A 108,100-nucleotide genomic window follows, 5' to 3' on the forward strand; every position below is an offset into this window, starting at 1 on the left:
CAAACGAACTTTTTTTCGTTGAAGTCTTTTGTATGGAAAAACTTAATGAGAGCAATTTATCAAAATCAAATTAAAAATGCTCCGGTTTCTATTCACATTCCCTGATTGCTTTAACCTTCTAAATGTGACATTTTATCGCTGCCATCTCATTCGTGCCATTGGATAAAAACCACATTCTATACTAACAGATAAAGAAATCTTTTGTATGCAATTACAGGCATTATATTGCCATTTTATGTCTCAGAAATTGCACCATAAAAAATTCCGTCGCCGACAAGTGTACCTAATCGTGAGCTATTGGAACACCTTAAATGCCTCTGAAATGGCTCTACTTCTTGCACCCGCAGTGGTAGAAACAAATTGGATACGTAATTTGACGAGTCTTGTATAAATAGTTAAAACGTTACAACATTTGTTATCCAAATAGAGAAGCGCAGCTTTTCTTGCTATCGCTATTCGATAATGGAATTTAGTTTTTAGTTCGATCGACTCTGCAGCTTCCTTATTCGGTTTCCAAGATCGGCCGCAGTCGACAATCGTTGCTTAGTCGATTTTAATTAATAGACGTTCCCAACGCTGGGCCGACTAAGAAAATGAAGCCATTATGCATGCTTGCGAAATATAAATGACCGACCGACCGAGCGCTGATGTTCTGATGTTCCTCTGGTATTTTTATCGGTTTGTTTGACGCCTATTCATTAGGTATTATGTATAAAACCTAAGAAGTCGTGGATGGACACACAAAGTAAAATTACAAGGTAAGTACAACAGGCCATGCCAGCTTTTCATTGATTTACTTATGATCAACCTTACCTACTTTATAGTTAAACTGAGTGGTCAAAGTTTGAGTAAAAACTGGCAGAGCATCTTGCAAGAAAGTGGAGACGGTCGGGAAACATCAAAAGGGCTAGCGAGCGGCTTTCTGTAAATTAAAACATTGCAAAACAGTTCAGCCAAAGAAGTCTCGCTTGGGCGATTTCAAAAATGGCGGCGGGCGTCGTCGTATCGTGACGAGGACGAGTCAGTTTTTCGCAACCGTCTCCACGCAATAAATAATGTCGTCGACTTTGACAAAAACTTACCTAGCCGTGTTCTGTGGCCGGCGGCGCGCGCCCCTCCCGCCGCGCCCCTCTCCTCGCCCCGCGCCCCTCTCGCCTCGCCCCGCGCTCCTCTGCGCAGAGCGAGCTTTTTCTGCCCATTCCACAGCGCCGGCGCAAGCGAAGTCCGAACCGCGCACACTTTTCATTACAGTCTAACTGGTACTATTTACACGGCTACTGGCTAACAATACCTACTTAACGTTATGGCAATTTGTATTACTGTACCGACTGCTAAAACTGCAGGAACATTGTGTAAATTGTGTGAATAAATATTATTTAAATTAAACACTACTTTATGCGAGTTTATTGGAGAGATAGCGCAGGTTTTGGTAGTAAGTTTAACTGGTTGAGATTTTGTCACACTGGAGTCCAACATATTTTTTAGGAAAACGATTATACACATATACAACTTGTCTGCTTGAAGGTACGAGACAGAGTCTCTTTGGTAGGCATATTTTGTACAATATAGTATAGTTCGTCTCGCACTTCGGTGGCCGAGCGGGGGCGCTGCCGTCGCGCGGCGTCGCTCTACAGTACACCTACACTATCATACTCAGAAGAGATTCTACGAATTGCACTGGTTTCCAAACGCGAACATCTTCGACGAATGCGCGAACAAAAATATAAATTTAAAAAACAACAAAACATAAACCGAGTTTAACACAAAAAATAAGGCGACCCGTTTCTATTCTAGCTTTTAACCATCATTTATTGTTCCTTCTCGAGTTTGCAAACAATCAATTGGAAAACATTAAAATTATACTAAAATTATAAAAATAATCACAACAACCGAACAACACTTAGATAACGAAATAATTACAAACAATTTACAAAACACAAATAGAGCATCGACTGTTCGGCGGTTTGTGTATTGAATTAGCTATCACTGAGTGTGAGCGGGGGCGGCAACGGGCCTAGTGCTCGGGGTGGCCCTGCGCCGCGGCCGCCGCCGCCGCCGCCGCCGCCGCCTTCTGCGCCTGCGCTTGTTTCTCCTGCTCGTTTAGCTCCTTTATAGCTTGGATCTCTTTCTTTAACTTCATCCGCCGGTTCTGGAACCAGATTTTGATCTGTCGTTCCGTGAGGCAGAGAGCGTGCGCCATTTCTATGCGTCTCCTCCGCGTGAGGTAGTGATTCGTGTGGAACTCCTTCTCCAGCTCTAGCGTTTGATATCTCGTGTAGGTCTGCCTCCCTCGCCTCCGTAAGCCATTTGCTCCTGTAACAAAAGAGATAAAAAGCATAAGTAAAGTAAAACAAAACTGATAGTAGGATCTTTTGCATCGCGCCGCGGCGCACAGTCAATGGGTGCGGTTGTCGTCGAGATTGCGAAGTTCAAATGACGTTACAATTGCCTACTACGGGACAGCTTCATTTACAAGCGGTCAGACGAGGTCCTGCCGTCAATGTTGATATACGGCGGTGCTTGAGCCCGCCGCCGCCGCCGCCAAGCGGGCATGCGCGAAAATTAATTCAGTCAAGAAACACAGGCGAAGCGTAGCTACAGCTTCATGAAACTAATGCAATTAATTATGATATTGATTCTTTTTTGGTCAGCAAATGAATGCCCATTGAAACGAATACCGGGAATTCGATGGTAGGCTGTGATAAGTCAATAAAAGGAGTCGGACGGGTCCGGAGGGCGAGTGGCGAAAATTCGGCCGCGCCCGCTGCGGGCTACATGCCTCGCGATTATACGCTGAAAGCTTTCATTACGCGGCCGCTTGCGTGCCTCACTCGTATATAAGTACATATCGGAACGCATGCTGAGCGAGATTATTTATTTTTATTTTCGTTAAAGCAGTTCCGTAACACGTAGCTTGCTGGGGAACTTTTAAAGAAAAATAAACTCGAGCGTTATGCACTCTTTCGAAAGCTTATGAATAAATTATCGTTCAGTTTGCCAAGCTAATGGGAAAGGAACAAAATATTCATAAATATTTTGTGCCCAGCTACCACTTTGAACCGGTTTCTTGATTAGTCGATAGGTAAATAGCCAACAACGTTTGTCTTCAACGAGTCTCTAATGGATGATAGTCATGATAGTTAATTAATTGACTTTAACATCTGAATTGATTAGAAACATGACGGGCGCATTTACATAAAGAGTTAACTTAACCACCCATCTACATAGTAATTAACATCTTACTATTTATTTTGTAGTAGGAAACAACGTAATAAATATCGTGATCAAAGAAATCCTATATGTTTCTATGCCATAAACGGACTTCAAACAAATAATTATCTAACTTTTAGCACGCGGTATTAATTTTGACTTTCAGATGATCAAGAAATGAGAGAGAGAAGAATAGAAACACCTGGTAATTAAAAAAATGGTAAGTAATGAGAAATCTGTCTTCTCCTCTTCTATGAAATTATTGTACCGACTCTTTCACATACAAACCTTAGTACATAATAATATATCCCTCCCTAACTTTGATAAATAATGTTCGTATATTGTTTATCAAAGCTCCTTATATACAACCGTTCACTCAACTCAAGCACCGCCAGGCGTCAGTCTGGTGTCTAAAAATAAAGCATGCATTTGGGATCGTACCCTCTGAGATATTCCCACTGAATAAAGGGTTACCAATGGAGCAACCATTTAAATTACTTAATTATCTCAAGTACTGCGATTGCAGTGTAAGACGCGGCCATTATGGGTGAGATCGGCTGGGGTAAGTGGTGTGCTATCAGGAATGGGTGTCAGATGGTATGCGATGTTGAACAGTGTGAACAGTTGAGAATCATGTTAATACACTAATGTTGGTTTGTGTTTTCAAAGACCAGATCAAATTCTAGTGGGTTTTTTAAAATGCTAAAATACATAAATAAATAAATAATAAATAAATATGTGGGGACATCTCACACACGGCCATCCGACCCCAAGCTAGGCAGGACCTGTGTTATGGGTGTCGGACAGCTGATATATCTACACAAATACATAGATAGATAGATACTAAATATAAATATAAATATCAACACCCAAGACCCGAGTGCAAATATCTGTGTTTAAACAAATATCTGCCCCAGCCGGGAATCGAACCCGGGACCTTCAGCTCAGTAGTCAGGGTCACTAACCACTGCGCCATTCGGTCGTCAGTCAGGGTCACTAACCACTGCGCCATTCGGTCGTCATAGGTACCTAATAAGTTAAAGATCAATAAAATTTAGAGCTTCTTGAATCGGCGGTGTGGCAGTCAAAAAGCTATACAATTACTTGATACTTTGCCATCTTCTTGTAAACTGTTACTTAGTTCTTTAAATACAGGGGATAGTCTATATCTGAACAATTATTCTGTGGTAAAGGAGTTTCTGTCTTGTAATGTATAATGTACATAAGTAACACCTTAGTGTAGGTAGGTAGGTACCTGAAGAACCACATAAAGTGTAGAATTTTATTCCCCACTTAGTTCACGATTTAAGGCCGTAGGTTGTTGCCGCTCTGTAGCTAAGTGCCACCTTTTTAATTATTAACCAGAAATCATTAGGAGAAAGTAGAGTGTAATTGAGTGATACTAATTACATTGACCCGTAAGAGCTTAGAAGGGTCCAAGCTGTAGGGCCCTAATGGACACACTCTATTCCCTCGAAATTTATTTAGTTAGTGTTTTCTACCTTAAAAATACATTTACCTAATTAACGTGAGTAACGCCCAAGATTTATTATTTCAATGATTGAGCTGACCGCCATTTTGAATATTTGCTCAAAAATTTTAACGATTAGGGAAATTACGGGCATGAGAAAGGGCCAAATAAAGAAAATTACCATAAACTAACAGTAAATACTCATAATTGAACGAGTACTCATCTGTTACGTGCAATGGCAGTAAATGTGAATATATGAAGACACTTAAAGCTGTTTTGATAAGCAAATGTCTTTTTACCGCGGTCATTATGGGAAATAAATTGCTGAAGGAAAAGAGCAAAGGAAACCCTATCGTTTTTCTGCCAATACTTACCACATGAAGTATGGGGCAAATGTATCCCACTTGTATATTTTATGCATTAGGTACCTAATAATGATACACATCAAGAGAAATCTGCTCTAAGGTACAGTTAAGACGTTTAACAAAAACAAGGAAATCATGTACGTCATTATGTAAACCAACTAAAGGATACTGTACCAAAAATAAAGCAAAAAAGAGACCAAATAACACGACAAAAACCGGCACTTACGGGGCCTAATTAGACCGACTACGATTTTGGTGTCAATTTGCGCCTCGTGAATCCTCCTCATAATTCGGTTTACGGGATAAAAGCCATAAACATGACATAAACTGCTTCATTAGGGCCGTGGGCGTATTCAGTGGCAACGCAAAAAAAACTCGACCATATGTGTGCTGACACGAAACAGGAAGCTCAAGTGAAGATTTGGTATTTTCGTAATCTGCCACAAAACTGTTCGGCCGGAATTTTTAAGACTGCAACGTTTGTTTTTAAGCGGAGCGGAACCGCCGAGATTTATGCCGTGGAAATGCATGTTCGAATTTCAAAAGAAGAACATGGAATTCTCGCTCGTAACGTTCGCATCGCAGCCCACTTCTCAAGTGTTCTGGACCGAACCCATTTGGCAACACGTGTTGCAAACAAAAGAAACTCAAAACTCACCCCTTACCCCCTTACCCTTCGGGGGGCCACAAAAGGATTGAGCAACTTATAATAGTCGTAACTCAACATCTCTCTCTATAGGTTGTAAACCGACTATAATTCTCAATGGTTCCGCAATTGTGGATGGGACATTTGCTACAACTGTTGTTTGCTTCAATGTTTTAATTGTTTCTAATTCGTAAAACTTTTTACTGTGATTTACAGCTGTTGTTTCAGTAAAGAGTACTGCGGTTGGTGTTCTTTTCTTTTTATTAAGTTTTTTTACAAGTAGTAAACATGTGCACAGGATGCGTGCAGACAACGCGGGAAATAGTTATTTACACGTGTGAGATTATAATCGGCTTGATTGTCACTAAAATAAGGGAAGGTTTTGTTTTTATTGTCATGTAATTGATTTATTTAAAGAAGTCATCTGACTTCGAGTTAGACAACACAAGGAGATTCGACGAACTACTCGGCGTACTAAAATGACTTCGCTTTTTCGTTCGTGAGATAAATATTTCCGTCACTCTGAAATGCAGATTGTAACACTGCATTTTGCTCTGTCACACAGAGCCGTGTGTCTAATAAACGAGAAATTTAACTTTGATGAAAACGAGCCTTCTCCCGTAGGCGTCAGGCCCGTGTCGCCAAGAGAGCATAGCAATTGTGTTTGCATATTTCAATGTAAGGCCTACATTAAAACGGACCGCGTCAGCGTATGCCCACGCGCACAATTTCCTTCGATAAAATTATGTAAAATAGACACTGGAACCGCGTCTAATGAGACGAATTAAGATAACACAGAGCCTGCTAGGTAGGTATGTGGGTACATGCTCCACAATTTTATTATAATCATGTCTAACACCACGCTACACCCGTCTTCTTCAACATAAACGTCAGAAATCTAAAATAAATATACCCTAGCTAATGGTTGTGTTTAGCCGTTAGCAAGATTAATAGTCTGGAGTCATGTCTATAAGCCAAAACGTGACTTTTATCTGAAATTCAGTTATTAATTTCAGAAAACAACTCGAAGGAACACATTCCCTAACACTGACATCAATAAATTGCCCTGAAAGCGCCCAGAAGTCACAGGCCCGCTGTGATCATCATCAAAATCAAAAGAAGAGAAACATGACTCTGTCTTCACGAAAAATATATTTCGTAGTGTTGCTGCGCTATCTAAGACTCTATCCCGTTGCATTAAACAAACCTATTGCACGACATTTCTCCGGAGCATCGTATTTTGTCAAGCAAGAGCAGCCCCCAGCAGGGTATCGGTTAAAAACCAGATCTGGTAATTGGAGTACCGAAATGCCTAATTTTCCCACCACACGAACAAGTTTAACCACGAGCGCTCATTTTCAGTCCAATTCCATGTCCAGTTACTTTGGCCGAGCGTAATAACTCAAATTGGTTCATGTATCGCAAATTATGAAATTGGAACGCAAAAATTTCGGCTGAGAGCCGACCGTTGGGAGGTTAATATTACCTGCTTAGGCGTGTATTATATGTAGCTCGTTTATGTATTACTCCGTACAGGTAAGAGGAGGGATCTACAACCTGGGTGGTCCACGGAATCAAGGCAACATATATAAACTTAGTTATATCGAGCCGTTCGCGGCTGCCGCTCGTTTTATTCATATCTACGGACTGTGAATTATTATTTAAATAAAACCTCACTTGGATTACAGTATCAATGGCCGCAGTAATTAAAGTCTGGAGGGTCGGCAGAAGTGTCTTCGCGGTTTTTTTTTTCAAATGTAATCTTGTATGCATGAGCATCCACGCTCGCGTGGTTAAGGCCTAATCAAAAACTGTTAACCTTAAATGCTGTAATAAACTTTGTCTAGTGATATGGAGTAGTTTTAACGACGGAATTCAATTTGAAAATTGAACTACATTGCGTACGTAGGTATTGAAAACGTTTGCTTTTATATTCAAAAGGCATAAATAAAGCTGGTACCTTGTACATAACATAATATGGATTTAGGCATGAAAAACTCATGGCTTTCAGTTCATTACAAAAATGCGAAATTGGGTATGTTAGGAATTATATTTTTATTCACTTGTCCAGATACGCCCGACAGATGGCAACAGTAGATGTGTATCGACTTAGATGAGCTACTCGTTATCTGGAGTCGGCTCAAAAACGCTCAATGAATTATACATTAGTGTCCGGTGCAGAAAGTATATAAATGTAGGTGGGTTCTTATAGTGAGGAACTTAATTGACTCAAGGTTGAAAATCGGTTGCATGTTGAAAAGTTGAGGGAATGACGGGAATTAACTTCTATGGATGTAGTATTAAGGAGCGAGGAATATAATAGGTATATTTCTTAAAGTATTTAGGTATAATCTCTTCTTTCCAACGCAGGAATATTTCGTTAAAATATCTTGGTTTGTAGTAATTAATTATCATTATAAAATATCAAGGGCTATGCACTTTAATAAAATAAAATCTAGCCAATTTATAAATACCTTAGCCACCATATAAATCTTCTTTTGAATAACTACTATTTAGATTTTTTCAATAATTGCAGGAAACACTTACGCGATTATGTAAATTCAAATCATTAAAATTAAATAGCGGAAGGGCAAATAGACCAATGGTACAATTTATCTCAAAAAATGGATTCACACCTAATTAGGTAAACATAAGTAATTAATTAAAATAACCGTTAAGGAAAGGCAACATTTACATAAGGAAACTGAACTTCTTATGTATTAAAGACGAAACATTCCAAGACGCCATATAATAAAGGTAGGTTTATCTAAGCTCACTGGCCAGCAACATAAAGTTCACTCGACCTGATCCCCCTATTGGGCTTATCGTAATTTAATTAAAAAGTAATTAAGCTTTGCAATAATTAAAGCTGGGTAGTGTAACAAATTCGCTGTGATTAGCCGTGGCCATCGCCCACCGCGCAGGTACTCGCAGGTACTTGCAAGAGGGCGGGGCGGCCTCCGCTTTCTTTCCACCTCACCCGTACTCCACTGAAAAACGATTGGCTTCTCTAATTGCGAAGCGAATCAATAAGTTGAAAAACGTTGCGTGCTATTACTACGAGAGCTAAAGGTTGCCACATAAATAATTACACACAGCCACAATTTTCAGTACAAGCGCATGCCCTACCCTTAACATGACCCGTCAATTTATAGTGCCTCGTCCGTATGTAATTTATATTATGTGAAGATAATTATTAAAGAAATTGCGAAGCACCACATGACTCGAAAAACACGGTCGTCCGGGAGGCGTTTAACCGAGGAAATTACCATTTTGTCGACGAAAATGCCGTCATACTCCTCGCGTTGATACTTTTCTGGTTTTCGAGGGAACCGCACTCGATAATTTAGCTCTCGGTAAATGCAAATTGCTAAATAACGGTGGTCAAGATCGACATTTCGATAGTCGTTTCGAAATCGCCATGAGAGTTTTTCATCGAAAGTTTGTACACTTTGTACAGTCTCGTAATTACGTAGTCTTTAACAACGGACCTTTTCCTAGGTGGTGAATAAACAATTTGGACACATCACATTTAAATCATAAACTCCATTATAACATAAAAGACCCTTATACAAGGCACTTTATAAAGGATAAATCCATAGAAATTGATCAAATCTATCCATATCAAAAGAGGTAAGCCCCGAAACAACCTCGGAATCCTCTTTATATTGCTTTACGATAGGTATATTGGTTTGATATTAGACCATCGATCACAGTCCGTGGCAATAAAACTTGTCCCCAGTGGATTAGGCCAGGCTGAGTCGAGGGACAGTCTTAGGGAGAAGACCCGGACATTTGGGAATCAATTTCATACATTTCAAAACAGAGCCTTACACAACGGTACATTTCAATAAACGATAACTTGATCAGCTGTTACTCGATATAATGGACACATAAATCAATAAATGACACCCACTTAATACGAGAGCATGCAGCGTATAATTCGCACAATGCTTCAATGCAGACATCTATATTTAGTAAATTGAAAAGTAACAAGGGGCGCGATCCTCAAAATACTGGAAACGTATTCAGGCAAGTATAATTTAAACACAAAACAAGCCGCTGAAATCAGTCGCTAACAAGACGCAGCTGCCGCGCTCTCTCACGTTTAGAAAAACTCGACAGTTTCCGAAAATAGTATATAAAATGTGTCACTGCTTGTGAAATAAATCAGGCGTGATGGATGTGGTAAGTCAGTGGATGCGCGCCGTGACGCGGCGATGTCTCATTGGGTGGCGCGGCGGCCATATTGCTCCGAGCTTGTAGCTGTCAAACTTTGAATTATGGCGATTCGCTTTCTCGTGCGTTCGAGTGCGCCTTGTCTTAGAATACCCAACTAAATTAAGGAGACCGCAGATTATTTATTCCCAATAACTCATTGTCACGGAATAGGTAGGTAGAGGTACCTGTAACATAGAACCGTAAATAAAAAAATAAATAATAATGGGTAGCAACAGATAATCTTTGATTTCACGGCATTCTTAAGAAATTGGGATTTTGTTCTGGTCGTGTTAATGTATGAGGGCATTGACTGTGAAAAAATATTATAGGTAAAAATGTGATTTATGTTTTGACTCTACAAGTCAAAACAGTCATTTTTGCTATTGTAAGCAAAATTAATGTTCATAATAAATCTAATACATAAATCGGATCTAAGCTACAAAAGCTTTAATAGTAACTTTTAAGTATTTTGAACTTTAAATTAACTTTAGGTTTGTTTCGAGATAACAAGTCGCATGTATCTGATATCCTTTTCTAAGAAATAACGTGCGCTAGTTCAGAGACCCTTAACTACTTCCTAACAAAGTACTGCCAGCAAAACAATCGGTTTTTGTCTAGTTAACCCGCCACTGATTAACTTCGTTCAGCGAGTAACATTTACTGTAGGCGGGAATGTCTAGTTGTTAGTTTAGAAAAAAAAATCGAAGCAAAAATTGCGTAAAGCACAATAACGATCCCTGTAAATAAATTCTAAAAAAGAACACGAATGCTTAGCTTCAAAAACGGAATTCGATTTTCGAATTAAAAGTTGCATTTGAGAAGTTATTCAAGCCGTTATCGGCATTAAAAGTTGACATCGACACAAATGAGTAATGACATCGATAAGTTTAAACTTTGCAGTACAAAGCGTTTTTACGTTGGATTTGACATCGGAATCGTACGCGGGTTAATGGGGCTTCAACATGAAACTGCAAACAAACAATTCCATTTCATAGGTAAATAAGGAAATACCTACGCGGTATTTACTTGCAACGTGTAATCTTTTGGAAGGTAGGTACTTTAGTATTTAGGTAGGTTTTTTCTCTGACGCATTTCATTTTGTATAAAATTAACCAAACTTAATTACTTACTATGACACATTATAACTGTTTTTATAAAAACATGTAACTCTGTGTAAATTATAATAAATAAATAAAATAATAAAAGCAGACTCCAGCCAGATCGCCAAAGACGTCGCCCAGTGAGGTCTCACTTATCCAATCGGGAAATCTTTCACAAAAGTGATCGACCGCTTACGAGATCTACCGTACATTACTCTAACCAACTCTAAAGATATAGGCAACTTAACAAGCCCATCTAAAGCAGGTACACATCGCGAGAAGCTTTCATCGACTAAAGTGTCTGCGCAACCGAACCGACAATTTGCGATTTGACGGACATAAAGGGGAATCATAGTGATCGTAATCTTGACCGATTTCATGTTATTACTGAGCGTCGGCTGTACCGAGAAGTACGGATAGCACACAGCTCGAAAGGAGGTCTCGATTACAATCTAGACTTTTAGGAAGTATATAAACCTGGTTAAATTCCACTCTGAAGTGGTTATGACAGTTTTATCGAAGCATTAGACTTATCGCACGGCTTCTCGTATTTATCAATGTGCTGCATTCAGATAGTTACAAGAGAATTAATACGGATAATAATAATATGAAACTGAGCGAGAATCTGTCCAAAATGACAGCTAATAACGATTTTACAGTAACTTATGTCCGCCATTACATTCGGAATTCATTGCTGACAGTACCACTTCCATGAACGCAATAAAGTACCAGTTGAAATAAAATGACGGAGTCAATACCGCGCGGGGGCTTATTAAATTGAAAGCCTTTTAAAGCCCACTTTATAAGTTGCTCTACCATAAATAAAACCGCAAACCCAATATTGACACAAGAATCGATGTAGAATAAGGAATAGCTCTTATTTATTCGCTCAAATAAACCACGCACATAAAGTACGGCTTTAAATAAAATAAACATTAGACGAATCCTTTCAGATTTAAAGTTTCGTATTTCGAAGTTTAAATCCGCTCGAATATTTCGTTCCGAAATTTTGAATGCGGAATGGAGCGTAACAGCGCAAAGTCACCTGAAGCCCGCATTCAGAGCGTCGCTACAAAGACGCAACTTGGGCGTACCGAGCCGCATAACTTAACTTAGACTTAAGAAACGTAAGCACTGCACCGCCTGACGACTGGCTTAAATCTCAGACAGGCTAAAGATGTGTGCACACTTGCGGCTAGCTCGCAAAATTTATCCAGTGCTCCTCGCAACAGTTTGCAGACAGAGAAGCATTTGGCTACTGGGGACTTCGAAATAAAATCGAGAAATTTCGATGTGGAGTGTGAACTACCCTTAAATCTGAGACGCGCTTCGTCGCCAACGCGCGGATGCACCGAGGTTTAACCGCTACGCCAACAAAATAAATATTTCACATTTCCAGACCGAGTTTTGTTCAGTTGCTGTACGATCCGTAAACAAAAGCATCTGAAACGCGTGAACAATAAGGTAAAATATATATTTTTTTCGCAACCGAGATTGATAAAAATTTGCAATCGGCCCAACTTGACTGAGTCATAAAGCTTTCCCCCCAAAACCTGTGTCAATAAAGATAAAGTAAAACTAATATCGCAACACAAATAGGTACGTGATAAGAAAACATTTATTCCCTATGTTTAATGCATGATTTGTCATAATTCCACCACCCCGTCCCCGTTGTTTCGTCGGCGAAGCAATGGGCGGGATGTGATATATTGTTCATCTTATTTATAATGGACGAGAAAAAATGATGGGGAGGAAAACACAGGAAGCATTTTCCGACTTTATTAACGAATATGCTGCTGAGATTGCAGCATGTAATTGTTGTTTATTTACTAGCTCTTCCCTCTTTCTTTAGCCCTCATGTATATTTTGATTTACTTCAGCCACTGTAGGCAAATTATACATAAGAAACAATCTCTGTTTCCGTATTGTGACTACGAATAAAAAGGCGGACAATATTTATTAGCAACAGTAGCAACAAATAAAAGCGCGTATCAAAACTAAGCAGTAAATTTCAATATGGCGTCTGCTGGGCCGGCATTTGCTCTCGCCCACATAATCCCTTCGTGCGGCAGTAAATCCATCGAGCGCCGTGTCGCGTACAACACTAAATCATCATAAGAGAATCCCCTGTATGCGCCTATGTCGAAATACACACCCTGAAAGATAGTTTCTACGTGATACACCTACTAATTCTGTCCAGACCACAATAAAATCGAAGAGATGTAGACAAAAAATAACATTAAAAAGAAATAGTGTGACAAATAGAACGACACTGCGACAACATCCAATTAAAATTACGCGTCTATCTTGACAAGTCACACTTTATAAATTGATACGATAATTGGATTAAAACTCAATATCATAAAAGTGTGTTCCAAAAGCAATAACGTTAAAACTAGATTCGAATTTCAAATTCATTATTCAGGTTGCAATATCTGTGAAAAAAGTGCTGCCGAATAGTAGCCGAAAAGCGATGGCAGTTGCTGAAAAAGTTTGCATCGTAATGCAATCGGCGAGCATTAGTTGCGCCGTTTATCACGAGGCTGCAGCGCGGCTTTGAGGGATTATTCCGATGGCGCAAACGGCTATACATCTGAACCTGCCTTTATATTTAACGTCAGGATTAAACCCGCTTTACAGAATAAACGTCGCTTCAATTAAAACGTAATTTTCTTTGCTTATATCGAGAGCGCGCATGCAACACAGTTTCTTATCAGTGAAAAAACCGGCACTAAAAGTCGAATGAAGTTGTTTCAGACTCCCAACTTGATTGAAGTAAGTGATTCGAGTATTAAACAACGAACGCTCATGCGATATTTGTTTGCAAAACATCACAATTTTTAGTTGAGTGGTGTGAAACATCGTTGCAATTTGGTGCGTCCCGAGGATTTATGTGTGCGTCGCGTCGGCGAGGCCGCTGCGATTCAGAATCGGACAAACAAGCGGAATTTGTTGAGGGAAAACAAAACATTTTTAGTTCAGTGAGTTTGTAAATCAGTCAAAAGTCTAACTGAATTGGTAGTTGCTTTATGCAGTGACGTTGCGTGGCGCGGCCTTTGTTGTGTAACCATGCATTTGCTTCGAGCTAAGTAATTGACTTTGCAATCGAGGTCCTAGTCTTTATTGCATATCCTACACTCACCTACCTCACCTCACATACCTACCTCGACACGTAACATCTAGTTTCATCAGAATTCGATCTTCCTTTTGTCACTTCAATTTGTTGTACATTACAGTTCATTGCTCTCGATAATAGGTATAATTGAATGGAATGAAGGCACACACCACACTAGTGTCGATTCAATAAATTATAGAAAACATTATTAACCTAATAACCGCTTCAAATTTCCTACTCTCCAACAATTAAATGAGTTATTTTATTTTGTCCATCGCTATTGGTGATTTTTCCACTAATGAATCGTACCGAGCATCGAAAGGCCGTGCCAATCCATCAGGGTCCATTGATCCGAGTGCAACGACACTCGCCGGGACAGCCCGCGTGTGTTCCGCAGACAATAGCGGGCGAGATCAGTTACGTTTGTTAGCAAAACGTCTGAGGAGTCAGCAACTCAGCTTTATTGGACGTACGCAGATGCGGCGATAGCGCGCACACGAGTGCCCGCCTACGAAGTTACATCGCGTTCAAATTAGGAACGCGGGATGGATGTGTTCTAGAACGAGCATCCATCGCGGGCTGGCCGGTAAGAAAAACAATAAAGAAGAGAGGTGAGGCTGGAAAATATTTGTGAATTTTGAAATTCGAATGTTTTTGGCACTGCTCATAATTTTTTGTGAAGTATTTTTAGACTGGTTGGTTGTAAAAGATGTGTGAAAGAATCCATAAAAATAGAATCAGAAATATGTAAGTAATGAAACGCTTTAAAGTATGAACATTTTCTTTCGTAAAACCGAACTTTTAAACTTATTTACTTATTCATCCATCTGTTAATTTGTACCTATGTGCTTTCTAAAAGAACGCTCACAATGGAGGGGCGGTGTAACGCAATGAGCATAAGTTTCCGAGAGCGCCTCGCCACGGGACTCCCACCACGAGTTATTGCCTACATCTATTATTTACTACATTTTGTTGGTACAACCTACGAAAATTTTGCACTTAATCTCTATATTTTTAAAAGCTATAATCCTACCAAATCAACTACGTAGTCTACGTACAGAGTCGGTCGTTGGAAATTCAAGAATCGCGACCGCAACTCTTCGATTTTCAAAGTCCCTCTATCGGAGTACAGTGACCTCGAAAAGTGCATAGCCAGTTTAACCTACACACGGTACAAGTCGGCACAGCAAGCGATATGATTTGCTGGGGCGGCCAATCCACGTCTACACGATGCCGCTATGAGATATAGGCTTCAAGCGTGCCATAGCTCAGCGGGGCCTGTTATGCTCTTTTGTTGTTCACCGTACGTATGTTGGCTATTGAAAGAGAGTATGCGTACCTACGTATCTCATGCAAGTGGATATATTTTCGCTAAAGAATGTCAGAAAAGAAAAAAACATTGGAAAATTAGAAAATTTATCAAGGTAATAGAAATGTCTCAAGATCCACTAGTTTACTACATTCTGCGTTTTACACAATACATGACACTGAATTTGAATTTTCCAAAGCGAGTCTCTACAAGGAATTCCCTATTCATCTCGAAAGAGATAGGAAGGAGTTTGTCTACGTACACGGCTATACTAAGTTTATGTGAGATTTTGCATACAAAGAAGCTCCCTCACGCCACGGCCTAGCCACTACCATTCCTGTTCATGCCAACGCTACATATGTACCTATCCAGTTGTGTTATGTCGCATCTGCGGCTATGTACCGACGTATACTTACTCTATGGCTAGTACAGCATTATACCATGCGCTGGTTTCAGAATGCTTTATACAGACACGAAGTTCGGTTTCTATTCTCTATTTTCTTTAGAAGTAGTTAAAGTTCCCTGTTAGTTTATCGTGATTCTGTATTTTAAACGGCACGAGTTGCACCCATTCATGAATTGGTAATTTTCGGGTAAGTTTATTCAGTGTTGCCAACTTCTTCTGGGGAAATGTATCCGAAATACAATTGAGGTTAAGCAAAGGCTAAGAGAGTCCATAAATGACAACAAATTACTTCAATTAAGTCAATTAAGGTATACTTACCTATCAATTTAAACTGACTAGTATCATCATAAATAATCATATGCAAATAACGCTAAATTACAGTGATAATTAGTTATTTTGTAACATAATATCCGTACCGTATTTAATGTATTAATATCATGCTCATTTACGCAGGTATACAACTATATTTTTCTCTACTTATTTCCGGGTTCCTAATATTGTACTCCTAAGCTATTTTTTATAATATTGAAAATAAAATATATATATCAATCTGTTTCATGCCTCATTGAACACAGGTAAGTACCTACAATATAAACCTGTGCATATATTTATTAAAGTCAACAGTAACTATTAATCACGATGCTTCGCTAATAAATTTATCTATAACCTCCATTAGTTATTGCCACGCATGGTAGGTAAATACAGGGTGTCCGAATTTAGCTGTTGTTAATATGTCACGGTGAATTAGGCAGAGACAGGGGTAACTGATGGCGTTCGCATGTTGCACCCTGTACATAAGCCAATATGGACGTTAACGAACCGTGTTCGACTATTTCGTATGATAAGTTATATACCTATACTACTTATATTAATTACATTCATAAATTTACAATACGTTAAACACTAACTAACTATGCTACCACACAAAAAACAAACACATTGTTTAAAAAGTGTTTAAAACTAAATGTGACAGATTTTGTAGGCGTTTGACACCGCTAAACAAATTTTAATGTTAAACACTGACTATTTTTTTGTAGTAAGGCTCTAGGTCTTGCTGCCAAATAAACAGCTTACTAACCTTACCATATCTAATCTCTGCAACAAATAAACCAATAAAACGATTATTCATTTTAGCTCTCCCAAAACATGTGGTTCCCATTACGCAAACGTAATTTTTGAGGTTCCAATATTAGTATTAAAAACAAGAGCTTAACTGCATTTCTAAAACAACAAACAACTTGGTGAAAGCTCGCAAAAAGGTTTTTTTTTAAAAAAACGTCCGAAATCATAAAAAGCAAGAAGTTGGCAAAGTACAATAGATGCCGATCATTGTATTGGAGATAAAGGGCGAAAGTTCTTGCACAATCCTGGATTGGGCAGCTTTCTAATTTTTTTGTTGTTTGGTCTTTGTATTTATTGTTCTGAAATAAAACTATTACTGGCTAGTAATAGATATGACTGTCTTAGAATATGATTTATGGACTTTCTAGACAGTCTACAAAATAAAACGCAATTCCGTTTGTTTTCTCCCTCCACCATTTAGATTATCTGGTATTATTTATATTTCAAAGTTATTGCTATAACATATTGATGGATACTTTAAAAACTTACTTTCGGAATAAAAAAAAGATCATAAGCATGAAAATCAAAGTAACAACCATCACTTCCTTAACGCAATAAAAGTGCATGCTTAAATTTTAATCGATTCTATTCGAATGATTTCTGGATCCGATTCAATCGATTCCTGCAGCTATTCGAGTGTTTAGTTCAATGAGGCTTGATTCAGTGTGATGTGTTGTTGTCATGCCAACTGGGGACATCCAATGGGCGTATGCTTTTCCAAAATTACACCACTACTCATGAAAATTCTTTATTGCAATGCGGTAAGATTCAGATTTGTCCAAAACTATAGTACAGTAAAGTTGGTTTTGATCGCTGGTTATTTCGACGACTGCAGTCTATTCATGTTGGAACGTTATTGTTTCATCATATCTTTGTTTATGGAGATATTATGCTGCAATAAAGACACTTAATTTTTTATCCATAGAGCTGATTTGTTTGCTTTGTTTTTTTAATAAAATTTCACAACATTGGATTACAAGTAAAGTTATTGATAGGTTTTAAATTTTAAATAAGACTGATAGGTTTATAAAGTTATGAGCAGGTACCTACATAGTTATTTACGGCCTAGATCAATCCTTAATCCAACCTTTCACCCAATCAAAACTTCTAGACTTGACGAAATAACTACAGCAACCACGACTGCATAGTATTAGCACCCCCATACTTATAGCTAGTACCTGAATACATAGTTCAGTTCCTGGCATTGTTCGCTAACAAGGCGGCCTAACCGCGCCCTAGCACGACAGAACACACGGCTTTTTAATCTATATACGTATAGGGAATCGGGTACTTTATGTGAATCAGCCTATAAATATTTATAAAGTGGAATTTCAAACTGGAATTTGATTTTCGAACGGTTTCAAAATGGCCGAACGGGATGTCATGTGCACATGTGAACGTCAACGTGCAGGCTGAAGATAAACACATACCCCCTTATTCATAGAGAAATTACAAAACGTTTTAACTAATAAACTGTTTTGTCCCTCTCCAACAAAGAACAATTTGTTCTTTGACAGAGAGGGACAAAACAGTTTATTAGTTAAAACGTTTTGTAACTTCTCTATGAATAAGGGGGTTATTTTGATACATTAGTTACGAGCGAGGTCATGACCACGTTATTACAGTCAGGTTAGCTTAAGACACGCTTTATAATAGGATTACCTCCTTAAGGCACGCATGTAAGGTTACGTACTTGGCATACGTTATAACCCGAAGCCAGGATATAGTGTTGTGTACAGAATTTCCACATTTTGCACTTAATAAAAGGCCGTGTTACGTGTAGGGAGCGTTAGACACGCAATTATTAAAACGCCAGTTTACAGAGACACCCGAGTGTCTCGTTGGGTGGAAACGATGTATGGGTTGTCAGGGGTCATGTTTGTTTGGCTATACCACGGTGAAGTTTCACTATGAACGTTAATTAGTGCGTGCCGAGCGGTCTCAGATATGTTGGGATGAGGACGGGGGCACGTTTTCAGAGAGTGTGAAAGAATTTATTTTCCCGGCTAGGATTTGACTTTTTGGCTCTAAATCTGTCGGTCGCTGCTCGATATGTTACGAACTATTTCGGGATCAAAATGTGAATATAGAACGAGGAAACCCTTTTTGTATTCTTTATGACTCTAAACATCTTAGCTATATTTATGCACTTACTTGTAGTAAGTTAGAAGCTCTTAAAATATGACAGTTAATCATTTTGTGTAATTCTGTCTCCCTAAATATATTATAATTTTTTGTTAAATTATATCTGTAAGGTATGATCTACATAACTTGTATCAAAATTGCCCAACGCAAGTTCTCTAAAACTTGAATTTGTTGCCGATAAAGGAAAGATAACAAACTGCTCAGATTAACAAAACGGCGTACAAACTCTTTGTCTTGCAATCTTGATCGAATCACGACAGAGAGTCATTACTCCAACAATCTGATATATACAGATTAATGTTCGGAACAATTTATTGACAATTATCGTAACTAACACTACTCTGTGATCAATTAACACTGGGAGCCATTGCAAATTAGCCTAACTAGATGCACTTTAGATACCTATCCTGGGATTGGATACCGGCGATCTGTGATTTAGGGTACCTGGAGTTGGTGCCTAATGCGTGTATGTATTGCTGTAGGTACTTACTGAAATCTTTTAATATACTACTAGGTGTATTGTAGGTAATTTAAACGTTTATACTACATTTTCAAGTACAAAAAAGCCCCAACAAATCCACGCGAACATTTCCACTTTAAAATTACAAGTAGCTGAAACTTTTAACAGATATCATTTATGTATGAAAGTCCTGCTTTGCATCGTATTTGAATACGGCCAGAAATGTATTCCAATTAAGGCGACGCTATCGGCTGTCGGAGGTAAACGATGCATACCATATGCCCCGAGTTAGCCCGGGACATGCTAGCAATCTATCTCGGCTCCCGGGGCACCGTGCTCCGTAAACATACCTGTCAAGTGGCTACGTCACTCGAGCACCCAGCGGACTCCGAATGCTACTCTCGGAACGTTCTAGGGCTTAGGTAACGCAACTATTTATGGTTGTAATTACTGAATGCTAATTTTTAAAATTATTCACTCGCAACATGTCTCACTGAATGTTGCAATTAAGGAATAAGATGTTTGGTTTTTTTATTGCGATATCGATATTTGGTCAGCTCATTAACAGCACCCCATGGGGCTCTAGAAACTAGGTGTAGAAAAAGCGAGTACTCAGCGAAGTAGTTATGCCAAATGGGAAGTGTTCGTTTTATGGTGAAGTAACTTCATTAAGGCACGTTCTTTGTTGGGAACGGCTGCACTTCGTTAGTGATGTTTTATTGGACATACATCGAGCAATCCCATTGTACCGCAGCAAACAACAGCTGATTTTAATTGAATTTTATTTATGACGTCACCTTAAGGGCGATTATGCCAATCGACCGTACTGCAAGACTTATGGAAGGCAATCGCTCAATTTAAATGCTGACATAAACTTTTTCCGACTGATATTATACTGGCTGCTATGTATATGAATGAGGTAGCAGGTTTTACCTGGCAAATATCAATAAAGTAGCCGTTTTTCATGGTTTCACTTAAATTGAATGTCAACAGCTTAAGTTCCAGAATTTTGTTTCAATCGATCAATAAACTAAATTGCAGGAGTGAGTTTACTTTTAAATATGTAGACTTGTAGAGGGATGATCAATAGAGATCGATATACGCTGCCGCCGTGAGTTCATAAATAAGTATTTAGCACATTACTCGCGCGAAGTGTGCACATAAGATGGATGGCGAGCGCGGGCGGCGGCGCGGGGCGCGGGGGGCACTCCTCCCCCCTCTTGCACCGTAATGGCCGCCGCTCGCCTCGTCAGACGACAAAAATGCCATAATAATGGTCCCTTGAATAGTTTTTGCTGCACCACTCGAAATACCAGTTTGGGCAGTAAGACGTAGACGTGACGACACGCGGCCATCCCTCTTTTATTGAGAAATTCGTCAGTTTTATACCGTTCCGGAAAAAAGATCAACATGGACATTCGAAGGGATGGAATCCGGTTGTGTCATTTCAAACACTTGATAAGTATAGGCCGAGTGCCTTTTTGGGTGCTCAGCTTCAGCGAGCGGACTTGACTTTGTATTCTGTGAATGCAGGGCGGCTTTTTGTCTGTTCACTTTTGAGTAAGCAGCGGTCACCTTGATTATGTTTTGAGGGTTTCATCTCTGATGATGAAGAGGTTTATTACTAAGTTGAGGTTCCACTTCGAGTTTTATATGATGCTTAGGTGCCTACCTGAAAATGTTTCAGGATCCATTCCTATTAGTATTGGTGAAGGTGAAAAATACCCCTCATTTGACTTCATCTGCAGATTGATGTGCACTAACAACAAATAGAAAGAAACAAACAAACCGTAAGTTGCACAGAACCATGTGGCATCTTCAGGCATCCGATCAAAAAGTACAAAACCCATAACAGAACAGCTAATTAAAAACAACGATCTGCTAATAATTGGTCATGTTATTATCAAGGCGGCTTACAGTACGTCACAAAAGGTGGACCAATTAAGAGTTTCCCCGAACGTTCGTCGAGACTCGCTCAGAATGATAGCACCGCAAATTATGCCCCGCGAGCCTCGCCTCTCCAATTACCAACCAAACGATTGATAAAAAGCCTCACGAAAAATTCGCCAAAACAAATTTGGGTTATCTTCAGGCAATCGTTTCGTAACCCTGTTCAGCCTGAAGAAACCAGACTCTACCAACCAGTCCGGTCACCACCGTTATGTTAATTATAACTCGAAAAAATGAGAGCTGATAACTTCCAAGAGAGGCAGAACAAAAAAACGTTTCAAGACTTTAAAGACGTAAATCACAAAAACGCATCAGATTCCGCGGCAGCCGAAATTCAGCAATTTCGAAAAGAAATTTTATTTACGGCGCCGAGCGGCTCCGAGGAAAAAACTAGTTCGCGCTTCATGTATGAACCATGGCGCGGCCGCAGGAACAATCACCGCGAATAATTCATATTCCGGCCGCGCCGCGCCGAGCTCCAATTTACGGCACCTCCCTTGTTCTCACTCGAGCGGGGTCTTACTTACTTTCACAAATAATTGTATTTCGATTGTGCGATCGGCCCTACCTACGGTATGTCATTACTGATGCCCTTTTTAGGGCCTGAATAAATCGTAATTGGGTGGAGATGTGTACCGGGCGCTATCGGCGGGATCGGTCGTGTCTAATCGCTTCAATATCCGAGTTTAACGAGGTCCTCTCCTATTTAGTTCCTATTGGCGACTATTTGAAGGGGCTACGCCGCGACACTGGAACGCTGCGTCGCATAAATTGTGAGTAGACGTTCAGGTTTATCGAGCTCGACTGTCGAGATAAGGGCGGGCTTCCACGGAGTAGCGGTGAAGTGAAACTGGGCGATGATGCTGTAATTTTTCGCAGCACTCTGCATTTCCTGGCGCAGTCCCGGCCCGCGCCCGCGCTCGTAATTAATTCAATTCAAATCACGACATCGCCCACGAGTCCTCCCATTTATCTGGAGCTGTACCTTATATGGCGGATCTATTGTGGCAGTGCAGCTTTGCTGTACCTGTTTACGTTATGCGCCTGGGAATCCGAAATCATGCAATATTCCTCTATTGGAATAGTGGATTTTTGATCATGTGAATGCATCTATTGGTACAGCATGGGGAAATTAACATACAATGCAATAAACTTGAGAGCAAGAGGATGTCCTGGGCGCTCCGGCTAGTTGTGGAAGGTTTCGTTTCCTACAGGCGTGTGTTTCCCGCGCTTTGCTATCGGCGGTGGGGGTAAACGGGTGCACTTACATACATACATATAAGTCGAGGGGGATAAGAGGAGGAGGAGGGAGGGGGGTAGACCTGTGTTCTAATGAGGCGCGGCGAGCGTACGCGCATGGTGGGCCTTTCCACTTTGATTTTCATAGACAGACCTATGTACCTAATATGTATTTTAAACTGAATATAGCTATTCTTCTTCGTAGCTTGATGGCATCAAACACTAGAGGTAGATGTGGGTTTATCGCCGCGGTGAAATCTATTCTTAATTATTAACTACTCAGCAGATTCGGCCGGAATTATACCTAGAGATAAGATAAGATAAGCTAGAGAGAGCATGGGGGTCTGTTTGTGCCCAAAAGGTAAGATAGCACCAATGCCTTACCCATAAGTTCCGAATGTGGTAAAAATCTTTTAAGTTGTTATTGGTAAGATTTTTTTTCAGCAACCGTTATTGCTGCAGTTTCTAATTTCTTCCTATATTTTTCATAATATATAAAATTTAAAGTTACCATTTAATTAGGCTATTTGTAATCAATTCGGAAGAGGCCGGAAGGCTGCGCGGGCGCTGCCCTCACGTGCGCTCGCTTGGCTTCATGCGAGTAGGTATATAAGATGAAAATAAATACCTAAACCATTACATTTACATGAGTAATTGGAGGGTAGCTATTATGTGCCCCGGTAATTCGATAAGAACTGCATTAGTTTAGAATGAAAGTGGCCTGTGGGCCGTAATGGCACATTACATAACATGTGTGCAAGCCTACACCCTAATACATTATATACTTTGTTAAGGGTATATGCTAAGTTAGGCCTCGTTATATAAAATTTAACGTAAACGATTATGGAACGGAGAATATAAGGATTAGACGAAGAATTATTGTTGTAGGTGAGCGGTTAATATTTTGTTATTGCACATAATTCATTTTATATCATGGACTTCTCCTAAAATAATGCGACAAACGAGTTTCCAAATGTGTTGGCATCGGACCTAAGCCATATTTATTTCTGCTTAAGTAACAAAAGCCCTTTGAAACTTTCGATAAATCGCAATTTTTCTCCCGAACGATGGCCTAAAGTGGTTTCGGTTTAATAAATATTAGCGAATAGGCGCTCGGTATGTTCTCTGGTAACCGGCACTTGCTTTTAAACGAATTGCTTCACATAACAATAAAAATGCTATGGAGCCCTTTCACACATGCACGGCGCGGCGCCTTCATTTGCCGAGGGCCGGCACGCAGCGGAAATATTTCCCCAAATCCATACTGCCTTGAGGATCCCGTAAAGCACCCCCGACCCCCGAAGCACGAGTGAGATTTATGCCCCCGCCCTAACACCCAGCTTTGCTATGATGAATTGACAGTTTTTCACAGCGGCCTCCAAATTTAACTCCAGAATATACGCACTCGGCATGAACAATGAGCCAGGTTCAGTCGTTACCGGGAAACTTTTAATGTCTCAAATGAGGTAAGGAGCTCGTAAATATTTCTATTCCCGAGATTTGTGGCGAGGAAGTTGCGTAAGTAATATGAATGCGCCGGTACGTTAATTAACTTTTCCCGCGGTAATTGCTACCTGACCGCAACAAAAATCTAAATTTAAATATCGAGTGCATTCTCGAGTAGGCGTATTTATTTTTAATTTTTCGTTATTATGATTTTAAGGGGCTACGCTGACGTGCACCCCGCCAGGCAAAAAACATAAACAGATTATAAACACGAACCGAGACACGGCCAACGCCATGGCTCCGCGTCACGGCATCCTTGTCGCATTTTTGCATACAAAATAGACCCTTGATATACTGCAGGAGGCTTATCATACGAACCATGACTTCAGAAAAATTCCTGCGAAATTCGGCAGAAAAAAGTCCTATGCAAAGAAGTCATAACCTTTTAAACCTATTCAACGTAACGTCTGGCATGCTAGATAAAAACTAATGTACACGGTGGAGCGTCGATATCAAGTTTTTGATGACTTCATTGGCGTCGAAGGCCGGGCTTTGGGCAATCGTCTAAATTATAATAATAAGCGCGCTGGCTCCGCGGGTACGCGTCCTAATAAAGCCATTATAAATATCTGATCCTCCGACGTGCGTCCGCTTAACCGACGCCAAATGCCAAAGGGTTAAAGTCTGTATTTATTATTGAGATATGAATTTAAATGCTGACGTGTTCTCTTATCGATACTATCTGTTACAATCTCATATTTTATTTGCTACGCACTGCATATCTATTCTCGACATTGTCTTACAAGTCGTCGCTTTGTAAAAATACTGAAGCAAAACAGAGCTGGCTTGATTTAAGCGGGCGTCCGCCAACAATAGCGTCCGGGCTGTATGAATAAAATGTATACAAATTTAATCAAATATAAATCTATTAGTAAAATGAGAAATACGGAAGGGAGCGTTCACCTATACATATTCAACAAGGCATTGCATCACGAAGGGGCCAATTTATGGTCTCGAGTCCTGAGAGCGTACTTTTACCGCGGCCGTATGTAAAACTGGACTATTTCTTTAGATCGGATTGTCAGCATGCCTTTCTATTTTTATTTACGTAGCATACGAGTCGAATGAATTTAAAAGTTTGGGTTTTCCTGTGGAACTTTTCGCCTTAAATGTTGCAGCAACATTCGAAAAATATTTACTTCCAAGTTAACCGATTACGCGAGATGTAGGTAAAGGCACTCCAAATAAAGCAAGATTGAAGAGCGTGGGTTCAAATAATAGCGAATTAAATCTATAGCGAAGGATAAACGGCTATTTCAGTCCCGTAATTAGGTACAATCGATGGCAAATTTTCATGACTTGATTTTGCTCCGAGCTTTTCGAAAGCAGATGGCGACCACGACTGCGGCTATTAATCATCATAAAACAACGCAATCAGAGCCCTGCGAGCTATAATCGAGTTAGGTAATCGAACCTGCATGGCAGGCATCGGTAATAATCGACGGGAATTATAAAGGTGAAAATATAATAGGTACAAAATAGTTAAATCGCAAAATGCGAATGTAGTCGCATGTACGAATAACAAAAAAGATGTTGCTTGCGATTCCATACACTGAAGTATGGTCGTAACCTAAGCTGCAGAACCAAACCAGGTGACCAGTAAGCCCACAGCAGGCAGCCAGTTTCCTTTAAAGTATTAATCAAGAGCCATGTTGAATATTTTGCTTTTCTTTTTTTCTTAAACGAGCCCATCCTTTTTGCTCCGCGTCTGTTTACGACGTTATAAAGTTAGTTACACAATTACGTGTTCAGAAATGAGGATGTATTTCGCACCTAATAACTATTGTATTGCGCCGAGTTAGTCTAAAGTATAGCCGTTTGACGCTTTCGGCGTATCGAAAGGGTGCCGAACTGCCGACTATTTTAAACTGTGATTTCTAGGAAGACCATTGTGACTGAACTGCTGCTGTTATAAAGAGTTAACTGTCGCATTTTACTACTCAATATAAATAAGTATAGTCTTTACACTTTCAACCGAGCCGTTCATGGCTAGTAGAGACGCAATAGACTGGGTTTAAAGCAAAATGTCCAGCTTTAGCCAAGAAGAAAAACCTGACCAACTAAGGAAGTGTTAGAAAATTATTGGAACTAAGTCACGAGAACGTGTTACAAAAATATCTAAGCAATTTCTTCGGAGAAAACTCAATATAAAAGGCGGGTATTGCGTGCAATGTACCAGGCGGGCAGACGAGGCATAAAGTATCGGATCGATGTCCCAATAGAGAGTTGCGAGGAAGACAAAGATAGAATGGCTCCCCGATAGTTTTAAAGTTATTGCCTCCAAGAATATTTTAGAAATATTTTATAGGATTGCACGATAGCATTGCAACGATATTTTGACTGTGGTTTATGCGATTTGCAATCACAATGACTCATTCTGTGTATTATATAAGTTGGTTTTTCATAAAATATTATTTAAAATATATTTCATGTAAAATTTAACTATGACGTACTTGACTAAACAATAAATTTTCAGATTTAATTAAACGGCACACAGGAGCCAAATTATCTACTGCATTAATAACGCTGGCCACTCAACAGTCCATCTGGGAAATCATCCCCTCAATAAACAATTTCAAAGTGCAATTATAACTAACGATATCCAATTTACTATGTGAATCCGCAGCCATCTCGATAAACGGCCACAATATTATATTACCTTAGACGTATTTGAATATCTTGCTGTGGATCGGGCTGGAGTCCGGCCATTGTTGCTTCTACCCTAGTATGGACTTAATTAAAGAGGACTGAATAGGAGGAGGTTAAACAGGAATTTAGAGACACGGACACCGGCCACAGTCTGTAAATAAGTTTCGTATTTGGAACTGTTAATTTGAAAATGGAATACTGGCTGGTAGTGCGCTGTTCGGAAAAAGAAAAATGTTTCCATAGATTCTGCCAGTTGCCTGTGCGTTTAGAAACAAAGTTTTTACTTGGGTTTTTTTGTATTTACCAAATGAAATAGGTATTACCTATTTAAAATTCTGAAATTTTCTTTACCTACTGATACAGGTTAAGTGCCGGTGTATGTTTGTAAGTACATAATCGCAAAAGTAAATGAACCTACGTAACTTGTAATTACGCGATAACATGTTTGTAGGAAATGGAATATCATGATACTCACTTCTACTTTATGTTGAACATGATATATGAAGAAACGAGTATACCTACACTATGGATTAAGATAACTGGAATGATAATTCTGACATTACTTTCCCAATATTAAAGGTGGAATCAAGTTTGAAAATTCAATAATCATTTAATTATTTTGAGCGATGATACCCAGATAGTAAATGTGGGCACCGGGCAAGCCTATAAAGCAACTTAGTAGCTAGTTGATGTGCTAATTTAAACATACCCTATACGAGATCGCAAAAACTTTGTTAAGAAACCTAATAGAGCAGAAAAACTGCATCGGAAAGTAAATAGCAATACATATAATCAACAGCACGAAGGTTTCACCTGTTATTTAAAACTGGACTCTTATAGCTTGCAATAAGAGATATTAAACTTTAAGTTGATGTATGTTGTGTGAGCATAAACTAACGTCTAATAAGCAAAAAGTAATGAACCAGAAATAGCAGCGGCTTCAATCCTTTTATACAATCAATTAAACACACATAAGTAATTATGTTTATATGCAGTTAACATAGCTTGTCATTAAGACGGTATTTTTCTAGATAAGATGTTGTGGTGACTTATGTGAGAAAAGCACGTTATTTACCAACTTTTATAAAGCATTTCCTGCCTTGTTACTTTCTTAATTAAATATTGCCGACAATAATAAATGTAATGATAAGGTTTATAGTCATTATTAAGGTTTATTATAATTATTTACAACAGTATATAGGTAGGTAGGTATATAATAATATTTTTTATTCGGATTTTTGCAACCATTAATTTATTATTAATTTCAGTAACTACTACGGCGTAGTCAACTCGTAGCACAGTTTGGACTTCTTTCCCAAATAAAATAAACCTATAACCTCGGGTTCTAAATCAAAAACATTTACAAACATTTAATTAAACGCACAAGAGATAATACAGAACAAAACACTAATAAGTACACTGACGTATAATATACCATCTTGGTACTGTACAAACAAAACGTTAGTTCGCAGTTCCTCGCTCTCGGCTAGACTTTAATTAAGCACCATCCCATTGTGTTTATGTGCAAAGACATTCAGCATTCCGCCTCATGGTTTCTTTGCCAGAAAAAAAACGGACGAGAAAATTCGTATCGTTCAAACTTGGAACGCGATTCGGCTGGCTGGTATGGAAATTGTGTTACTTTTTTTTAAGGGTTGAATAGAATCGAATAACGTTTCCATAGCCAGCCGAATCTATCTATACCTAACTGTTATAAATAATCAAAGTTTTATTTATAACCGTTAAGGATTTATAGATAGGTTTAAGGTTATTATTTGTTATTTATTTAAATGTCATCAACGGCCCGTAATCGTCTAATGTAGGACATAAACCTCTCTAAATAAGCCTAGCGCCAAATCCCACAACACTCGGTCGTCGGATGTCCTCATCCAGCTACTATCGTCTACCTGTCTAAGGTCGTCGGTCCCACAGGCCGGAAGGCGTCCCACGCTACCCTGTTCGTGGTCTCCACTCCAGAACTCGTTTAAATCATTGGTCATTCATCGGTTCGCGTACTGCCACTTCAGCTTGCAGATTTTTAAAAGCTTTTCATACAATATTATAGAAGTAGCATACACTGGTCTATACATTAAACTATTCTATCTTAGGATACATGACTAAGTAATTTACCCACCTCCATTCAATTTAAGAAACCAGACGCACTTATGCACTCACAAAAACAAAAGTTTATTCACGCACTAACAGACGTTCTAAGTCAAGACTGGTGAAAGACTAAAAATATTATAACCGTTCATTTCAAACAAATAAAGGCGTTTTTTACCACTCACGACTTTCTCTACAACAATATACCAAAACTTTTGTTCAATACGACAAACGGCAACTTTCTCTTGCGACACTTTTTGCACAATAAACCGTTACTTCATATTGGCACTTTTTTGTTCAAATGTGAGCTAAACCATTTTTAACTGTTCAAAAATCAGTAGGGCACAGTCTACCACACTACCCGATCAGTTGGACAATCGTGACGATACTAAAAAACGTTATTCCTTTATCCAGAAATCTCTTAACGAGCTTAGTTTAGGCAAACTTTTGTGATCTGGTATTTTTTGTTTATTCTTTTTCATCTCCATGTGTCCGTTTGAATAAAACCCCTTTTGTTATATCGTCTCGCAGTTAAAGGGTTACGCTGTTCTAACTCACTATCGTTGCATAAGAGTGAGCGTGATAAACAGTTTTTAAATGTTGCTGCTCGGATTTGGAAGAACACGTTTGTAAAATAATTTGAATATCGAATGCAGATGGGTTCGACCGAAGCTTTGGAGCCGCCGAACTCTACAAGTTAATTAAGGTTTGCCCATCAATTAAAATATTGAATTTGATTGTTTTCATTTTGTAAATTAAGACGTGCTCGTGATTTATACAAGATTTAATTGAGATGTTATGAATTAAATTTGGGCAAGGCATAAAGAGGGTAAGTTTACAAAAGTGCCTAATATTCGATACAAGATAAGCTGATTCTTTCTTTTATTAATGAAAAGTAAAGGTATAGAACTGTATATAGATATCTTTAAAGCCATTAAATGATTTCGTGTTACCTACTCCAGGTCTACCCGACTCTAGTCGAAGAAAAACTGGTGTTCTTTTATTTAAGTAATTTAAGTATTACCGTAGATATCTTAAAAGTGTTTTTTTTTTTGGTGACATAACATAACATTCATTATCTTACAATAAAATTGCACTAGACAAGTGTAAAAGCTTACACCGATTGATGCCACGTTGGCGAACACTCGTATCTAGGGCGATGCATCCGAATAACGAACTCAGTGAGCGAAACACCGAAATTTATTAGGTTAGTAGTTACCATAGGTCGATAAAACACTCGACGGGTCCGAAACATCGTAACTCCACAAATCCGCGCAGAAAAATAACGACTGTATAAATAAAGGCACAAAGTAAACTTTTCTCTGATGCTGCGAGCGGCCAAGTCTGCCAGCTGAAAGGAGCAATGCGCAGTGCAATTTAGTGATATCTTTTTCACTCTTTCGATGGCGGTAGAAGCGACATACGGGCGTTATAGTACCAAATTAGCATATTTATTGCTAGTTACACGAGAAAATAAATTTATTTTAACCCATCGGGTCTCTAGCGTTTTTTTTCCACAACATATTTTGGCTTCCATTTCCACTAGTCTCAACTCCAACAGACAGGAGTGCCGGCTGCCAGAAATAAGTGCTTTTGAATGTACAAAAATGTGTTCTTTCACATTCACGAACCCTCCATTTTAATACTGCTAGTAGTTTTTACGAATCCTACCTCTAGGTACGTGTTGCATATGATTTTGTTTTAATTGTTGTTTCCTTTCTACAGCTGAGGATGATTGTTTTTACGAGTGTAGACCGGGTAAACAATAGAAGAGCGTTTCGGGGGTCATCCTTACTTCCTTTCACTTCCGTCGCTGAAGGCTACCTATAATAGGTATTATTATTATTTATTTATTCTTTCTTAAACAAATAAAAATATACCTATAATTGTACAAGGTGGATTTAGTGCTAAAATCATTTTTTACCAGCCACTGTGTTTTTTCCCCATGTAACTAGTAATCTTCGTCATATTTAAGCACATAATATTATTTACTGATATATTTGTTGTACGTTACTTATTTTATGATTTACGTATATGTTATTTCCTTAATTATACTCATTAATGGATAAATCAACATGATCAAACCTACATCTGTGATCCTCAACATCAAAAATACATAAGTATTTACATAAGTGAGTCGGAATCGTCACTTATTTAGACCTACCTTTTTTAATGTAATTTTTACAAAATTTTACTTCAAAAGTCCCGCAATCTTACCTGAAACAAAAAAAATGCACATGAGTAAAAGTAGAGTCAAGTCATTTATGAAACTTAAGCCTAAACTGCACTCATAAATGCGATATAATCGATCATTACGAATAGGTGGTGGCCGGTCTACCTGTCCGCGGCACATAACAGCGCACATACCCACTCCGTAAACACCTCGAAAGAAACCGGTTTCACCGCGGGCATACAAAACGTTTCCCCCCAAACACATCTTCCATCCTCCATTAATGCTAATCCATCAAATAGGCCCGTCTCGCTCGCGTCTGCGAGCCAACTTCGCGGCAAAGGGACGGCTGACCAATCAGCGCGCTGCATTTCATCGCCATATTGAATGTTGCGACGGTGGCGCTCTCTGTCTCAACTAATGTGAATGTGCCGTATCTGTGTTTTTCTTGGTGTTTTGTGAGTTTTTCTTGGGTTTTTAATAGTTTTTCACGGGTTTGCAAGTTAATATTCGTGTAAGATTGTGTGGTGCGTTGGTGAAATATATTGAAACATGAAATTTCAGTCAGAAAATTAGTTGAATCAGACAAATATTGAAAAGGACGCCAAGATTCAATGTCCAGCTAAGTTCACACTGTATCATGGCTTTGTTATCATGGTTTTTCCATTATTTCCTATGAGATTTAGGTCTTTAATTGAGTATTGATAGGGTTAAAATTATGTCAAATGTAAATAATAATAACGAGTGAGCATTTACAAATTTCCACTAAGATTTATAATATTTTATACCAAAATCCTAGCCCATAACTAACTAATTAGGTATTATTCTTCAATCAATTTCTAGCTGTTTATTAATAGTTGTAAGTCTAAATAATATTTTCCCAGTTAATGATATATTTTAATCCAGTATCACACAAAATCTATCAGTGGCTAATAGGAAGGAGTTGTTTGTTTTGCCATAACAAAAGTGGCTTTAGGCACATACCTATTCCTCTGTTCTTTTGATGATGTGATAGTATGACTATTTAGGTTATACTTGTTTACGAATGTAACAGAAATATAAGGAAATAAATGCGTGAGATTTATATAAAAAACTGGAAAATAAAATGCCGACGGGAGGTGTTGTTCCGGTGCCGACGGCGCATGCGCCCAATCTTATAATGCCAACCTAAAGATAATAAATAGCATTACTAGAAAACTCATATTTTATGCCTACTTAAAATGACACAGGTTACTTTAGAGAAATAATATGAAGTTTTTTTTTCTATTAGACCGATTCGATCAAGAAAGTACAGAAGTAGATTTCAAATTTATTTTAGTAGTGTAGTAGTAGCTGTAATCATAATATTTATTTTGTATTTTAATGTTTCATCAAAAATATTTACATTAAAAAAAAGATTCTACTGCATCATTATAAATACCTAAAGATAAAAAGGTTTTAGAATGGCCCTGAACATTATCCCCCCTTTTTAAACTGACTATTTTATTGTAGGTACACAATATACCTACCTATCTATGTAGGAAGTTAAGCAGACTGATATAACATTTAGATATTCAGAGAAAAGCGTGAAAAGTTACAAACGTAGGTACAAAGTTGATCTGCAGTGTTGGCAAGACCGTGTGATATTGTCGAAGTTGGAAGCCACTTCACAAGCAAACTACTAAACTAGCTGAAGCTTGCATGGACTACTAAGTGATAAAGGCATCCCCACTCTTATTTACAGTAAACTTTACTTCCAATCTTTAAAAACTTTTCAATATTTCATGTCTTGCCATCTCTTTCAGGGATACATTTGAAACTGCTAGATACAGTAGCTAAGATCCGACACAAGCCGTGTTTCACAATGCAACAAAAAGGAAGGAATCTCCAATTTATGTTCTGAGCACAAAAGAGCATTCTCAAGACAAACTACTTACAGTAGCCAAGTATTTACACAGTGAGCTTGCATCAGAGATGAAATACGCTGCCAAATGTCCGGCAGAAGGAACGAAACTCAGGATTTACTGCGAAAATTTTGGAAGTTAGCCGCAGTAACCGCCGCGGAGGACTGCATTAATCACTACATGGAAAAATATAACTGCAAATACCACAAGCATACTTTACTAGGTATGAAACATTAAATATTAAATATAATTTTAAGTAGGTAGGTAAGTATACCTACATCTAATCAGAACAAACAACTCCTAAGCCTACGCTCACATTAAAACGGATCGAGTGACGGCAAAGGTGACCCAAATTGCCACGGAAAAAAGTTTAACAGCCCTTTATTTCAGTACACACAGCCTGCTGCGAATCCCCATAATCCGGCCACTTATCACGCGTGCAAAATGCAAATGTTCGCGAACGTTCCACGCAGAATTAACGAAAACACCGGACTAGGTTCGGGCGCGTCACGGGAATGGCCGAACTTGCCGCTACGTTTACAAAGGATAAGCCCAGTAATCTGGGGGCACGTGAGACAACCGGCTCATGATTTACGGAGACGCTCCAAACTTCCGCAACTCTATTAAAGAAGAAGCCATTCCGTAGTAAGTATCGAACTCCCGTTCTAATATTTACAGTTAATAAGAGCGAACATAATTAAAAAATAATCGAGTTTTCTCACAGTATCTAATAGACAACAAACGGTTCGCGTGCACCGGAGTGGTTAACACTTGCGCGCATTTTCAATTTACCTCTTCACATTATTGATCAGCTTCTGAGAAAAAGTTGGCACGCCTTAAAAACTATATGAACCTACTAAACGTACGAGCGTTTCATGGTTTCCATTGCAGACCAATTATTCCGTTCATTGCACCAGTTTTAGATAGCCAAACGTCACGTTATGGTTATTCAGTAACAAAACCTGAAGTAGCACTGTAGCGTTTCTGAAGTTTTTACCTAGAAAGTCATTTGTGAAGTTCAAACGAGTTTACTTAATAGTCATTACAGATTAAAGTTGGTCTAAGCTAGGTCGGTTCTAGTCAGAGGGGCTAATCTTCCACGATTTACAAAAGCGACGATGGCCGGCCGAATTCCGGGCCGTTTAAACCTTGTTTGTAACCGTTAATACGCCTTTATAACACCTGCTTTTCACACCGCATTACGCACCAGTATGACTGTTATGAATTAGAGAGGGCTTTACTAGGTCAATGGATAAAACGCTCCCCCTAAAACGCCTTTTCATATCAGAAGGTACCTGTGTACTTATTGCAAAAATAATTTGTTGAATCTAAAAAATCCTAATGGATTTAGGTAAAAGCTTAATAACGCAAAATTATGAGGACAAACAAACTTAACTTTGAAACTCAATTATTAAAGGTTTTCCGTAATTTCGGTCGGATTTCACCTGCTTCAAGTTGGTCGCAATTTGTCTCTGTCTAATTTGGAAACCAGCTTAGTCCGTATTATTTAATGTCGGTCCGCGAGAAATTATTCCGGTGCCGAAATCCGAGTCTGTTTTACACGTTGTTTGTAAACGCTAATAAGCTTTTAACACTTGTGTGCGCTATATATGTATGATAGTTTACAAACAAGAGTTACATGCCCGCACGCTTTACATACAAATTACAACAGAGATACTTGAGATGTTAAGATCTCTGAAAAAAATACAACTTAACCGTCCCTTATATAATAATAAGTAAGTAATATTTCCCAGATTTAATTCGATAACCAGTAATCACTATAAGTTCCCACCTCGCTGTGTAAACCGCGTAACAAAATGAGCGGGCATAAACGCTACTTATGCAAAAGCACGCCAACACACAAATCTATTTAAGCATACGCAGGGGTGGGCAAGGGGAGAGGGGCAGACTGTATTTACAGTATTACTGTTACGATAAATTGGTAGCTAAATTCGGCTACTTTAGCCCAGGTGAACGCATATCTGCATATTTATGAAACAGGAAGACGTCTTAAGGGGAGTCGTGCGTCTCAGCTTAAAAACGGTCCTTTTTCTGGAGTTTTAACAAGATCCGGCTTATTTATGCCACACTACGAAAGTAGGGAGGCTGTTAGCTCCTAAAGCAGTTTATGTTTCAGGGTGATGGATAAGAGTTTTTAAAAAGTTCTAAAGTAGATGAGACTTTAAATGGAATCTGTTATCTACAAGCTACCCTAAGCCTCAAAACGTGTCCGGGACTGACTGGAAAATAGGAGCGACTCGACAATATTAGCATTGTAAATAGCTGTCAATTTCATTGCGGAGATAAGATATGGTCGCATCGTCACAGCAATTAACAGTTGACAATCAGTCAACAGACTTTACAGATTACTGCAAGTCTCTGCCAACTATCTGTCACACAATTTCAAATGTCTCCTTATGATGACACAGCCAGTTTATAGTGAGCCATAAAGCTAAAAGACTTCCATAGAGGGGCGACATTGCAAGAGGGGTCAGTGAGTGAATGGGTGGTATTATCAAAGTGCAGATCAGTCAGAGGTTAAAAGCGCGACTTGATAAGTCTATCAAAGTTGACAACGCTCGCTGTTGTCAGTAATTATTGTAATTATTATTGTATCTGTGCAGATAAAGTATGCAATTTATGTGATGTTTACAATTCCGCAAACAATATTAGCTTTGTTACAAAAGAGTTGTAGCTAGTATTTCGGAAGACCGAAGATATGTCAAAGCATCCTTTAAGTCTTCTAAACGGGGCATAGAATTCGTCTTATTATGAGTACTTTATCTGTTTAAATTGTGTATTGTGTATGTTAAGCATTTTCCACGACACGAGTCAGAAGGTCAGGTGGAAATTTACATAAAGGTGTGATAAAGAAGTGTATTAAACTAAATTAATGAACAGCACAAAACTACTAGCACTGTAAATAAATTACATAGTTATAGAAATAAATCCCAAAATGATAAATAATCTATTAGGTATATTGGTAGGTATTATTACAAATGCGGGGATTTCGTATTAATTTATCGTTTTACGTTCGCACTCGCATTCGTATAGGAGCGTAAGACACGTCGGCTGATATGCAAATAAACAAAATTCATTAGCATAATATTATTTTACCACGCACACCCGTATATCACGCTAAACAAACCATAAATCAAGGGACCTAACTCTTTTTACCTTTTTAGTAAATAAATAAATTGGAATTTGTTGGGAATGAACCTTGGCAATTGAATATGGCCGCTTTTATGAATACATATTGATAATCAAATTCAAACTTTTAATTTCGAAATTGAAATAGCTATTAGCTACCTAATTCATTTACCCTTCGGCCAATTAATTCATATGTAGTTCCCATTGTGACACTAAAATACACTCTGTTCTATATTTTAACTATGGATGTTGAAAAGTAAACAGGTTCTTATAGGTATCATTATCATCAGCCCGTCATAGTTAATTGCTGCCAAGGAGAGGTCACACAATACTCTGTCCTCCTCATCTAGCCACTACCGGCCACCCGTCACATCGCCGAATGTCATTATAAGTAGAATATATTTTTACCCGACTGCCGAAGGAGGAGGGTAATGTTTTTAAATAGGTATTAAAACTGTAAATAACTGCAGCCAACATAAATAGCAAAACTATCTCCACGATGACACGGAAACTTAACAATTACAAGAGCACAAGCAAAACTTAAGTAAGAACTCAAGTAATTAATTGCAAATAACTTTAAACTATATCCTGTTAGTGTAAAGAAAACTAAATAAACAGATAAGAAAGAAAGAAAAGGCAGGAAGGCATCCTAAAAGTTGGTCCCAAGTTAATGAGCCAGCTATAAATAAGACCATGTTTAAGTTATTAGCTTTTCGCTGCAGTTTTTTGGCTTAGCTCGAGTAAGTTAAGCTGTGGAAAATGTGAGTTTTCTTAGCAACAAAATTAAGTGGTTTTATCTGTTCACCTATAAGTGTCTTCAGTTTTTATTGGCAACAATTAGCCTTTCTCCTTTTTCTTTTCTAGGGCTTTATTCTATATTAACTATAATTTACTTCAAAGATAACTATGTTTAGAATAAACAGGCAGCATTTAAAATACAGTGTAGTTAGTGGCAAACTTGAGGATAGGACACTATCTTGTTTCCCAGGTGCTGCAAACCACGGCAGATCCAAAAAAATGTGTCTCAAACAAACCACAAACAAAACAAACGAAACTGTAGCTACAACAATACTGAATGCTACACATGTCACTGTGCCGATATGCATAAACGATTCTTATGAATTATGTAAACAAAACACTCGCGGCCGCCGCCGTGAATGTGTTAAATCTGTATGGAGTAAACGCCTGGACATCGCGCTAACCGTTTAGTGTCAAAACTAGTCTGTGACCGGCACTAAAAGTGTAAATTTTTGATAAATGCTAAACGGCAACTAGCAATACTTTTTCAAAGTTTTTTTGATAATCATTTTTATTTACCCTACATACATACAATATTGGGTATTTAGAAATGATTTGTTGTTAGCCTATGTACCTACTTACATTAACATATAAAATGATGATGTTAATATTTCAGGACCTAAAGTTCTAATTTAGAATATATTTCAATAGGTACAATATAGGTTTGTAGTCGTGTTACTGACCTCTGATAAACCAAGTTGCTATCCGCCAGTTTGGCTCCGCACTTCGAATATTATCGCTGTTTTGGCTAAATGTAATTTTGCTAGCGCCACACACGGTTATAAACGCTAAACTAAATTCAGTTGTTTGGTAATCAAGATTGTCCGTCTCTGTAATGATACTGATCACTACTACCATATAACCTAAATACGACGTACCTATATCTATATAGACACAGGATTCAAAAATTAATCAAACGTCTGTATGTATGCTCAGTGTCCAGGTACATCCGGTGTTTATTTATGTCCACATTGAAACAAGCACAATTTTCATTTTCAGCCCGTGTACGGCAATAACTCAGTCCGACGCCCCAGCATGCTTCATTTGATTCGTTAGAAATTCCGTTCGAAATTTGAATTTTAATAAAACATAACACGCTCCTATGTGCGCCGTACGCCAAGGCTGCTCCGCGGCTCGCAATTTACGTCTCTCACGGGAGACGAAGAGTAATGACGGTAAGGGAGAAAAGGGGCAAAAAAATCGCAACGAGTCGGTCGACAAGTTCAGCCAATTAAAAGTGACAAGCGGCGCAAGCGCGCCCGCCCGCTCAATTTCAAGCCTCCAGCTACAAGCCAGTATTTGCTGTACACGACATACATTTTTTTGTCATTTCAACTCAGTCCGCTAACGAAGCGGTTAGACACCGGTTAAGGAGGCAAGTATTAATTTTAATTGCCCACTGTTCCGAGCCTTAATTAGGTTTGCGCCGCGCCATATTCGTGATATTGTTATTTTTGTTACAACTCAACATTTATAATAACTACACGTATTTAACGAGTTCGGCCGGTAATTGATGGTATTTAAATTTCATTTATCGAAACATCCGAGTTCATTACGTTCGGAAATCTCCGTTCAAAAATGTACGAGTGGGAATGAATCATGGGTCGGTTTGTTGGGTGAAATATTACACTTAAGCTGGTGCTATAAAGCAAACGGGCGGTCGGCTTGGTGCGATACACAGATAGCGACACTACACCTCGGTCGGACAGGCACCAGAAAGCTGCCCTGTCGAGGCGAGCGCGAGCGATATACGGGGCGTCCCAAATAATTCCCGGTTACACCCGGTCGGCCGGCCGGTCAAAAACTATTTACAGTTATCTAGCAAAAAAAGGTTCAAGGCACCGGGTGGCGCCGTGATATCGAAAGACGAATTACAGTAACGTAATGCATATAGGTAGTCCTTTTAGGAAACTCATTACTGTATAATAAAAGCTTTACTAAAAACTTTTGACATGAGAAAATACTATATTACATAATTATGACTCTTCGTTATGTATGTGAATTTACGTAGGTACCCTCAAACTTGATTTAATAGGTGATCTTCACAAACAGATTATCTATTATTTATTTGTAGATTTTAATATGGAAGTGTATGAGCGGGAGATGAATACATAACAATATCTCCTTTACTGGCTCTACATTCAGAGCTAAGCTAACCTAACTTATAGCTAAACTCGGAATCCTAAATCAGTACATTTAAAATACAAAACTAAATCAAATTCATAATTGATTTATTCAAGGTTAGGTGTTCACACCGTACCTTCTTGACCGGCAAAACCAGCTCCGGCCGGGCATCAAAACGCGAACGCCCTGTGCACGACTCCCACATATTTTACTCACCAACACAGCGACGTAATGAAGCAATTATATATCGATATTTTTATGCATAAAATACTTGGCGGGTATCTCGTCGGTCTCGCGCTCCGGAGCAGAAATAAAACAAAGCATGGAGTATTGTTGGCGCGGGCAGCGGGGAGGTGCGTCGGTTATCGAGCTTTTAACCCGACGCGCGACATCGCGACATCTACACGATTTATCGCCGCACTAGCCCACTACTCATTCACGTTTCCTCAACGGAATAAATTCCAAATTATTTCCGATACTCGCTCAAATCAAGCCTGCTTCACAACACGCATTATCGTCAGACGCAGTTATCTCCGAAGTTCCATGTCAAGTGTAAAAATGCGGATATCGTCCGGCGGCGGCGCGCTTTGAGACATTGAAAGCGATGCACAAACCCGGCGACGACGCTGTTCTCTTTGTCTGGCGTAATGTGGTGATGGTATGTGCGATAGAGATGGACAATCTGGCGAAATGGAGACGTTCTGGCGAGTGGTTTATGCATGTCCCGACGACATTGCTGTCGCGGCCGCAGCGCGCTGGCGTCCGTCTTTTCCTCTATCTGAAGAATGTTTCAGCGAAACAAAACAGGCACAAGGCAATCATATAAAAATGTTCTAAGCATAACCACATCACGGCAAACGTTTAAATAAAATGTTTATAATAACACTTGCAACCTTTATTAAAAAGGAATGTTTCTGCAAAAGCAATTATATAAGACGCCTTTGTCTTTCAGACGTAGTGCATCCAGCTCTATATTAAAAGTTCCCAGGTTTCATCCGCGGAAGATATAAGTAGCTCCATAGTGGTATCGTGGTGTGCGTGCCTTTACAATTCTTGGTGGAGTTTGTTCAAACTCAGGCTAGACTTTAGTTAACTCGTTCTAGTGGATTTATGCTGGAAACTTTCAGCTCTGCGCTGTCACACTATCCTTTGTGCTACTAGCTACTGCAACTGTTCTTTTGAAAAAAATATTTATTTTTACTTGATTTTTGTATTTTTATAGGTATTTCTGTTAAATCATCATAACCAGATTTTGATAAAATGCTAGATCTCTCGGGGTAACATTAACTATGCTATGACCCTTAAAAAGAAAACCAAAAAACGCTTCAGCCGTTTGGAGCTATACGCTACCATAGACAGATGAAAACGCACGTTAAACTTTTACGTATATCACTCTTTTTCCGTCGGAGGTAAAAACAAAATTGCACCAAGTCAAATACGATTCATTGCACAGCGTCAATAAATTACAAAACACAGACATTTCAAGAAGCAAAAACCGTGTTTTAAATTAAGATCAAAGTGTTGTTTGGGTAATAAAATTCTGTAAAATGTTTGCATTCGGCACTAACTGCACTTTAAGTCAATCATAAAATTTTATTATGATTCATATCGTAATGTTTTCACACTTACAGAATATTTTATTCTCGCTGTAGTAAAGGTAGGATGCTGGTAAAAAAATATATTAAATAGGTACCTACATTGAATTTTATAAAAATCAAACATGTAAGAATAATTTAAATCTCATTTAGAATTAAATGTCTATAAAACCTTAATTAATAAAAATATTCACACAAACAGTCGAAGATAATTTATATACACCTCGCGACCAGCATGATAAAACCCGGTGGACTATAGCTATAACTATACTTATATAGTTAGGTAGCCATTCATTCTGTGTTCTGATAAGGCGGGCCGAATACTCGACATTTATCTTTAAGATTAATGAGCCAATTTTCTTAGTTGGCCATAAAAAGAATCGCTAGAGAACGGACGCGTCCCGTCCACGTTTATGGGTTACGGACTCTAACAGCTGATTTCAACATTTTGTTACAAGTGAAAGTGATTTGAACCCGATCGGAACTATAATATATTTAAATACAGCTCATACTTAGCCTAAATGGCTACTGAACAGTTTTTCGACAAAACAAATTAAAACAGGTAGGTAGGGACTGCATAATAATAAGGAAAACAGTTGGTCCTAAAAGTGACCCTTGCGGGACACCTTTCATAAAATAAGGAAAAATTCAAACAAAAATTGCAATTATTAAGAATTCTCTCCCCATCCCAAGAGCGGAATAGAAAGAAACAAATTGGATTAAAGTGTCAAAGTTGAAATAAAAAATACAGTGCAATATGCGTAGGTATTGTTTGTGCAACCTCTGCGGAGCGTCAAGAGCTGAGTCTCTTTAGTCATTTGCATTTAAAACGTTGAGTAAACATAAGAGGATTTCATGAATGGAGCGCCCATTTTTATAGCTCACTTTATGACCTGTTAAACGTAAAGTCGGTCGTAAAATAAATTGCTTGTTTGTAGACGGTTGTAATCTTGACCTTTGAGTGTTGTCATACAATAAACGAGACTTTTATGTATTGTTTACAAATTAGAATTACAAGTAGGCGGTTTCGACAAATTAATTAGCTATAAAATTTGATTAGAATGAATCATAAAGGGAACTGTAACGAATGAAAAGAATAGAATTGAATAATAAAACACAGATATACGATGTGTGTAGGTATGTCTGTGTGCGAATTTCGTATAAAACTTGTTACAATACCCAACCCGCTTTGTTTTTCGCTCACATAAATTTCGCCTTGTACACAGGCGCGCTAACTTATTTTTGTTCGTAGGTACGAGGATAGATGGATCCAATTCCAAATTATGTCTATCTTGGGAATTAACGGCGGGACGGGGATTCCAGTTTATCCAAAAAAACCTGGGGGTATGAGGGGCGTGAGGCGGGAGGGGGGTATCGAACAGAGTTATTCTCGAATTATGATTCCGGATGCGTAGTCATCGAGCGACGCTTGTTTCACGCCTAATTTCAAATCGGTCGGATGCATCATTTATGCTAGCAGTTGGTGTTCATATTAAATGGTTTGAGGACTGGCTACTTCTTAAATAGCTCCGTCTGTAAATACCAAAGTGCAGACGTCCGGTGTGATTCTACTGATGTCATAACATAACTGTAGGTAGGTAAATTTTACATTAGATTGGCTCAAAATGTAGAGACAGATCTTTACTAAAGTATCTATAACCAGTCTCTACCTACCATGATCCATTAAAAATACGTACACAATAATTATAAAAAACTACACGTAATTCCTCCACCTATATGGGTAATTTATGTACACCAAATCTAATTCTGCTTACCTCCCCAAATGAAAACGTCTGGCCAAAAATGTGGCAGGACGTATGCGTTTTAATGGGGTGTCGCCCGAGTTCTTAAGTATTCCACCGGTCCTCTCCCCATAATACCCCGTCTCCTTAGTCTGGCACGTCCTCCCCGTGATATATTACTCCCAGTTCGTCGTACATAATTTTGTACGGAGCGGGAGGGTGGTGGGCCGATCGCCCCCGACCATCGAGCAGGCTGCGGAAGCATATCTCGCGACGCATTCCGCGCATTCACACAATACGACGCCTTTTATTTATTGTATTTGTTTTGTTTTTCGCCTGGAGGTGCTCCTGTGATGCGCTGGAACGCTGTTTCTGAACGCAGCACGCGGTCAAGCTGAAAATAACTGTTGGAAACGTCAGAGATATTGCGTCCGCGGCTGCGTCCGTGCTAGCCGGTGCCAACTGCATTATAGTTATTCTTTTTCTTTTGCTCCGCTCTGGATTTATTCTTTATTTATCTTTGCTGGCTGTAATATGTTGGAGGCAGCGTTATTGTGTGTGCCCTGAGAGCTATCGGGCGAGGGAGATGTGGTAAAACTTCATTAGAGCGCGGCGCCGTACGTCTTGTGTGGTCACGTGGCGGCGGAACACATACAACATTTACAGTGATGGAATTGCAGCACTTTGAATTATTAGTACCGCAAAATTTGAGGGTTGATGGCACGGTGCTGGTAGTAAATTAGATTGGGGTATTTAATCGGGCAATGTTGGACAAAGCTTTGTTCAAATAAATAGTGACTTTGAACAATTTATTTACCTAAGTATACCAACATACCTAATAGCAGCAAAATATTTTAATATTACTCTGGATACACATACATTATTTATGTTTTACCTAAATTATTAAGTCCATTAGTTAAATTAAGCAAGATTTCTCTCCCTAAGTTTAGTTAAAGTTATTTGTCGTGAATAACGCGTTCGCTACTGTGGGCCATACATTGTGGTAAAGGCATTTAATATTGCCATTGTCATAAATCTCAATTTACGTAATTTGTGTCGCACGTAAAATTAGGGTACTTACGACGGGAATATTTGCCTATGAAAATTTATTAATAACCCAATAAATATTAACAGCCAAAATTAATGCGACCTAATATTTTATTTACCTTGGTCTCTGAAAATCTTTCCTTTTACGCCCTTCATAGGTAATCCTTTTCTAACTGATGACTAACCAGTAACCATCCTACACACGTAACTCTGAGCTATTGTCCTCTCAACTTTAATTCTAATTATCAAATCCTGTAAAATTAAAGGCTAGCTTATGCAGAATGATATTTTCCGTTGGTATTGAGTCATTAGAGAACAATATGGCGTCGGCAGTAGATCAGGCCGCCCACGCTACTCGGCAGGCCGGCATAAGTTACGGCGACCCTACGGAGCCCTACGAAATGCCTTCCAGTGATTTAGTTGTAAGTTTTAAACGTGCTTTGTTTTCGCGCGATACTGTAGCGATGGGGCTTGTAATTAAGGACATTAAAATGTAATTAAAACCATAGATTGATCAAGGGGATTGATGAGAGCAGTAGGACTTCGAAAATTTAATGTATATCGGGGTTTTCCTACAGGTTTTCGTCAAACATAGGATAAACTAGTCGTACCGAAAAGAGGCTGAACCTCATATAACCCGAAGCTACAGCTATCGAAATCATTGTAGCGATATCGATAACAGCAATAGTATTTATCGGTGATAGCCATACTAATATAGTGTAGGAAGCAGCTGAAGTTTCTAGTGCAAACGCATAAAGAAACCGCGAGCATCGGATGAAATTATTGAATGTCTTCATTCGCATGGTGCACGCTGCTAGCGAGCCGAGATACATGGCTCAGCATGTACTTTACTGCCTACGTTTAAAACGAACATATATTACGTATATGCAGGAAGGTATAGCGGAAAGATATATTTTTTTAAGTTGAAGCGTTTATATTGGTCCTAAAACAAAACATTGTTAAACGTTTATAGCATTTTTGAAACAATATATATAGGTTTTATTAGGTAGTAATTTTGCAGTAGTATCAACCAATATCTAACTCAAATTATATTATATCTCCATCAGAGGGGATACATTGTTTAATGCACTTAAGGGGCTGTATACTAAAAAAGGCTACATCATCGTTAGCCAATTACATTTTTTGCGGGGCATAAGTCTCCCTTTATTTTAGGGTAAAACTAATAGAACGTCTGCCCAATCTGCCCATGTTTTGGAAATATGTATTATAAAAAGTTAGGTAGTCTTTCCTATACCCACCTAAATGAATAAATGAACATATTCGTATAACAGTAAAGGAAAGCTAGTTCAAATCGCGTATCGATTTTATTTCAACCCGTTAGATTTATTTTTGTGGATTATTCTCGGAAGTGTGCGACTATCTCGAGCACTTAAAGAGAATTTTGAGTTAATATCATACTAGCATTATTGAGTAAGAATTATATTAATACGGACCCCGGTTGTTTTGTAATAAATGATATCACTTATACAGATAGGGAAACAGGTAGACATGCCTCTAAGCCTCTAGCCACAGCCTTAAGATACATAGGATGTAGGTACCAATAAACTACCCTCAAAATAAGCTGTATTCAACTAATGTTTTTTTTAATTTCTATAGTAACTTTTACGTACTTAATATTTAGCGTAACTCCTTAAAATCATTTTAGCAGCCCAATATTAAAGAATGTCTGGATCCATAAAGCATGTCAAACAGTGCCTACATTTAAGGCGGCTTTAACTATATTCAATATTAAAGATCCTAAGGTAAGCGGGCGAAGTGCCTGCATTTCGGCGATAAGAGCCTCCCTCCCCACCCCTTTCTTGAGCCACCCCCCTCCTCCAAAGGAGGCCATACTTCAATTGCGTTTAACTTAGATAGCTCCTTTGATACATTGTCCCCCATTATTGCATATCTACCAGCTCCTGATAAAATGTCGTTCTGATAAAAGCTGTCGCAGTACTATAGGACTATTATAGGATTGAATAATGACCCTCTTCGCTTGATGCCGTAAACAAGTAAACATCAGTGTTTATAGGTAGACTCAAATGTAGGTCTTACGTTTTGAGTGATTGCTGTGATATTTGAGTGCTGATGTGTATTTTGCGGTACCAAATTTGCTTGTATATTCAACAATACGGTGCAAATACTTCTAAACGTTGCTAACAAAAACTCATTGAAATTTTTAATAAAGTCCCATGTCTAAAATTTGAAACAGCCGCCATATATGTATGAACAGAACAGGGAACGAATTGCGAAACGGCCCAGTATATCATGACGTAACGACACAGCCGCGGCAAACTGCGGACGTCAGTGGGCCGATATAACACCGATATCGACACGACACGACAACGATGTCGCAGCCTACCTATTGCCCCCAACACTAAACACGAATTGTAATACAAAAAACAAAATTATATCGTCCCTCCGAAATGCCATGTTCTGACTTGTTTATACTTCCAAGATTACAAGGATAGAGTTATTGTAGAAGATAAAGTAATAACTCGCCAAATATGGCTACAATATTTCCTGGGTAAATTAGCTTTAGAACAATACTCGTTTCTCTTCCAACAATCGATTCTATTTCGATTCGATTCAAACGCCCCGAGCGCGAAGTGTATCGCACATCGGACAGATTAAACATCCCGCCTAAATGAACGCGCGATAATTTATCCGATATTCCCCACTGAGTTTTAGCCATGTATCCGAAACTGAACGCATGGAGCTAAGATACGAATAACATTAAAACTATTTCGGGATTAGCCTAGAGCGGAAAGGTCAAGAGCGGGGATTCTGCCAACGCTGGTCGCGTCCAGATATTATTTTTGTTATGAATAGAGCTTGCATATTAAGAAGATAATTATGATCACGTATTCGATACATTGTAATGATATTTTATCAATAGCAGAATTATTAGTGGAAATTGGGCGATATTTACGCTGGTAAAAAAGTATTTCAGGTAGATATGCATTCAAATAAAGAATCTCTACTTCAATATCTACTTACCTATGTGTACAAAAATCGCTATGTTAGGTTCTATTGTAAAACGAGAATATTAACCTCTAGTTTACATGACCTGATTTCACTACGAAACAAGAAAAAATAACGTCCTGAAAACGGCTCTATATTTCCAGTATGCTCTTTTCGATTGCACCGGTTAACACGTTCAACGCGCACTTTGACAGAAATAATGGACGTGCAGACTTTTTGCCACCAAAAAGCGTTGCCGTTTACTACATCGATGTTCCAGCTAATGCCGGCTTTCGATATTCGGCGGCCGGGCGCGTTATTCAGGCGACGCCGCCGCATATTTACGAGTGCACAGCCGCATTAGACTGTCCGCCCGTAGGTAAATTAGCGCAGATGCTCGCCTCTGTTACAGTGATTCATTCCAAATTGGCTTTTCAGCGAGAAAAAACGGACCGAGACGGGAATTGTGGTCGCCCCGAGACGATATCTAGCCGGGATTGGGGCTAAATTAGCTTTTAAAGGAGTTTAGCTTTAGTTTATTTTTATTTTTTCCGCACATTTAATCGTTTTGAAACACGAGTCGGCTGCGGATAAGTTTGTCGGAAGCATTGCGGGGTAATTAGAGCAATTGAATCACGCGAGTGGCGGTGATAAAGAATCTGATGGGAGTAATAAATAAATTGCATGCGTAATTAAAGAGCGTGTAATGTACTGTCGAGGCGTCGGGACCGAGGTAGCGGACGCCTCCTCAGATGGCTATCGATGGCCCGCCTCCACGCGTGCACTAGCCGTGTAATAGCTAGCTGGGAACGAGCGAATCATCGCAATTGAAAAATGGCATTGTTCTGCTCGTTTGTGGTTTCAACGGGTGTGTTGTTTGCAGGTGCCGAGGGTGATTGGCGCGGACGAGTGAAAGGATAATGATGGACCTCAAGCCAAGCTGCGCTTAAAGGAGGATAAATTTCTATAACAAACAGAGGTAATGACTTAGGTAACTGGCGTATTTGCACGTAGTCATGAATCGAAATAAGTTGTATGATGAAGAGCAAAAGGACGTATAAATACCAGCAACGCAATAAAAGCTTATTTTTAATGAACTGCAAATGAGTGCACGTGAAATACTCGTCGATTGTAAAATGTTGCATTTCCCAATAATGAACCTGGTAAATTACCCTTTAGTATAAATAATCCATGCCAAAGGGTGGTATCCATTTGCCGGCACTGCAAATCACTACCCCCCTCCCTCCAAACCGAGCGGGGGCTGTCGACGATAAATAAAATTCACGTTTTAACAATAAAATGCATTTTCCGCAAATGCTCCCAGTGAATTATTGTGCAAGCTTTACGAGCTTAAAATTATATGGGCACGTGAAATTTTCGATCTCGATAATGCATGAGCGGCAACTATTTTCCGGCGTTACAGTTTTAAAATTGGGAAATTGCCCATTAATGTGTACCTACGTAATAACTTTATGAACGTGCATTTCATGTGAGATCCGTTTCATCAGCGAGCTAGTTGCGATTCGCGTCACGCCGCAAGCAACCCCGAGTCGGCGAAATGGTGTAAAAGATCCCCTAAAACACGTGGTTATCCACCCTACAAGATACTTATAAAACATTTCCCTAGTGGAAAAGCACGATGTTTTATTCCCAACAAAAATAGATCACGGTGCGGTTGATGGCGAACCAATAGCCGCCGGCCCTCGCGCGCAGATGGCGTCGAGCGCCGCTGCAGAGATAGCACAAATATGAATTATACCTTTTGATATTTGTCATGTGAATTATAAGTCCCGGCGGGCTCAGTCGGCAAAATGGACGAAATTTCGCCTCGCACCTCGTTTGTCCTGTGATCTATTTTCGCCGAATCCCGATTCCACTCGATGTCGGATGTTTTCCTACTAGACCGCGAGTGCGTGCTTGACTCATTCATTTCGAAATAGAAATGTAAATGTACCTATCAATTTTTCTGTCGACCGCGACGACTGCTTTGAAAAATGTCTTCACTTTAAAACTCTTTATTTATTAACGCGATTATGTAAACCCCGAACGATTCGAGAAGCATGTATGCGATGCAATTCGCAAGGCTTCTGATCAGGCAGAGGCAATAAGTAAACAGTAATAACGGCCAGTCACGCCAAGGAAACCAATTTGGGAAGTATTTGTAAACGTCAAATATGTTTGTGCCCACCTATTTATTGCGGGCATCCCTCACGTGCGAGTAAATAAAGGAGACACAGCGATAAAGTGAAAAGAGATACCGAAAAGCTTCCGCAAGCACGACCTTAAATGGCAATACTAGTCGAGGCAAAAACAACTCTTGATAACGGCAGTACGGTTGAGTTCTGATTGGTGCGTCCACAACGTAAAGCTTTTCGCGTTAAGGCGACTCCATAGAGAAGTGGAAAACTCGGTGCGCCACGTGCGAATGATTTGTAGACGTCCCTTAATTAAAGAAGATTTTAATTGTATCGGATGTCTGTGAAAGCGAAAATAATGCACTCCTAAATTTGTTAGTACGACATCGGGGGGATGGCGGGTGGAATTTATTTTTCGGAGCCGCTCGAAATATTGCTTTGCGTGTTTTTACTTGTCGATAGAATCTGTTTCCTGTTAATACAAACAAATAAATATCGGATTTGGACCAGGCAGGGTTACTAACGAACAGAAGCAATTAAAATGAATTCTTCCAATTTAAATACAGAAAATACAATACATGTATGAATATTAATGAAATTTATGAAATACTCGATAACATGTGAATGGGGAAAGCTAGCATATTCTATTTTACTTTGTATTTGCAATAGCTACTTTAACTTCAGGAATGGAGGTAAGAAGTATTTAATTACCCCCAAGATGATCGCGGAGCGATAAACTTAATTTAAATTCTTATCAAATAAATTGCTCCAACTGCATAAAATCAAGCTGCTACCAACTTTATACATCTTCCTTAATTACAAAATCCTTTGTTGTAACTGAACTATGTAAACAGCTCGGAGAATGTTTTAAATAAATTACCAGCGGATAGAAATAAGCAAAACAGCGTAATGGGGAGCATTCTCCCAAGTTTCTTGCCTTGCGTTAGTCGTAATTATTTCACCAACACCGTTGCTTAATAAATTATGTACCGTTCGAAACTAACACCCATGATCAACGCGCATTTTACGTAGCACCGTAGTCCACAACTAATGCGGTACCGCTACGCTAGCAGATATAGCACCTATGCAAAGGCTCTGAAAGCAGTTCATTTACCGAACAATAGAAGGCCCGGCTCTACCGCCCCAAAGCGTCAGAGATTAAATTGAGTGGGACCTTAACTCGCGCCCAGCTCGCGGAAAATGGGTGAAATCAATTTAAATTTCTCAAATGTGCCGCTTATCACGATCGTAGGAGTTAACCTGTTACGTTGCCTGTCGGTGACACTGGGCTTATTTTAGCCGGTATCTTTTTCAGCTCATCTCTTTAGGAGCCAGTAGAAATGTTTTTACAACAAGGTAACGTAGGTAGCAATATTAAATTTCGTTCGTATGTACCTAAAATAATTTATAAAAGATCTCTTCCCCTCGATTCGCACACATTATTAGCATACCTACCTACCTACAGCACACACCCTAAGTCGAAAAACAAACGTTCAGGGCGAGAAAGTGCCAATTAAGAAAGAGTATGCCGAGTCCTCATTGGCTGAATCTAGATAGTAACACCTCGCCAGGTCTCCTGATGCATCGCCGGCGGGACACGCGATGCTGGATAGAGACCCTGATTGCCCGACGCCATTTGTAATTAAATACCAAGTAATTTTCTGCTCAGGAAAATTCAAATTGTAAGGGCCAAGGGATAAAGGAAACGGCGGATTAATGAATTGCGGTCGGCTAGTTGGCGTCAGATAATGTATAATGTTGGCTTTACAGTTGACATTCTTGTGCCAGTTGATAATCTGACATATTACGTAGGTACTGGTTTGAAAATATAATAAACCTAATTTAATATTTACTGCTAAAATTAATAAAAATGAACACAACAACAATTGACTTATACTACTAAGGGTGAATTCGTCCAAACATTACGTTACACGAGAATAACTATACCGGAATAAAATTTATACGCGAGTAAATATCTGGGATAAGTACATTTGCATTCTACCAAGTTATACCATGATTAATTGAATGCATAGAGAAAAGAACACTACGTTGAATGGATTATAATAGTATGAAATTGTTTATGTTCTAATATTTTATTCGCTGTTGTTATTCTGAGACTTTGCCTTTTATCGTAAGATCGTAAGTTTGTTTATGATTTGACAGATGTGTTTATATGTCATTATGAAGGTTTTCTAATCAGCTGATGTGCTGCCGCCATTACAAAATTACTCTCGGATAAGCTCGTTACACGGTCAATTTTGGCGGTATAACATTTTATTCTTGGGATAAGCTACTTATCTTGGTTTCAAGTTTGATAGAACGCAAAATCTGCTTACTCGCGAGTAACTGGTAGTTTACTCTCGAGTAAAAAGTTACTCGACGTTGGCCGAATCCGCCCTAAGGGCTGTCATTGTTATATTACTTAATACAGTCGACAGCAGGTAGGTACATTTAAGAAAAGATGCGATAATTTTATATTTTAATACGGTTTATTAGATAAATATATTATAACAGCAAATAATCACGCCTCCGTAGCAAGGTAAAGCCACCGGCTCAAGTCAAGTCGATCTAATAGAATGAAATCGAATTGCTTTCCGATATTTACTGTTGCCTTCCCCCGGCCGAGATTTGGTGCGTTTACCCTAAAAAGGCGTGAAGTGCAGGGCCGTAATGGCCGGTGGGGTCGAGAGAACATAACCTTTCTAATTAACCATCATTCCTTTGATTCTATGAGGTGTAAGTGGATTATTTTGTGGTCTTTCCCCTTTATTTTCGGCTTTTTTACTTTCGTGCCTGTTGCAAGATGGATTGGACACCCGGCGGCGGCGCTGGGGTAAATATTAATGCCTCCAGTTTCACTTGCTAATAATTTATCTAAATAGTTACAGTAGTTGTAGGTATATTGGTTCGATCGAGCGCAAATATTTATTGATGGGGTCGAAGCGAGATAGGGTCAGAATTTATTTAAAACCGACTGAGGCGTAGGTAGCAATTGTGCCAATCACTGAGGCCTGCCATGAAGCACTAGTTGTATGTTCATATGAAGGAACTTGAACATTTTCGGAGGTCTCAGTCAATCGGTTGTGGAAACATCGGTAGCAATCAGACAAATTGGTTCTAACCAGCCCCCTTGCTAACCGAATTAATCTGATTCGTAGGTTTTCTTAGCGAATACCCACTTAGGCTGAGAAAAAGGCAGGGAGAGACAAAATTCGCTCGCACAACGCCCGATTTGTAAGATATTTATGATCGCTGAACAAATGAATCGGAGAATTGGTCTCTACATAGAGCTGACGTATGCGTCCCATGATTTCAGGGAGTGTTTACGTTCATAAATCGGATGAGAATACTTTCCCTTGTGGGTTTGTTTCTGATTTGGGTACTTTAGTTAACTTGAGATGTTTTCAACACGCAAAATATCATTTTTTGGATAAAGGAAATAAAATACAATAAAGTATACCTATACGATCGTAGGTACCTACATGTTTCCCCTCGAAGTGTAGTGAACCTATGTAGAATCCGTCTCCCCTGCGAGTGTGTAGCGTACAATCGTAAAGGAATAAATATTAAACAAATCCACCTTCGTATAAAGAGAATGCCGTTTTTACATCATCCCGAGTATTTGGGAGTAAACGGCGCTTAAGATATTTATACGGGGGGATGCGTTCGGGACTTTCGAAAGAGTTACAACGTCTGAAGGAGTTTGGCTGTATGTTTATTTTATAGTATTTTACTCAACCAATTGAACCGCAACGCAGTTAAAGCGCATCAATCTAAAAACCTCTCAACTCAAGCTTTAGCAATTAACATACTAATCTTCTCTTAAAAGTAAAAGAAGGAGTGGAAACCCGAAAAAAAGCTTATCTAATTACAAGCACCTAAGCCTAAGGCTTCGCTGGTAACTGCGGGCTAATCACAAATGAATGAGGGCTGGTTGTACCACGCGACGCGATGATAATTCCCGCCCGCCGCGCTAAGATCCTCATTAATTATGGTACACCCCCCCATCTCCCACCACGGCGTCTTCATGGCAACACCGAGAAAACACCGACTTATTTAAGCCCCACTGGCAGTACGGTAGGTAGCTAGGTAGCTTACGAAATAGGTACTACTATACTTTTTAAACTATAGCATGAGCCCTATCTTAGCTTCGATCCTTGCATTGCACTGCAACACTTTGAGCATTGCCTTAAAGTTACCATATTGTAAACATGGCAAGAATGTATTGTAATAATAAATAGGAAATTTAAACCAAAGCTACTTAGGTAGTTTCTATACCAAAATAGATTGAAAAATAAAACATTTTAAATTATTTCCAGCATTTTGTTACAATTTATAGAATTTTGGCACATAACTGACTGCCCACTGAATTATCAGCTCAATTATGAAGTTATGAAGTTATATTCGACCGAGAGCTCTCCATTAAAAAAGTTTATAATGAATTCGGCGTTCCTAAAATGTAGAGCCTAAAAGCATTGGGAACTTTATGTTGAATTTTTTATTGCTTTAAAATTGAGATTCATAATTATTTTAATAAAAAATGATACCTACGTTAATTTTTAATTTCACTCTACTTTTGCTTTACCGCACGTTTTTTTAATAATAAATAAATAAAATTGGCCTTTTTTAGAAGAAGAATGTTATATTTTTCTTTTCAAAATGTGTGTGTCAATATTTATCCTTTTGACCCTATAAAACTATGCTCAGAACTAAGCCACTGCACTATTCTGTAGAAATGGGATAGTTATAGGTGTGAATGTAAACCTCAAGTGGTACTTAGTAACATCTGGTGAGATGTCGCAGTTCCGTCCTGATTTGTTGATCCGCTGCCCAAAGAAATATTACTATGAACATCCATAATATGTTGCTTGCCAATAATCACCTCTAACATGAAAGCATTAGGAGTCAGACGGTAGTGTAAGATTGTAGGTCGTTTATAACTGGCGAGTACCATATGGCTGAGTTACGATATTGGAATAAATTTTATTGTAATGATTAAAAAGGTAAGAAAAGATGGCGGAAGCGGAAGTGAATTCCAGCCAATGGGAATAAAGAAGAGTTTCGAGCAATAAATTGTGTAGAAGATACGTAATTTCTCCAGGGACAGCGCCCCCCTCCTACGTGACTCCACATTGAGCGATGGAAGAAATAATGTGATTTAAAAATTTCGTGTCAAAACAATAGAGAGGCACCTAAAATTATGAATTGGATCATCCTAAACGGGCCGCGTGTTGTTATGCCATGAATATAAATCGTGGTAAATTCCTGGGAGGGAGGCGGCCGCCTCGAGGGCTTTTTCTTAAAAATAACTTTTCTCAGAGCAATTCGGCGGTACCCCGCGATTTATTGCGAGGCTGTGTCACCCCGGTAATTAGTTTTTAACTAGTTCTGATAAGGGTTCCCTGTACTTTATACGGTCCCCGTAATAAGTTGCGAGTTATGCGTGCAGAGAGGGATGAGATGCTCAGAAGCGGTCGCCAGAAAACAAAAGGGAACTAATTTGTTTTTTATTGCGAGTTCCGCGAACAAAAGCGCTCTTCAAAAGCATTGTAATGTGAGCGTTAAAACGTGTCACAATATTTTTATTGTTTCCATATTTCGCGCGTCCCGGCCGCCCGTCACATCGCACAAGCTCCATATGATTTACGCGCGCCAACAAAAAAATAAGAAAGTTCTTCCACGAAACTTTTTATTCCCAAACAGTGGAGAAAGTTGCGTAAAAAACTTGCTCGCTTAGAAAAAAGCAATTTTCTAGCTCAGGTGTGTGAGATGTTTCTTTATCTAACTTTGCATCCGAACGGCTTTGTTTATGGGGGTCCATTTTTTCCATGTTTTGAACATTTTATTACGGTGTGTGTACCCGTAACGCTGTGCTTTATTGTACGAAGCCTCCAACATACCGGTGAGTTAAAAACCTTGTATTTGTCTAAAAAGTATAACAATTCTTGTTTTAGTTATTTTATTATGACTACCTGTCTTCACATTGTTACCTTTGGACAAACAAAAAATATAGAGCAAGGGCACAATGCAACGGTATCAGTAAGTAGTACGCATTTACAATTTTCAAACCTTTTTGTTGCGCAAGAAAATTATAAAAAGCTTGCAAAATTAATTATCAAACAACAAGCCCAGGAGAGAGCTCCTTTTAATGGACAGGGAAAATATAATTTGAAATACTTTTTATAGCCCCCATAATGTTACCAAGTGGGCCAAAAAATGGTTGACACCGTCTGGCCCGGTACATTAGCATGAGAAGTGAGGGAACGGGAGGTCTATCAGGCCCTTTCGGGGGAGGACCAAATAATGCGATATTGCTGGTTTGTATAAGGCCCTATTTATCTATTAAAAAACGCGAAAATTTACTGCCTCGCGTAGGAAACTTTGGGGAAGTTTTATATTCTTGCGCCGTTCGAGCTGCTAATATAGATGATTGATGCGCGCGGCCGCTTTGTGTGCGACGTAGTTTGGTGTTAGTAAGTGACGATAACGAATATATGGCTGTTTTAAGTGGTTTATTTATACGAAATTTACGGAGAAAAATAAGATTTCACTTATAAAATATACCTCCTACAGGCTATTCTTTTTCTATTGCGTATCATGAAATTTTAAAATTATTAAGCTCAGGCCCAACCTATTTTTATTTACTCATTACTATCACAAAATATTCATTTCTGCGCTCACGGAGATAACTGGTGAACCAATTTAGCAACACCTCCAAAGGCTAAGCTTATTCCCCTATATTGTTTTTCTTTTAAAATAACGGGTGTGTTGTCAGATCGAGTGAGCCGGGCGTCACGAAGTGCCGTGAGTGGTTAAGGGTATATCGGCGCCGGTGTTGCCAGCTATAAATGCCTATTGCGGGAACTTGCCCTAAAATGGCAAGACATGTTCCTAGCCTTAGATCAAAGAGTTCAAAGTTCAGTGTGTGTTGCGATGGTTGGAATTAATTAACTGCAGTTTTTAAGGTGTTCTTGATGCTGCAACGTTGAATTCAGTTTTTATTGTAGTTACGTTACGGATTTCTTAGAAAAAAAAACGAAAAAATGTTAAATCTAAAATTTCATAAATTCTAAAGTATTAACCAAAAATTGTATAAGTTAATAGTTGTTAACCGAAACTTGTATGTTGCGCTGGTAACACCAAACAGCAGACGGGTGTTGAGGTCTCGCAATGGTTGAAACCGTGCTAAAACTATTTCACCAGCAAATTGAATGGTGATAGAGCGCTTCAGGGAACTGCGGTAAATGTCACGATACCATGTTGTTTGTTGTTTTTCTCAGGACTCGATGTCTTCACACTCAACGGATTCTTTGCTCTTTGACAGATTTCACAATCTGCAGCAGAGGTTAATAATATTTTGAAAAGCTTATTAATAAATGTATTTTTACATGTACCAACTATTACTACAGCAATTATCTACATTAATAATCAAATATCTTGATATATCTAGCAACACTGCCTCCAATATTCAGCGCTGGCCACACCGCTATCTCCCATTATTTGTCACTACGGGACAATGGCCCAACGCGCGCATAACTCATTTTACTCAATTAGTTAACTTTAATACGTATGAGAATAGGGGCCATAATTGAGTGTCAAGGCTCGGTCGAGATTATCATCGTCTCAGGATAATGGAATAGCTATGTTATTTCGTATAAATGTTTGCGGTAAATAGAAATAAAAAGCATAGGCCCACAGATACAGAGAGATAAATACTTTTGTAGCTAACTTTTTTTGACTCATGGCACTCATTATATAACTTACAAATTTAAAGTAGGTAGGTAGGTAGATACAATAATAGGTGAGTATCGACTTTAACTATTACTTTGATATTTTTAACCAAATGTAAAAATTTGCATTTTTTTTTGTTTTTTATTTAATCGTATAAACGAATATTTCTTAGACTGACGATGACGAGCCGAGTCAACCCTATGGTAGACTGAGAAAATACCTACCTACAGCAATCACTATGATTATGGTCAAATGAGTAAACTTACTTTGTAGAAGAAACATTTATCCTACTACGGTCTTTCCTTTTAATAAATCAAACGGAACATTTTATTCCCTTACTTAGGTATAATCCTGTTTAATTTATACAAGTTAACTTAGTTTATAGCGCGCTTTATAAAATATTAATTGCTTTAGCTTCCGGAGTTGTAAATCAGTTTTTATAAGTAAGGTGATTTTGTAAAAATCTTCGTAGGTTCAATGATAAATGTAAAGGTTGATGCATAGGTAGCCTACGTGACGGATTTTTAACCGACTCTACTATATGTATTTTTATATATGGACGGACCAGAATTACAGGATCACCTAGCACATCATAACTTATATCATAATGAATTACGGTATGTAATTAAATACGTTTTTATATTTAGTTATCGACAAGAAATGTTTGAAAATGTACGAATCTGAAAACAATATAAAAATTGACTATAAAGAAGATAGACCAAAAATAACCCCGATATGACTTACACAAAAACAATTATTCATTACCAAAGTCTAAACCAAATAAGCAACACCCTACATTCCTTCATTAAGCAGCTATAAGAGTAACAAGACGCCACGGAGAGCAATTTGCCAGGCGTCTTGTGTTCCGAGCACCCTGTATAGCGGTAGGTAGCATCCTGTATAGCGGTAGGTGTCCACAGTATGGCACGCTGTAAACATAGGAGCCCCGTTGGGTGGTACATAAGTCACTGTGCGATGGTTTACGAGGCTTCGTAAGACGGTAGCACCTCAAATACGGGCAAGCGAGATATGAAGACGGTGTACTGTTACGAAGAAAATTGCAATATTTTGATAGATTGTTTAAGATTTTTATACATCTGACTACGTCGGCGTCTTTGAAAAGTGTCAGAACTTACTTTACATAAACCAAAGAATTATATGTTTACTAAAAAAATTATTAGACCTAAATTCACTCTAATATTCGTGTTGATTGGGAAACTTATCCTGATTTTTCATAAATATTAATAAACAATATGTTGTTGTTGTTCCACAACACTGATTAAGAAGATTATGAAGATTATATTTTTCTGGGAATTGTTTGCAGCAAACGCATACTAAAATTACTATGTTAAATATATACATTTCTCATTATTTAAGAGTGTAATTAAAACATTACTTTAATTGTAAATGCATTTTTCAATTAAATATACTGCAAGTTTAGCTAACTTATTTTTTAAAACATTTTAGTTACTAGCCATAAACTATTTTAAATAGCATATTTAAAATTTTATGGAATAGTTAAAGTTTACTAGGAATCTATATTTTTTCCTAATACCTAGATTTATGCCAATGCATTACTATCTTGAATACAAAAAATATATATATTATATTAATACCCAATTCCATTCGGTTTACTCCCAAGGCATGCAAACAATTCACCACCGAAAAGTCCCTTTAAAATTTCAGTGAGGCCCCATACTGACCTCAGCTTATCACTGACCGTTCCACATACCTGTAACAAATAAAAAAAACTCAAATTAGACATTGCGTAAGACAAAATGATTGCGAGAACAAAATAATAGTCACACAATCGCGTGTTGGTACCTACCTCCAATTATAAGACATGAATAATAAATTAATAGGCTAAATTGAATAGACTACCGGCCCATATAATAGACGCTTATTATCGCATTTAAATAATGGAGCGGATATTAATTCATACGAAACAACGCAGCTCTATCTCTGATACACTTTGTAATGTGTTTGTAAATGAGAGGAATACCTTGTGTAGTGTTTGTATCAACTAAAATATTTATTTATGTAAGACTACATCTATCATTTCATTAATTAGGTAGAATATATTAATACTTATTTATATAGTTTTATAGTTAGCTACTGATTTGTTTGAATTGTTTTATAGAACCTACTTTAATATTTTTAATATTAAAAGCAACAAAATAAAAACCTATATTTTTTTCCAAGTAATCCACAGTCAATTAATCTGTAATCATTTAAATATAACTAAAGATACTCTTTTGTTTTTTCCTACCTTTTAATTTTATATTTTTACTCATGCTTGTTGGTTCTGGGTTAGTCAGGAATTAACCAAAAAAATACCGAATCCCTCAGATTTAAAATGTTAGTATGAGGAATCAAACATTAATTTAAGTTTGCAATAAAACAATTTGTTTTACCAATGTTATAGTATAATAGTAACTAGATAGTATTTGTTGTAAACCCATAACCCATAAGTAGGCATTAGGTACTAGAACTTATGTTCCCAATGAATGCCACATTTGAATACAATCCGTTTAAATGCATTATGGACAGTGAAATTGAGTTTGAAATGAGCTCATATTGAGCCCTATGAATATGAAACTCGTTATATATCTACAGAAAAGTTTATATTATAGTAAATTAACAGTTTTCGACTTAGATCAACAGGATTGTCCAATGTCAAGGATTAATATATTTATATTTTTCCATAATGCATATTTTACCTATTACAAATTAAGCCACCCATAAATTGAATGTACCTACAGTCAGCAATGACTAGTAAAAATAATTATCAACTATTTTAATTATGAGAAAAAATCTATTTGGGAACTGATTTGTGTAATAAGGTTACATACAAATAAATATATATTTTTTAATTATAGCACCAAATAATGTAAGATGTAGGTACTAGGTACCTACCAAATAAATAAAAACATCAGCTTTACTGATGGTGTATGGTTTAGTTATGTTGGACACTCAAGGTCTACAAGCATATTAACATGTCGTCGAGACAGTTTCAACACATGATACTGAATTATGTAATCTGTCCGCGTAATCACGTCTAATGTGGCGTGCTTATGACAGCACTCGCTAGACATTGGACCTTTATTACACAACCATAACACTCTGACACTAATAGTGCAATACAAAAACAATAACAAGCTATTATGAACTCCTATAAACTCTTTCATAAAATCACACATTAAGTTCGTACTGTGCGTGTGTGCTGTCCGTACAGTCTAGCACACAAGCCAAAACGAACTTTGGCACACTACCACCATAAATCAAGGGGCGTTATGCCAGTTATGCGCCATCTTTCACGAGCTCATTCCCTCTCTTTCTGGCACGCACAATAGCGGGTATCTCTGTCTCGTTCTAGCAGTAAGCTGGAGGGTGGGGGAGGGGGGCTGTCTAGTCGTGACGTATTACCCGACTGGCGGTCGCTCGGTCAGGTCAAATATACTATGGCGTTAGCAGCGTAGAGTTTTTGGATATATTTTTATGAATGGGATAAAATCATTAAATTAGGATTAAATTTAACTTAAGTTTCAATATTTCTAAAAATAAAACTAACAACTGGCCGGTTAGACAGCGTGAAGAAAATAAACATAAACTTGAACTAGTGCTGTTACTGAGATAAACATGATATGAATATCGATATCGACGTCTTGCCTAATCAGGTTGCGGACAGCGATTCAGGTAATAATGTATGCGGAATCGGTCCACAAAGCAAATCGAGAGTTTGATTCTAGAATAGACAATGTGGCTGTTAATCATGCCGGCCACCCACTACATTCGATAAGGTATTTGATAGAGACATACTGACTGTTACTGTAAATAGAGTTGGTAAATAACACATATATTTATCTGTGCATAGACAAACATGTATAAATATACCTACCTATCTACATAGGTTGGTACTTTGTGTTGATGTTCATTGATAGGTACATTTAAACGCATTCGATGTATAGTATTTATCAGGGTGTTATCATTGTAGTTATAATTTATACCTATAGGTTTAAAAAAGTTACAATTTATTTAGATACCAGAGAATTTATTATCAAACTATAATTTCCACCCCATGTTTCCTCCTGATTATAATCAGCATTGCCTAATTTCTCGGCCATTAAAAGTTTTGAACATAACATTTGTCGGTAATAAATAAATATCTTAGATATGGAGCGAAGCCCATAGCGGTGCCGGGTTTGCCGACCTTACCAACTCTAATGAATTACACAATGAACTCTCATCTAAATACAGAAAAAAGCTTTTAAAGGCACATATCAAAAATGCCCACTAAAGCCTACTAAGACAGGACTCTCAGATTTATAGCACTCCCTTTGTTAAATCAAGTAATCTCCACGTGAAGCCGAGATATAATGCCGTAAATGAAAATAAATTCAGTCCTCATTCTCTTGTCTACATATTTACATTGTGCTCCGACATAAATCTTTCTCTGTTCTGAAGGTAATCTATTCTCAAAATTACCTGTTAAATCACATTAGAACAGATAACACATATTGTCCGGGGTGTGGTCAACAAAAAATGTTTGTCGGCCTACGTGGTAGGGATTGTAGCCTTCACGGTGGTACCTTCGTCATTCGATGCCCTTTCATATATCACCCAGTATACAAAACATGCTACAATAGCGACCACAATATTAATTCTTGGTCGAGGAAGAAATTTGATAAATACAAAAACTTTTTTACGCCTAATATTTATTAGTTTATAAGTTTAACCAGCATTAGACAAGTGTGAATACAAATGACAAAACATAAATTGTACAAACTTAATAAATGTAAGTTATAATTTGTAAAGTTATATACCTACAGTGAGTTTCGTCCTGGCCCACACGTAATAATATAATAGTTTCAAAATGATTAATATTCATTGAGTCCATAAAAACCGTAGTATGACCAATTTAGAACATATCTGGACAATAAAAACATCCTTAGCTATTATTTATTTTTCATACACCTACTTACTGAGCTTATACCTTCACCCTCCTTATACAAACTGTCAAAATATTTCTAATAAGCAACTCTTATTAACTCGGACAAATTTTTATCGTCTCCAATTTACATAAAACATCTCGAATTAGAATTAAATAGTCATTATTTAGCACCACTTGCGAAACAAAACAAACTGAAGTAGGTAGGTAGTGGGTACCTAATCAGGAGGGTTAATAAAATAATAAAAGCGTAGCTGGGTAAGGCAAATTGTTGGTACAGAATTAGTGATGCGCCGAGTATAGTATGAGTATAATACTGGGCACCGGTGGTGCCGGCCGTCGACGATACCGCGACACCTCGTAACTCTCGCCTACGTGCCGGGACGTCATGCTAACGCAATAAGAAATAAGAGGCGAATAAAAGAACTGGTCCGTCGCGATAATTCACCCGCAGATCTACTCGGAACATGCTGATGCGAACGGATATTTGCAGCGACGAGAAAAATATGCTTGTCTTTGCGTTAACTGATTTATTGGTAATGGCTTTATAATTCATTTACGACATGATCTAATATTTTTTAAAGAACTATTTTATTTTTTAAATATACATAGGGAAAACCTTAGATTACCTAACGATATTATTGTGTATAAGTATAAAATTTAAACGATATTTGGTTAATTAACTAGAGTAACAATCTATCGATATTTACTACGTGACGCGGAGTCGATTAGCGCATCACTAGCGGCGGTCTCGACCGGTGCGACTACAAATCATAACGATAGCATCTTCTACAAATTTGAATCGGATCTTATTTACGATTTGCCTTTTTTCACAGCTACGGTTTCGGGAAAACTTGATCGTAAATCACTAATAAGAGGATATCGATTTCACGCGCAATCCCAACAATCTCTTTACCACGCCTCTTAAAGATTTATAATTCAAATTTCCAAATCCAGACTCTTGTATGGTGTACGTAATACTAATTTGCATAGGTTCCGCTAAAATAGTCCAATTAGACATCTAAAAGCACAGCGCTATAAGAAAAAACCGCAAGTTTTCCCACGAACCTCATCCAATACTCAAACAACATAATAATCATAACAAAAGCGTGTATGAAACACCTTACTTGGTTAAACAGCAATCGCATAAACAAACCCCTACAATAAAGCCAAATAAACATTGGAGTACGCCATCCAATCACACCTTGAATCGCACATAAAAGCTCATGAACACCGACCGAATTGAAAGCGATGCCACTCAATACGAGTATCAAAATATTACGTTTCCCACTGTATTCGGTTGGGTAATACGGACGGCTCGAGTAGAGTTCGTTAGTGCCCATAAAATCGTTTACGAGCTGCCGAAGAGCCCTCTTCAATAAACGTGCCATAAAAGTTAGGTTACTTGCCACTAGGTGGCGGTTGTAGTGGCCATTTCAAACTCTAGCGGCGATTTCACTGCCATCTATGGAGCTTTTTAAACGTTTAAGGATTGCGGGGAAAGAGACGGCTGTAGGGGCTCTCGCTCGGGGATTGGGTTCTGTTTCTGTGCGCTTACAGACTAGGTGAACTTTTGGTTTGGAAAAGTTTTCACTAAAGGTACCTACCTACTGACTTTGATGGACTTGAATATTGGTATGGATCTAAGTTAGTATATTAATAGTTTATTTAGTTGATATTCATAATTAGGTTTCCGATAATTTTATTATTTTCGAGGTAAGTAAGTACTTACTAGTAGATATACGTAATAATTATGCCATTAAAGAAACAAAAATTGTTCGATCGAGTATTTTTTAACGGTTTTATAGTAAGCGGCAGGGTAAATGCGGCTAATGCTAAGTCTGTTTGAGGAATGTTTTCACGGGAATTACCTACTTCATATCGGCGCATTCTTATCCGGTGGTCTCATTAGACCACAATCTTCCGAGATGGCCAGATTAGCTCTGTGCTCACTTGACCAGAGGGTTTCGCCCTATTTTGTTAGAATAAAAAAAAACAAATATTTAGAACCTCCACTATGCTTATAATACATAGTGGTATAAATGTAGATATTTTGAGTGACTTTTGATAGTTGATATTTTTTGTATAAGTAGGTAAGTAGACTCTTTCAGCTAATTCATCAGCTGTTGATCTAATTGATTCGGATTTGTGGGTAAATAACATCAATAAATACCTGTACCTATAAGTAACAAATATAGTTTTCTATAGAGGGCCGCCACCCGCCGTAAAATCAATCTGGATCTGAGTTACCTGACTGACCAAGGGTCCAAATCGAAATAAGGCTAATTTGCCAGAAAATTACCAGCTTAGACCAGTTCCGACTCACACCCTGGGTTTACAGTAAACGGCGATAAACAGGTAGGGGGCAGCACTGGGCTACGGTCAGTTGAATGGTATAAAACGTAAATTGAAACATAATATTATAGATCACCTTTAACTTGAACTATCGTAGCGGTTGTTATTGTACAGTAGCGGTCTCGCTCAATGCAACATTGAAAGTATTAAAGTTCTTATTATGAACGTTGTAAGAGTTACCTAAATTGTACAGAGTTGAGTTGAAGGTGGCTCTCACTGTACATAGATAGAGCTTGTTGTTTTCATGACGTACAGGTAATTACAGTTTTAAGTAGACGGTGATGTTCTTTTTTTAAAGGTAAAATGTTATATTTAAAAAAATGTAAGAAAGAGATAGCATAACATAATTAGTCTAAATCTAAAACAGAATAGTTAGATAGAAAATATAATTATATTAGTATTCATGTTGCGTGATTTTAATATCATAAGCCGTCATAATTATACAAACATTCAATAAAATTAATCCTTTAAAAGTTCATTAATCCAAATTTTGTAGCTAAATCTATAATTTATAGACAAAGAATGGAATCGATATAAAACGTGTTCACAGTATAAATCTCAATAAAAGTGATCTCATCTTAAATAACATGATGTTCGAAAGAGTTTGTGAACGTGATAATGTAGCGACAGCATTACAAGTTTATAGACCGTCACTTTAAATTTGATATTTACCCAACTAAGGTTACCAAAATTCTTTGTTTGACCGGTAAATCACACTAGTATTTATTGTACCTAAATCTAAAGTTTGCGAGTTTGTTTATATTATTGATATTTGATAAGAGAGCGGCTGATCCAATTTTGACGAAATTCGTTATGTAAGATGCTGACCCTGACACCCGTACCATATAAATACCAATTACCTACCTACATCATTTTAAATCCAAAGACTTTAAGGTTTTAAAAAAATAACTAAACTACATTTTAAAAATAAGCTTAAAAGTTAAGTATGAATCAAATTGATAATATTTCAGTCAACCTAACGGTCGTAAAACCAAAAACTGTATCAACAACTACGCAAAAGTGGTTGTGTTTTTTGATATAACAAAAATTGTACATAAATACTCCAGTGTCAAAAAACATTGAATAAAAAAATATAAGGTATTTTTTTGCTGACATTACAAATGGAAAACCGGTCGGCGTGTGGTGGACGCTGAAGTTACTAAATGTATTGTTATCTGAGCTTTCGTCGGAATATTTAAAATTGTTTTGCATATAATTATTAATAAACTGTCGGTAGTGTAAAGATGGAATGAGTTACGAATGGCCGCGAATTAAAGCACCTACCTACCGAAATATCAATAAAGAGGTATAATATGAGAATAGCTATTTATTTGATATACTTATCTATATTTATATTATTATTATGTAAGTTATACTGCTATGGTACGTACGACCTCATTTTAAGTGCCACATACACACAAGCATACATACATCCCACAATAATGGCAAGAAATCAGAGTTTCTCATTAACCTTTACCAAATAGTCACCGATCCCCAAAACCTACTTATGAAAGTATCAAAAAAAATATTAGCGACCTAATAAATGATTCTGGCTGTTGAAGTCATATATATTTTAAATACTACCAATCATTTAAGTTTAATGTATGTACCGACACATAATAGACTACAAGTGAGAGACAAACTGTCGACATCTTGGACAACGACCTTTAAAGTAAATTACAGGTAAATTATGGCAATTTGATCGCCCGAACCATATGCGGTTTTATAAATAACTTGAAATTAGTCCAATTATCCGCCATCTTTGAGTTATGGCTTCACAGACAGCATTTAGACTCTGCCGGAAGAAAATATCCGCTAGTCTATGATACACTCCACTTTTCTAACCTTTACTTAACATGTTTCTTTGTTTACCCTTAAATTTAATCTATTCCTCTGATTTGGTAATTATAACCAAACACAACACTACCAATAGGATAAATATTAAGTAGTTATGGACTATTAAAAACGACTGAACAATGATTGAGTGGACGATGAGGTGAATATGAAAAACATTCTCTGTCAATATCAAAACCTGTCCGCTACACTACAACCGTAAACAAAAATCATAATTTCCTTAAATTCAAACACATAACAGGGGCAGGGAAATTGAAAATAAAACTGCCATCAATTAACCCGCAGCCAAGCCTAACGCTTACAAAACGCAGCCGTATTAATTACACGTTACTTAGGTCTTAAAGTCTTCAAAAATTCGACTGAGGCCGTACTGCGAATGATACAACAAAGGGCGGTTATCACCACATCTACACGCGAACAGACGGACAGAGCAATATTTTGCACAATTACGTAGATACGAATCTTGGAAGCCTCCGATATGAGGAATGTATTCTTCGACGTGCTCTTACTAAAAGACTTATGTATTATGAGTTGAAAAGTGCACGGAAATAATTTTGGATGCAAGTATGTTTTTGTTTTAAATATTTTTTGGTGTATTTTAGACAATTAAAGCTAACCTAAGAATATCAAAATTATAAGCTAACCAAATATCTCAACGGAATGTTTGACGATTTCAATCATTAGGTACAATGGTAGTGTCATTTATTTTCGCCATTCATAAACCTTGCAGTTTTGCAGCAAAGAATCACTAGCAATTAATCTTCCTTGGTTATTTATTGAAATTTAATAGTGTGAAAACCGCGAACCGGCTCCCTTATCAGTTATCACACTGTAAATATACGCCCGTGTGGTTCTACACCCGCTAATTATTAATAGACGCAATTTATTGGCTGTTTATTCAACATTATCCCGCACTGTAATCTATCAATGCGCCATAACATATTTCAGGTACGTCTATCTTTGAATTGCTTAGGTTTCTATAGCGATAGCGTTACCAATTTTGCGTTTGTGCGATCTTCTTTTGTCTTTTGGTTTGTTGTAAACGCATAGTTTGTTTTTGTTCCCAGCCATAAAAACTATTCTTTTATCAATTGAACGTTGGTTCTTCTTCTTACTTTGGTTTAAAACTGGCAATTATTGTTCAACATTCAATTTTTACCTTCTCCATGGAGCGTAACAAGCGAAGATGCATCTTACGATTATTTCTAGGTATCTAAAATCCCAGTAACGTCTTAAGAATCCTATCGCGCTAAGACTAAAATAAACCAATTGGCAACACCTTTAAGTCGATACTCAAATAAATAACATCTGATATATGAAAATTTATCATATTCCTGAGGCTTAATTTTGAAATGATCTGTGTCAATCTGAAAAACAACCTAAGTATCTATCTTGGGACAATGCAACCGAAGCTTTATCCGTTAGAAGTTAAAGTTAAATGTGCGCTAGTAAGAATTGTGAGGAAGATATTTTTCGTTGCTCAGTCGAAAGTGTGTCTGAGTATTGTTTTGATAAGCTGCAGAACGGGTTCGCCTTTAGATTTATTGCTCGAATGATTTAATGTGAATAAACTACTCGCTGTGGGCCCGTCTTGATTAATGCCCCACTTTCTGTGGTGTCACCCTATTCTGACATTATGCAGCCCTGGTAACTGTGCGTCTACTTATTTTTGTTTCAGCGTTATTTTTGCACCTTCCTTTGCAAGTTATATGTCTTTGACCGGGTCATTTTATCACACCGTTTACCATGTTACTTGGAAAATAATCCTCCGGAACTTTTTCCGTTGCCAACTTAATGACTAGGTAGCGTTCAGTCTCCCCGTCCGTGGGCAATTGTTATAAGTATTTAAGGCTGTCACTAAAGCTGGAAGAAAATCAGAATCTGTCAAATCTAGTGAGGGGGGGTTGAGGTATGCGGGGCGTTCTACGGACAATGACATGAAATTTTAACATAGTACTCGAAAACATAAAAGTGAAGACATGCCACTTTGTTAAAAATATACTAAGTAAGTAATATTGTTTTGTGATACGAAAATATTTATTTTTATTTGAAAGTATTTTTAATATTTAATAATTAATTATATATAAAGTCGTACCCGTGCCGATATTTATACAGGTTGTTGCAAAAAGGGTTTAATACTATGCCGAAACCTACGTGTGCAGCATGTTATTGATTTTATTTCTAAGCCAGGAAATGAAATCAGAATGTAAAAAAATCGCGAAAATATTATCAGAGTTTAATAGTTCAGGGTGTTGTATTAAACTCTGCCCCCGTGTAATAAAAAAAGTATAGTTAGCCGAAAGGGCGTTACTCAGGCGTCACTCTGAAAAACTTTTATCCTACGTAATTTTTTATATTCATGAAAAAAACGTATCTTCATATAATTTTTTTTTGGTCACGTGACCTTTTAGTTAGACTACCTGTTTTTTTTGGTGTTTCAAAAGCAGAACAGTAGTTTGCAGAACTCTGCATATACAGGGTGTCACAAAAGGTTACGTAGCTGGCAAAGGGATATGGGGAGGTCACCAGAAAAATAATAACATGTAAGTACCCCCGCAAGGGGGTACATTAGTACAAGGCGAGAGTGTGTATTTTTTTTTTTAAGTACTTATGTGTATTTGGGATATGATAGAAATAATATTTTTGTTTCTTAAAAACCAAAAAATTTACACCTTGCTGCGCTCTTTTGCTCACTGTAAGTACACCTACAAATATTGCTGTATTAAAAAAAACGGTTTTGTTATAACGATTATAAAAAAAAAGTTATTTTCATGTCAAGGAGTCATTTACCTAATTACGATTTCACTCAACAGCAGGTGAACTGAAAAAATAAGTTCTAGTTCTATCATCACTTTAGATCGCAAACATTGTAACTCCACTTTTCTCGGCGAAAAGTACTCTTTGGTGTCAATAGAAACGTTTTTTGAATTCACATGTTTTCCTCTTTATTCGAAAAAAAAAACTGTATTCCGCATTTTACCATTTGTTTTCCTCTAAACCCCAAACCGTGATTTTTAAACAAGAAAACTTAGTAATTATACCCTTTATTCTCATATACAACGTGCGATGTAGGCGAACGTGAACGAAAACTATGCAATAAGCCTTTGTTTTTATTACTATTTTAGTAAATTACAATAACATACTCAACAATGTTAATTTTTCTTTTGCAATGTTATGTTGTTAAATTAAGATCTAATATTTTATTAACATGAAGTTACTTTCAACTTTTTTTTTATTAACATGAAGTTACTTTCAACTTTTTTTTGCATCTATGCGTCGAATCACAGCATGACGGCTGCTGCAGCTTCCTGCTGTCCTGTCCTCCAACCAATCCCACCAGTACTGCAGGTTGCGTCGAATACGAGCCATTCTCTTCGACTTGACAAGACAGGTACTCCCGGAAGGATCATAGATCGCACGGAACCCGTACCGTATAGAGGCAACGGACTCCTTTGCAACAGCCCCCCAGATTCGGAAGTAGCCCATGCACTGCATGGCGAGCACAGCTGCAGCAATTTTTTCGTAATGAATCATTGGGATGTCATCCCCGAAGGAGGCTCTCAGCCTACCTCACGACCTGTGTGACATTAGAAAAATGCACTGTGCTAACGCCGTTTGCGAGCTTGATTTGCAGGACCGCGTTGTATGCCAAGTTCCACAGCAGAGGGGTCCAAGACCTACCGCTGTGGAACTCCGCAACTGAACTTCTTCAGTGAAAACAAACCCTCTCTTTTCGCATCCTTAATGTACTTGTTAGACACGTATGACCTCTGTCAATTTTCTGCAGATAAGAAGACAAGTGATGGTATACAAGAGCCGCCCTAAAGGTTCGCCCTCTAGGGGATAGAGTTGAACGCGGTTACTATTTTTAAGCAAACAGCCAGCGCAACAACTCGCCCGTGGTTCTTATCCTGCTCGGACAGTGAACGAACGCAAAGTATTGTACCCACTATTCGAATCCGCATTTCGGATGCCAAACTGACTGTCCGAAAGGTCGAAACCGTACCACCACAGAGGTATGACTCGTTCGAAGAGCTTATCAGGCTCTTACAGCAATCAGATGTGTCGGTACACTGAAAGATAATCTCAGGCCTGCTTTATTTATTTAGGAGCACTAATGGCCTCCTTTCAGTCATTGAGTCACTGGCACTCAGGCTGCGGTTGAACAGGAAGATAGACTGTCTAAACAAATCATTTTTAGGCTAGTTAAAAAAAACTTTAGGTGGGTAGTATACCAACTAGAACTACAAATAAAACAGTATTTTTGTCTCCTCTAAAATTTGGTCACGAGGAGTTACGATGATTACGATCTAAGGTGACGCTGACGATATTTTATACAAGGTATTGAAAAAAGGGTATAAAGCTTAGCCAAAAGTGGATTTAGGTGCCATTCTGATCCACTTTTCTTCTACAATTTTGAAAATTCACGTAACAAAACCTTTTACATAGAAACTTATTCGATCACGTGACTTTTTACTATAGAGACCGAATTTATTTTTCGAGAATTTCCAAAACTTGAAGAACAAAAGTTGTTCAGAATAACCCCTGAGTCAAACCCTTTCGGCACAGTATACCCTTTTTGCAACATCCTGTATAGGTAATATCAGGTTTATAAAAGACCTGGGCCTGTAGAGTGAGACTCGGCATGGGGAGTCATAATTTATAGATCTTTTAGGTCGCAGTGGCGAATGGGCACTGGTAGCCCTGCCCTTTTCTATAACTATAACTATAGGTAATTTTATGGCAATTTAAAAATGGTATAACATTTATCTATTTGAAAAAATCATTAAAAATATACATTACCTATCACACTAATTTAAAAAAAAAAATCAGCCCTTACTTTAAACTTATAACATTTCCTTCAGGGGTTAAAAAACCTGTGTATTTAATATTTTCTTATGAGTTTTTTTTTTTAAACTAGGCTCTTACATAGTTGTACATAATATTATGCGGTATTTTATTCCACTTGTAACGCATAAAATTCATAGCTACAGTAAACATTTCATTTTTTTCATGGCGAGATACAGTCGCACTTAACCGCTTTTTTGCAAAGCTTGTTAAATAGATTTAAAAAATTATGTAAATTTTAGATCTTCAATTTTTAAAAATACTTAATTATTTTTAACAGCCTGTAGTGTACAGACTACCACATCTTAAAATATATATATTTTTAATTAACTACGGTTTTTGGTTTCAAATAAAACAAATTATGAACTTACTTTTCAACACCCTGTATATTGTTTAGCTTACCTACCATACACAACCGTTAAAATAAAATAAATTACCCCTCAGAATATAAACAGGGTCGCGCTTTGGCATACTGCATTGACCGTATAGTTCTTATTCGGAGAATCTAATAAGTGTCATTATGTGCAATGTTTACCTTTATCTATGCATCTGTAACTCTATAGTAAAAAATGTAAACAAATCGAAAAGGCGAAATGTTTTCTAAGAATTTTCGGCTTTTCTGCATCTAAAATGATTAGAAAATTAACTTTCCATAGCAAATGCATATGTATTATAATACTTGTAGTCATAATTTGTTGATTTAATCAGTTTTTGTGAAATATTTGATAAAAAATAAAATGGCGTGGGTATCGCTCCTAACAGGCCGCCACCAGGGCGACGACTGAAGAAATCTGAAATCTGTCACGGTGTCATCATTTTTAAACCGGAATTTATTAGTTTTTTGCAAAAAAAGTTGACTTCTGGTCCATTAAATCCAACTCTTTAAGGTAACTTTGTTAAGAATTTAATTACCTACACATACATATAAGATTCCATGAAAATGGGCCCTCTGATTTCGAGGGTTTTTTCATAATAAGTCAAAAAATGGCAAAAGACATGGTGTGTTTGCAATTTTTTTTAACATACTTATTATAATCCTGCACCAATTTATAAGCAACTAACATGTTCAGTATACCCTCTGCTACAAAATATATTTTTATCAATGTGATAGAAGCCACCGTTTTTCCAATCTAATCAAGTATATCAAGCCGACTTTAGCATTTTAGCTTTAGGGATCCCCTTAATTAAATTATAATTGCCGCTTGGTCCTCGTTTATTTCTCGATTGGCAGCCCTGCGTCCAGCCTTGCACAGTATAAACCAAGACGTACAGTACGGTAACTTTGAAAACTTCCAACTGTAGTACCCCTTAGCTATGTAATCAGAACGGTTTCTTTCCCGAATCCTACCAGCTTTTCTTCAATATCAATCGTGTTGGTTTTAGTGTGTGGTTTCTGCTCGATATCTTAAGACCGACGACCTTTGGCGGGTAGGCTGTAGTGGCTGGATGAGGACGGCCGAGGACCGAGGACCGAGTGTTGTGGCGCTCCTTGTCTATCTCTATGTCCAGCAGTGGATGATTATTAGCTGATGATGTTCCTTGGAATAGCGTGGTCAGAATGAGATAGTTGATGAGTTTGAGCACTGTGTTTGTTCCCTCCACGCCTGGGGGGCGATGAGGCGGCGCTTGCGCACGTAATCGCCAGCTGTGTCCGCGACGTACCACCACTATTGACTCTAATTATGAAGGTTGATTTAGTACTTCTAACGTCCTTAGTTTGGTTTATTGTGCATCGTATTTGCATGGCCAAATGGGTCAAAAATTATTATGAGCTTTCAGCTATGTGCTGAATTTTACTGAAGTGTTCCAACAACTTCCATAAACTACAGTAGGTTGGTACTTATAATTTATGTGTTTATGAGACATGTTAACATAGTCATAATGAGGTAATATTGTTCTTATAATATTCAAACTTAAATATCCTTTAATCTCCCAATTAAAAAGTAACATCAAGTATGGATTAAAAACCTCAAAATTTACTAATCATAAGTCTCAAAATCGATCACAATCCACCAGGATCACATACGTCGAAGTATACTGATGATAAATCTTGTGCAGTTTGTGAAGATATGCATGAGTCAGACGTAGGGCTGGCTCACACGGCGGTATTTATGTTGCGCAGATTCTCGCACTATTCGGTTTTAAATTCAGCAATTGATTTAAAACGGCGTAAATGATTTATTATTTATCTGAATAAATATTGGGGATCGATATTAGTTATACTTACATTGTTTTTAACATATGTACATGCCTACAGTCAAACATATTTTTTACATGTGTATTTTTTCATAAATGCAAGTTTAATGACTTAGTATCCCAAGCATAGTACATAAATGGAAAAACTTTACAAATTACCAACTCTACATTCGTGCACCTCGCAACAAAAATCGCCCCGTGTGCGCCCGGCCAAGGTAGATTTATGTAAAGGTTGCAAGGTCGCCCTGCTGTTTGCAAGTTTGGTATCGATGGTGAAGATAATGTTAGTACACGGGGAAGAGAAGTGTGAAAACAAAAGACGATGCGGCTAGTAGAGAACGCGTTTATTAGTTATAGTAACAACATCAGTCATTTTATTGAGTTCCTACATTATAAGCTCTTATTGTATGAATGCTAGGCTATGATAACAACAAAAACAACCGTAATAACTTAATACTTATATTAACATTAACAATATTACCTCTACAAATTATAAATAAACAACAAAAGTATTTTTTTTAAGGAATACATTTACAAATATTATCCTAACTTACACGTATCTACCTTATGTGTAGCGTGCATTGGAGACATGCGATAGAGGCAGCGAGCAATTTCGCTTCTCTAACATACCTCATAGTGGGTTATTCACATGAATTATGAGTAGGTACTTATGACTTTTTGGGCCAAAGTTTGTTTGTACTATTTTTTACGGTCTAACTTACAATATGCAAAAAAAGAACAACAGTAGAAAGAACAGTATTGGATACGATACCGAAATGTACAAAAAAAAAACCACATATTTTTCACGTTTCAAAAGTACAATGAACTGTCAAAGCTATCTTTGCATCGAATCAACTAACCACAGTTCGGATACAATTGATCGATCAGTAATTGTCATGGCATTTCCACTCAACCTATGTAGATTTTCCTGCTGGTAATTGCGAGAATTATGGACAAAAACCTGCACTCACCAGCACTGTATATCAAACTAGATATTTAGTTAAGTGTTTCCGAAGAAACATGTGTTTATTGAAACCAATTATCGTAATTGATGATGGATGATGGCAACGGAGCAAGTATTGGCATTGAACTAAAATAAAGCATTACTGGTTTTATACAAACTCGTTTTAATTTTAATATGGGTAAGTATTTATTCTTTTATTATGGATATTAAATAACTATATAATAATTAAAATATATAATTAATATAACTAATTAAACGTAGGTAGTATGGTAATAGTAAATAATAATAATAATAATATATATTATATTCTTTAAAAAAATATCAAGAATTTCGCTAAAAGTGCCAAATTAAATTTTGAAAAAAATCAAACTACGACCTAATATTTCAAGTCCAGTGATCGTTTTGACCGGTGGTTCTATAGAAGCACCGCGGATCAGCTGAATAATGACGTAACTCCAGATTGCGTGGATCCGAATAGTCGCAACACACGCGAACGCGTTATAAAGACATAAAGTATCCGGACGGACGGTGCATCAAAACGGATTATATCCGGTAAGGGCGTCATTAGTTCAGTAGGTCTTTCATACCCTTTATTTATGTGAGTCTGGCGGTGTTATTGATAAAATAAGTGGAGCTTTTGTTAACTGCAGATACTAACTTATTGCGTGAATTTTTCCATCAAACCGTTTTGTGTTAAGGTTACAGTTAAATAAAAGCTTGCATAACCCTTTGGTTAGTTAATACACAAGCTTTCTCCGAACACCACATCTATAAGTGTATATACCTAGGTATTATTTTCCCCAAGATACAAAATCTAATATAATCTAAAGGCCCGTGCACAATGGTCGTCTGCTGTCGCGGCTGAGACGGTGGGAATACACATCTGTTGCATTTTTTTTTAATATTCTCCATTTAACACCTTTCGTGTTTCGTCGAGCTTATTTTATCCTCTTGGCTAGACCGCAGTGCTGTTAGTGATAGTAATAAAATATTTTTTGAGCTAAACCTTAACACTCATTGGATTTAGGTACTAAGAAGATATCTTTGAAATTAATGAAGTCGATTTTCTTTTGTGATTTACTTGTCTAGCCAACCTTACCACAAATTGATATTGAAATCAATATTGTTATCTATCAGTGTGATGCATTATAGATCAAACAATCACGTAGTAAACTAGTCTTACGTCGGATTTTAACTGGTTTTATTACAATCATTCCTCATTGGCAGTACCGTGGTTACCTACTGAATTCTATTGATAGTGTAATTTAAATTTAAATGTTATTTATACTATACATAAATAAACATATTTTAGTTTTTCAATGTTCCTTTATACTACAAACAAAAAAAAACGGGCGGGTTTATAAATTAATATACCTAGTTGCATTCAAGCAAATTGATATAAGAAAAAATTATAAAGTTATTTTGACGTTATTAATAATAATGGTACCTAAGTACTTAACTGTTTTTTTTTATTATAAAAACTTAAAATTATAACCTAACCTAAACAAAGAATTTAAAATATTGGACCGTCCAGCATCGTATCTTATTGAGTTGAGTTCGAGTATCATAGTACGTATGTAATTGTAGGCACCCTAGTTCTGTACAACGAGCAGTGAGTGCCAGAGACCTGTAAACAACGATGCCCGATGCCCCATTACTCATAACGGCGAGAACCTTACATGAAACTACGAAATAAGGGCCAATACGGCATTCAATGGACCTGAAATATCTGTAAAAGATTTAAGAAATCTATGTCAACTCCGTAAAATAGAATTTTTATTAAAAAATTTCGTCTACTTCTTAATTATTATACTCTATTAATGTAATTTACATGACAATAGCCTGGTTGGCAGCTTTAATTTGCAAAAAATATTAACGATCTTGAATATGTACATTTAAGCACATTTTGTTTATTGCAGTGCAAAATATTCTCACGACATTTTATAGGCAATTTAAAAACGAAAACACATCCAAAATATTAATGCCGCTATGAAAATAACGTGTAGGTCTGTACATAAAATTAGTCTCGCAACGTGCCTGCCCGGTGTTTGTACATACTAAACCGAATTTAATTCCAGACTAGAAAATATCGCTGGCGTTCTGTTTACTAACATGCAGTATCCATAGAGTTTTATCGTCATTTTTATTACTGTGATGAGTCATAGCGTAGTGTGGACGCATCCGCGTTTACGTTTCTTTTTATTGGGTCCTTGAACTTTCAACAATTCGGTCGGTCGATAATTCGAGCTAGTACATGCTGTTTTGTTGTCTAATGGTGCTATTGTGGTTTGTGATATCACTCGAATTATAGGGGGCGTTGTCGCTGTGAGATAAGTTGAGATTACGTATGAAACGGATAGCAAGTCAAACATAGAAGACGTTCAAGTAGCTAGTTTAATTCGGAAAAATGATAAAAAAATTATAGACATGTAAAACGGCAGGCAACGAAAGTTACTTTGAAATTAAGTAATAATAATAAAGTAACTCATAAATTGGTTTAAGAAATCTACAATCATCTACTTTTTTAAATTGTTTTTTTTTTCTTTTAACTATTTCAGTGAAAAAAAGATATCCACGAGTTTTTTTAATCAGCAATCTCACAGTCGCAGGGCACTGCCGCCCTTGGCAGCACACAATGGCAAATTGGTGATCTTTGACATCAGTGAGACAATGGAGCGACGCGGCGCGAGTTATGACATCTACAGTGGAGGGCAGATTATTAGGGACACTTCAAATATTTATTATAATGTGGCTCTTAATTCCTGCGTGGTAAGATTTGAGTGAGTTATAAATAGATGTGCTTGATGTGTTTCAGTCGTTACAGTGTTATAATTTCAATAAACGCAAAGCTAATGAGCTGTATGAGTCCCACTCAAAAATTAACAGTTTTTTTGGCTGCGGCATAAAGGTTCCAAGGATATGAATTATATCTAAGTATTATAACTACCAATATTTTAATATTCCTATTATATTAAGTAGGTACCTTTTTAAAAATTAATTGGCTTTCAAGTAGTTAATACTTACTTACATGCAAATTTGTTGTGAAAAATTACACAAATTCAGGAGTTAATAGACGAAAAGGCGATTTAATAGACCTCCATGAATCACGAACTCCTAGTCAGCGAACTAACGTGATTTAAGACCGCGCCATGCTAATTTAACAAAGTGCAAATTATTCAAACAAAAAAGCTTTTAATGTGACGTTATCAATAAAATATGAGTTATGAACCTTAATGTTTTCCGGTCGTATATACAATATACATAGGCATTCGAGTCAGTTTCCAAGACTCACGACTTCGTTTTTTAGACTATTTGTATAAGTTAACATCGCTTGAATATTCAAAACTTGCGCGTCTTGAAATTCTGTGCCTCTGCAGAAACAAAAGGTGCTCTACAATAGAATCTTTAAAAGCTGTAACCATAAAAATCACGCAATGCATTTTTTGGACACAATAAAACAGTTATGTCTTTTAAGAAGCCTCAAGACAATATAGTTTACCTGAGCAACCATTATTATGAATTTTTGCACAATTTAGGTTGGGCTATACTCGTCAAAAACGAAACAAAGTTATTATTATTTCATTGTACATTTTCATTTGCATTGACAAAGGCTAGTTTTTATATACCTAGTTCTTTAACTGACACGAGTTTACGTGCTTGTAATTGCGGGCAAAGTTTCATGACACGTAGCCAATTGACGGTGAGTAGATGGTTAGTATTTTTGTAAATATTATAACGTAGAACGTTATTTACAATAGTTAGTCAAAGTTACACACTATATTTGCGTATTTATGGTAATATGGCATTTATCTGTATTTGCCTACTGGTAGGTACACCACACCACGTCACAATAACTTTAATTTTAGTAAGCCAACTCAGTGTAATGAAGACAGAAATAAACCTCATTCTAACGGTTTAATAGAGCGGGTTAAAACAGCTGATTCCCGGGAATTACTTGTAAACAGCGATAATAAAAAGAGGTAAAGCGTCTATAAGCCGCGCCGCCGCCGCCCCGCGACCGAAGCGTAGGATCGACGGCCACTGAGAATATTGAGACTAAAACCAATGTTCAGGTACAATACTTTCAAAATGAATAAAATTTATGGAAAAATTTGGTCACAACTCAACAACTGTTAAATAAAAAATAATATTAATGTATGTATTAATTAAATAATTTTTTGTGGTATTTCTTTAATTAGGTAATAATATTTTATTAATATAAATATGATTAAAAATACACGGTTGTTAACAAAAAAAAAACTACGTATCAATCCGATTTCTAAGTTAAAATACTTAGCAAAAAAACAAGAATATGAGTTGGGACGCTATAGCGTATAGTCCATGTAGCTTGGCGGGGCGCGGTGAGCGGCTGCCCTAACTCGTAAACCGTGTTCGTAACTGCCCCCGCCTCAGAATGTGACGTTTATTTCGAGTTTATTCAGACCCGCAGGTGCGAACATTATCTTAATTCGAACGCTACCTAACCGCCGATCGGACTCATTGAGATTTCCGAATGCACTCTGCCCGGTGTATCGGAAGCCACTTTTGCAAGACTGTTTTTATTTACGCAGCATATTTTTTGATATGGTTAAAGGTATAAAAAATATCATTCTGTCGTTTGAAGGTATTTTTTATCAAGTATTCTTCTATACTTCTTAATATTCATGCTCTTAGACCTTTATAAATACCTAGAAAATTATAAACTAAAATTTATTCGTAACTGTTAGGCACAAAGGCTAAATTAACTGTTAAATGTACACCTGATGCGTTTACTTTTTGGAATGAAATTCGACTCACTTGTTTAATTTTATTGTTCTAGAGTCTGGGAGGATTCATTGTTAAATTATTCAAATGAATGCAATTAATGTCTATATTAAAGTATACTAAGAGACTGTTTAGGTGATGAATCTACTCGTAATTGGTGGGTAATTACTTAATTTAAAAGCGTTTTTTTTCTATACACCGAACATTTTAAATTTAACCTCTTCCGCTTTCTTTAGCGAAATAGAACGCCAATTTAAAAATTATCATGGCCTACGTACCCGTAACATTATTAAAAAAACTAATAATTGATTAACTTTAATTTGGTTTTAAATTTGTAAAAAGAGGTTGTGAGTACAAAATGGCCTACATTAATAAAAAAACTAATAATCTGGTTTCCAATTTTGTAAAAAGAGGTTGTACAATGCACAATAATCGATTTTCAAACTTAGCCGATGTATGTATGTAAACTGTAGAAAAAGGTTGCAGTTTCAGGATTTCAGTGAGCAGGTCAGCGGGGCGGCCGGAAGGGCGGCTGGGGTCAACGGCCGTCTACGAACAACACTATCTTTCTGTTTAGGTACCTTTGTATGTACTCATAACATTATGTAGACCTATTGTATGTAGACAATCTTAGGGAAACAATCTTAGTGTGTCTTATTAATCAAGATATTATTAAATAAATAAACTATATCTAAAATAAAATGGTTTCACTAAGATTTTTCACCTTTTATGACAAATCTAAAAAATGCTGTAGCTATGGATAGATTGATATAAATATTCATATAGAAGTACCTCAGTGTAGATACAAAAATATTCAGTATCGATCAAACAGTAAAAACCCTCCTCGAATAAATTTAAAGGTTTGTGTAAAGCATTAAATAACTTAGAACAAGAACCGGTTATTATTATTTTTAGCTCAGTAGTTTTAATTTGCTTAATATGGCAATTAAAGTTATTAGTGGTATAAATCTTTAACGTTGACTAGTAAATCTTTGATATCGAACTGCGCTTCCTAACCTAAAAAAATATGCACACATTTTTATTAATTTAAAATGATAGCCTTTTATTCAAACAAACATTGACAGTTGACAAGGTATAAATGTGTACGTATAGATATACTAAGGTACTTGTGTAAAGCTGACCGTACATTATTGTCTTCAGTATAACACAAAACTTGATCTACCCTAAGCAACTTAGTGTGCGTTGCTCACAAGAGAATGTGCAACTCAATTCCAGTGGCCATATAAAAATCAGCACAGTGATTAAATTAATAAAATATGAGAACTGAGCGCAGAGATATCCAATTAACGGATAACTGAGTTGAGCGTCAAAAACCTACTTAGCTAACGTCTGCGGTACGACAGGAATGCTTACCTAGAATTGTAAAGAACTTGTCTAGCTCATTCATAAATAATATCTTCGATAGTTCTGCCATCGTAGAATATGAGTAATATTGAGTGTAAAATTAGTAAATGTGTCTCGGTGGCGTAATAATTTGCTCGCCAGTGTATGGATTGTCATTTTGCTCTGGTGTTGTGTGTTACGTCTTTGACATCTACAGTATTATTAATTAAGCAAAAAAAAACAGGTAAACTTAAGGAAACTAATGTAATTCATGTTTAACTACTACTTTACTTATGAAGCCTCTCCCATTAGGTGTTCTCTGGCAGAAAATGCTTATTACTCAATGAAGCGTAATAAATTATTCATACTTCTTTAATCGATATTCTATATTAATAAAAATATAAACATACTGTGTGGTCTGAACTTTTTGTTAATACATTTCTGTCCTCCTTTAAGAACTTGTCTTTATGTAAAGTCCATTCTTAGAATTCGTTCAACATTTTGTACCTGAACTGCATATACGGCAAAATATTAATTACTTATTAACTTTAAGGGCTTTTAATGATGTTTGTCAAAATTGATCGTCAAAGTAAAAGTAAATGTGACGAATTATTTTGTAGATGTGACACTTAATCTTAGGCCCTGTGAAAAGGTGCACATTAAATGCTTGGGCGGCTGTGGCGATGTCGCAGTAACTCACTACACTAAGCGGGTGTGTTTGGTCGGTGCGATGTTTGTTTTTCCTCATATTTTCGCCTGCAGTCTCGTGAGCCCGCATTCATAAAGACTCAGTGTCTCAGAGCATCTCAAAATTTATCTAGAAAGTGTTTTATTTTAGACCTATGGTTTTTATTAGACGTTTTACATTTAGGTAAAAACTATTAACGATGTGCCTATCTTTTATGAATTTTAACAACTTAAATGCCATATATGAAATTTGAGTTGAGGTAGTCCCCCGTTTGAACATCACTGTTTGGTGCACTAAACAAATGTGTACTTTAATTTCATTTTCATAGCCTCTCATATTAGGCGGGCTACAAAAATGTAGAGGCGCACTGACTGTTAAGTTCGAAACATTGAAATTCACAATACCACAGCATGGAGCACAAATTAAACATCACAATAATTTTAAATAAAACACATTATAAAGTCTGTTTAACACACAAGCGGTGATCGTATTTTCCGTTGTTAACATGACGGCGAGCCGCATAATGTTTATGTATTGCAAATGCAAAATGCAGAAGGAAACTCTCATTAAAATTCTGCTCTTGCGTCCGATGATTCCAGCATTCGTGCGTTGACAACAAAACGCATCTCCCATGATGCGTGTGAGAGAGTAAAAGCAATGACTAATGTCGCGTCTGCAAGACTGTACTCTGTGGCGAAATTATAGCAGGGGTCCTATTTCGGATGGTGCGGAAATGTTAGTTCTCTATTGATGGTCGCCGCCGCCGTGTTACTTCCGAGTCGCGTAAATTGGCAGTACGTGGGGCCATCACCATCTATCGCACGCTTTTGATAATCGCCGACCAATTTGTGTGCGCAATTTTATGACGGACGTTCGAAACATCGAGGTATGCGGCGCGCATTCGCGATATCACTTGCAATAGCCGGAGCGTCTTCTTCGGTCACCATTTCAAACTGAACTAAGGCCTTCAAAGGACGCCGCTAGAGAAGAAAGGCTGATGTCTTAATTTTGGAGCCATATAAATTATAATTTACGATTGCATTCTTGGCCAGGCCGCTAGTAAAAAAGTGGGCTACCTCTATAATAGAAACGTTGTTTTTTTAACCCGCATGTAGCGTGTAACCGAGGCCGTTATCACGTTTCGGACAGATGGCAATATGAGGTGGAGCCGAGATCATTACTGCTGTCTCTTTCCAACGAATAAAATATTTTAGTTAAAATGTATATTATTTGAATTAAAATTCATGCCAACAGATCGTAAACAACTACCAAGTGATAACATGCAGTCACATTAAACACTATTGCATGCCTCACTCGGTGCAAAATCAATTTACAATGGAAACCATGATAGGTAATTTATCTTCATTTTGTCGTAGTTTTTTAATTAAAACCAGTAACTAGTAATTATAGCAGCGATTATGATAAATCCCGGTATAATCAATACAGGTAACTCTGTGCCTAGGTAGGTACTTGCCTACGGTTTTTAAATATCTAACATTGTAGAGATAGTAAGTAACGTAGGTATATTTAGTAACGACTTTATAAATTTACTTAAAACTTTTAAACCATTATTTTAGGTTAACTTGCAATAAAATATTTGGTTTATTTTAATGCAAGTTAAACTAAATAATGGTAGTATTAGGCCAGAAAGAGATAGAAAGAATTAGTCACTTTACTTTCTATAAGGGATTAATATTAGCTAGTCTATAATTATTTATTGGTAGTGGTGGGGCCAAAATGAAGTTACGAGGACCAGTGTCTCATCCACCTCTGTTTAATGTGAGTGAATTTTATTGTTTCTATAAATATTAAACCCAAGGTGAGTTAAATTGAAATTTTGTGTAACTTAACATATTTTATCCAAGCACAAGGAATATCAATTTTACTAAGCCAACCTATGTGCGTATTAATTCTTCGGTGAAAATTTTATACTAACCTTTCACATTTTTTAGTCTATTTTTTTGTAGGAGATGAAAGTGTTGCATTTAATGGACCAGTAATTTCTTGTTTCTACTAGACGAGTGGCGGCAATAAACTTTATTGATGCTTCCACTGATAGCCGGACATAATCGGAAATGACCGACGCGAATCGGACAAACTCGAAACGACCGAACACACACTTTTTAATTGATAGACAATAATTAAAAAGAAGCTTCAAGTTTTCAAAAATACGTTCCGACACTAATTTATGAAATTTTGCATGCGATTTGCCATTTTTTATTGTCTCGAGTTATTTTTGCCGAATCGCTGTTTCGACACTTCCAATTAATTGAATTCGTTTTATTAATAGATCGATAGACATTTGTATTTCTAGACGAAATAACGGTAGTGGGACTAGTTTCGTTAATGCGAAGTGCAGTAACAGTAACCGACTGAGTTTTAAGACACATTGCTCGTTAAAACGCTACTTTCGGCACGAAGCCCTTTCCGTCAAACGGAGACACAATTTCCCAACATAAAAGCACACACACAAAACTAAACCTTATTCCTCAAAAGGTAGTGTCTCACAGAAAATGTCCGCGCGAGCAATGAAAAACCTTATAAAGCTAATAATTTATACGACTTGAATCTTCTCCCGACGAAATAAAATTTAATTTTGCAAAGCAATTTCATACTAAATGAAAGCTTGGTTTAGTGAATCAAAAGTTAAAATATGAAGTGTGTGTTAGTATACTGTTTATGTGAAATTAAATATGCTTTAATAGTTTACTGAGAACAGGTTAGCTCAGCAAAAATTTGTGGATGCAATTTAGGATATTGTGTTGCGGATTATATTTTGTCGGTTAATATGTTATGGTTATACAAACATTATTGTGTAATCTACCGACGATGTGTACTCGATAGTTTGGGTTCTCTACATCTTTTATCTCCTTGAAGCAAATAAATTTAAGTTTTAAGAAATATTGCAACTGCATGAATACTATTCCTAACTTGGTATTATTTATTAAATGATACCTAATAACAATACCGCACCTACAACCATTTTAGTAAGTAAGTAAAGTAAAAAAGTTTATTTCCTTTAAAAATATACAAGAGATGGTGAATGTACTGACCCATTTGATACCATTCTTCTAAAAATAATTGAAGTACGCACTATCTATAATACTTACTAAATATTTATGGATTATGATAAGAATGTAAATATTTACTTATTTATAATAACATTTTAAACTATTCAAATAATTAAGCAATTTATATCTTAAATCTTTCCGCATTGCAATTACAAAGAATTTCAGCAATAGAGATGTTTGTTATAAAATATAATTACTAAAGTAGGTATGTATAAAGTTTAAAAAAAATACCGCTTCATATCGCATCAGTGTGCGTTCACCTTAGCACGGCCGGCACTCCCAGCCGACCGACTTAGTAATAATACATTTTTACATACCGCGAGCAACGATGAGTTATAGCCTGCAATATATCATCTCTCAGACAATGTATACCGTTGTCTGTCTGTCTGTTTTCAACAAATTGCAGTATTTGCTTCTTAGTTAGTGTATTTGATTAGCACTAGGTAATAGTAAATTGAATTATTCTGTGGAGGTACTTAATAACTACTAATAACTAATACTTCTAAATAAGTAATAATAAGTAATACTTACTAAATCGTAGTAATAAAATATAGGTAAAGGTAGCTATCATGAGTCCATTGTTCAACTAGGCTAGGCTTTTTTCAGTGCAACAAATATTACTTAAACTACCACTTTACCGACGTCACTCGGAGGCAAGGTTGAGGGCAACCAAAACTACTTATTATCTAGGTGGGTAGGTACACAATATTTTTTTCTAGGAAAATACACGTTTAAAGTCTAACTATCTGTGTAGTCTAGGTATCTGTACTAGCTAGGTCTATGAAAGTAGTCTCATTAGTTTAAAGTACACTATTAATCCAAAACAACTTAACTTTAAATAACTTAACTTAAAAATCCATAATTTACAGTAGGTAAATATTTTAGCGCAAAGTAGATTGGTTTTAAACTCACTGATTTTTTATAAGTACAAAATAATAAATTTAGATAACATAAAAAAATCACAAGATTTCTTTTCCTATCGCTATCACAATCTCGGCCACATCCACAACAAGAATCTGCAAGGCATAGCATGGGAGTCGGGCCGCGTATTTATCACTTCACAGCTGCAGCACCTATGATCGATCCTTATCCCAAGATGGCCGCCGGGCGCGCGCCGAGAACGGGCGGGAAACATGCGCATGCACACACACCTCCGCGCCATCGATCTAACCATTTTGAATTAGGAACACTTTATTGCCACTTTTTAAAACAAACTTTTTAAATCAAACGTGCATTCACACAGACGGTTTACGCTGTACTAATGTTGAAATGCAAAGTTTGAATACCTTTAAAAGTATAAAACACGTCTCCCCCATTATTAGTTTATGGCTTTTGACTGTGAGGGCTATTATATTTTTGTGTGTATTGGTGTTTGTTTTCCTGGTGTGCGGTTGGACGGATGGGCCAATTTGGGGAACGACCAACTGCTCATTGAGTTTTTTTAAGTTATTCAATTTAAATTGTACAAGGTCGTTTGAAGGTTTTGTTTCTATAACAACATGTAAAATAAATTCTAAATCCACCAATTTAGACTAAAGCATACAATTCAAATCTTTTCTTATTTTATTGTTTTATTAATACTTATAAATTTAAAATATTTCAATATCATTTGCTATTATCTAATAGACCCAGTAAAACTATTAGAAAGAACCAATTTATAACCCATAAACATTCTTTGTCGATCTCTAAAAGTTATGTTTCGACCCTGAAGCAAAATGCAGTCGCCAATTTGGGAACCTGTTTAGAAATTATAGGGTCAACCCAGCTTGAGGTTAGAGCCAAGTTTCTTAATACCACCGGCCGCGGACAATTGCTGTGAAAAATGATGGCGAAGCTCGCCAAGATGATTAATTATTCACATAAGTAGCCGATGATCGAAAAATGTACGAAAATTATAAGAATTTGTATTACATTCACCTTAAAAGCTCATTTGATCAAAAAAGGTATGCCTGAAAATTATTGTCAATTTTATGAAAATTATACTAAGCATTTTATGAAAATGATCAAGAACAAGACGAGATCTTATTGCTATCACACATGGTCAAAGTTCTCAAACGTTCATCAAAGACCGAAAAATAGTCCCGAATTCTCGAGCCACGGCCTTGTATTGTTTCCGAGAGGGAATTGCGTGCACCGATGAAATATGGCCGACACAGTCCGACTACTTTATTTTTAATTCTTATTTTTTAGGCCGTGTTATTTAATTTTATCAAGTCGCATGAATTATGAGAATACGGACCACACGCGTGGTTAATTGCTGTGTTAGTAATGAGAGCCGATCGGTAGGATTGAGGAATCTAATAGCAATGCCCACTTACTTTGTTAGTCAGGAATTTGAGAATGTTGGTATTCACTTGTTTTGTGAAATTTTAACTTCATTAGTTTTTTATCTATAATCTAATTATGAATGTAGTAATTATAGAAATAGATAAATAACTCTAAATCGAAAAAATATATAATAATATAAGGATTTATCTAAACCTACATATCTAACTAGATGAAATACCAATAAGAATTTCTGTAATACATGTTCTTATATGAAATTATAGTAGCAATTAGGACGACGAAATCTTATAGACAGAATTTATTCGACAATGAGATCCTACGATATCAATTTATTCCAATAAGTAAAAAATATACAAGGAAATTATTATTGAAATTCAACATTTAAAAATATTGTTAGTAAAATGAACCATTTTACTATAAGTACTGAGTTTTATTATACAGAAAAACATTAAAAATACTTTACAGCCGCAACCCATTTTTTTGGTTCCAGGCGCTTTTTTTTTCCTACCTACATCTGCTACTAGCTACTTTTCTCCTGGAGATGATCAAATGCTCAAGTGGTAGGGTCAGTGGCTCCACAGTCCACAGTTAATAATAATGCGCCCAAACTAGAGCTCGGCCATTGACCTGGACACGCGTTCGTTTCCGAACGTTTCCGCCACTCTTGCCCAATGCGAGTGTAGAGGCGAATGCCATTTTGTAATTACGCTTTTCACTTGCTTCATTAGATTCTTAGTTGGAGTAGGTGTTGGCAGTAGAAAATCAGGACAACTATATTTAAGTAGCTTAAAGTGAAGTTTCTCAGTATTTATTTTCCTTTTAATTGCGTAAGAACATAATTATTATAGATTTATTATTTTAAAATCTGATAATTGGATACCCAAATGTACTTACTTTAAGATATTAGGTACCAAACCATGGTATTGTAAATACGCATCCAAGCTTTAGGAGCGCTAAAATGTGATCGAATCAAAGAACCATAATTTACATTTAAAATTAGGTATTTATTGGGAAAAATATGTAACAACAATCATAAAAAGGTAAATATTTTGTGGCCAATATTTTAAGTATGTTACTTACCTACTAAATAGTACCCACCAAACTGTTTAGTTAAATGAAATGCAACTTAGAAATTCATCACTATCCTCGAGCTCATTTATATTTGGGTTAATATTTATTTATATTGTAGAGGAAAATGCAGTCTAGAACTAGAACCTTAGTGGGTAAGGTACGAAGTACGAACTTTAATAGCACAGTCGACTAAAATAACATGTAATTATTACAAGATTGACTACTTTTGTTTTTACATCTGATGTAGAAAAACAATCATTAGTGTGCGTTTTATATATTATATTTACTCTAACTGATGATAAATTATAAAAGCAGTCGAATCTTTAATATTTTGTGCCAATAATTTTATTATAAATTTAACATGGTATTCATAAAAAAATATTATAAGGATTAAATAATTTAAAACAACTTCATAGCTTGAGTTTTAGCAAAAAATATACAATTTGATATTAATGATAATATTATAATAAATGTACGAAAATATGTGTGTTAAATAGGTAAGTATATAAAATATAGTCACCAAATATTTATTATTTATTTAGATCTATAATATATTTCAAAATGGTGCATATTAGGAAGGAAAAACACATCACAAGTAAAAGAAACCTGAAAAATTTAATTTCAGAATAGAGTCATCTCTACCAATATGGTTGTATTCAATGTTCTATATTCTACATAGATCCTACCCACTAACTAACTAAAAAAATTTAATAACACCAGCTCATAAAGTTTTTTCAAGGCTCATTTGCATTACAAATAGCGGACCTCTTTAACGACTTTGTGATTTGATTTTAATTGGCTACAAAAACTTATGAGGTCCTACCGAAAATTTGTTCGGAGGACTCTTAAAATCTTTTACAAGTGATAAATTATGAGTGGCACTCGAATCTGTCGCACTAATAAAGTGTTAACGGGGGTGGTTCGTTTTATGTACATTTTATTGGCACTTGAGTTGAGTCGGCGGGTGCTACCTGCCGCACTCTTATTGGTTTCCAAGGGGACTGGGTCGGACTTGCCCCAACGGGCCGCCTGCGTCTGTCCTCAAACGGGACCGGCACAGTGTGAGTAACATTTTAGAGCTCCTCGAAACTATGTGAGGTATCCCGTTCGGGCGGTCACTGTTTTGGTCATTATATTTTCTTAATTTTTTAATAGATTCCTTATCTGCGATAAATTTATTTGTTTATTATTTGTATATAGGTAATACTTAAATGTACAAATATAAAATAATAAGATTAGGTTTGTATTGCTTATGAAAGTTCCTCATAATTATAGCAGTTTTCCGTCATAACATTTTATCTCTGATGACGATAGATCATGAAATTCATATAAATTCCAAGTCACCTTACGGACTTGGGTACGAATAATATAGCGACTGACGATACAAGGGTTTATGTATTTAAGGGTTGACTAACCTGCTATGGCCATCCAAGGGTAGAAGGTGTGGTTGGTGGGCTGGTGCTGCACGGGCTGCGCGGCGGCGGCGGCGCCCGGCAGCGCGCACTGGTTGCCCCACGGCAGCGCGCGGCCCGGGCTGGAGGACTCGCTGTACCGCGCCTCCGGAGTGCACGCGGCCGGACGCACCAGCGCCCCTAACCCTGCCCCCCAACCCTCCTTCCCTCCATAACCGTTCTGCTGCTCGCCACCACCCTTCGAACAATCAGCCTTCGCGTACTGCTGCTCTCCCGCATACAGCTTACAAGCCGCTGCCACCGACGCGTCGTAAGGCGAATCCTGCGGCCGCGCCTGGTGCAGCCCGTGAGGCTGGGCGTACGTCAGCCCCAGCGGGAACCCCCGGTACTGGTCCCCGCCCCCGCCGCCCTGGTGCACCCCATGGGCCCCGTAGAAACCACCCTGCTCGAAGTACGAGTTCATTGTCAACAGTCACTCACTACGTCACTGGCAACGGTCGAGCGGAGCTCCGCTTATGTCATCGCGGCCCGCGACGTGATAACGCGACCTCCGCCAATGTCACTTACGGGGGAATTAATTTCGATAATTTTATTGCCTCTTAAACGTCACTCGAGCGTCATAATGGGCGATAAAGAGCGGCCAATGTGTGTTTACTTTTTACGATTATTTTACGAGTCGGCAGCGCGTGCCGTGGGTTTTACGAGTTTTTAAGTGTGAAGCGCCGGTCGGTGTCACTACTGTGCACGTGTTGACTTGGTCGTCTTTTTTTTTCAGATCGCGAGCGAAGTTTGGTGATGTCGCGTGAGGTGGGCGCGGCTCGTGAGAGTGAGCGTTCGCCACGGGCCGGGGCTGGCAGGCTACTGAGCGCCCGCGCCCGCCGCCTGGTGGCGCCGCGCGGAACCTGCCGCCACCGCCGCCGCCACTGAGCGCCGGCCCCTTCAGCCTAATCACTATAAATATTATCAACGCTCTCTTTTCCCTTTCTTATCACACCCACTGATGCACGTGGGTCTGTCTGTAGGCTGAAAGCTGAATTTCAGCATCTGTGTTCATTATGTTAGATAGGTACTTACTCTTGACTTGACTCTGCTCAATGATAGATAAACCAAAAAGTAAATAAAACTATTGTACAAGTCAAGTTTAGTGTAAATAGAAAAGCTTGCGTAGCCCTATTTAGTGGTCATAAATCATAAAAATGGCTGAAAGAGCCGCAAAAACGTAAAACCCGGCTCGCCTACGCATTAAGTCAACAAAAAAACGTGCGACAAAAGTCAATGATGGTTTTACTACTGAAAAGTAACCACAAAAGTCGTAAACTCATAAACGTACAATTAGTGAGACGGGCAAGTAAAGAAAAGATTTTACAACCACTCGACCGCAGCACAATGAGCTCGCAGTATCGTAACAAGGTGCTGAATAGAGTGAGAAGTCGTAAAGATGATTATTATTTCTCTACTACCTGTTTTACGAGGCGACACTCGGTCCCTGTCGTTCAAACGGCGATACGGCAGGAGCGAGCGAGAAGGACTGTGATCTACGGAGCGCGTAGCATCGCAGCCGTAGCTACGGGAGATATAGCTGTCTCGCTCTGCCGTCGAGTGGCGTTTGTAAAGGGTGCACTATCGAAGGGTAAACAATAGCGCATTATAGCAACTCCACTGGTACAAATGAAGCCATCAAACGAATGAATGGCGTTCAGCGGCCGCCTTCAAAGACACACGTTAGCATTTTTATTGCACCCTTTAAACATACTTATTATTTGAAAAAGGAACCGGCCCTACTTTTTTTCATTTCGGCGTGGGTAATTGGTCAATTTTATTTATATAAATGGAGTTAGTTATTTAGCGGCTACCGGGCAATTAAAATAGCAAGCAGATACACAAGAACCTTCATCGTTTCCTTTGAATACAAACATAAGAGTAAGAACATTGTACAATTAGCTACAAATAAGTATGTAGGTAGGAATATCAAACAACCTAGCTTATCATCAAGTAGCCATAATTGAGATGTATAAGTACTTAAATAAGATAAATAATAATGAATTTAAGAAAATGTATGCTTTATAAAGTAGTAGGTAATTTGTCACCAGCGACGGGATTTCCTACAGTTTTTCCTAGCTGCGTTCTCTCTCTAATCGCACTTTGTCCATCCAGCACACATCATCAATCAGATTCATCATTTATTATTTACCGTAAAATTTTACAATTATTTGTTGATCGTCAAGATGCATTTACCTACCACAATTTTCACAAAGGCTCGTTCACAGAGGAAAATATATGGCGAAAGAAAATCCTCGATTGCATCTTGTATTTTTTTGCTTAGATATATCTAACTAGTATACCTACAATTTTCATTTTTCCAACAGCCTTAGCTGAGGTGGACATCAGCCCGTAGACTGGACATAGGCCTCTCCCAAGCGCCACGACACTCTGCCCTCGGCCTTGCTCATCCGGACATTATCGGCCACCTTCCTGATGTCTTCGGTCGAGCGAGCTGGAGGGAGTCCCACACTACGTTTGCCTGTTCGTGGTCTCTACTCGAGATCTCAACTACCCTAACGCTCAAGTGGACTACTCTTACTAACGAAATACGAAGTTACAGAGAGCTGTGAAGCTGTGCAACTTTCTTGCAAAATTGACAAAGAATAATTATAAATTGTATCACATATTTGGGTCTTTCACATATTTGGGTCTGGAAAGGACCAATAATAAGAGGGCTAACTTTGTTATTTTTACCAATGATCAGTTGTTAATTTAAGGCATACCTGAAACAAAAAAAATACATTTTTCAGTCAATTAAATGATAAATTATGTTGACATGCTTTAATCGAATTAGATTTTGAAATATCGTTCTGGTAAGAAAAAAATACCCAAAAAGCTATAGGAATTGTGGAAGGTATAATCTTATAAGCATACCTAGCTATAGCACACTTTTAAGTAGGTACATTATTGTTATAAGTACGTAAAAGGTATCATAGAGTGTGCATAACTTAGCTCATAATTTTAACTACATATTGATAATATTTTGATGTTATTTTCAAAAATCTTGAATGATTAGCTTATTAAAACGTATTTTCTTTTTCTACCATAGTTCTTATTTTTATATTTTACATAAAGCACCAACTCATGAAAATCTTTATGAGTCACTTTTCATTTTAAAATCGTAGTACAAAAGTACCTACTTCTATTTCTCTACGCTCTGCTATAGTTATTATTATTATTGAACGCAATACTCTATCTATACCCTCTGATTTAAAAAATCCTTACTTTGCTAGAGAGAGACGGGTTAAAAAATGTTCGGTTTCAGTAGCAGCCAGCCGCTGCCAGCCGAAAAAGTCTCTACATTGACAAGATTAGTTCCAATTCTTGCCGCAACGGCGCTGCAGTCGAGAGTCGAAACTAAAGCCCGCTCCACCCGTCCGCGTGCGCCGTAAACACGATTTTTACTACCACTCGAATGCTCATAAACGTCACATCGATTACGCCGTTTTGTAAAGCGACCGGTAACACACCATTCTGATTATTTCTTCTGCTCACAACAAGTTTTTACACACAGTTTTCTTCCTAACAAACTAATCGATCGACTGGGATGAAACTTTCACTCTCCGATAGGTTTTATGAAAGCTCAACGGTAGTAAAAAATCAATAATTAAATTATTAGTTAAAAGGCGCATAAATTGCGTTAAATCGGGCTAGTTATGTGTTCGCCTCGGGCGGCGCTTAGTTGTAAATCTGTGGTTTTATGAATGTAGGTAGCGGCGATCGCACGTGGATTGTTATTATGTCGTTCTGTCGACGTTTATTGAACCATTATTGACTTGTTTAAAGTATCGGCTAATAGTGATAAAGGAGGCGAGGATACTTTATGTCTTAATGTAAGTGTAGGTAGGTACTTTGTACGTGTGGGTTCCGTTTGTGTGATTGGTAAACTACCTCTGACTGTTGAATACGTTTTATGACTGTATAATAACATCTAATCTTCATGGATGGTTATTTAGTAAGATAGATTTCTAAGCTGTTACAAATTTGTTCTATTACATTTGTGTCGTATAGATACGTACTCACATATATTTCTTAATACGACTAAAACATACATACACTACCTAGGTACTAGATAAGTTGATATACATAAGCAAGTTTAAAAACTTTAATTAAGTACCTACATATAATTATTATCCATCCAGCAGTTAAAAGATCACATGAATCTTGTCAACTTGTAACACGTTCTACATTCATGTACATATTATGTACTCAAAAATTACAATAATTTATTTATGACGTACCATTGTAACAAGAAAATATTTTATCTTTGTAAACCATAAAAGCGCCATCTTTGTTTCAAAACTGTTAATATTATTTTTGAACCAAACATCAAACTGTACCTGGTTAAACATATTTATTTCAGGCAAAATGTCGCGTTACACCGTTATCATTATAATGGTCCAGTTTATAGAATACCTAAAAAAGCAAGCAGTCATAAAATTAATATTTCTAATTCTACGGTAATGCCATCTACTTTAATGTCGGAGAAACAGTTGAGCTTCTAAAAGCTCTAAGCTTATGACTGTTTCTTCATGTGGTATTGAAAAAAGTTTAATCATTGCAATTAAATTAAAACCTATCAACACAAACAAAGTTGATCGTCAATCTGTCTGATTTATAATTCAACAAACTATTATTATAGTTGAAGAGATAAACGACCGCACACAGTACATAAAACTATGTGATAAAATAAACTTTTTATCATAACCAGACATTCACTAGACGGAATACGTTTATATCGGCAATGATTAAGTTTTACAACCTTAATATAACACTATAATAACCTTGTGTACGAAAGAGAAACGTAAACGCCAATAGAAATGCGATAACACGATCGTAAAAGCGAATTTTATGGCTTTATTCATCATTCGGCCATATAAATTCATCAAGACACTTGTTAATCGTAAAATAAATCTTATTACACAGTAAAATGATGTTAAATTGACGACAAGCGTTTTATTTTCGTCATAACAATAAAATTTATTTTTATGAGGTTGCTCTAGTGTGGCTGTGGTTTAGCGCCACCTAGCTGTGAGCGCTGGCACTACGAAGTAAGGGCAGTTAACTTGATGGCTTGTGGCGTCGTTGAGCTTTTCTGGCGCGGTGCTAAAGCTCTAAAATGGAAGTGAAAGGAACTAAAGTTGTGATTTGAGTAAGTTATAACATTTTAAATAACGTAGCGACTTTTTTATTATCTTTAGTGCAGAGTAGGGACATTGCTTGGGAGAAAAGATAATATTATATACTCACTCAAGTTTTACCCAGTACCTACCTATTTACCTCGGATATGATAGGTAAAGTTTTTATTTAATAAATGTTTAATTTTTTTTAAGTACTTATTAAACCAGGGTTGATTTACTTTTAATGTTTCGTTGTTAACTTATGATATAATTATTATTAAGTAAGATAATATAAGATTAACTGATCTCGACCAAACAAACTTTCAATTATTTTTGTAAATTTTCAGAGAAGTCAGTAGAAGCTATCTATGAGCTAGTAGGTATTATCTGGGTTCGTAAGTGCATCTATTTATAAGCATCTCATCTATATTTAAAATAAATTAAGTAGGTACAACTTACCTATTTAAATATTATCACCTAATTGAAATAATATTTCTACTTTTACTAGTTAAGTAAATAGTAATCACGATTAATTTAATAAAGCAATTTAGTTCAGTGAGCAGGTAAGTACTTATTATGGGTTCCGCTCATCTGGCATAATCTTTATTGACCAAAACTCATTTCGCATAACTCGTATGGTCTAAACTTTTTTGGCCGAACCATCACTTTGCCAAGACTTATGTGGCATAAGGCTCGTTTCGTCTAAAACTCTTTAGGCACAATCTTTAAACACCTAAGTTTCGTTTGCTCAAATTTATGTTCGTCTATACCTATGTATAATCTTGTTTCTCCTAATGTTATCTTAATAAATAATATATTAAGTATGTAGTAAATGTACAAATTGTGGTATTTTTCTCCTACATGCCGAAAATCACGATATTGTATGATAAAAAAATCGAAAGTTAACGACCAATATAATTATTACAAACCCCATGAGATCGAAACCTAAAAATAGGTGCGACGACGAGCAAAGCGAGGAGGAGCGTGTTAGGTGCACATGTTCATCAAAACCAAAGCGGAGCGCAGCGAAGCGGAGCGGAGCGTTTTCCAAACAGCGGAAACAATACAAGGCACCAGTTTGCGCTATGTAGGGAGACGCTCCGTCAAAGTTAAAGCCAAACGAATATTATTACTTTGTATAAACCTATGCCATAGCATTATTAGGCTATTCAAGATTTGGCCATACCATTATTAGGCTGAACAATGTTATGCGAAATAACTTTTTACTAAACGAGATTTATGCCATACGATTTTCGGCGTAATGAGACTTTGACCAAACGTTACTATGCAATACGAGATTAGGCAAAAAAATCTTATGCCAAAAAAGGTAGAACCACTTATTATAGTTGTATAGATATACAATATTACGGAATTTACTTATATTATTTTTCATTTATTTTTTTATTTATATCGGTGGCACTTGATATTTAAAAAAGTCATGAAAAATATCGTTCAGAATTTTAAATCGGCCTAGACGACCCATTCCGCCACCATGATCACGCACACACACAAACCTCTCTATACGAACGCACTCAAACCGCGTTAGTGTGCGCGAACGGTGCCATTAAAACAAAACTAACTTTAAATAATTGTCTCATTCACGCACGTACGGTCGTTACGATCAGCTGAGTAGTGGCATCTCGCTCGCGCGCGATCGTCAAAATGGCCTCCAAACGAGATGTTTTGAAGGCGCTCCGCCAACTTTTGTTGCCTGTAATGGGCGGAGCGTGCATATGCAGGGCCGTAGTCAGAGATTTAACTTAATTTTTTTTTTAATAATAAAAATTATTTAACGAGAGTTGATTTTCGTTTACAGTTGTGATAAGATGTTATAAAAAAGTAGGTAGGGATAGGGATTTAAGTTTTTTTTTGTGTTTTCTTTTTGTAATCTAATCTAAAATAAATAAATCTAGGTAAGTAAAATGTAAACTTTGATAGCTTTAAGCTGCAAATCATCCTCGAGAAAAAAAGCCAACCTTTCAAAAAAAAAACCGGTCTTTCCTATACATACCTACAATTTGTTGGTGCCTGACATGTGGACCAATGGAACCATTGTGCATATCCACTTCAGGCCTAAACTGCTTTCCTAAGCTTGGACTGTTTGCCATCACGCTGGTGTACAATCAGCTAGCTACAATCATCTAGATAATAATATTATGCAGGATTCCTCACGAAGTTCTCCTTCAACATGATTTTACGTGGTATAATAAAATTTTAAGTACCTTCTTAATTCCGTGTTTATAAAAAATATTGGTAGATAGATGCAGCCGGCCCACGCCTCTAGCGTGAGAGGACAAGATCTTACACAGGTATGTTATATCACCTTGGCTCTAAAGGAGGTTACTGATCAAACCGAATTTAAATACCTATCTGAAACTTGGTTGGGGTGTGCCACTCCTTATTAAGTACCTTTAATAATTCAGTTTTGGAAAATATAAATGGGTATACCTAATAATATTAAATTCCTGGGCCTAAATCCGGCCCTGCATCTCGGAATTCGGATATGGCGTCCGCCGCGCTTGTGACGAACGGCATGTGTTTACTTTCTCATTCTAAAAATCGTTTATTTCCTTTCCTTTCGTAAGAAAACGTCAATTTGTGATGCCAAGAAGTGTTGTGAATGTTATTGTGTTAATTTAGTTCAATAAAGCTGGTTAAATTAATCGATTCACAACGATTTCAATGTGGTAGAGTCGAGACGGCCGCCATTACTGTGCCTCCACGTTTAGTATGTAGATATGTTCAAACGATTTGCCTTTATTGTTATAGTTTAGTAATAAACAAATGTTAATAGCGAAATTGAAGTAGTAGGCTAGTTATTAAGTGATTATCGGAAGTTTGCTTCAGGTCGAAGCTGTGAAATGCTAGGCACGTGCATAAAGGTCTAAACTTAGGTACTTAGATATAATTAGTACTTATAAGTAGGTAAGATAAGATATAAATTATCTACTTAACTTACTATAGACAACTAAAAAAAGGTACCTCTACCTATGTATATTAAAAAGAGAGAAGATTTATACTTAAACGTTTATTCGGTGTTTGAAGTTAGTTAGTCCAGACTGCCCTGAGCAAAATTACAGGAAATCAGAGTTATACCACTGTTACCTTTTCATGAAGGATGAAAGCAGGTAAGGGGGATTCAAAGGTACTAAAATAAATTTAAGTGAATTATTCAGCTTTTCTCTCTACAAAAACCTTCTCCACCGCATCTCCGCTACAATATAAAAGATTTTTTTATAATACTTTATTTATCCTGCACACTTAAATATTGAAACTGCAGGTAAATTAGTGTGTGTCCTTTGCCTCTGAAACAACGAAATTAAAAATTGATTGGATAATTTAAATTCGGAATCACGCACAACCGTTCCCGTCGGCAAACGACTAATTTACCCACGAAAACGGGACACCGCCAGCGTAAGTCGACCTCTCCGGCTCCTCTCCCCTATACACCTACCTATACTTGAGTGAAAATCTGTATGAAAACTGGCAGACCAAGTGAAGTTGGTTTGCTAAGGTTCCTGTGCATCTTAGTAGGTGGAAATAAATTATCAATGAGCCTATTAATATTTCGCTAACGTCCCGAATTATTGTACAACTTTTTTAGTTTTACACAACTTTATTTGTATTTGTATTATATTAAATGGAGGTATGTAATGTACATGTTACATTACATAAGGTTCAAAATTGGGGCTTTAATAAACCTAGGTATTGAATTCATAACCAAAAACATGTAAGTTGTATTATGTAGGTACATATCTAATCTACCTAAGGCCGTATACAGAAAGACCAAGTATGGAAAAGTAAGCGCTTATAAGTTTGCAGCTTTCTTTCTGTAGACGGCCTAAGTACAGTATTCGCATAATAAACAAAGGCAGTCATAAACAATGATAATACACTTGTCACCAATTAAAGTATGATTTGTTCCTTCTGATTCAGTGCATTGGTTGACCTCTTGAGTTGTTTTTGTCATTTCTCTGACAAATTGCTCTCAATAAAAGGATGATTGCAGTAAGTAGGTATGTTTCTGAAGAAAGGATAGATACCTTTTGTAGTCACCGACATTGCTAATGTAGGTAGTAAGTAGGAGGGTATTGTGGGTATGGGTACTGGGTAGGTAATGGGTATAGATAGTAGGTATGTTATGTGCACTATGTGGGTAGGTATTGCATTGTTGGCATAACTCAGCACCAAATTGTGGATCACATCGAGTACTTACCTACTACTACCTACCTATGAAAGTTTGAATAGAATGATCATATTTTTAATGAACTTGTTGAATTTTATACATTCTTATACTTGCTTTTGTTAGGTACTAATATTGTTTCTAGCTATCCATATGATACCTACTTACCTACATACATTAATCAAAATGCACCTAACAATACAATGTATTATGCTAGGAATTAACGCAAATTTATAAAGTAGTCTAGGCACCTGCCTAAAAAGCCTATTAATATTATCAACCGTAACCCTTAACCCGAATTCATTTTTGTTGTTGATTTACGGTTGTCTTCAGTTTCAAAGAACTTTGTCGAAGTAAGTCTATCAACACAGTAACTATCGTGGCTTACACACTGAGTAAACATTTCAACACGGCTTTATTTCTGGTAAGATCATACCACACTATTTAGTCCTCAGGGCGGGGTTTGGCGTTAAAATAACTTCATACACAAACGATGACAACATTTCCATAAGTAAAATTATTTTCCAAGTAAAGATAGGATATAGATAGGATAGCACGTGGCGGCGCCACCTATATCTATTAACATTCATGTTGAATAGATCTTTGTTATAATAATATAACAATGCAATGTTAGCTTGTAATAACGTGAATGTTTTATTTATTAGGCAACCTCTACTCAGCTGTGTCAGATTAGTGTTTTGAATTAAAGGCATAAAGTAACTTTGTAGAAATATTTGGACTGCCTGGTAGGTTTTTGGCCCAAAGTCTAGCATAAAACTTTCCTGTAATCAAAACCTTAACAACTGAAAACCCGTCGGTATAACATCGCTGGTATTATATAGGTTGTTTATATTGTAAAATGCAATACCTATATCTGGCTGGCTAGATATACAAAACTATACCCACCTAGGTCGTCTGGCAAGCTCCAGGCACCTTATTTGAATGTGCTTTACATACACTTGCAGCACTATCTAAGACCTAGGCAATGGGGTGGAAATAAAATAGATATGCTGCTCAGAAACACAGAGATATTCCCATTGTATGTAATATTTTTGTATGAGAGCGCGAGCCATTGTTCTGAGATTTAGTATGCGCCCTGCGTTGCACACATTTGTATTGAATGAAAATTGATATCTATTGGTTATCTGCTTCCTTGGTACCTCCACATCTTGGAGTATAAATTTATTGGTGGTGTTTTCGAATGCTACGCGCGTGTTGCTTTGATTTGTGTTCGATCCTGAGCTGTGCTTTTTATTACACTGTTTTTAAATTGTACTATTATCAGTGTAGTTATAACTTGTGCCTTAGTCCCAATGAGCTTGGTAGTTACTTATAAATATGTATGTGTATTTTCAGTTTTTCACACTTTCCTCATAACTTATTAGCCTCCGGGATTTTTACTACCTATTATTTAATAATCAACTTATTGACACAGACACAGGGTGAATTTCAGTCTGATGCTGGACCGATGCTGCCTGAGGAAGGTCTAGGACAATAAGCTTATGAAGTTTATCATGTCCATCAGGGGACAGTAGTTTGATGATAATAGCACGATAATTTAATAACACTGTTATTCCTACTTTCATATGCGTAGAAACAACCTTTGTCAAAAATATTCAAACATCTTTGGAAGTAACCGTTGTCTTACTATTGTAAGTATTGGTAGGTAAAACCTATAGCTAGGGTATAAGTATATCTATAGACCTTCCTACACAGAGCGGCGCGGCGGCGGCGAACGAAAATAACCTGCCACCCTTTGTATCGGGCAGGCTTACATGCGACCGAATGAAGTTATGTTGGAAATGAATTTATAACGTTGAACTAAACTGGAAAGATAAATAAACATGAAATAAAATGCTTTATTCGGAAAAGGCTTTCTTTCATAGGATCAAAACACGCCAGGCCGAAAATACAGGGGAATTAAATTATTATTATTATTAATGTTTTTATTCATTATAAAATACAAAGTTTAATTTACAGCACTCTGCCAAACTGCATGCAAGCAGTTTGTTGGCAGATAACACTCTCATTTTACATTAGTATCTTATATTATTATTACATAATTATTATGCTATAAAACACTACTAGGTATAATCTAAATTACCTTAGAAAAGTGATAGAAGATGGGATGTGTCATCTCATCTGTTCCATCCATGGATATGTCCGGCAAACCATGGACAGCTAACGATTGACGCTCTCTGAACAATCCTTTCCCTACGACCCTATCTAGACTAGGATCGTATCATCGTAGTAAAAGGATATGACCTCTTAATAGGCCATCCTTATTAAATTTATATCTACTAGCCACTGCTGAAATTTCTGTGTTAATTTGAACTCTAAAATGGACACTGTTAAATTTCTATAGACTTAGGTAGGTACGCTATTTATGAAAAATTATAAATATTTATTTCTTTAACAAAACGGTACAAAAACACTACTACTCAGTATGCAATTGGTCGCCGCTTGCTGTACACCTATTGGAGCTTTTGGGACTAGTATTGGTCAAAAATGGCTGTGAATATGGGAAAGCGTTTTTAACATTTTATTCGTTTTTGAAACTGTTTCTGTTTATTTTGGTAAAGAAGTATGTTTTCAATTATTACATAACTTTTATTATATAATTAATATAATTATTAATAATATATATAATTAATATAATTATTAATAATTATATTTGTACAATTAGGTAGTAGGAATAAGAACTTAGCAAGTTTTTGGCGAGGTTGAAGATACCTACCAAATAATACAAACATTACCTAAAATACAAGGGCCTCTTAGAAACATATTTCTAAATTCTAGAGAACCATCTGTGGGATGAAGTCTTTTGTAGAATTAACATGACGTATCTCATCACATGTATTATAACTTCTAATTTAACTATTGCCATATAAAAAGTTATGTAATAATTGAAAACCTACTTCTTTACCTAAATAAGCAGAAACAGTTCCAAAAACGAATAAAATTTTAAAAACTCTATCCCATGTTCACAGCCATCTTTGACCAATACTAATCCCAAAAGCTCCAATAGGTGTAGAGCAAGCGGCGACCAATTGCACACTGAGCACGACCGCTCCCTGCGACCGGTTTGCGACACGTCGGCCATCTTGGCGTCATGTGAACCCGGCGGGGGGAGGCGCGGCGGGGGACGGGGGGACAGAGAGGGGCCGGAAAGTATACGGTGTGTTTATGTGGCCAAAACGGCCCCTTCATACACTCACGGCCTTGCACCATCGCTTTCATTATTATTGGGCGATTCAGGACGTTTACCCGCTACCGAGACTCCGTTTAGCCAATGTTCTTCAATTAAAACGTGCAGATTGTTAATTTTCTTATTGTTTGCTTTTCGCGTTCGGCCGCTTTCGTTGGAATTAAGTTTTTTCGTTGGCGCTTTTTTTCGACTGAACTTTGTTTGGGCGCTGGGCAAATTCCTTTTGAAAGCTTTATGGACGCTAGTGAGTGACCACTTTCGTGTAAGAAGGGTAGTTGATTTAATCTTTCAGTCTTTTAAGCCGTATTTCGGTTAGATAGTTAGTTTAGGTACTCTTAGGTAAGTACCAACACGCAACTTATTATAAATATAACCTATAGTCTGTCTGTGATTTTGTCCAAACCGCATAGCACACATTTAACAACAAAAGTACTTATAAGTAGGTTCTAGACTTGCCTAAAACAGTCTAAACAGCGTCGCTAAAGTACTCAAATAATTCAGTCGCTGGTCTCTACCACATTATAGCCGGACCCTAACTTTCGGAACCGCACCGTGCCACAAACCTCATTTTGGTTTTTGTCCAAACCAACATTCAGCCCATTTAACCTCTTAATAGGCCATCCTTATTAAATTTATATCTACTAGCCACTGCTGAAATTTCTGTGTTAATTTGAACTCTAAAATGGACACTGTTAAATTTCTATAGACTTAGGTAGGTAGGTACGCTATTTATGAAAAATAAAAAAAAAAATTATTTCTTTAACAAAACGGTACACAAACATTTTAAATGGTTGTGACCTTCTGTTAAGTGCAGAAATACCTGTGTTAGGGGGCCACATTTAGGTATATGAATCTAGTTAGTAAGCTAACCATAGATTATATTTTAAAAATACAATTAAATATCTTTATGTACAAAAATAATATACTTACCCTTGATAATCAACCAAAATGCAATGTGATCACAATATTGCCTGGAAAAGATTGAATATTGATTTTAGCGATTATACTACCACCATAAGGTACTTCAGTTTTATTATTTTAAGTAGGTACCTAGTTAGTTGTATATTGTATGTTTTTATGATTTATACATAAACATGAAGATACTCTAGGTAGTTCATTGAATTTATTTTCAGTCACCCTGAGCACATCCGGAATTCAGAAAAAAAGCTCTCAGCCTGAAGTCCGGACACGAAAAAGACAAACTCTCAGCGCTATCGCCGTCCCGCTCGCACTAATATCGCCGCAATCGTTGTTGAGACGTTACGCGTTTTATGTTACGAGTACGTCGTAAAATAAAAGTGCATCAGAACGGCCTCCGTTTGCATTACCCTCGATTAAAACCCGACAAAATTCAAAAGGTTACCCCAACCACGATATCTGTACCAGTCTGCAAGTCTATTTCACTTATCGCCGTACCAACATGATTTCCTTTACGATTATTTAGTCGTAAAAATCAAAGTTATAGGCTTTTTACAACCATAACGCTTTATAAATGTCTGTTTTACTGTATGTTTACGAGAATAAGCGTCTTATTATGTAGCCATTCATCAATTAAGGTGTTAGGCTTGTGTGTGGCCAGTTTATTGCTTTAGGTTCTTGTAATTATGCGATAATTGTTACTTTTATGTGTAATTTTAGTGTTTTATAGTAAAATTCTTCAATATTATTTATTTAAAGTTATACAAATCTTTACTTTACACTAGGTAGGTATATATGTATTTAAAAAACTTAAGTAATTACGCATTCCATAACGGCGATACGGCTCACGACATGAGTTAAAATAAATGTGCAGCGAAAAGCGGGTGGCTTGCTTGGGAGTATCTATAGGTATAATTATTTCCAAAAACGACAAATCTAAGTAGGCAAACTATTAATATCATCGTTCATTGTATGAATTTCCTTGATAAATTCACTATGATTCAGTTGCCACACGAATCTGATGAAACGAAGACATTAAATACTAGAGATATGAGATATCATCACCGAAAACAATATTCAACACTTTTGCACTGCCTTATAAATTAAATCACAAAGCCCATAGCAAAAACTTGCCATTTTCAAAAGCAGCAAGATTCATTTTCGTCTGTATCAAGTTGTTGGTAAAACATTCGTATTCTGGATATCTTATAGTAGTCGTATAGGATGAGATCGCTTCGTTATTCTCAGCAAGACTGAGTTATAAGATAGTTGGCGTTGCAATTTAAATGTGTTATTGTTTTTAGCGTTTCTTTGTTTTACAATTGCACTTGCTGGTAAATTTATGATGCCAACTGCTTGGAGTAGTTGTACGTGATGGGTTATTTGTGTGGGATTGCTACGAGAATAAAATAAACTGCAAGGAATTCCAACCAGAATTTTATATACGAGCACTAAATAAGTCACTACCTATCTTACAGGTATTGTACCAAATCACTTTATTCCACACTCTGCATAGCCCAATAATAAATAAAAACATAATCAATTATTACTTCAGTACCTACCTATATCTTAAACACCTAAGTAAAAGTATCTCATTATCTGCTCTATCTATCTATACATATTATACATATTAGAAACTGTAGGTAAGTACTCTACAAAAGTTTGAGGTGTAAGTTATAGGTCCAAACAGTTTCAAACACACATTCTTCAGAACTTCTAAGTTGCTACACTGTTTCCCGGGGTCTATAAATTTTACTTGGTACATGTGTACTAGTCGGGCCGTATCTATGATGGAGAGTACATTATAAGCAGTACAGAAACTTTCAATACCAATAAGTATTCTATCCGTATTCTACTATATTTTTATGAACACTTAAACTCAATCGCTAAAAATCAACTTCTACTTCTAAAGTCTAGGTACTGGGTATACCTATTGGGAGGTAGTTTTTAAAAAATTGAATTAGCATGAAGAGGTCCTGAAACGTGGCATTTTTGGGAAAGCACTTTCAAATTAAAAAAAAATAAAACTTAAATGAATTGAATTAAAGTTAAAGGAAGTTTGATTACTGTGCAGTGGTGTACAGTATCTCGGGCCTAGCCGCGCTGGGCGTGTGTAAATGTTCCCAGGTTCGAATCTCGCACAGTTTTATCTCGGCCGTGTCTTGCCTTATACATCCTGTGTTAAGGCCATAAGTTGTGTTTCCTAGTTGGCTAGGCTAGGTAGGCTAGGTTACGCTGGATTGGTGGAAGGGTATTAGGCTATAAAAGAAAAAAAAGTATACAGTAAATAGGTAGGTACCTACCTATTTAGGAAAAATCATGCACGTAATGATTTACTTGCTTAAAGCTAGGCCTTATTAATCATAAATTTATAAATGATTATTCATATCTCAAAAGAAATGGGCAAGGGGTGATAATATAACAATATTGCAAAGTAAGAATAATCATGCAAAGTAGTGCAGTTTTAAAGGCGCCTTGTATCAGAATATCGCTGTAAGTCTACGTACATAATTGCCTAACAACAGTTTTTTTCCAAGACGAGATAACATTATACAGGGTGTTGCAAAAAGGGTATGTTGATATTCTGATTTCATTTTCGGGCTTAGATATACCATGCTGCACATGTAGCTTTCGGCTTAGTATACCCTTTTTTAACACCCTGTATACCATTAAAACCTATAGGAAAATAAATAGGCAACTATTTCTTTATTCCGACAAAAATGAGTGAAGGCGTTGCCACGAAGAGAAGTATTTTCACCACATTTTCAGCGGAAAAAGCCAAGTTAGCGAGTTCGAAGTTCTTAGCGTTCTTTTCCAGAACTATTCGCGAGTATCTCTCGCCAACAACGCTCCGGGGACTTTTCTACATTGTTGGAACGACGATGCCCAACGATAGATATGTGACACGCGATGAGGAAACAATGTATACCTACATGTACCTAGTTGCCAATGTATGAAGTAGTTAGAAAGGGTTGCCTGGAAGAGATCACTTTTAGCGGCAAGGCCACCTATTGAGTAATTTTCATTTCTATAAAATTTATATTTTGTGATAATATATGTGACATCAATAAAGTAGTATTCTATTCTAGTGGTGGACAACGTAAGTGTAACACTTTTTTTACTACACTTTGTGCCCGTGACAACAACCTTAGTTATGATAAAATATTCACGGTATATGTATAAAGGAAGGCAGAATATACGTGATATCTATTCTAATGTATGTGAAAACCTAAGCGTTCTGCCAGCTTTGAACTAGATCATGGATTGCGTTGCCTGTATATATTCATTGTAATAATATTCACTATGAGTAGGTAGGTAAACCATAAGGTTTTTTAGTTTCAACTCATTTAAGGGCCCGTACAGGGTGACGTGCCCCGCCAAATTTGGGTTTTCAATGCTCTTCACACAGCACACGCAGTGACACGCACACATGTAAGTTTGCACAGTGGGTCTAAACTTTTACTCGCCAACTTTATTAACAATTATTTTCAAGTAGTGATTTGAGGGTAAGTATAATTTTTAATTACACTGGTAAGCACCAGGAAAGAGTAGAAATTAATAGGGGTGCCACTTTTCTCCATACTCGGAACCCGATTAGCTTTCTAAACAAATGTAGTATTTACTTACTTGTAGACAGGTAACTACAGGTATTAAAGTGTAGATACTAAGGGTATACTAAGCCGAAAGGGGATGACTCAACTCAAGGGGTCATTCTGAACAACTTTTGTTCTACGAGTTTTGCATATTCGCGAAAAAAAATATTCGTTTTCCATGGTAAAAAGTCACGTGTCATCAAAGTTTCTATGAAAAAGGTTTTTTTTTTGTTAATTTTTAAAACTCGTAGAACAAAAGTCCAGAATGACCCCCTATCTCACTTGTTTTTACCCGACTGCCGAAGGAGGAGGGTAATATTTTTCGATTGTATGTTTGTAAGTATATTTTTTGGTAGCAGAATAATATTTTTTCTTATTTTTAGGGTTTCGTACCTCAAAAGGAAAAAAAGCAACCGTTATAAGATCTCTTTGTTGTCCGTCTGTCTGACTGAATGTCTGTCACCGCCCTTTTTCTCAGAAACGAGTAAAGATATCAAGCTGATATTTCGCATAGATATGGGGAGTACCCCAAAAAAATATTGGGGTACTCCCTCTCCCATACAAGTAAATTGGGGCTGATATTTTTTCCGGTTATTTTGATGGTGTAGGTAGGGTATCGTTGAATTGGTCTTTTAATATAATAGGTATAAAAAAAGGTTAAAATATAATTATTTCGCTTTTACCCTTAAATTTGGGGACCACACCATAGACAAATCCTAATTAAAAAATGATTTCAATAGATGGCGTGTTTTTATGTTGGGTAACTCAGAATAAGAAGTGATGATATCTCAGAATAATAATGGTTAATGGTGCTATTCCGCTGAGCACCGAAACCGGTGGGACACAAGTGAAAAGTGGCGGTTCCCCTCATCTCGCATAATCTTTATTGACCAAAACTCATTTCGCATAACTCGTATGGTCTAAACTTTTTTGGCCGAACCATCACTTTGCCAAGAATTATGTGGCATAAGGCTCGTTTCGTCTAAAACTCTTTAGGCACAATCTTTAAACACCTAAGTTTCGTTTGCTTAAATGTATGTTCGTCTATTCTATACCTATGTATAATCTTGTTTCTCCTAATGTTATCTTAATAAATAATATATTAAGTATGTAGTAAATGTACAAATTGTGGTATTTTTTCTCATACATCCCGAAAATCACGATATTGAATGATTAAAAAATCGAAAGTTAACGAGCAATACAACATACATTTATAATACACATACAATAATTATTACAAACCCCATGAGATCGAAACCTAAAGATAGGTGCGACGACGAGCAAAGCGAGGAGGAGCGTGTTAGGTGCACATGTTCATCAAAACCAAAGCGGAGCGCAGCGAAGCGGAGCGGAGCGTTTTCCAAACAGCGGAAACAATACAAGGCACCAGTTTGCGCTATAGAGAGACGCTCCGTCAAAGTTAAAGCCAAACAAATATTATTACTTTGTATAAACCTATTATTAGGCTATTCAAGATTTGGCCATACCATTATTAGGCTAAACAAGATAATGCGAAATAACTTTTTACTAATCGAGATTTATGCCATACGATTTTCGGCGAAACGAGACTTTGACCAAACGTTACTATGCAATACGAGATTAGGCAAATAAATCTTGGGTCAAAAAGGTAGAACCGAAAAGTGGTCATGAAAATGCACTAGGGTAGACCCTGCTCCTAGAACAGGGCATGATTTTGTGATTTGTGTGCGAGGATGGAAACTTTGAATATTTTCTTGATTTTTTTATTATTGATGCAATAACATATAGTATTTTTTCTGAGTTACCAACCGAAGTCACCCCGTGACAGGGTGACTAGATAGGTACTTCTGCAAATTACGCCATCTATCGTTGGTTTTTTTAGTAACTACTGTCTATAGAAGAAATTCCGTCATTATCAATTTTACGTTACGAATGAATTTAGTAAACCCAGTAAACCTAACTAATCCAGAGGAAACCTAAAATATCTTTCTGTCTCTCTGAAAAACATACTTAATAGCCCAAACTCGATGCTTTTAGCTATTAACATCTTTGAAATAAAATTCAGTCACCACCTTGTTACTGCCCTCATCAGATCCTCACGAGACCATTCCTCAACCAGTACCATGAGACTGTGTTTTTGATGAATCCTAACCTAATGTTCCTACGTATTGTCATCACTTAGATCAATTCGCTATATTCCTGCTCCTCATCGGACCTTTACGAGACTGTAATGTCACGCGAGAACATTGCCCACTATCTAATTTAATTTAATGTATTGAATATAGTGTAAGAATTATGCTTCCTCAATTTCAAATCAAATTATGTTGGTGTCATAAAAGTTGAAAAAGTGCAATGACAACCAATGTGCAGTGATTTTGTATCTGTACACGAAAAGATCGCGAGCTGTCAGTGCTGCCTAAACCGACGTGACCCTTCTTTGGAGGCCAGCGGCCGACTGAGTCAAACGTCGCTTGTGTTTATGATTTTATAACACAGAAAGCCGCCATAGATATTTGTATGAAGATTTGAGGGAAAAAAATTGCCCAAGTTTGTTATTAATTTACACAAAATAGGTGTGTGTTTATTTAAAAACAAGGTATTTAGCGCCTAGTCCAAGCATTTATCTTTATAATTTGATAAGAATCATATGAAAATTCTTTATAATTACGACACAGTTGTTACAATACGGAAGTGTGATTTACTGGTTTTTCGAAATTAATTTACAGTTATCCATAAGCATTTACTTAAATTCGAATGATTCAGCACCTAGCTAGACTCTTCGGCTACCTCTGTGATTTTTTTCAAGGCTGTAGAGCATCATTTACTATATAATTCTATGACAATGCCAACCCTCGATTCCCTATTGCAGACCCTTAATAGTTTTCTCATAGCACAGT

General features: G+C 37.1%; 1 protein-coding gene and 1 long non-coding RNA gene across 2 annotated transcripts; one reads left to right on the forward strand and one right to left on the reverse strand.

Moving 5' to 3' along the window:
• Positions 1–1,791: 1,791 nt before the first annotated feature.
• LOC105386783 (homeotic protein ultrabithorax) lies at positions 1,792–88,891 on the reverse strand. The gene is given in 2 exon segments (NM_001316670.1): positions 1,792–2,313; positions 88,164–88,891. Coding segments are annotated over 2 exon segments (759 nt in total). The 5' UTR covers positions 88,624–88,891; the 3' UTR covers positions 1,792–2,014.
• Positions 31,295–47,464, forward strand: LOC105386782. The gene is made up of 4 exons (XR_960726.3): positions 31,295–31,645; positions 32,972–33,293; positions 33,461–33,715; positions 47,377–47,464. It is a non-coding gene; the product is annotated as an uncharacterized LOC105386782 (long non-coding RNA).
• Positions 88,892–108,100: the final 19,209 nt, after the last annotated feature.

Source organism: Plutella xylostella, chromosome 6 (assembly GCF_932276165.1).
Source record: "Plutella xylostella chromosome 6, ilPluXylo3.1, whole genome shotgun sequence".
Classification (NCBI taxonomy): Eukaryota; Metazoa; Arthropoda; class Insecta; order Lepidoptera; family Plutellidae; genus Plutella; species Plutella xylostella.